The following is a 121896-nucleotide window of genomic DNA, read 5'->3' as shown; positions in this document are numbered from 1 at the left end:
AATGGAGGAAGCTGCAAATAGTTCATTTCTATTAATTGGTGGCTTCCCTTTCAATGGATACTTTATTTCAGCTTGATCTGATCTAACTTTCAAAATTTGTTATAATATATCCAATCCCATTGATTTTTTTGGCCCTACCAGATCTGGAATATATTCGATTGGAGGTCACCTATCCTCACTGGTAAATGCCTATATCTCTTAAGCTAGACCTTAATTCAGATTTATAAGTCTTACCCTTTGTGGATCCTGTGAGGGACAGATGAAAAGTAAGGACTCACCTTTTTTCAGATGCCACAATGGCACAGGTTACTCTTTGGCAACTCCTAACCCAACAGGACATTCAAATAGGTGTGAAGCCATGCTGAAAAACTACACCAGGCAGTGTGGTTAGGACACACTTTGAAGCAGTGTAATACAATGATGGATCAGGCAGGTGGCAACCAATAGCAGGGGCAAGCCAGGAAACAAGCCAGCACCACAAGGAAAAAGTCTGATGGAGGCTGAGCTTTAGGTACAGCACCAACAAAATAACTTTTTGTTACTGCATTATCTGTATTAAACCAGGAATAGGGTGATCCCAGGTAAGCATTCATGCCCCATGTGTAAAGCTTCTACTTCACATAGGCCATGAGGGTAATGCTATTAACACGTCATAGCATGGTCCAGGTGTGTGGCAGTTATGTGTGAGCATGCACACTGCACATATTTCTGTAGATTTTTTTAAAATAACTATAGTGTTAATAGGTCCCCCCCACCCTCAGGGTCCCACTCCCGCTTGGCTGAAGCGGGAGGAAGGGGTTAAATAAATTTACATATGTCAGTTTTCAGACCCATCAATAAAGGTCACTACGGCTCCCTTCTGGTATGATAGACATTACTGACCGATATCTGGCCCGATCATTCGTAGCTTATAGTGTTTAGGGGACAGAGATCCCCTTGCAAGTTTATTTTAGAAACTGTTTTAGTTAATTGTTTTAGTTAATTGTTCTAGCTGATAACCTTTAATTATACTTTAAAATAATTCATTGTCTGAAGACCCATAACTATTGTAGGATAAATTAAACAATGACAAAAATAAAAATAAAATATGTGTATTGAGTAAATATTACAGAAAGAAAATGAATAAGTAAGCAACCGTACCAACATAAATGATGTGAAGAATGGCAGCAAGATGTGTACATGGTGGAATGAATGAGTGTATGGATGAATGCCAATTTCCAGCTATCCTTATACTGATTATATACAATTTACTTTCTCCCACAATGGTTACAGTGGCTCTTGACTTGTTCCCTGCGATATGATGTAATGTACTCTATAGCAGTAGTCAGCAGATACTTTAGTTAGCACTCTCTGGTTTTAGTTTCAAAAAGGTTAAAAGGAAAAGTTCAAATGTTTACCCTTTGATTGCCAGGCAGCATATTGCTTTGTCTTAAAAGGACCACTATAGTGTCAGGAAAACATACTCGTTTTCCTGGAACTATAGTGCCCTGAGGGCAATCTCCTTCTTCTGCCGTCATCGGCTGAATGCGCGGCAAGAGCTGCGTTTGCATTCAGCCAGTCTCATAGGAAAGCATTCTCAATGCTTTCCTATGGACGGCAGCATCTTCTCACTGTGAAAATCACAGTGAGAAGCGTGGAAGTACATCTAGAGGCGATCAATGAGACAGCCACTAGAGGCTGGATTAACCCATTTGTAAACATAGCAGTTTCTCTGAAACTGCTATGTTTACAGCAGAAAGGGTTAATCCTAGAGGGAACTGGCACCCAGACCACTTCATTAAGCTGAAGTGGTCTGGGTCTCTATAGTGGACCCAGACCACTACATTACTGAGTTAACCTTATAAAATGCCATGAGTTTGCAATATATGCTACCATACATCTAAAATTTATATGTATACATTAAATAATAACAATCCATACTCCACAACGTATACAGAAAGAAAGAAATGGTGCACTGATAAAGAACAGCGAGAATGCATTCCCGTTACAGTTACTAACAGAGTCTACAATAATTGCACATTAACAAAATTAATATATATATATTTTTAAATGTTATGGCATAGATAGAATTGTATTTCTAGGTACATTAATTCTCATTTAAACATCAAATCAGACCCATGTAGCATTAGATGATATAGACAGACATTTTTTTAAGTGCAAAAGTAACTTTGTGGAAAAACAGACATTAACGGAAGCTCAAATACAATTAAATTATTACAGTAATCTTCCATATTTGTGCAAGTACAATTTTTTTTTTTTGCAAAACTTCTAATATTCTAAAAGGAGAATAATATAGACTGTCCATTATTACTATAGGAAACAAGATTACAAGTTTTAAAGATTAGTATCCTATGCTTGTTCCATTGGCAGTTCATAAACAAAAATAGCCAGAAGCTGACTAAAATATTAGCAATTGGACGGTGAGATCCAGAATAGCATTATAAAAATGGAAGCAAACCATTACTCTCTTACCTTTTACATTATAAAAATATAGTTTATAAGCTTTAATATTTCTGCATAAACATATTCAATGATTTCCTTACCACGTTGCTGAAATGGACTATTAAAATGTACAGATATATAAAACGTTTCTTTTTTCCTATAGACATCAGTTTTCAAGTGTGTAACAATTATTTAAACAGTTATTTAAATGTGATTTGGTATTGTGAGCAGGTAACCTTTTTTTGGTTTTGGGCTGCTGCATACTATAGACATTGCAGCCACCCACGAAAAATGGGTGTTTGAGAGCAGGACTTATTTCTTTGTGTCTATACTCATTAATGGATTATGAGCATTAATATGTCTTGCCTGCCGAAAGCTATACTTCTGGCAGGTCTAAGCCTGAATACTTTTCACTTCTGTGCACATATATTGCTTCCGTTAAACATTCATTTACACCTTAACACAGTGTAGTAATTTATAGTGCTCTTTTAACACTATTAATAAGGCACCCGTGGCAATAAGTTACACACTGTTTAAAATTGGAAGTTATAGGTGCCACCCATAAATCAGCCCCTACAGTCAATAGAGGAAATGGAGAAACAATCTCATTTCTGCCTCTTCAGCTTCCTAAAATGGGTCCATCTGTAAAAAGTGTATTCTCTCTAATCATTGGCTGACTGGAACATGTATGTTCTAGTGCTGCTGTGAGATTGGGGTCCCTTGTAATGCCTGGTGTCAGTAAAACTGTGCATTACAGAAAATAAAGGCACGCATGATGTTACCCATAGTGCAATATGGTTTTTTTTTGAAAACATGATCTGTCCTTAACACACACAAATATTTATTCTATTACAATAAACATCGCCCACAAAGAGCTTAAATAAACAAAATTCTATTCTGAATCTCCTGCTCTGGAATGATCTTACTCAATTTCCCAGTGTATTCCAAAACAGGAAAACAGATTTTGTCCTGAGGCATTTCAAAAACAATTGTTACAGATAAAGGTGAAAATGAAAAACAAAACTAAATGTAAAATAATTTTCAATGAACAAAATAGTATTTAAGCACTATTTCACCAACTGGAAATACAATAGCTGGCAATGGAGGGCAGGGGAGTTTACATCGTTAAAGAAATAAAACCACGTCAACTTATAATATAGTAGCCATCTTTGGTACACTAAAATGGCCTGTTTTTAGCTGCCAACACTTACAGTACACTACACTTCAAAGGGCACCAGCAATTACATCTTTTAAAATGAAACCATGTGCTTTTTCTTTTCTTTTTTTAACTAGCAGCTATGTAGTTAGTAAAACAGAGCATACATATAATAAAAGTTACATATTTTTCTGGAATATTCCCTTTGCAGCTCTGGATGCTGACAAACTACCAAACACTTTGGTGAGTGAGCTACATCACGGTACTGCTATACAACATCACTCAGCACATCAAAACCATAAGAGGTGGCGCCAGTAATGGGTCAAATAGGTGACTCCCTAAAGCCTTGTTCTTGTTGGGGCGTTGCCTTGTAATACTAATGCTGATGGACAAGTCTCAGTGGGCCTTTCCAAAGCACTGTCTGTGCATTGGCATTACCTCCCTCCTTAGATGTAGGAGACACAAGAGGCCTAGTGAGGTGGCAAGCAGGTCTAAAGAACTTCAGCAATTTGCATCAGTAGACCATCAGAAATGGGCAGAAATTAGGGGACTATTTGGCAGAAAACAAACTGATGAAACTGGGGGATAGAGGGCAATCTCTAGCGGAGATTGATATGACTGAAGGAGTTTAAATACACTACCTGGTTGGCATTGATATGATTATGAGATGAGGGTAATATCTGGCTGTGATTATATGGGATTAGGGGCATGGTTGCACTGTGTGCGCCAGTGAGTGGTGTGATTGGTGGGACTGGAAATGATTGAATAATGGGAATTTGTTTGGGGCTGAGGTTAGGAGATGTGGTAATGTGATTGGGGCATGGAGTCATTTTGGGATTATGTGGATGGGCTGTGATTGAGGCTAGTAAGACCAGGGGAATATGAGGAGAAGGTAAAAAAAATAAGTTGAGGCTGGAATGGTGAGAGGTGTATAGGTAAAAAGTAATGAGGTTGCGGCTGGTGGTGGTGACAGGACTATATAGGTAAGGCTTTAGGTGGTAAGGAGATTATGGGGATGGGGTAACGTAGATAAAGTGGCACTCTAGTCAAGAGAATCGATACAGCTTAATTTAGTGTTTCTGGTGTCTATAGCATATCCCTGCAGCCTAAGCACTTCACACACTGCCTTTTCAAAGAAAAGGCAGTGTTTACATTGCTTACTAGTTACACCTCTAGATTTGCTTCCTGTGTTAGTGCTGCACGAAGGTGCTGAACGTTCCCCAGAGAAATTCAATGCATCTCTATGAGGAGATGCGGATTGGTGTAGCAAGGTGTTTTGCTGCGCATGCACAAAAGCCTCCCAATGCTTTCCTATTGGATTACAGGATTTGAGTGAAGGGATTCTGTTTGGAGTAATGTGACTAAGATGGAAAAATGGTTATGGGGCTGAGTCACATTGAGAGGCTCAGAGGACTATAAGAGTAAGGTCATGTAATCAGGAGATGACAAAAGTAATATGAGTTTAGCGGGTATGTGATAGATTGAATTTGAGTGAATAGAGTATTTTGAGACTAGGGAGTGAGGGAATTATGGACCATATTTGAGCTTTGCTAAGGCCTTAGCTAGTCTGAAGTAACCAAGCAACACTAACTGAGTGATAGAGAGGTGTTGAAATCTAAATAACTGTAGGCCACTCTGGCATTGAAACAACCCTAGAATTGTCAGGTTTATATGTGTTTTAATGAGTGCCTGAAAATATAAAATGTTACAAAACTATACATGATCACAATAAAAATTAAACTGAGGCTTAAATGACAGAGCTTGACCCATTTTGGCAAGTAAAAACATAATACATGTGCATACATAATTCATATACATATAGAGCTGCTTGTCAAACATGCATATTCAGCTTATCAAACACCACACCACAAAAAAATAAATATAAATTGCTTGTTTTTATGGTCTTTGGTCCTTATTAAAATACTCTGCTATATACCATGCTGTAAGCCCGCACCAAACATTATAATCCGTCCCACAGGGAACAGCATGAAAGTTAACTGGCAAAGCAGCAGCTCCAGACGATGGACATTTTCTTTGGTGTAAGAAATGGTCAATGCAAGACCAGGACAGGATGTCAGTTATTCAATGATACTTCATCAAGGTAGGAAATTAAAATGTTTTTAATGTGTCGCCCAAATCCAAAAGCACTGAATCCCAATACCTTTTTAGATGCACCTGTAGGTTTTAAATCTACAAAATAAAAGCAGACACATGCAGCATGTTAATCTTTTGACAAACTGATTACAATTCAGCAAACTTTAAACATATTGTAGCTTCCTGGATGGAAATACTTTTTACACAATACTACTGTTCTAGACACTACAGAGATGTGTAAACCCCTCCAAACTCTAAAAACTTTATTTATATTTAAACATTATTTATGCCTACACAAGACCAACATTAAGAAAGTGTGACAGTAATCTAAAACTGTTATATATTTAGCTAACTATGTCAGCATTATTGTTTATTAGGCTAACATGAGCTCGATATATAAAGTTTTTAGTAACATTCATTCGACATAAAGAACATTCAAAAGAAGAAAAAAAATAAGATATTCTGGGTCTAAGAATCGTGAAATCTAGATAGCTATTATATAGTAGCGCATGGGTAATAAGAAGGGCATGGGGGTATATGTCTGATATAGTTTTCAGTCAACTCAGGATATCAGTGCATATTTGAATAATCAAATTCATTTTTTTAGTTCAGAGAGGTCTACCCATTTCTAAAAATCTCATCTATATTTATTTCTCGTATTCTAATTGGGCAGGTTGACTTATTTGCCTTTATTTTTTCCCTCTCTTCTCTTTTTCCCTTCCCTCTCTACCGCTCCTTTTCCCTCCTTTTTTATTCCCTCCTTTTCTCTTTCCTTCCCTTTTCTCCTTCAGGAGAAATCAAGTGTGTTCGATATGGAGATTTTATTCCAGTATTGCTTTATACACGGAAATCCCTCCTTCATTATAAAAAAAAACAAAAAAACTTTTTCCATTTTGCCCTGGTATTCTATCTGACCAGTTATGTCTGACCAATTAAGTGCTGTAGATATCTGCCAATTTCTAGCTATTGTAAGCTTTACAGCCATAAATATATGTATTAGAAATGCTTTTTGTTCAAAGCTACAAATAGGAAAGTCAAGATGAAACAGAACAGTTTGAGGAGAAAGGTCGTCTTGTATATGTAAACTTTTTAAAATATTAGTGATATTGTTTTTAATTGCAGCTAAGCCATTACATTCCTACCACATATGGTACAATGTTCCTACCGAGCTTTGGCATCTCCAACAGAGATCCAAATAATTATATTTAAATTTCTTGATTCTGTGAGGTGTTTGATACCACCGGTGAATCTGTTAAAAAAAGAAGGTTTGGGTAGGCTAAGACTAAGAGTCCTTTTTTAAAACTTGTACAAAAGCCTCTCCCCAGTCCTCTACTGAAAATGATTTATTGGCGCTATATAAATAATAACATAAGAATTAATTTCAGCTTGCCATTTATTTAATGATTGTGGCTTATCTGTATCCTTGCGAGATTTTAGAAGTTGAGTAGTTCTAAAAATGTTTGTTTTTGAAATGTTTATTAATAAAAATTAATTTCTAGGGAAATAATTAGATGTTTAATTCTAATATAATTATAGAACTCTTTTTCAGGAAGTCCGAATTGAGTTTGCAATTCAGCAAAAGATTTAAGTTTCTTTAGAGGGGCTATTTGTGATAAACTGTGGATATTACAATGTCTCCATTTAGTTAAGTCAATATCTCGTATATAGATCTGTAAAGCTTCAATAGGTGTAGAGAGGAGGAGCTGGTTTGAGATCCCTAATTTGTTTTTAAATATTTTCAAAGCTGTTATTATATAATTTCCAATTATAATAATTTGAATCAATCCAAGCTAAATTAAATAAGGTTATTCTAGAATTAGATCTTTCTTCCATTGTCTTCCATCCTGGGTTTGGGGATATCTCCTTGTCCCATTTAAAAAAGGAGTAAACATTGTAATATCTTGCAATTCGATTATATCTGGGAAATTTATTTCACATTTTTCAACTCTTTTAATTAGAGTAATATATGAGATTCTGGGTATTTTACCTTTCCAGATTAAAGCCATTAATAGCTTCTTAAACTGAGAGAGTAAATGCCTTGAAACGGATCAAGGGTATTGAGCGGAACAAATATATAAATTTAGGTCAAATGTATGCACAAATAGTATTCAATCGGGGGGCTTGGCCTGACACGGAGCTGAATGGACGTGCACTAACTCAGCTCCCAGAACAACGAGGTGCAATCCAATGCAATCGCAGGTCTGGAGGAACCATGGGGAACCCCAAAAACAACAACAACAACAACACTCAGGGGGCATCCGGCAAAACACCTACCGGGAAAACGAGCACTTTCACACATTATTTCAAAGACGCAGCCCTCCGCGAGGATGAGGCTGCAAATTCCAATATGGCGGCGGAATCGGACCCATCAAGCCCTGCACCGTCGGAAGGCTCCTGTGGTACACAAGCACAGGCAAATGACTCTAACATAAGAGAAATGCTAAGGAACTTGCCATCCAAAGCAGACATGGCCAATATGATCGGAAGACTAGAAGCAGCTTTTCAGTCTAAAATCGATGCAATGGGCGCTGACATACAGCAAGTAAGTATTAAAGTTACAGACTTAGAAGAAGAAAAGGATGTAATGCAAGCCCAGATTGTAAATAATTCCTCCACATTAGACACACACTGACCCTGTCCTCTATGCAGAGGCAAATAGATGACCTAGACAATAGGAGCAGGAGGAATAACCTGAGAATAAGGGGCCTTCCTGAAATACAAGGGGAAGATATGATGTCCACATTAAGGGATTTAATCTCATCTTGGGAGACCCTGTAGACAACCCTATCATAATGGACAGGGCCAACAGATCTCTACGCCCTAGAGGAGCAGCAGCGGAGCCCCACGGGATGTAATCTGCAGACTCCATTACTTCTCAGTGAAGGACAATATCCTCAAAGCTCTCAGAGAAACGTCTCAACCCCTTTTGTACCACGAAAACCACAAACAGATTTTTCCAGATTTATCGTGGTTCACACTACAAGCTAGACGGGCACTTAAGCCAATTACTGAGCTTTTGCGCAACCGCAACATGAAATATAGATGGGGGTACCCATTCGCACTGATCGTCCATCACAAGGGAGTGATGCACTCAATAGCTTCACACTTGGATGTAGAACCCTTTCTGTGAGCATTGGAACTGCCTAACACTAACATCACGGACTGGTATGCACCCCAACCAAACCAAGATTCTTCTATTCTACCCCAGAGACAAAGATGGACCACTCCGGCCAAGAAAAGAAGGGCTGACCAATGACTCTTCTCCCCTAGGGCCAGATCGATGGTGGACCAAAGGGACGATACCCGCTAGACCTACCCCTCTCTTCCCTGCCTCCCTTTCCTCCCCTCCAGATCCACCAACGACTTAAGTAAAAAAAAATTGTCAGATTGCATGCTTCGGGTTCTAGTCAATCACCACACCCGCATAGTTGCTGTTCTGCCTCTTGCATGGAGACAGAATAAGAAACAACAGAAGGTTGTGAGTTATTTAGACTTTTGGTAATCCCTCTAGCTATGAGAGGACAAGCGACTGAGGACTACCAGTGAAACACAATTTGTACATTGTTGATATTGTTGCTGTTAACCTATAACTGTTGATTAGTAAGTGACAAGCAAATCCTCCATACTAGGGGGCAAGATGACAACTAGGAATACACAGATGGTGACACCACAGACCGAAACCGCCAACTCTCCCTACTCACGCACCTAACACAGAACCAAAACCAACTTTTCCTATACACTCCCAGAACGCCAAGGGGCTGAATACCCCGGAGAAAAGATCACTCGCTCTCACAGATTTTCATAGATATAAAGCAGATATTGTGTTTGTACAAGAAACACATTTTCGCAAACACTATGCTCCCTCGTTTAGAAACCGCAAATATCCTCTAGGCTATTTTAGTCATTACACTGAAACTAAAGCAAGAGGAGTAGCAATTTTGTCTGCGAGACAGGTTCCGTTTACACTCACGGGACAACTTAACGAAGATGCAGGTAGATACATATTCATTAAAGGAAAACTAGGCAATACTACCAACACTAGCAAATATTTACCTACCTAATAAAAAACAAAGTGTGGTCCTGAGGAAAACACTTCACAAGCTACTCGAATTTCAGGAAGGTCTTGTAGCGTTACTCACCTTTCCCAGGGGCCGGCCGCGGTCCTCTCTTCAAGCTGCGCGCGGTCCTGCGGCTGCACGAGCCGTGCGCGGTCACATGTCCCGCCTGAATCTAAGAGCGCGCCGCGAGTCTCGGGCGCGCTCTTAAAGAGACAGCGGGAGCCTAAATTGCCAAAAGGCTCCCATTGGCCCCTGTCAACCCACACACCCCATACACTTACCTTTTGGGGGTGTGGAAGTGACAGGAGCCAATCACATTAGTTTTGAAACTACTTATACTTACCCTTTTCCCTTAGTTCCTTGCCCTATCGTGGTTTCTGTCTCAGTTCCCTTTAGCGCTTGTTGCTGTGTTCAGTTGTGTTCCTCCGTATTTGACCTTGGCTTTGTATTCTGACTTCGTTTTCGCTTTATCCTTGTCTGTTCTGTTTGCCGGCTTGCTGTTTCCTGTGTACCAGACCCCGGCTTGTCCTCGTTTACGCTGTCTCTTTGTGCCCTTGACCTCGGATTGTTCCTGACTCTGTACTTCTCCTATATACGTCGAGTCCGGCCATTCTAAGGTCCGGTAGACGTATCTCACCTCTGTACTGCCTTCTGTTTAGCTGGATCCTGCGTGTAGGGGTATATTCTCGTTACATTACGATAGGGCCATGGACCCCGCAGATTTAGCTCAACAGATGGCGTCCCATGAGGCTAGATTTGTAGAGCAGGATCACCGAATGGATCAGATAGCCCAGGCTCTCCATACGCTCTTAGCTAGAACCATTACAGCAACCACACCTAACCCTCCTACACCCCTTCTTCCTGAAGTATCGACTGTGCCTAATGCTTCGGCCCATTTAACACCTCCCCCTAGGTATGGAGGGGACTCTAAGACATGCAGAGGGTTCATTAACCAAATAGAATTCCACTTTGAGATGTATCCACATTCATTTCCCACAGAGAGGTCTAAATTTGGGTTCTTTATGCACCAACTTACTGATAAAGCCCTTGAGTGGGCAAATCCTATTTGGGAAGCTAATAGACCTATGGTACATGATTTTCACAGTTTTCTTACAGCTTTTCGCAGAACCTTTGATACTATGAAAAGGTCTAAGAATGCTGCAAGAGCATTAATGAGAGTCAAACAGGGTTCTAGGTCTGTGGCTGATTACGCTATTCAGTTTCGTACCCTTGCCTCACAGGTAGATTGGACCAACAATGGGTTAACTACGGCCTTCATGGAAGGTTTATCAGACTCTATATTGGATGAGGTAGCAGCTAAGGAGCTTCCTATTGCCTTAGAGGACCGTATTGACTACCTCATTGATATAGATAATAGGATTCGTGACAGGCTCTATACTAAGAACAGGAATAGACGTTTTGTTACACCAATTCACCCCAGAGTTAATATACCGGAGAATGTTAAAGTATCTGAAGAGGAACCTATGCAATTAGGGGTTGCCAAACTCTCAGATACTGAGAAATTACATAGGAGAAGGGAGGGACTCTGCCTATATTGTGGTAAGAGGGACCATATGGTAAAGGAATGTCCTTTGCTCCCGGAAAACTCTCGCACCTAAGACCTTATAGGGGACTGGCCTTGGGTGTGATTTCTAAGTCTCCTACATTGCCTCCTAATCGACTGCTTCTCCCTGTTTCCTTACATATGGGAGAGAATTGTATAGTTGAAAACATATACGCTCTGGTTGACTCCGGGGCAGCTGAAAATTTTATAGACTCTGGTTTTGTAAAGAAAAACAACATTCCCATCAGAGAGAAGGAGATACCCTTGGCCGTTGAGGCCATAGATGGTAGACCATTAATCTCTCCAGTAGTTACCCATGAGACTGCACCGTTACACATGTACACAGGGGTTTTACACTATGAAACCATTCGGTTCCAGGTCATCACCTCTCCCTCTTCACAATTAGTGTTAGGGTATCCATGGTTACGTGCCCACAATCCCATTTTTGACTGGGAGACAGGGCAGATAAAATCATGGAGTGAAGCCTGCCACGAGTCTTGTACTATTGAAGTCACGCCTGTGAATACTATTAATGTTCCTACCATTCCTCCTTTGTCTACGACTATACCCTCTCAGTATTTATCTCTAAAGACTGTCTTTGATAAAAGAGAGGCTGACAAATTACCGCCTCACAGACCCTACGATTGTGCTATTGACTTGTTGCCTGGCACTATACCTCCAAAGGGCAGGATGTACCCTCTATCGGTTCAAGAAAACCGTGTCATGGAGGAATACATTAAAGAATCATTAGACAAGGGATTTATTAGGAGATCCTCTTCTCCGGCTGGAGCGGGGATCTTCTTTGTATCAAAAAAAGAAGGTGATTTAAGACCTTGCATTGATTATAGAGGTTTTAATAAAATCACCATCAAAAATGCTTACCCTATACCATTAATAACAGAATTGTTTGACAGGCTCAAACATGCTACGGTATTCACCAAACTAGATCTCAGAGGAGCATACAATTTGATACGTATAAAAAAGGACCACGAATGGAAGACAGCATTCAACACTAGGTCAGGTCATTATGAGTATACCGTCATGCCATTTGGGCTTTGCAATGCCCCAGCAGTATTCCAAGAATGTATTAATGATGTCTTAAGAGACTTTATTCACTCATTTGTTATTGTGTACTTGGACGACATTTTAATATATTCTACAGATCTACACGCTCATCACAGACATGTTACGACAGTTCTGAAGACCCTTCTTGCTAATGGTCTTTATTGTAAACTAGAAAAATGTCTATTCGACCAATCCGAAGTCCAGTTTTTGGGGTATTTGATTTCCGCTAAGGGTTTTCGTATGGATCCCCGGAAGCTCGCTGCTGTCATAGAATGGCCTCTGCCGCAAGGTCTGAAAGCCATCCAGCGTTTTCTGGGTTTCTCTAATTATTATAGACGTTTTATCAAAGGTTTTTCGTATATTGTAGCACCTATTACTCGTATGACAAAAAAAGATGGCAATACTCGTGTCTGGTCTACCGAGGCACTTCAAGCTTTTGACTTTCTTAAGACTACGTTTGCCTCTGCACCTATTTTACAGCATCCCGTCCCCTCATTGCCCTATATACTTGAAGTTGATGCTTCAGATATCGGGGTAGGTGCTGTCTTATCTCAAAGAGAGTCTCCTGAAAAGCCATTGCATCCTTGTGGCTTCTTTTCTAAACAAATGTCCAAAGCAGCGAGGGTAATCGTGAACTCCTTGCTATCATTTTAGCACTCAAAGAATGGAGACATTTGTTAGAAGGCACTAAGGATCCTATCTATCCTCATATTTACGGATCATAAGAATCTGTCCTACCTTAGCGAAGCTAAAAGATTGTCTTCCAGGCAGGCTAGGTGGTCACTGTTCTTGTCCCATTTCAATTATATAATCACCTATAGGCCAGGGATCGGAACACTAAAGCGGACGCTCTGTCCAGACAGTTTGAAACTATTGACAAACAAGAGATTGATGTTACTCCTGTCATTCCCCCAGACAGGATAATAGCAACTACTGTATTGTCTATTTCCTCGTCCCTCTTGCAGGCCATACAAGCGAAACAAAGCATGGCACCCAGCGAGAGGCCTAATGATAAATTGTTTGCTGACGTTCCCGAGAGACGGGATATTCTGTCACTATATCATGATACTAAGACTGCTGGACACAGTATTTTTGGTGGGATTCCTTACGAAAGGATGTCACTGACTATATAAGTGCTTGTACTACTTGTGCCTGTATGAAATCCTCTCGTAGAGTTCCTTGTAGGCTGTTGCATCCGTTCCCCGTTCCCGAGAGGCCTTGGTCTAACCTATCAATGGATTTTATTGTTGAATTACCCCCTTCAAATGGTAACACAGTCATCCTGATGATAGTTGATCGGTTTTCCAAAATGGCTCACTTTGTGTCTCTTCGCAAGTTGCCCACATCCAAGGATCTGGCCCTTATCTTCGCTAGAGAAGTATTTCGGTTACATGGCATTCCCTTATCTATTGTGTCCGATAGGGGTAGCCAATTTATTTCCAGGTTCTGGAAAGCCTTTTGTTCAGAGATGGGTATTTCTCTCTCGTTTTCTTCCGCTTACCATCCCCAGTCTAATGGAGCTGCTGAACGTGCCAACCAGTCTCTGGAGCAGTACCTCCGTTGTTTTGTGTCTCACCATCAGGACAATTGGTCTGACCTGCTTCCTTGAATTTGCTCGGAATAACGCCACTCATGATTCTTCCGGCAAAAGCCCTTTTTACGTCGTCTATGGCCAGTATCCCGTTGTTCTCCCGGCTGCATTCTCCTCACAGGGCATGCCAGTTCTGGATGCATTTAGCTGGTTTGCGTAATACTTGGGAGCAGGTTCAGCGTTCTTTGGTTGACTCTGCTGCTCGCCAGAAGGCTCAGGCTGACAAGCATCGCAGAGCGGCTCCTTCCTATGTTGTGGGGGACAGAGTTTTGCTTTCCACGCGGAATATTCGCCTCCGGGTGCCTTCTATGAAATTGGCTCCCCGCTTCATTGGTCCTTATCGTGTTATACATAAGGTTAATCCTGTTTCATATGCCTTGGGTCTGCCTAAGAATCTGCGCATACCTAATGTTTTTCACACCTCGTTGTTGAAGCCTTACGTGCGCAACCGCTATACCCGGCATGCTCCTCCTCCCCCTCCTGTCTCTGTGGAGGGTCATGAGGAATTTGAAGTGTCTGCTGTTCTTGACTCTCGTTTCCTTAGGGGTCGGCTTCAGTACTTGGTACATTGGAAGGGTTATGGGCCTGAGGAGCGCAGTTGGATTTCTGCTGATGCTGTTCATGCTCCCCGCCTTGTGCGTTCTTTCCATTCACGTTTTCCTGCCAGACCTAGTCCTGCCCGCCCGGAGGGCGTGTCCTCAGGGGGGTACTGTAGCGTTACTCACCTTTCCCAGGGGCCGGCCGCGGTCCTCTCTTCAAGCCGCGCGCGGTCCTGCGGCTGCACGAGCCGAGCGCGGCTCATCCGACGCTTCTGGCAGGAAGGCGGGCAGTGACCGCGAGATGCGGTCACATGTCCCGCTTGAATCAAAGAGCGCGCCGCGAGTCTCGGGCACGCTCTTAAAGAGACAGTGGGAGCCTAAATTGCCAAAAGGCTCCCATTGGCCCCTGTCATCCCACACACCCCATACACTTACCTTTTGGGGGTGTGGAAGTGACAAGAGCCAATCACATTAGTTTTGAAACTACTTATACCTACCCTTTTCCCTTAGTTCCTTGCCCTATCGTGGTTTCTGTCTCAGTTCCCTTTAGCGCTTGTTGCTGTGTTCAGTTGTGTTCCTCCGTATTTGACCTTGGCTTTGTATTCTGACTTCGTTTTCGCTTTATCCTTGTCTGTTCTGTTTGCCGGCTTGCTGTTTCCTGTGTACCAGACCCCGGCTTGTCCTCGTTTACGCTGTCTCTTTGTGCCCTTGACCTCGGATTGTTCCTGACACTGTACTTCTCCTATATACGTCGAGTCCGGCCATTCTAAGGTCCGGTAGACGTATCTCACCTCTGTACTGCCTTCTGTTTAGCTGGATCATGCGTGTAGGGGTATATTCTCGTTACAGGTCTATTGGTTGTGGGGGGGGACCTAAACATTTCATTAGATGGCCAACTAGATACATCCGCTACCTCCAGTGAGTACCTAGAGCTCACCCGCAAACGAATACTCGATATCCTACATAAGGCCAGATTATATGACAGTTGGAGGGCACTACACCCCTCAGGCAGGGATTGAAACAGCTTGCAGGACTGTAGTACTTAGTCTAAGAGAATATAGTTAACTGCTCCCAGGCAACATGTCCAGTTTAATGAGGTGAAAAATAAAGAAAGTGAAAATTAAAGTGATCTAATGTGTATCTAGCCATTATATGTGTGGGTTTGTTTGCAGTTTTGAACTGTTGATTATTTGCAAGACTACTGTTTAATCCTGTTGGTTCTATTTAGACAATTCCACAGAGGCTAGCTGTAGAGCTTTACAACCAAGTCTGCTCCCAGCCTAAAGACCAGTGTTTCTAGTCAATACTTTACTTAGCAACTTGGAGCTAAGCTTATCTGCTGTCTGTAGCTATCAGAATTGACCTTCCATGATTAAAGTCTAATATCTGTAGCTTTCTTAAGACAAATCTATAAAGTACCCAATTGACCAAGATAGTTTGAGGTGAGCCACTGTGGCGAGATTTTTTACCCAATTCGGGTATTTGTTATTTTTGCTAAAGACTCTTTACGGTCCTATCATTAATTAATTTGGTAATCCCATCTTTCCTACTCCAGTACTTACTATTGACCTCCGGATTTGGTATCCAGACGGTCTAAGTAAATTCTTTCACAACTCTTTACTAACCCTGTACATCTGTGATATACCGTATATACTCGAGTATAAGACGAGTTTTTCAGCACATTTTTTGTGCTGAAAAACCCCCACTCGTCTTATACTCGAGTCAGTTGTCTGTATTATGGCAATTTGCATTGCCATAATACAGACATGGACCGGGGGCTGTCAGGAAGCTGTAACTTACCTTCACAGCAGCTCCTGTCAGCTCCCTTCTCTCTTCTCCGGTCCGTGCAGCTCCCAGGTCAGCTTCCTCTGCAACTCTCGCGAGAGCCGCGGGATCAGAGCGTTGCCACGGGTTACCGTGGCAACGCTCTGATCCCGCGGCTCTCGCGAGAGTTGCAGAGGAAGCTGACCTGGGAGCTGCACGGACCGGAGAAGAGAGAAGGGAGCTGACAGGAGCTGCTGTGAAGGTAAGTTACAGCTTCCTGACAGCCCCCTCCTACAGCCCATCCACTGGACCACCAGGGAGTGAGAGCCCCCCTCCCTGGCCAGCTAACAAGCAGGGAGGGGGGACGAAAAAAATAAAAATATTAATAAGAAAACAAATAATAAGAAAAAAAAATTAAAATAATAATAGAAATAATAATAAAATAAAAAAAAAATAGTTACCTAAAAAAAAATAACATTAAAAAAAAATTAAAATAATAATTAAATAATAATTAATAAAATGCCCACCCCCACCAATGCTCTGCACTCACACACACACTGCACATACACACACTGCATTCATACACACACTGCACTGCATTCATTATAAACACACTGCATTCATACACACTGCACTCACACACACTGCACTCATACATAAACACTGCACTCATACATACACACTGCACTCATATACACACTGCACTCATATACACACACTGCACTGCATTCATTATACACACACTGCATACACACTGCACTCATACACACACACTGCACTCATACACACACTGCACTCATACACACACTGCACTGCATTCATACACACACTGCATTCATACACACACACACACACACTGCACTCACACACACACACTGCACTCATACACACACTGCACTCATTATACACACACTGCATACAAACTGCACTCATACACACACACTGCACTCATACACACACACTGCACTCATACACACACACACTGCACTCATACACACACACTGCACTCATACACACACACACTGCACTCATACACACACTGCACTGCACTCATACACACACTGCACTGCACTCATACACACACTGCACTGCACTCATACACACACTGCACTGCACTCATACACACACTGCACTGCATTCATTATATACACACTGCATTCATACACACACTGCATTCATGCACTCACACACACTGCACTCATACACACACACTGCACTCATACATACACACTGCACTGCATTCATTATACACACACTGCACTCATACACACACACTGCACTCATACACACACACTGCACTCCATTCATTATATACACACTGCACTCATACACACTGCATTCATATACACACTGCATTAATTATATACACACACTGTAAATAAATATTCAGTTAATATAATTTTTTTAGGATCTAATTTTATTTAGAAATGTACCAGTAGCTGCTGCATTTCCCACCCTAGTCTTATACTCGAGTCAATAAGTTTTCCCAGTTTTTTGGGGTAAAATTAGGGGCCTCGGCTTATATTCGGGTCGGCTTATACTCGAGTATATATGGTAGCTCTTTGCTAACCCTGTAAATCTGTGATATAGCTCAGCTCTTTGCTAACCTTGTAAAACTGTGATATAACTTGGCTCTTTACTAACCCTGTATATCTGTGATATAGCTCTTTACTAACCCTGTATATCTGTGATATAGCTCTTTACTAACCCTGTATATCTGTGATATAGCTCTTTACTAACCCTGTATATCTGTGATATAGCTCTTTACTAACCCTGTATATCTGTGATATAGCTCTTTACTAACCCTGTATATCTGTGATATAGCTCTTTACTAACCCTGTATATCTGTGATATAGCTCTTTACTAACCCTGTATATCTGTGATATAGCTCTTTACTAACCCTGTATATCTGTGATATAGCTCTTTACTAACCCTGTATATCTGTGATATAGCTCTTTACTAACCCTGTATATCTGTGATATAGCTCTTTGCTAACCCTGTATATCTGTGATATAGCTCAGCTCTTAGCTAACCCTGTATATCTGTGATATAGCTTGGCTCTTTACTAACCCTGTATATCTGTGATATAGCTCTTTACTAACCCTGTATATCTTTGATATAGCTCTTTACTAACCCTGTAGATCTTTGATATAGCTCTTTACTAACCCTGTATATCTTTGATATAGCTCTTTACTAACCCTGTATATCTGTGATATAGCTCTTTACTAACCCTGTATATCTTTGATATAGCTCTTTACTAACCCTGTATATCTGCGATATAGCTCAGCTCTTTACTAACCCTGTATATCTGTGATATAGCTCAGCTCTTTGCTAACGCTGTATATCTATCTGGGTGACAAGCAATATTATTATATCAATAACAAATACTATATATGATATAAAAAAAAAAAATATTTAACATTATCTATGAGCAAACAGACAGTCTACCCTAGATTTAATTAAACATAAACAAAACATTTTCACAAATATGTAAATAGTATCTGTGTTTATTTTGACTTATTTTTATGTCGTAATACTGATTTTGGTTTGTGGTTATTGCTAAAAGTTTTCATCATGAGATTGTGTAAGAACTAATAGTGTAATGAGCTCTGAGAGTGGCTCAAGTTGCCCATAGGCTGATTTCCTTTTTATCTCCGGATCTCCTTTGAAATCTCTGTATAGGAATCTGTTCTACATTAAACTGTTCCATACCTGAGTTATTGTAGTACATCAAGAATGCCAGCCCTGCAGCCACACTAAAGCAAGCCAGGAAAAACACAGGACCTATAAAATGAACACAAATAATATTAAACCTCTCTCTTATAATTAAAGGATCACTATAGGCACCCAGACCACTTCAGCTCATTTAAGTGGTCTGGGTGCCAGGTCCCCCAGGTTTTAACCCTGCAGCTGTAAACATAGCAGTTTCAGAGAAACTGTTATGTTTACATTGAGGGTTAATCCAGCCTCTAGTGGCTGTCTTCCTGACAGCCGCTAGAGGCGCTTCCCTGATGCTCAATGCGAAAATCGCATTGAGCACACAGAACGCCCACAGGAAAGCATTGAGAAATGCTTTCCTATAGGCGTTTTTAATGCGCATTTGGCTCCACTCGGTAGCGGACGTTGGAGGGGGAGGAGAGGTCACCAGCGCCAGGCGCTGGGTAAAAATAAGTGGGAGGGGGGCCCTGAGGGTGGGGGGGGGGGGGGTTTGTTTTCCTGACACTATAGTGGCCCTTTAATCATTTTATTCTTTTAGCACAGGCCAACATTTTCAGCATTTCTGCACAAGTTCCTCTAAATGTCTCTCCTTTTTACATTCTGTAAAATGTAACCACTGTGAGAAAGTTCCCCACAGAAATGCCCATTCTGTAAACAGTGGCTGAAACATCCCTTATTGTGTTCTACTTCCACATTTGACTTGGCACTTAAAGGGATACTGTAGGCACTGTAACTGTTTCATGTCATTGAAGTGGCTACAGTGTCTGGAGTCCCCTGGCAACATCATTGCATTAATTGTTAAACTGTTTTCAGTCTTGTAATGCTATACGACAGTCCCTAGCAGCCCATCCCCTCTGTGCTAGCTCAAGCTGTAATAGGTTACTATGATTGGCTGAGTGTGTCAAAAGTGCCCATTGCAGGTATTATTACTTTATTTTAAAAATATTGCCAGCAAATTCCGTAGCGCTGAAAAATGGGTATGAATCTGTTTGATGAAAAGCAAGTGTCTCATATATGCCTTCACCATATGTACAACAGGGGCTGGACTGTGGGCGCCCAGGCACCCTTAGTTAATGTTACATTGGTCAAAAACAGTTTAACAGTGATTGCATAGACAACACCAGGGGACTCATGATTATAACCAAGTGAATGAGATGATAGGTTTGTAGTGTCCTTATAATACCTTAATGTGGAATTGTGTCACAATAACAGAAAAATTAGTTATGAAAGAGGCATCAAGTTGTGGTTTGAGGTTCTTGAGGTAAGCAAGTACAGAATACAATATACATTGTTTTGGACAAATTCTGGAGATTCTATTTACTGGTGAAATCATTCATTGCTTTCCCTGAAACTGTTGCCTGAAGCCATTTCAGATCTATGCTGCTAGCAATCAAGGCTGTGGAATTAAAAAGAAAAATGCAATTTGGCTAGAATAGTAAATACATTTTATTCTCTAAAAAATGACAATATACCATGTTTTGCAGTCAGTAAACTGTGACATTTCAGGAACTTAAAGTAGATTTCAAATTTCAGGCCAAAACAACCGATCTGAAAAAAGACAGCTTTGTTTTCAGTTCTGCTATATTAACCAAAAATCCAAATTTAATTTACTTCCCCGACAATTAACGTTTAAAGGGACACTGTAGGCACCCAGACCACTTCAGCTCATTGAAGTGGTCTGGGTGCAAACTCCCATGACCCTTAACCCTAGAGTGGTAATTATTGCAGTTTTTATAAACTGCAATAATTACTTGCTAGGGTTTACTCCTCCTCTAGTGGCTGTCTACCTTATGGGCTTGAAGGTGACTTTTGGTTGCCTAAACGACGCTCTACGTCCTCACGCTATGCTTGAGGACTTCCAGTGTCACTGGAATCCCCATAAGAAAGAACTGAAAAATGCTTTCCTATGGGGAAATCCTAATGTGAGCGTGGGCATTGCTGCACATGCACATTAGGTCTCCCCCGCCAGCGAATGTTATGCAGATCCCTAAATTTGGGTCATGTTTACTTACCCCGGTCATTTAAAATTATTTTCTCCTGGTTGCTGATTATTTCCACTGGACTTGAGATATCTATAAAAAACAAACAAAAAAAAAAAACTTTCAGCATATTCTACATAGATTTTTAAACCATATTTAGCTGCTTTTTTGGAAAAGCAAAACAATGAAGGATATAAAATATGAAGTAAAAGCTTGTGACCAAATTTCTTCAAAATGTTTCCACCTTCTTTTGGATCAACAGCAGAAACAGGAATATGTGAAAGGCAGAACTTCCTGGACGACTAGGTGTCCACCTTACATTACTATTAGACTACATAATTCTGTTGCTATATAAAGCTCATGCGTCAAAAACAATAAAAAAAAAAACGTAACACTGATCTCTCTTGTCTCTTCATCATGTTCAAGGATCTTCATTCATAATTTAACCACTACTGGTGACAGAGACTCTTTCATTTTACATAATAAATAATGAATTGCTTTTGCCAGACTGAACAGCAAACTATGAAAAGAGAAGAAGTGCATTGTTCATTAATTCGGTTTCTGTGTACAAAGAAAAATGGAAGGAGATATCAGATGCTAAGAGCTCCGTCTAGTGGCAATTTTTTTTATTTTTTTTTAAATTCTTTATTTTTGAGTGCAGAGTTAAGTACAGGCGTAAGCAGTGACATGTTCAGAATTACATAGCATTTTAAGCATTTGGTACATGTAGTCAAGAGGTACTGCACTTTTTTTTTTATAAAAGAAAACAAAATAAGAACATTAGTTAGGTAGACTATGGCAAGATATTGACGTACATAGTTTAAACAGTTAAATGTAATTCTATGCTGGTTTATCCAGGTTCTAAACGATTTAGCTGCACTAAGCTGCAAGGAACTGTCTATTACAAAAAAATCATGCTGTGGCTGAATAACTGGTTTCAACATTGACGCTTCAATGGTTACACATGTTTATACCAAAAAAATAAAATAAAATAAAATAAAAAGGGTTTAATACTAAAATGATTCACCAGCTTATTAGGTGTATTAGATCTGGAGTGCCAGGTGATTGTAAGTCACAGCATAGTGAACCACTTAATAAAGGAATACATGACATTGAGTCTCATCTGAGAGGGTCAGTTAACAGGTTTACACCGCCGCAACAGCTGGTGACGACAGAGCAGTAGAAATTAATATACAACAATATGGCTTATATTGCAGTGCACATTTTCTTTTTTTTTCCTTTTTTATAGTCCAAGAATAACCTACTGACTTTTTAAAGGTGTAAAGGGTCATAAGCTTAATAAAACAAACCCTTTGGTGAGTCATATCAGTACATCAGAAGTATGCATTTTAAAGTTAAATAAAAACAGAGCGCCCATAAGGAGCACTTCAATGATACCAGCTAGATTGATGCCACAGATTGGTGCAAGATTAAAATAAACTATGAGCACAAAATAAGGAAAAACTAAACTTGTTGCCCAGACTGGCAAGTTGTTGAAAATGGGGGTGCCTGTGGGGAGTGGGGCCCTGTTGAGGAGGATCAACATCCTATGCCCACTGATCCATACAGCCTGCCCCAAGGTATAATCAAGTACTGTCAGTGGGCAGAGGGACTATGAAGTAAAGGTCATCGGTGTTTACTAGTCAGGCTATTAAGTATTTGCACACAGCTATACAGTCTCATAGGAGGTCTGCTGCAGTATGTAGCTCAGGGTTTCCCCCTCTCAGATCAGTCCCATAGCAGGACTCAGCCTTTGCCAGCAGGGGGTACAATGCAGTCCCCGGGTGCAGAGGGACACTAAGGACGTGACCTGTTTGAGTAGATTAAGGGCACGTTTTGAGAATAGGTATGTTTAGTCAGGTGTCGTTGAATCTTCAAAAGTAGAGTACTTGAAATTACAGTTGTTCCCATGAGAGGCTCAGCGAGGTAAAGTTATTAGTCAAGGTGGTGCATTATATCCTAGTGGGTGATTACATTTGTGAACAGGTTACGTCTGCTATGGGTATATTTAGGTACCAATAATATAGGATGACCGTTCTGCTAGGTCGTTAGTCACTGTATGCAGTACAAAGTGATAAGAAAATGAATGAATGAATACATGAAACAAAAAACAGTTATTCCACGGTTATTGCATTCAGTATTGTTAAGGTAATACACGTTACACGTCTCTTAGGGCTATGTTGGCTGTAGTGTCTAGTGAGGTGCCAGAGCAGGCGACAACTCCCTGGGAGCTTAAACTGGGAAGTTAAAACTTGGAGAACAGTGTGTAGGGTCTGCATCGTTAGAAGAGGGACACCATGAAGGGTTGACCTGTACTCAATGTCCAGTAGGTGTTGTGTCATTTGCGCCTTATGCTGTATCTCTGCTGTCTGTGTTCTCAGGACGGCAGTGTTGGTACATTCTCCGTGGATGCGGGGACGCTGTGTGGTTGTCCGCTAGGCCTTTGGGTTAGGAGTGCTGCACCGAGTCTTTAGGTCGCACACCTACCGAACTGTCCAACCTGGGGATAATTTGAGGATGGCCTATGTTGGCCATGTAGTTAAAGTTAATTCCCTTCACGGATGAGAGTCGCAGCGTTGGGACAATCCGGGTAAGAGGCCCAGTGAACTGGCATCTTCTCTGAACAGGGTAAGAGGGTGGGCCTGTAGGGTAATGCTACTTAAGGGGGTAGTAGCTCAATCACTGCAGCCGGTGAGTATGTCCCGTGCCTCTGTTTAAGTGGTGACAGATGCGTAGGTGATTGGTGTGGCATTCCGCGGTATTTGGGGCCGCATTCGCTGGGTCCCAGCCGTGGTCTGGGGGGGGTTGGGGTTAGAGGTCCCGTTTGGGAGATGGAGTCGTGAGGTAGGCCCAAGGTGTGTAGAAGGGCTGTGGCATCTTGCATGCCCTGGATTTGATGAGTTTTCCCTCCATGTTGCACAAGTAGCTTGAAGGATGCCCGCCAGCTGTAATAAATGCTGTGGCGTTGTAGTATGGAGGTGAGTGGCCGGAGAGATCGGCGCCAAGCCAGGGTACCATTGGAAAAATCTGCATAGAAAGTTAACTCTGAGTTCTCGAACCGCACAGGAGTTTTACCTCTGAGGGCGGTGAGGACCGTCGCTTTGTCTGAATTATTCCCAAAGGTAAGTATGGTGTCTCTTGTGGCTGTTGCTGGGGCTCCAGGGGGTTTTGGTATTCGGAATATGTCCGTTGGCGTGATAGGCTTGGTGGGGCCTGGGGGCAGTACAGAGGTTAGTATGCGTTTAATCGCTTGTGGCAATTCTGCCTCTGGTAGCCCTTCTGGGATCCCCCTAACCTTTAGGTTTAGTCTCTGTCTCGTGTCTTCCTGGGCCGCAAATCTTCTTTCATGCAGCGTGTTTTGGCGCCGCAGGTCCTGTAGGTCTCTTTGCAGCGAGGCCATGGTCCGCTGTTGTTCTTGGGAGGATTCCTCCAGCGTTGTTATGCGGCCTGTCAAGCCCTGTAGCTCTCCCCTGAGTGCAGAGACGTCTGTGAGGATGTTCTTCTGGAGTTCCGCTAGCAGATTCTTTAAAACCCCGGTAGTTACCAAATCAGCGTCAGGGTCTGCTCTCGGTTTGCTAGGCTTCATTCTAGGCTTCAGGGTTGGCGCCGGGAGGTAATCATCATCCGCGCCCCCTGAGCCGTCGTCCGAGAAATCTAAGCAGCCTCCATGGAGCGCGGCCATATTGGTTACGCTCTGGCTGCGTGCTTGTTGCCACATTTCCCCTATCGTGAGCCCTGGGGCTGTATTGTCCGGGGTCTTTTTGTGCTTACGACCCATGGGGTGGTCTCCCAAGTGAACGGTGCTTGTTAGGGGTAATATCAGCGGTGTATAAGGCAATTTTCTCCGATTTTAGCTTGGAGCTCCGGGCTCGTGCGTCCGCTCGCATCGGCTGTCAGGCTCCGCCCCCCCGGAATGCAATTTTTATGCTAGGTTTTGTTTTTTGGAAAACTCACACTGAGAAACTGCACTACAGAAAGGGAAGTGTTTTCATGGGACTATCTAAATAAGGTAGGCGTTAAAGCAAAACGAGTATTTCATAAAGATACAATCTTTATAAAATAAGCATACTGACTGTGTTGGAATTTCACTGAAATTGCAACCAAGTTAAAAGAAGTACTGAGACAAAGTAGGGACTCATTATTATTCCTATACCTGACACATCAAGACACTGGGCAGAGCTACTGCGGCCTAGAAATGTTAATCTCCCAGCCGTCACCAGTGATGGCTCTAGCGATATAATCTGTATCTATGGAGGATTCGGAGGTCATGCGGGATCCTCCATTTATAAACACATTTATAAATAAACAATTTTATGAAAATGATTATTAATAAATAAAACCATCCATAAAATATACACACATTTAAAAGCCAACCAGCCATTTAATAGACAAATCGCTTTTCATCTAAAAAGCCAACAACCAAATGTGGGAACCATGGGTACAATCACATGATATATTGTGAATTTTATTGAGGTGATACTTTTTCACCATTGTCTTTTCAAAGTTTGGGGAACTATTTTTTTATTTTATTGTTTTAAATGTCACCGTTAACCTTAACCACTACCACTAACTAACCTACCGAAGTTCGGAAAACAGTTGGGTGGATGAGCATTTTATCATGAACAACAGTTTTTGGATTGGTGGAAAACGAACATAAAAGATACTAAATTATCTGGTCAACTTGAAATGAATAAACCAGTTACATCCAAGAACAATTGATTAATGAATGAGATTTCCATCCCACAGTTTGTAAATCTTACTTACTAGTCATATTTTTCCTGCTTGGTAACGTGGCATAGATTTTATCAGCATTATTCCGTAGCGCTCGGTAGAACTCCTGACACGCCAGATCTCCTTTACTTTTCAGATGCTTCAGCAAATCAGACAGCCTTTTTCGAACCAATGTTTTTGGATTCCTGAACTGGACAGAAGATACTTGTAAACAAACAAGACGACAATTAATGTTCTTTCTAACTAGCAATTTTGGGGCAAGTTCTACAAGGAAACAAAACCAGGGGAAAGTTACTGTTTTTGCTTCTTTATTAACAGTTAGCCGACAGCTGCCCTTCATGCAAAAACACATTTTAGATTGCAGTCCTGCCAGGCGTATCCTAATCTCCCTTACCGCTAGCGGTTTGCTTCATTCAACAGCACAAATTGGAGACATATTGGAAATTAATAAAACAGGACAAAAAGCAATGTCTCTTCTTATGCTCCTTGAATAAGATACGGTGCATGAAGGTCCCTTCTTCTTGTCCCCTTGTAAACATTACTGCAGCAATAGGCCCAAGCCCCTACACACCCAGCCTCAAGCTACACCTTTGGGGACATTCTCTGATGTTCCTAGGAGCAAAAAAACATTTGAGGAACCACAGAAATCAGGACAAAGGCCCAAAGTGTAGTTGTCCTAAGAGATCGAAGAGTTATAGAATGCAACAATACGTACTTTTAGGATAACATTACGCTATACAACAATGCACAATCTCAATGTATTGGCAAATATTTTAATGTAATGTCACACAATAGAACTGCAATGTAATGTCACACAATACAATACAAAATGTCAATATCACATAGAGTAACAATTTGATTTTCACAAAATTGCAGTGTAATGTCACACAAACTCAATACAATATCAAAATACCTGCTCTGCTTCTTTGTTAGAAAGGATTTGTGGATAAACTCTATTTAGCTGCAAAACTATTTTATCCACTAAGTGCTCATTCAACCTTCCATTACTTGTTAAATATGGTGTATCCTCCTGCAATCGATCAGAATACGAATTCCCTAAAAAGACATAGAAAATGTGGTTAACTAAATCATGTACATTTCATTTTTTTCTTTCAAAATACAGTGGTTATTATATGGTGTAGGGTAGGCTAAACATATTTAAATATAAAATTTAAAGAGAAGTATCAAATATAGTGCCTGAGGGACTGGGCTTTATTTTGCAACATTACTAGAGGTGATTTGGCCTTAATACTAGGAAACTGGGGAGAGAGAGACATTGTTATAATGGGGTATAATATAATATTAAAAATACACATACCGTACATAAACAACACACAACAGATAAGACATGCAATCAAACATGAATACAGGCGCATTCTGTATTGAGCTATGGAGACAGAGATCTCTTAAAGGATTATTATTTTGGGTCCACCAGGTGGCACTGTGGTAGCAGTATAAGAGTACAGTGTGTGAATGCTTTAATGAGGTAATACTGCTTATACTGAAAAGCACTACTAAAATCAAAGGAACACCAAACCTCTATTTCTAATGCTATAGTGTGTGTTAGGTCTCCCTCCCACTTCTGATCATAAAAGGAGAAAAAAAACTTTCTTTTACCAACCTCTTTCCAGCACTGAGACTCCCTTGGTGCAGGGCTAGGTCTCCTTCTCCAGCAATGTCACAGTGATGGGGGAACCAAATGCGCATGTACGGCAAGAGCCGAACGTGCATTAAAACTTCCCCATAGGAAATCATTGATTTAGCACTGAAGATGTTAGACATCCTCACGCAAAGCATGAGGATGTCAAATGTAATTTAGCGGAGTAAAACTGTGCTAGTGACCAAAAAGACAGTATTTAGAAATGGTTAGACAGACAGGGACATTGCACCCAGACCACTTACATGAGATGAGGTGGTCTGGATGCTTGTAGTGTCCCTTTAACACCCAGTATTTGATTGTGTGATGTCAGAATTTTAGCAACAAGTTTTCATAAAGTATAGTAGATAAAGAAAGCTTAATAACGCTACTAATGGAAGGGGTGTAAACTAAATATATCCAGCTGTGCTACTCAGATCATTTCACTATGGTAGACTATAGAAGAATGGTAACTAAAACCAATGCACTAATCCAATACATAGCACAGGCCTCTAAATTAAATATATGCTGAGGAGATCATTGGTGTGTTGTGGCACAGTAATATTACCATCTAAATATTAATATAGAATAGCCAGCAGTAAACATGAACAAGACAAACGTTTTATTTATCCTTGAAAATAATAATAAAACATAATAATAATGGAAGCTGGATTCCTATAGATCATCCCACAACATGTTTTACCTTCCAATGTGGATGAAACTTGTATCTGGATGGATTAAACATCAAGGTGAAACGTGCGTTTGGACAGATACCCTTTTGGCCTGACATTTCTTAGACTGCGTGGTGAAGTAGTTAGGAGGTAGATGAGCACTGAATGCTAAAATTAACTAGCAATTCAGTATATATATGCGGAAATAAACTGTTCTGATGGACATGTATACAGCTGGATTTATGATTGAATTAATGGAGTCAGCCCGTTATCTGGTGCTGGACGTCCCCCATAGGAAAGCATTGAATAATGGGGGGGCGGGAGGGAGGGGGGCACTTCAGGATTCTCTAGTGCCAGGGAAATGGGTTTGTTTTCCTGGCACTGGAGAATCCCCTTAAGAAACCCCTTAAGGACACATGACATGTGTGACATGTCATGATTCCCTTTTATTCCAGAAGTTTGGTCCTTAAGGGGTTAATGTAATTACAAATTATGTGATCTAATATTTGGCTTCAGTCAACCAAAAATAGATTGGATCAGATCTTTAAAGAGAGGACACGATACCAACAGTATTACCCACAATAAACTAACAATTCAGCAGGAGCTAAAGAAACAAAGAAAATACCAAATGGATTAAAAATACCAAAATGGATTAACCCCTTAAGGACCAAACTTCTGGAATAAAAGGGAATCATGACATGTCACACATTTCATGTGTCCTTAAGGTGTTAAACAACAAAGGCATCTGAGAAAAATTATAGTCACTTAATTAGGTTCCAAGGAACAAACAAAACTATGTGCAACTTAAGTGAATAAAGTGTGGAAAAAAAGTTGAATAGTTGATGGACACTAGTGTATATACAATCAATATAGATAGAAAGTCAAGTAGTTATATTAGCCCCTTAAGGACACAGCTTCAAAAGCTTGTCTTACCCTTAAGGACACAAGCCAGTTTTGCATTATTTTGCAATTTGTGTTCAAACGCAATTTGCATCAGAATTTCCCCCCCCCACAGTTTGGCAATAATAACATGTGCATAATATGAACAGCTTAGAAAAAGTAACTCAAAATACATTCATTCATATGTCTTGATTTATAGGATACATAATATGTATCAGTGGTGGATCCAGAGCCTGATCTCGGGAGGGGCACTTGTAGATTATTTAAATAAATAATCCAGACACAATAACCACTACAGCTCAGTGTAGTGGTTATAGTGCCAATAATGCCAAGACCCCCTCCCAGAGTAAGTAGTCAAACTGTTTAAGAACTGTTTGACAACTTACCTGAGGTCCTCTGGGAAATGGGGCTGTAGTAGGGCAGAGGAGCAGTGGTATGTGTGAGTGGTGCAATGTGTGAGGGGTGCAGTGTGTGTGTGTGTGAGGGGGACAGTGTATTAGCAGTGTGTGTGTGTGAAGGTTGCAGTGTGTACGTGAGGGCGGCAGTATATGTCAGGGGTGCAGTGTGTGTGTGGGTCAGTATGTGTGTGTGACAGTTACAGTGTGTGTGTGGGGCAATGTATGTGTGTGGGGGCAGTGTGTTTATGGGGGGCAGTGTGTGTATGTGGGGCAGTGTGTGTATGTGGGGGCAATGTGTTTATGGTGGGCAGGGGCAATGTGTGTGTATGGGGGGCAGGGGCAATGTGTGTGTATATGGGGGGCAGGGGCAATGTGTGTGTGTGTATGGGGGCAGGGGCAATGTGTGTGTGTGTGTATGGGGGCAGGGGCAATGTGTGTGTGTATGGGGGGCAGGGGCAATGTGTGTGTATATGGGGGGCAGGGGCAATGTGTGTGTATATGGGGACAGGGGCAATGTGTGTGTATATGGGGGGCAGGGGCAATGTGTGTGTGTGTATGGGGGGCAGGGGTAATGTGTGTGTGTGTATGGGGGGCAGGGGCAATGTGTGTGTGTGTATGGGGGGCAGGGGCAGTGTGTGTGTGTATGGGGGCAGGGGCAATGTGTGTGTGTGTATGGGGGCAGGGGCAATGTGTGTGTGTGTATGGGGGGGCTAGGGGCAATGTGTGTGTGTGTATGGGGCTAGGGGCAATGTGTGTGTGTATATGGGGGGCATGGGCAATGTGTGTGTATATGGGGGGCAGGGGCAATGTGTGTGTATATGGGGGGCAGGGGTAATGTGTGTGTGTATATGGGGGGCAGGGGCAATGTGTGTGTATATGGGGGGCAGGGGTAATGTGTGTGTGTGTATGGGGGCAGGGGCAATGTGTGTGTGTGTATGGGGGGCAGGGGCAATGTGTGTGTATGGGGGCAGGGGCAATGTGTGTGTATGGGGGGCAGGGGCAATGTGTGTGTATATGGGGGGCAGGGGAAATGTGTGTGTATGTGTGTGTGTGTGTATGGGGGGCAGGGGCAATGTGTGTGTAGAAGAAGGATAGGGGGGAGGGGGGGCTTTTTTTTTGTTTAATGTGTGTGTGGTTTTTTTTTTACATTTAATTTAAATTAATATATAATTTATGTCCCCCCTCCCTTCTTACCTTTACTGGGAGGAGGGGGGACATCTTTCTTTCCCTGGTGGTCCCAGTGGGGATTCCCTGGTGGTCCCAGTGGTAGGAGTGAACTCTAGCCCGCGCTCCAGGGCTAGAGTTCACTCTCGCGAGATTTGGAGCGTTGCCGTGGTAACCGCGGCAACGCTCCAAATCTCGCGAGAGGAGGACCCGGAGGAGCTGCTGGTAACAGCTCCCGGGTCCTCTCTCCCTCCCCTGCCGGTCGGCTGTCAGTAATGTGCCTGCGGACCGGGGAGGGAGATCACTGATCTCCCTCCCCGGTCTGCAGGCACAATGCAGGGCTGGCACTTGGGCAATGTCAGCCCTGCATTAGCCGGCAAGGGAGAATCTCGGGGGGGGCAATTGCCCCGTTGCCCCCCCCTGGATCCGCCACTGATATGTATAGGATTTCAGCTTATTTTGAAAGTTACAGGTCACAAAATAAAAGGGACTAAAATAAAAATTCAATGTGAAACAATTTTAGAAGTTGGTATGTTTGTCTTGTAGGTTTAGTAGCCATCACAAAAAAACAAAATTGCCACACAAAAGTATATATTTATATAAAGTAGACATCACAGGCTATTTATCTAAGGTTATTTTGACACTTTTTACATAGCCATTTCATCACCAATTTCTGCTAAATATTGGAGTAAAATTGTGTTTTTTCTCTATTTTGGCATATACACATATAACAAGGTTTTTGTAACGTGTATATCGTAAAGCTGGTGTGTGTCATTCCTGCACAGAACCCCATATTGTGTTCAGCTACATCTGCTGAGAATAACGATACCCCCATTGTATGCCTTTGGCACTATTCTGTAAAGCTACAATGCCATATAAGAGACACATCTATTTTAGTTTCTATAGTTAGAATTTTCATAAATTGATATGATGGGCCTATGTCTCATTTTAGGGTATTATAGCAGTTTGACTGTTCTTTAATAAAGCTGTCCATTTGATAAAGCAGACACCTCAGGGTACCTTATGTGGTGTATATTGTGCCTTAACCTGTCACCATTTCTTCACCAATGTATGTCAATGTTTGTGGTGAGGGGGAAAAAAAAATAAATGTATTTTTACATACATGTTGCATTTTTGAAAAGTATTTCTTACACTTGATTTTGTGGTTGGGGCAATATTGCCATAATGGTTCGATAATATATCATTAGTAATAAATACCATAGTTAATAACACCAGTCGGTTGCGGTGTGCCGGAACCGACAAGGCAGTAGGCCTGTAATAAAGAGGGCAAAAAGAAGTGTACCATACAAAATATATTTGTTCTACCATACCTTAAAATTACTTGGATAAGTCACAAATGCCTGACAAATCCTTAACTGGTTCTGGTATATGTAATGTATTAGTATTAGTATATGAGGTGTTGGGTAGAGACAGTACCCCAGTAACTTGGGAACTCGAGATATATGACTATACAAAGCCACCATTAGTTTAATCAATATAACATACTGGCCGGCTATCTATTGCCAAGTGGCGAAGAATTCAACCGATGAGGGTGACAGGTGAAGCCCTTCTAGTTGCCAAGTGGCATGAGAGGCTCTATGTGTTGTCCTGAGGGGAGGTAGAGGTGCGGGTGGCGGGGTGTTGGCCTCTCTGTGACTACTAAAGCATAAGATAGAATGGGAGTGACAAGTGAGGCCTTCCCTATGCAACAATGCGATGTGAATAACTATGGCTTGGGACGATAGCATCGTCCTTCGAGTATAAGGGTACCCCCGACTAGGAGGATGGGTGTTGGCCTCGCGGGACCACTAGTCTATGGCATAGAGGCCAGAAACCTACCATAGTGGGCACCTAGATCCCCAACAACCAGTACTATCTGCTAATAGCCCTCAGCGTGGGCTAGATCGTGGACCCAGCCAGATCGTGGACCTATGTAGAATGGAGTCCGAGAATGTATGCCTCTGTGCGGCCGGGTCGTGGACCAAATTAGAAAAGCAACTGAGAACGTATGCCTCTGCGAGGGCCAGATCGTGGACCCATTTAGAATGTTGACTAAGAACGTATGTTACAGTGTGGACCGGAATAAGTGAAAGTGACCTACCCCACAGGTGGACACGAGGCAAGAAAGGCAAACGCTGCCAGGAAGGACGAGCTCCCTAGCAGGACAACAGTTAGACGAAGCGTGCCACCCAGATAAGCAAAACCTGGGTCTAAACCATAGAGGAGGGAAACCGAGGAGGGTATAGGATCATGGCAAAAATAAGTACAAAACCGTGACCAACCCAGAAAAGACAAAAAGGTTCAGAACCATCCGGCGATCCAGGTCAAGGGACAGAGACTCAGTAACCAGAGTATACCAGCGAGTACGTTAGAGGCGTAATAGAGCGAACCTCAACGCTGAAAAATGGCAATTAAGTGAATGGGATAGGCATACACCAGACGAGCGAGCAAGGGCCCACCAGACAGTAAAACGCAGAATTAGAACAGTCAATTACACCATACGGAGAGTCACTAATAGCAAAAAAAACTTAGCCGAGTCACACATACCCACAATACAATGACAACTAGCTATTAGTATAGTAAGTGACATACCGTAATAATTTAACACGTGTAAGATATATGCACCCATGACATAACCGGATTGTGAAATGTGAAAACATAATGCACTCCGAACATACAACATGCAAAACCAAACCATGATTTATCTTTTCTCAATGTGACATGAAAGGTTGTGTGCCCTTTTCCCCTTTTTTTTTTTTTATACACTTCGTGTTTCAAAATAGAAAACAAACTATGGGGGGGGGGATTAACAATGGCACACCATTTGGGAATATATCACACACACAGAACTAAAGTGTGCACAATTCTCTGGCTGAATGAATTATCAAATGCCCTAGACGTTGGACCAATAAATAGACTGGTGATGGCAAACCTACCCGCTGGCTGAGCACCGAGAGTGCTAGATCCCATACCAGCCAAGCTGCATGTGAGTGGCAGACCCCATACCAGCCGGCTGAGCCCCATGTGAGCAGGGGACACCAAACCAGCTGACAGAGCATAAGAGTGGCAGACACCAAACCAGCTGACTGAGCACCATGAGAGTGGCAGACACCAGACCAGCTGGCTGAGCACCATGAGAGTGGCAGACACCATACCAGCTGGGCGAGCACCATGAGAGGTATTGACCCATTGGTTCTTGGGTGATAACTGTCCCAGTTCAAGAGGCTATTGGAGGCCGACGGCTTCCTGAAAAGAGTTGTTTGATCTGTGATTGAAATTATGATGTCAAGAAAATTGAATTTACAGCCCTCAAATTCTGAGGTGAATTTCAAATTTTGATCATTTATGTTCAACATTGTAACAAAATGATTAAAGTCCTCGAGAGTACCCTTCCACGCAACTATAATGTAATCTATATATCTCCCCACATATGAATCATTAGAATGTATTGAGACAAATGTTCTGGTTTGATGGCAGTTTCTACCCACCACCCCAGGTGTAGGTTGGCATATGACGAGGCACAAGCTGTCCCCATCACAGTGCCCCTCACCTGGTGGTAGAAATTATTATTGAAGAGAAAATAGTTGTGTGTCAGGATAAACTCGAGGAGCATTATGATAAATTATGTATATGCTTGGAAGTTGTCACAACTTTTCTCAAGAAAAAAAATGGGATGTTGGATTCCCCCATGTGGTCTGGAGGAGTACAGGGATTCAATGTCCAGACTACAAAGGCTGGCACCTTCTGGTATCCCGAGACTAGACAGGGTTGTCAGGACATGCTTGGTATCTTGAATGTATGAGGGTAAAGTTTCCACAAATGTCTTAGAATTTTATCGATGTAAGTACTTCCATTTTGGGTTAAATTGTCCACCCTGGATAATATAGGGCACCCGGGGGAGATTTTCCAAATCCTTATGGATCTTGGGTAGGCAGTAGAAGGTTGCTATTCTTGGATTCCGATTTAGAATAATTCATATTCTTCATTTGATAGCAACCCTACTGCGACCCAAGTCCAAAGTGTCCTTGTATTCCTGTAGGTAAACATTTGTGGGGTCAGTTTTCAAAATTCGATAGGTATACTCATCATTCAAGATCCTCGGAGCCAGCTCAACGTATTGTTCTTAGTCCATAATAACTATATTTCCCCCCTTGTCGGCAGGTTTCACAATTATCCTCTTGTCCTTTTTTAATGACAGAGCAGTTCGTTCCTGTTTTGATAAATTCTTATTTGGGTAAAGTGCTAAGTCACATGTTTTAATATTTTCAATTTCAAATTTAACAGCTTTTAGAAACAATTCAATATTTTGAAAACTGCCGAGGTTGGGAGTAAACCGGCTCCTATGTTTTAAGTCGGTATGGCTGAGAGTATTGTTATCTTCATTCTCATCAAGGAGAGATACAAGAGTCATAAAACAATCGTAATATCCACTAGATGCACCCAAGTTCCTGGTTCTCCTATCAGTCCGGAATTGATAGTACTTATGGAGTGCCAGTTTTCTCATGAACACATGTAGATCCTTGACCCACATACGTTTATTGAAAGCTGGGACAGGCACAAATGATAGGCCTTTTTCTAAAATTGTCTGATGTCATTGCATTCTCGGAGTTCATTCTGGTTCTGCGTGTAAGTGGACGGTAGACATTCCTTGTTTGATAAACTTTTAGGTCACGTATTAATTTTTGATGTTTGGTGGAATAATTGTTTGTTGATATTTATCAAGATTTTGTTTTGGTTTTATTTCTAGTTGATTAAAAGAGGAATCAGATTGGAACTGGTTAGTTTTCTCTCTTGGCTTCAGTCAAACCTTGCATTCCATTATTCAGATCGTGATAAAAATGTTCTCATTAATTGAAGCCGTTATAAGATATCCCAATCCTGCACTATATCTGACATGCCAGTTTAGAGTCAATTATACACCATTCAACACATTTTGGAAGAGGGAAAAACCACTGTGGATTTTGAATAAATAATTTGCATTAATTTGCCAACTTCTGCTGCTAAATGGTGATCTGCAAACCCTCCATGCTGCATGCTGCTAAATTCATTTTATACCAACACCTGGGAGAATAAAGGAAGATAAGAAATGTTACATTATTTATATTCCCTATTGGAAATCATTGAGATAGTGGAGATCATCATCACCGATGATTTCAGCCAGAGAGGAGCAGTGGCTGAAGTGAGAAAGGTGTGACGAGGGCTAAAGGGTCAGTAACTCCTCTTCATTTTACTATTTAATGGGTTTGTGTAGAGGTGAATCTAAAAAGACAGGGGATCACTCTGACATAAGAAATACATATTTGCATTTCTAATGCTAGCATGCTCATTTTAAGCTCTGTTGAGTTTGAATAAATGTGCCAGTCAGTCACCTACCCTAGCCCAACCATGCAGGGAGTACTTTAAATGATGCCACTAACAGCCTACACACCTTGTAGACAGGCTGACAGACTTATAGGGGAGAGCGATCAAAAGTAAAGTTCCTCTCTCTTCTTCTTATGTCTCATAAATATAAACATTAATAACAGCAAAGCTATAAATGTACTGTGATTAACTTTTAAATCAGAAGTCCCATTACAGGAGGGCTGTTGCATGTACTCCTGCCCTGTCTATTCTCAGAGGTCATAGAGTAATATGAGGTTTACCAAGTGACTTTTAATGAGGTTAGAAGCACAACCTTTTACCTTTTGAGCCCCGAGCATACATCACGTGGGAACATGTTGGTGTTGACATGATTGACAAACATACTGCCATATAGAAACTATCAGGTTTATTAAAATTAAAGGCCAAAGTAGTTGTACTGGAAGCATAGCTGACTTACCTGAGAATATTTACAGTTTGGCTATTTTGGCTGTTCATTTAAAATTCACTTTAAATTGACACTTTAGTGAACAGCCCTGTAGTTGTTAGTGTAAAAATAATTTACTAGCCATCCAGAATGGGAGCGTATTCTCAGATGCCAATGCTCTTAACCAATCCTGGTTGGGTGCACAGCGCCCAGACAGTCTGTATAGAGAGGAGCATCAGCAGGGAGTGCAGCACTAAATGCCACCCCCTTACGTTTGGCTGCTTTCTCTGCCTATCTCCCACCAGGGAACAGAATTCACCGCCCGGCTCAAGGTAATGTATTTTTCTTTAGCCCCTATGCAATGCTATGGCCCCTTACCCTCTTTATACAGTCCCCAACTACTACTACAAGCCCTAACTCCCAACTGCAACCCATATACTACAGCTCCAACTCCCTACTATAATGCCCAACTCCCCAATTGCATAATACAGTGCATAACTCCCTATTAAAGCCCTTAACCCCCCCTACTACAATTTTCTTAACAAAACAGCAGCCCCTATTCCACAACTGCAGCCCCTATACCTACTTTGGCCCCCAATCGCCTACAACAGTCTATTATTCCAACTGCAGCTCTTATCCCCCACTACAGTCACTACCCTGCAAATGCAGCTCCTAACCCCCACTACAGTCCCTACCCCCAAATGCAGCAGCCTCTATCCCTCACTACAGCCCATATGCCTACTACAGCCTTCAACCACCCTACTACAGTCCCTTACCCCCACTGCAGTTTCTAACCCACGCTACAGTTGCTATTGCCCAAATGCAGAGGCTATCCCCCTACTAAAGCCTCTAACTCACCTACTACAGCACCTACCCCCCAATTCAATCACAGCCCTCCAAATGTAGCTCCTATCCCCCCACTACAGCCAAATTCAGTCCATAACCCCCACTACAGTCCCTAACTTCCTACTACCGCCACTATCCCCTTACTACAGCCTTTACCCCATGTGCATCCCTAATCTCCTACTACAGTCCCTATTTCCTTATTCCATTACCTACCCCCACTACAGTTCATATCCTCCCCACTTCAGCCCTCTAACTCCCAATTGCAGCCCATATACCCTGCACCACCTTTTTCCCCAATTGCAGCCACCCCCCGCTTAAGCACCTAACCCCCCTACTTCAGCTCCTCTTTTCCCTGACTACATTTCCTAACCCCTAAATTACAGCCCATGCCATCCACTACAGACCCTAATCCCATTTTACATCCCATACCTACAGCCTCTATACCCTTACTACAGTCCCTACACCCACTACAGTGCCTATCCTTCCCACTACAGCTCATCTCCCCCCAAATTGCAACCCATATCATCCACAACAACAGTCTCCTTCCCCAATTACAACCATCCCCCCACTTCAGCTCCTATCCCTCACAACATTTCCTAACCCTCCCCCCAATTACAGCCCATACCTTCCACTTCAGCCCCTATCATCCCACTTCTAGTACCCCTTGTGAGATTAGGTTCTGGATCTGCCACTGCTATCTGCTATTTGGGCACCAAAATTACACTGATTACCTATTTTTGTTAAAGGACCACTCTAGTGCCAGGAAAACATACTCGTTTTCCTGGCACTAGAGTACCCTGAGGGTGCCCCCACCCTCAGGGACCCCCTCCCGCCGGGCTCTGGAGAGAGGAAGGGGTTAAACTTACCTCTTTTTCCAGCGCCGGGCGGGGAGCTTTCCTCCTCCTCTCCATCTTGATCGCGACGTCATCGGCTGAATGCGCATGCGCGGCAGGAGCCGCGCTCGCATTCAGCCGGTCGCATAGGAAAGCATTTACAATGCTTTCCTATGGACGCTTGCGTGCTCTCACTGTGATTTTCACAGTGAGAATCACGCAAGCGCCTCTAGCGGCTGTCAGTGAGACAGCCACTAGAGGATTTGGAGGCTGGATTAACCCTCATTATAAACATAGCAGTTTCTCTGAAACTGCTATGTTTATAAAAAAAAGGGTTAATCCTAGAGGTACCTGGCACCCAGACCACTTCATTAAGCTGAAGTCGTCTGGGTGCCTAGAGTGGTCCTTTAAGTTTGTTGTTGGTAAAGCTGGCACTTCAGGAAGAGGGTGACATGTTATCTGTTGAAGTTGGGGGGCCCAAAGATGTGGAGTGGTTTCCATAAAAATATGGGTGTGGTTAGAAGTGTTATGTTTGTAAAGGATAGGAGTTATTGATATAGCCACGCCCACCCAGAGATGCCAAAAATATTCTTGCACCCAGGCGTCAGTGACCCTAAGATCGGCCCTCTATATAATGCTACTGACTCAATCTTGGTTTAGCTATTGTGCAGTTTCTGTAGCCTGGCTGAGCTTTTGGTTTTCAGAATTATAACTGCTATAATATTTGCGTGTTCAGGTCTATAAACCAATATAAACAGACAGTGATACAGCTGAACAAGGATTTTATGAAAGACCTTTAAACATGGAATATAATCTAAACATTGCAATAAACCTCTTCACAAATATTTTTATGGAAGTTTTAATGTCGTAGAGCACATTACAAGATTGTGAGAATTCCCCAAATGCCAGCGTCAACTTGAAACAAATCATGTAGCTCCACCTACATTCTATTCTGGTTCTCTCCATTATAACTGTGTCATTAAATGGGCAAACATCCCATTAAAACGCTAACACTATACATAAATACACCCCTGCATCCAAATGCCAATACTACACACAAACACACCTGTGCATTCAAATGCCAACACTACATACAGAGTGGTGTGTCTTTCTTACTCATGCTACCTGTCTTATTATATAGACAGAGGGCTGCTTTATTACAAACAGGCATTACATTCCTGATTTTCATCTCAAGACTACCAAGCAAAGATTGGAATCCCAAAAGATATATATGTAACAGGCCTTTGTATCTAGAAATCACACCTATTAACTGGACAGTGGTACAACTAGGAAAAAACCTCCCAACATTTCAAATGGGCAAAGAGGAACACTTTAAATTTAGGGGTGAGAGTGGGTGGGTTGTCAGGGTCGGGGCTGTTCTGAGAAATTTTAGGTAACTTTAGTAATTTTTTTTTAGTAATTTTATTTACACTGAATTCTAAACATATTTAAACTCATTAAACGCAAGCTTCATTACTGTATTATTGCTGTGGAGCTCTGTTATACACCCAGACATATCAACAATATGGAGCTCCTAAAAATAAAGGAACTAAAAGATAGAAATGAGGGACAGAGGGATTTGTGTGTGTCCAAGTAGGGACTGTTCCTAGTGCCATCCAGGCACTATACACTAAACCCAGAGCCCAAACAGTAATCCCTGGAGTCTCTCGTAAACCGTTTGTCCTGAGCAATGGTACGCATGAAGGCTGCCCCCTCTCACCGCTCTTATTTGTCTTGGTTCTCAATCCTCTCTTACATGTAATTAGGAAGTCATCTGAAATAAATGGTATTAAGTTAGCCAGGTAAGGACTGTGCCTCCTAAATAGTAACTCTTGGGGAATTTGAAATTATATCCTCAAGCTAGGAGAGGTTTACTGAAAACTCAGAAGAACTGTTAAATTGTAATTTCTACTAATACAGTACACTATGCTCCATTTTTATAGCTTGAACCTGTAAAGATTAGGCCAAATCTCATTTGTGAGATTTCATGATAAATCCACATTTTTTTTAATTATTTATATTTTGTTAGATAACTTTATTACGTAAATAGAAGACCAAGAGAAAGAGGTGAACACTGATACTACAAACTCAACACAAGACATAATAAAAAGTTGTCTCTATTGCCACATGCCTGGAAACAGAAGCCAGAGTGCAGATAGCGATTTTAATAGCATTTTCAATCATCTCATCCCATCAATTCTATGAGAACAGACAATCAATATTGCTCTCCTAAAGAGATTGGTAATGGGCAGGGGAGAAATAAGAAGTTTGAAATAACACAGAGTACACCAGTGAAATTACGGTACAGGTGCATCCAAATCTAAAATATTTAAAGGAAAACTATAGCTACTAAAACAACAGCTCAAGGAGTTCCTCTTTCATTTCAACACGTCAGAGATGTGCATACTGTTCCACCACTGCAAATATTATGAAATGTATCACTTCATTTGAGACATTTCTGCTACACCCCTTTTAACTTAAAGTGACACTGTAGTCACCAAAACAACTTTAGCTTAATGAAGCAGTTTTGGTGTATAAATCATGCCACTGCAGTCTCACTCACTGCTCAATTCTCTGCTATTTAGGAGTTAAATCACTTTGTGTATAACAGCCAAAGTCACACCTCCCTGCATGCGACTTGCACCGCCTTCCTAAAGACTTCCTGTAAAGAGTCATCTAATTTTTATACTTCCTTTATTGCAAATTCTGTTTAATTTATCATTTAGCTCCTGCTTTGTTAATAGCTTGATAATCCCTGCAGGAGCCTCCTGTGTGTGAATAAAGTTAAATTTACAGAGCAGGAGAAAAAATAGGGTTTGCCTATGGTGTTGTCTTTGGCCTCTCTTGTTACTAAAATGCCAGTATTCTGGTGATTTCATTGAGGAAGCAGCCTACACTGAGCTACAAGTGCGGGAAGGGAAGGGGGAGCATTTATTTAGTGTTTATAACTTAGCGTATGAAGGTGTGCAGACTTGTGTTCTCATGAGTGTACACATGATTCTGGGAGTAGGTATCTGTGGCTCCCAACTTTGAGTTTGAAGCTTCTGCACTACCCATAAGGGAATGCATGAGCATGGCAAACTGCAGAGCTCTGTACTGTAACAGGAAACAGCTGGGAGCAGAATATCCACCCATCAGCTTGTGGCTACAGAGTAATGTATCATTGCTTTCTGACAGGAACAAGAAGAGATTTAGTAGTTTAGTGTGTTGATTTCACTGGAAACACATTACAGAAAAAAATGGCAAATATTCAATTCACTAGGCTCTCATGCAGCTGGGACAGTAGAGGTGGTTAGATGATGTGAACCCCTACATTCTTTAAGTTAGATGTACCCACAATGGTTTACAGCACAAATTCTACAGCATATTTATTTTCAAAACAACCCAAAAGAACATGGACTTAACTGAGCCGCAATGAATAACTCTCTATAATTATATTTCTGGGAGGACTGGAAGGTTTAAGGTGGAAATAAGCATTTTACAATACAGTTCTAGGAATCCCGATATAATGCTGCCATGATATGTTTGCAGCTAAAACACAAATGTGCTAGGCAAAGCAAATCAAGCAGGTACAAGCTAGAGAGTCTATTCAGAGAAGCTAGTCATTAGTAGCTAAAATGCTAAACAGAAAAAATCCACTTTGCTTTAAAGGGACTCTCAAGTGCCAGGACAACAATCCCTTTTCCTGGCACTGCAGGTCCCCTCTCCCTCCCACCACCCATCCCCGGTTGCTGAAGAGGTGAAAACCCCTTCAGTCACTTACCAGAGGCAGCGACATGTCCCACATCGCTGCTTCTTCCTCCGCTCCTCCCCTTCATTACATCAGCCGGCGGGGGAGACTGATCCCGCCCACCGGCTGGGGACACCTAATGCACATGCATTAGACCTCTCCATAAGAAAGCATTGAAAATGCTTTTCAATTCTTTCCTATGGGGAATTGAGCGACGCTGGAGGTCCTCATCTGTGCTATGTACCAGGAAGTGCCCTCTAGTGGCTGTCTAGTAGACAGCCACTAGGGGAGGACTTAACCCTGCAAGGTAATTATTACAGTTTATAAAAAAACTCCAATAATTACAGTTGCAGGGTTAAGGGTAGTGGGAGTTGGCACGCATATCACTCCAATGGGCAGAAGTGGTCTGAGTCTTTAAGGATCTACTCTGTTTTGATCTTAGTTAGTTAGCAATGCGCTAAATCTCATGACGTGATTTCACTACGGGTATTTAGACATTACACTTTTTATGTAACTGAGGTTAATCCGCCTTACAAATTTGCTGACTTACTAATCGGTAAACAGGAATAACATATAATTATTGCTAGGTTTTGTCTTAACAAATGCCACAATAAAGTGACACACTATGCAATGTATTTACAGTGTCATCATTGTTATGTTACTAATTCCCTCGCTTTTAATAAAAGTATGCATTTGTTTACATTGCATAGCTAGCATTAAAGAGACACTGTAGGCACTCAGACCACTTCAGCTCATTGAAGTGGTCTGGGTGCAGTGTCCCTATTGCCCTTAGTGCTGCAATGTTAAACAAAATGTTTAAATTGCAGCACTAAGTCAGCCACTAGATGGCTTCCTCGATAGAAACGGACAAACCATACGAAACAGTTTTATTACTTACTGTGGGACAGCGACAAAGCATGCCTTTCACCATAACCACTATAGTGAGCTGTTAGTGGTTACAGTGCTTGAAATGTTACTTTCAAAATGTTGACTGCAAAATTTAAACATCCAAACCCATCCCCTAAACCAAAAGCCCCATGTCATCTGAAATGTAGAGTGACATGTAGCTGCATTACCTTAACTTATAATAAACAATATTAATATATTTGTACCTACAAACAGGGCCGGATTAACATAGGGGCTGATTAAGCTGCAGCTCCAGGCCCATGCCCATGGTATAGGCCCAATGTTAAAAAATAAATGTAAAAAACTTTTTTTTTTTTTTTTTTTTTTTTTTTTTTACTACTTTTCACATAATCTTGCTTAACCCCTTAAGGACGGAGCCAAATGTACAAGTTGTGATCAAAACAAAACGTAAACAAACCACAGAATTTGGCTCTATGTCTGTTCAACTATAATTTACCTCTTTCATACTAAGTGCACCCACACTTATTATATATCGTTTTGTTCAGGGGAAACAGGGCTTTCATTCCATATCAAACATTCATATATAGAACTCCACTTTATATGAATAAAATCTAAAAAAGTTTGAAAAATTAAGAAATTTTGATATTTTTCAATTTCTGCATGTCAATTTAACTGTTAATGTCACAATACTGTTTGGTTTTACTGCAATAAAACATACATATTTGTATTCAGAAATGTCTCATGAGTAAAACAGTAACCCCCATGTATAGGTTTTATGGTGTTTTGGAAAGTTACAGGGTCAAATATATGTCTTGTCTATTTATTTATTTTTTACATAGAAGTTTCACAGATTGGTTTGCTGGGCCTAGGTTGCCTTTGAGACCGTATGGCAGCCAAGAAATGTAAGTTACCCCATCATGGCATACCATTTGAAAAAGTAGACATCCCAGGGTATTCAAAATGGGGTATGCCCAGTCTTTTGTAGTAGCCACTTGGGCATAAACGCTAGCCAAAGTTAGTGTTATTTTTTTTTTTTTTCATTTTTCAAATAAAAACTGTACTTTTACTGAGAATATTATTGTCAGTATATAGTTTACTGCCCTGAAACACTCCTAGTTCTTTTCAGGGATGTCTCACGAGCGCCATGGTACCCCCCATGTATAGGTTTTATGTTTTTTTTTTAAGTTACAGGGTCATATATACGGCTTATCCATTTATGCTTTTTCACAATGGAATTTGTCAGATTAGTTTGCTGTGTCTAGGCTGCCTTTGAGGCCGTATGGCAGCCAAGAAATGAAAATTACCCCTTAATGGCATACCATTTGAAAAAGTAGACATCCCAGGGTATTCAAAATTGGGTATGGCCAGTCTTTTGTAGTAGCCATTTGGGCACAAATGCTAGCCAAAGTTAGTGTTCTGTTTTTTTTTTTGCGTTTTTCACAAATAAACTGTACTTTTACTGATAATATTAACGTCAGTATATAGTTTACTGCCCTGAAACACTCCCAGTTCAGTTCAGTGATGTCTCACGAGCGCCAAGGTACCCCCCATGTATAGGTTTTATGTATTTTTTTAAAGTTACAGGGTCATATATACGGCTTATCCATTTATGCTTTTTCACAATGGAATTTGTCAGATTAGTTTGCTGTGTCTAGGCTGCCTTTGAGGCCGTATGGCAGCCAAGAAATGAAAATTACCCCTTAATGGCATACCATTTGAAAAAGTAGACATCCCAGGGTATTCAAAATTGGGTATGGCCAGTCTTTTGTAGTAGCCATTTGGGCACAAATGCTAGCCAAAGTTAGTGTTCTGTTTTTTTTTTGCGTTTTTCACAAATAAACTGTACTTTTACTGATAATATTAACGTCAGTATATAGTTTACTGCCCTGAAACACTCCCAGTTCAGTTCAGTGATGTCTCACGAGCGCCAAGGTACCCCCCATGTATAGGTTTTATGTATTTTTTTAAAGTTACAGGGTCATATATACGGCTTATCCATTTATGCTTTTTCACAATGGAATTTGTCAGATTAGTTTGCTGTGTCTAGGCTACCTTTGAGGCTGTATGGCAGCCAAGAAATTAAAATTACCCATTAATGGCATACCATTTGAAAAAGTAGACATCCCAGGGTATTCAAAATTGGGTATGGACAGTCTTTTGTAGTAGCCATTTGGGCACAAATGCTAGCCAAAGTTAGTGTTCCGTTTTTTTTTTTGCGTTTTTCACATAAAAACTGTACTTTTACTGATAATATCAACGTCAGTATGTAGTTTACTGCCCCGAAACACTCTCAGTTCTGTTCAGTGATGTCTCACGAGCGCCAAGGTACCCCCCATGTATAGGTTGTATGTTTTTTTTTAAAGTTACAGGGTCATATATACGGCTTATCCATTTATGCTTTTTCACAATGGAATTTGTCAGATTAGTTTGCTGTGTCTAGGCTGCCTTTGAGGCTGTATGGCAGCCAAGAAATGAAAATTACCCCTTAATGGCATACCATTTGAAAAAGTAGACATCCCAGGGTATTCAAAATTGGGTATGGACAGTCTTTTGTAGTAGCCATTTGGGCACAAATGCTAGCCAAAGTTAGTGTTCCGTTTTTTTTTTTTGCGTTTTTCACATAAAAACTGTACTTTTACTGATAATATTAACGCCAGTATGTAGTTTACTGCCCCGAAACACTCTCAGTTCTGTTCAGTGATGTCTCACGAGCGCCAAGGTACCCCCCATGTATAGGTTGTATGTTTTTTTTTTAAGTTACAGGGTCATATATACGGCTTATCCATTTATGCTTTTTCACAATGGAATTTGTCAGATTAGTTTGCTGTGTCTAGGCTGCCTTTGAGGCTGTATGGCAGCCAAGAAATGAAAATTACCCCTTAATGGCATACCATTTGAAAAAGTAGACATCCCAGGGTATTCAAAATTGGGTATGGACAGTCTTTTGTAGTAGCCATTTGGGCACAAATGCTAGCCAAAGTTAGTGTTCCGTTTTTTTTTTTGCGTTTTTCACATAAAAACTGTACTTTTACTGATAATATTAACGTCAGTATGTAGTTTACTGCCCTGAAACACTCTCAGTTCTGTTCAGTGATGTCTCACGAGCGCCAAGGTACCCCCCATGTATAGGTTGTATGTTTTTTTTTAAAGTTACAGGGTCATATATACGGCTTATCCATTTATGCTTTTTCACAATGGAATTTGTCAGATTAGTTTGCTGTGTCTAGGCTGCCTTTGAGGCCGTATGGCAGCCAAGAAATGAAAATTACCCCTTAATGGCATACCATTTGAAAAAGTAGACATCCCAGGGTATTCAAAATTGGGTATGGACAGTCTTTTGTAGTAGCCATTTGGGCACAAATGCTAGCCAAAGTTAGTGTTCTGTTTTTTTTTTGCGTTTTTCACATAAAAACTGTACTTTTACTGATAATATTAACGTCAGTATGTAGTTTACTGCCCTGAAACACTCCTATTTCTGTTCAGGGATGTCTCACGAGCGCCATGGTACCCCCCATGTATAGGTTTTATGGGGTTTTGGAAAGTTACAGGGTCAAATATACACTTGTCCATTTTTGGTTTTACACATTGAAAATTGGCAAAGCGATTTTCTGGGCCTATCTTGCCTTTGAGAGAGCATGGCAGCCTGGGTAATAACATTTCCACTATTATGGCATACCATTTTCAAAAGTAGGCAACCCAGAGTATTTCAAATGGTGCATTTTATGATGTTTGGTCGAACCACTTTATCAGAAATGAAGGCCCCACATAGCGGTAATAGTTTTATTTGTGCTTTTTTGCACACTTGAACTCACTTTTCACAGGACATTTCTTATTCCTGGTATGAGTTATTGCAACAAAGCCTCACTATTTTCTTTTAACATTGTCTCCTGAATATAACAGTACCCCCATGTACCGGATTTTCTGTTTTTTGGGGGGAAGTCACAGGGACAAATATATTAGATGTCCATTTCAAAGTTGGAAATTTGACAAGGTGATTTCCTGGGCCTATTTCGCCTTTGAGAGAGCATGGCAGCCTGGGTAATAACATTTCCACTATTATGGCATACCATTTTCAAAAGTAGGCAACCCAGAGTATTTCAAATGGTGCATTTTATGATGTTTGGTCGAACCACTTTATCAGAAATGAAGGCCCCACATAGCGGTAATAGTTTTATTTGTGCTTTTTTCCACACATGAACTCACTTTTCACAGGACATTTCTTATTCCTGGTATGAGTTATTGCAACAAAGCCTCACTATTTTCTTTTAACATTGTCTCCTGAATATAACAGTACCCCCATGTACCGGATTTTCTGTTTTTTGGGGGGAAGTCACAGGGACAAATATATTAGATGTCCATTTCAAAGTTGGAAATTTGACAAGGTGATTTCCTGGGCCTATTTCGCCTTTGAGAGAGCATGGCAGCCTGGGTAATAACATTTCCACTATTATGGCATACCATTTTCAAAAGTAGGCAACCCAGAGTATTTCAAATGGTGCATTTTATGATGTTTGGTCGAACCACTTTATCAGAAATGAAGGCCCCACATAGCGGTAATAGTTTTATTTGTGCTTTTTTCCACACTTGAACTCACTTTTCACAGGACATTTCTTATTCCTGGTATGAGTTATTGCAACAAAGCCCCACTATTTTCTTTTAACATTGTCTCCTGAATATAACAGTACCCCCATGTACCGGATTTTCTGTTTTTTGGGGGGAAGTCACAGGGACAAATATATTAGATGTCCATTTCAAAGTTGGAAATTTGACAAGGTGATTTCCTGGGCCTATTTCGCCTTTGAGAGAGCATGGCAGCCTGGGTAATAACATTTCCACTATTATGGCATACCATTTTCAAAAGTAGGCAACCCAGAGTATTTCAAATGGTGCATTTTATGATGTTTGGTCGAACCACTTTATCAGAAATGAAGGCCCCACATAGCGGTAATAGTTTTATTTGTGCTTTTTTCCACACATGAACTCACTTTTCACAGGACATTTCTTATTCCTGGTATGAGTTATTGCAACAAAGCCTCACTATTTTCTTTTAACATTGTCTCCTGAATGTAACAGTACCCCCATATACCGGATTTTCTGTTTTTTTGGGGGGAAGTCACAGGGACAAATAAATTAGATGTCCATTTCAAAGTTGGATATTTGACAAAGTGATTTGATGTGGCTATTTAGAGAGCATGGCAGCCTGGGTAATAACATTTCCACCGTTATGGCATACCATTTTCAAAAGTAGGCAACCCAGAGTACAACAAATGGCAGACCTTGAGATGTTTGGTCTAGCCATTTTAACAGAAATGATAGGCCCATGTAGCAATATCTACTTTTATTTTTGTCTTTTTAATCACATAAATTGCATTTTCACTAGAAATGTCATCATCCTGGCATTAGTTAGTGCACTAAAACCTCAGTATTTTGATTTAACACTATCTTCTGAATATAACGGTACCCCCACGTATCATTATTTCAGATTCTTTCCGATAAGTACAGGGCAAAATATATTAGATGCCCTTTTAGCTTGTAAGTTTGACAACGTGATTTGCTGGGCCTATGTGGCTATTTAGAGAGCATGGCAGCCTGGGTAAATACATTTCCACCGTTATGGCATACCATTTTCAAAAGTAGGCAACCCAGAGTACAACAAATGGCAGACCTTGAGATGTTTGGTCTAGCCATTTTAACAGAAATGATAGGCCGATGCAGCAATTTCTACTTTTATTTTTGTCTTTTTAATCACATAAATTGCATTTTCACTAGGAATGTCATCATCCTGGTATTAGTTAGTGCACTAAAACCTCAGTATTTTGATTTAACACTGTCTTCTGAATATAACGATACCTACATGTACAATGTTTCCAGGTTTTTAGTATATCACAGGAATAGTACAGTACCCCCATGTACACTTTGATCTGAAGGCAGAGAGAGGCAGATAGATCTTTGACTCAGATACTGTAGCATTAACCCTGTGATTAGTTTTTTTGCTTTTTTGTGAACGCACATTTCAAGTACTACAAATATAGTATTTTGAGTTGTTTGGTGTAGCCACTTTAGAATGGCTAGCATAAACAGGGACAGGCCAAGGTCAGGGGAATCCAGAAATCAGAGTAGTCGGTAAAACAAGCCAATGGGTCGGTACAGGCAGCTAACGAAGCATAGTCAGGACAAGCCGAGGTCAGGGAATCCAGGGAAATCAAGCAAACAAACTGCCAAAGTACCATACAGAGTGATTTAGTAGTTCAGCTCTGTATGGTAGACTTTGAAACAGTCTGTTATGCAGAGGGCGGGTAGGGATGGACAGGAGGGACAATAATAACTGGAGTCCTTTCGGACTCCTCTTTTCCAGCAAACACGGCATTTTCGTTGGGGTGACCTTTTACAGGGTGTGGGGGGGATTCGGGAAGGGAAATGTTTGCTGGTAAGTCGTTGGACATCTTCTGATTCCAAAGGAAGGGTTAGGATTTGGGGTCTGGGCAAATATAATTTGGGACAAAATTTGGACCATAAACTCTAGAAATGGGCATGGTCTACCTATGGCTTCCTTTTTATAAAGCACATAGGCATTGAAAATTGCAATCTGGGTTATGTAGACTGCAATTTTCTTGTACCAGGTCCTACTCTTCCGGTTCACCAGATAGGGCTGTATGCACTGATCAGCCAAGTCTACTCCCCCCATAAACTTGCTGTAGTCCACAATGCACTTCGGCTTCTCCAGCTGCTCAGTTCCACCTCTCACAGACACTGGCACTGAAGTTTCGTCGTGCATTGTAGACAACATGTACACATCTTTCCTATCGGTGAAGCGAAGGGCAAGCAACTCATCCTGGCGGAGCACTGAAAGGGAGCCTCTACTGCCTCTACCTCTTGCCTGGGTTTGGGGGAAACCTCTACGATTCTTACGCACTGTGCCACAGGCTACGGTCTCAAAGCAAAATAGAGTTTTAAATAACTCTATGCTTGTGTAATAGTTGTCGACCCATAGCCTGTATCCCTTATTTAACAAGGGAAGGATTAGGTCCCATACTATCTTGCCACATGTACCCACAGAATCAGGGCATCCTGGTGGGTCAAGATGGCTATCCTTCCCCTGATAAATACGAAACGCCCATGTATATCCAGATTTTGATTCACACAATTTATAAAATTTTACACCGTATCGGGACCGTTTAGAAGGGATATACTGTTTAAAAAGTAATCTGCCCTTAAATTTCATTAAGGACTCATCTATACAAATATTTTCTTCGGGGACATAATTTTGGGAGAATTTGTCTGACAGGAGTTCAATTAGGGGCCGAATTTTGTACAGCCTGTCAAACGATGGGTCGTTTCTTGGGGGGCACAGTGTGTTGTCGTTAAAGTGGAGGAAACGCAGCAGCTGCTCATAGCGATCCCTCTTCATAACCCCAGGGAAAAGAGGGGTCGCCAGGATGGGGTGCTTGTACCAGTAGGACCTGATACTCGGCTTTTTGACAATGCCCATAACTAGAGTTAGGGCCCAAAATTTGCGCATTTCTGCGAGATCCGTGGGGTGCCACATATTACGCCGATTGTAATGTGACCCCGGATTCGCAGTCAGATATTGGTTGGCAAATAAATTGGTTTGCTCAACCAATAACTGAAATACGTCCTCTGACATAAACAAATCAAAATATTTTAGGGGCTCCCAAGCATCCACCATAACCGTGATGCCAGGGGTCGCCGTAAATGGGGGAATATCTGGGGCCGTCAGGTTTGGGGGCACCCAGTCTCCATCTGGCATTGGGCTTGCTGAGCGTCCTCTTGGTGGTGGTGGTGGGGCACCATCACTAGAGGAGTCAGTCATAGCCTCAATGTCAGAGGCAGTGATAGTGTCACTATCTTGCAGAGTGTCACTATCACTGCCTGCCAGAATGGCGTACGCCTCCTCAGCCGAGTAGCGACGTGCCATTCTAGGGGGGGCTACTCAATAATTAATAAAAAAAATCTAAGGGGGAAATTACTAAATTCCTACCTGCCTAACACCCTACTACCCACCCTCAGAAACCCACAAAAAATAAAATAAATGTACTGATCGCAGTTTAGGCTGCTGCGACCAGTACAGAAAGGGTTAATTTTTATTTTATTTTTTGTTTTTTTAATAAAAATAACCCCCCCAAAAAAAGTCAGCCTGATCAGAGAGCCCTCTGATCACAGTGATCACTGGTAAAATACTGTACAGTAGCGATACTGTACAGTACAGTGATCACGGCAGCGGGGAAAGGGTTAAGGGAGATTTGGGGTGCTGCGGCTGACAAAGGGTCAAAAAAAAATGTCAAAAAATTTTTTGACCCTAAAAAAAATTAATTAATAATAGTACAAATGTACTAAAATCCCTAAACAGGCTGATCACAGTGTTAAATGCTGTGATCAGCACTGGAAGGGTTAAAAAAATGGGTTTTTTTTAACTTTTTCTCTCTTTTTTTGACAATTTTCTCTCCACAGGGCTCTACAGGAACGATCTCTCTGCCTCTCTCTCTCAGATCGAAGTGAGGTGAGGAGAGGGGCAGAGACAATGTGTCAGCCAGTGATTTAAAATCATTGGCTGACACATTGTAACAGTGATCACAGTGACTGGCTGTCACTGCGATCACAAACTGCAGATCACCACGGATTGGCCACAGGGGACCTGCCTGGGTTGCCAGGCAGGTCCCCCAACAGTGATCTGCAGTTTGGGAGGGATCAGGGACCTGTGGGAGGGCTAAAACGCCGCGGCGTGCTATGCCGCCGTGAAGGCGTTTAAGCCCATTAACGCCGGGACGGCATAGCACGCCGTAACGGCGCGAACGGGTTAAGTATGGAAACTTAAGAGGGATGTAGGGGAACAAAACTTGTGTGTACTGACTGACAATTAAATTAGTTAAGGTAAAGCTGAATTTGCACACTATGCAAATGCATTTGGGCGGTTCTGGTTACGTGGCCCACCCTTTTACCCCACCCACTGACATTCTTTTTCACCGGACACTGCTTTTAGGGGGTATGGATTTATTTAAAAGATGAAAGTGAGAGATTAGCATAGGGTATGTGTTTTCTAATAGCTATATCCTGTTAGTTTCCCTCCAGCACCATCTCCATCAGATACATGACGCTTGGGAGGTATAACTGGTTTAGTGTTATCTGTCAATAAGATTTGTAATTAGGCCCATCATAATTGTCGACACCAGGCCCAATGGGCTCTTAATCCGGCCCTGTCGACAAAGATCTGGGTAATAAGACATAGAGAGACAAGCTATGGAACTTACGCAACAGTTAATTGTGCTGCCACAAGTCTGATCTCATGCATTAATTGTTCAGAATATATGATTTTCAATAAACTCTAGTGAATAAGTGAACCGACGGAGGAGACTACAGAAAAACAAAAACACTGAAGAAACTATACTATAAGAAAGTTTCAGGACATAGACTTTAAAATGGCACTCCTAAAAAGTTTTTCACCTATAACTTTTTTTTACGGTACTGTTTGTAACCAGGAAGAAAAGCTTACTCCATAAAGCACAGCAGAAGTCTATGAAACAAGTAGTTTATTCCAAAGTGCAGGTCCACACATCATTCAGGATGCTGCTCAGTAAATGGATGCCAGTGCTATACCCCTGAACAGTAAATCGGACTATGTTCTGCTTTAGTCTGCGCATGGTGCACGGCTTGGATTCTACTTGCTCTCTCTGGGTACGAGAAAGAGTTCAGACACTGTTTTGCACGGCGCATGCAAAACTTGGACCAAATTGACAATTGGGCAAATGGAACTAAGCATTCTCTGTCCTGGCTGACAGTGCTGAAAGTTGACCCTCATCATTTATTTAATCTGTATCTGCACATATATTAACATAGGTGTTTCATAAGTGGCTCGCAACTCTATCATGATGTGGCCTGTTCAGAAAACATCAAACTCCAGTTAGTGATCCTCCAAAATTCTCAGATTTTCTTTATCTGTTCAGTTATTTTAACAAACCTGCAAATTCATTCTCAATACATTGTTTACAATTAGTATATATCTTTTTAATAAAATATAATGATAAAAAAGTTAGTGGTCACTAACTGCATCCATGAATCACATTTTAGACCCTACTTTCACCGATTACTCCTTGCCCTTCAAATTGCAATGTTATAAGACATTTATATGAATGCACTAAGTAAAACATCCCATGATGCATCTGTTCACAAAGGAAAACAATCTTTGTAGACTTGTAAATTGCACAACCCATAAAACTATTATAGTAAAAGATTAGATTTAGTGAGGTTACCAGATAAGGCCATGTACAAAACTTGTACGGCAAAACTTTCAGGCGCGTGTTATACAAATCATTTTTTTTTATATTTTATTAATAAATACAATCAAGTTCCTTGTAACAATTTTGTATATGTATAATGCATAAGCCTGGAGAAAAAGTAACTTACTAATAATGCTAAATTATTATGCAATATTGTGCATTTGTAATTATGTAGCACAACTTGAAAGAGGTTCAAAGATGTTCAACAACGCAAAAGGATTTAATCAAATGTTTAACTCTTTCTTAATGATATATATTGTATTGTCCTCAGAATAATACGCATGGTATTGACCTTAGAATGAAATACATTGTATTGTCCTGAGAATGATATACCTTGTATTGCCCTCAGAATAATATACATGGTAATGGCCTCAGGCGAATAAAAGGTTGAGTTGATTGCCAGGAAGGGAACCAACACACATATTGGTATAGAATCAAGGACAGGTATTTCAGTGATATCATGATTGATTTGTGAGCTATAGTTATCAAGATTCACCTGGCATCTGTGGGGCAACAAGTTAAATCGGGAGCAATCTGGGGACAAAAAAGCAGGGTTACATTTTTCGACTAACAATTTTAGTCAAATTTTAGTTGACTAGGTTTTTGAGATTTAGTCGACTAAAATACAACTAAAACTAAAATAGCTTTTTAGTCAAAAGACTACGATTAAAACTAAACTGAAATTTGACGCCAGAATTTACACTGCAAAAAAGGCCTATTTAGTTTGCAATACTGTGAACATGTACAATCACATTTACATCTTATTGCAATATCTTACTGCATTAAATCTGTGGAAACATTTTACACTCAATTTCCAAGGATTTTTTTTTTTTTTTTTTGAAGTAAAAGTCATGAACCTTTGAATAATAAGAAGGAGAAAAAAAACGGATTTATTTATAGAAGTTTAAGAGCTTGCAAAAGGCATCTTTTGGGGCCACTGCAAAGACAAACACAACATAAATGTGCAGGCTGTGAGTGACAGAGAGCTGATTTTCACACACAAATCCAGTTCCCAGGCTCCTGTCATGACTCCATGATTCTACAGAACAGGACATTGCCATGGGTCATGGAGTCCCTCCGCGTTAAACCATATCCATGGCTTCTTGGTGAGATTCCACCCATATGCATTACTGGTTTATTTGTTTATTTCTTTTTCCTCTTATTTTGTACCCTTTAAATTGGAATTCATTTTTTTAACATGATATATCATTACTTTTTCATTTTTTTATTAGAATATTGTTGATGTTGGGTATTTCGCCACAACCTGCTCTGACATTTGCTTATTATTTTGATGACTTATTAACAACAATATAGCATTATGAATACAAATATGTATAACATATGCAATAGTGTTTCCCTACGTAACAAGGTGTCCACCCCTCTGCAGTGGTTTGAAAGGTAAATATGAATTATCTTACATCCTGCGGTGCGCTGTTCTCCTCTTTGCAGCTCTGTTGTTGATGATCTAAGCCAGTGATGGCTAACCTTGACAACATACATTGGTTCTGGACTACATTTCCCATGATGCTCAGCTAGCTTTTAAAAGTCCAGAAACAATTTATGGCATCAAGGTTAGCCATCACTGATCTAAGCAACCTCTGGCACTCCCATAATGTTCTTGCAGCCATAATACTGTCAAAGCATCATCGGAGATGTAGTCCAAAACATCTGGAGTGACAAAGGTTGCCGACCCCTAATCTGAGCCAGACTTATTGGGAAACATTAGGAGGCTAGTGTACATTCATGGTAAAACACAGCAGTGTACCAATGCTCTCAATGAGTGAATATAAGCTATAAGGGAGTTTAACTCATTACCCTTTTAGCTGAGGGAGACCCTAGACCAGGGGTAGGAAGCCTTCGAAGTGCCGAAGGAAAAAAAACATAAGCTTTCCTTTATCAGTTAATTATTTGGCAAAGTTTATAACGAAGAATTGATTGAAAGGTGGGCCAAAACTTTTTTTTTTTTTTAAAGGTTTTTCTCCCAATTTATACACGTGGTAGCAAAAGTGCTAGCACAATGGCATTTAATGCTCTATTTAAAGAGCTGAAGATGTTTTGGTGCCCTTTAAAATGCAAGATCTCCTTGTAACTTCATGTGCAAAAGGATGACTGCAATTGAGGCTAATTAGGTTAGAAATGTCACAAAAGAGACATATTTAAAATTAATATCTTTATGGACCCTGGACTAAGGAGAGAGGGGTGGTGTCAAAAGCCTTGGCGCTATCCATAATACATAAATTATGTAAGAAACAAACAAAACAGTATGTAGCCATGAACAATCAGCAAACAGTTGCTAGACTAGTAAAGCAGGCTTTAACTCTAAATCACATAAATCAAGTTGCATATTTATACACAACAAGTTAACTTTTCACTTGATGAGTGATATCAGCTCCTGTAATAACTAGGGAATATTTAATAAATCACAGTCAGCTTTATCATCACTGGTAATATTGCCAAGAACATAGGGAGGCTACTTACATAATCTAGAAGCCTCAGACCTGTGACACCAGTTGGCATGGGCGTAGGAACCCAAAAAAATCTGGGAGGGATAGCATTTTTACTCGCCGGGTATATTCTTATTCCGTAAACTAGGAGTTGTTTATCCCATTGTACAGCGCTACGGAATTTGCAGTCGCTATATAAATGATTAAATAATAACATTAAAGGGTCACTACAAGGAAGGGGTTTTACTTACCCAGATACAGCGCCGGGATCCTCCTGATTAGAACCACCCCTACCCTTCCCATGAATATTAGAACCACCCCTACCCCTTCCATGCACAAAAGAACCCCACCTACCCCTTCCACGCATATTAACCCCCTACCCCTTCCATGCATATTAGTACCCCCCTAACCACTTCCATGCATTTTAGAACCCCCTAACCCCTGCCATGCATATTAGAACCCACCCTACCTCTTCCATTCATATTAGTACTCCCCTAACCCCTTCCAATCATTTTTCTACCTCCCCCCTCCTCCCATCCATATTAGTAGCCCCCCTAAACCCTTCCAATTATTTTTCTACCTACCCCTCTCCCCCTATCCTTATTAGTAGCCCCCCTAACCCTTTCCAATTATTTTTCTGCCATGTTAACTAACACCAGTGCTGGAGTGCCGCCGTGTTTACATTAAAAGGCCTGCAGGGACAGGCTAAAGACACCAGAACCACTACATTAAGCTGCAGTGCTTCTGGGGACTATAGTGTTTCTTTAATGTGAGGTAAATTAGAGATTAGTGCCACGAATAATATGCTAGATTGCCTACTTACAACCAGATGAGGATGATGATGGGCTCTAGCTGCAGTCTGGCTCCACTGGTCTGGTGTAGAACAGGCTCTCTGGAGGCTGTTTGTAACTGGTCCCAAAAATCAATGTTCTGTGAGAACGGGAAGCAGCTCCATTTTTGGGGGCCCTTTACACAGCTCAAGGTCTGGGTCCAAGGGTCCACCTTCACGTTCCACCAATGAGTTTGTTCACAGGGGGTGGAGTGTGTAGGGGATGTCCTGATATGTGTGTAAGGAATGCATTGTGTGAATATGTGTTTGTATGTGTAAGGGCTGCAAGGTGTGATTCTGTGTATGTACGGGATGCAGTGTGTGCGTCTGTAAGGGGTGCATTGAGTGTGTGTACGGGGTGCATTGAGTGTGTCTAAGGAATGCATTGTGTGTTTCTGTGTGTGTAAGGATTGAATGATTGTGTGATTGTGTGTGTGTGTGTGTGTGTGTGCACAGGTGCATTGAGTGTGTGTAAGGATGAATTGTGTGTTTCTGTGTGTGTAAGGGTGGCATGATTGTGTGAGTGTGTGATGGATGTCAATCTCTCTCCCTCGTCACTCTCTTTCTCCCCCTCCCTCCCTCCCTCCCTCGTCACTCTTTCTCCCCCTCCCTCCCTGTTTCTTTCTCCCCCCCTCCCTCCCTCCCTCCCTGTTTCTTTCTCCCCCCCTCCCTCCCTCCCTCCCTGTTTCTTTCTCCCCCCCTCCCTCCCTGTTTCTTTCTCCCCCCCTCCCTCCCTCCCTCCCTGTTTCTTTCTCCCCCCCTCCCTCCCTCCCTGTTTCTTTCTCCCCCCCTCCCTCCCTCCCTCCCTGTTTCTTTCTCCCCCCCTCCCTCCCTCCCTCCCTCCCTGTTTCTTTCTCCCTCCCTCCCTCCCTCCCTCCCTGTTTCTTTCTCCCTCCCTCCCTCCCTCCCTCCCTGTTTCTTTCTCCCTCCCTCCCTCCCTCCCTCCCTGTTTCTTTCTCCCTCCCTCCCTCCCTCCCTCCCTCCCTCCCTGTTTCTTTCTCCCTCCCTCCCTCCCTCCCTCCCTGTTTCTTTCTCCCTCCCTCCCTCCCTCCCTCCCTGTTTCTTTCTCCCTCCCTCCCTCCCTCCCTCCCTGTTTCTTTCTCCCTCCCTCCCTCCCTCCCTCCCTGTTTCTTTCTCCCTCCCTCCCTCCCTCCCTCCCTGTTTCTTTCTCCCTCCCTCCCTCCCTCCCTCCCTGTTTCTTTCTCCCTCCCTCCCTCCCTCCCTCCCTGTTTCTTTCTCCCTCCCTCCCTCCCTCCCTCCCTGTTTCTTTCTCCCCCCCTCCCTCCCTCCCTGTTTCTTTCTCCCCCCCTCCCTCCCTCCCTGTTTCTTTCTCCCCCCCTCCCTCCCTCCCTGTTTCTTTCTCCCCCCCTCCCTCCCTCCCTGTTTCTTTCTCCCCCCCTCCCTCCCTCCCTGTTTCTTTCTCCCCCCCTCCCTCCCTCCTTCTTTCTCCCCCCCTCCCTCCCTCCCTGTTTCTTTCTCCCCCCCCCCTCCCTCCCTGTTTCTTTCTCCCCCCCTCCCTCCCTCCCTGTTTCTTTCTCCCCCCCTCCCTCCCTCCCTGTTTCTTTCTCCCCCCCTCCCTCCCTCCCTGTTTCTTTCTCCCCCCCTCCCTCCCTGTTTCTTTCTCCCCCCCTCCCTCCCTCCCTGTTTCTTTCTCCCCCCCTCCCTCCCTCCCTGTTTCTTTCTCCCCCCCTCCCTCCCTCCCTGTTTCTTTCTCCCCCCCCTCCCTCCCTGTTTCTTTCTCCCCCCCTCCCTCCCTGTTTCTTTCTCCCCCCCCTCCCTGTTTCTTTCTCCCCCCCTCCCTCCCTGTTTCTTTCTCCCCCCCCTCCCTGTTTCTTTCTCCCCCCCCTCCCGGTTTCTTTCTCCCCCCCCTCCCGGTTTCTTTCTCCCCCCCTCCCTCCCTGTTTCTTTCTCCCCCCCTCCCTCCCTGTTTCTTTATCCCCCCTCCCTCCCTGTTTCTTTATCCCCCCTGCCTCCCTGTTTCTTTATCCCCCCTGCCTCCCTGTTTCTTTATCCCCCCTCCCTCCCTGTTTCTTTATCCCCCCTCCCTCCCTGTTTCTTTATCCCCCCTCCCTGTTTCTTTATCCCCCCCTCCCTCCCTGTTTCTTTATCCCCCATCCCTCCCTGTTTCTTTATCCCCCCTCCCTCCCTGTTTATCCCCCCCTCCCTCCCTGTTTATCCCCCCTCCCTCCCTGTTTCTTTATCCCCCCTCCCTCCCTGTTTCTTTATCCCCCCCCTCCCTGTTTCTTTATCCCCCCTCCCTCCCTGTTTCTTTATCCCCCCCCCGTTTCTTTATCCCCCCCTCCCTCCCTGTTTCTTTATCCCCCCCTCCCTTCCTGTTTCTTTATCCCCCCTCCCTCCCTGTTTCTTTATCCCCCCCTCCCTGTTTCTTTATCCCCCCCTCCCTCCCTGTTTCTTTATCCCCCCTCCCTCCCTGTTTCTTTATCCCCCCTCCCTCCCTGTTTCTTTATCCCCCCTCCCTCCCTGTTTCTTTCTCCCCCCCTCCCTCCCTGTTTATCCCCCCCTCCCTCCCTGTTTCTTTATCCCCCCTCCCTCCCTGTTTCTTTATCCCCCCTCCCCCTCCCTGTTTCTTTATCCCCCCCCTCCCTCCCTGTTTCTTTATCCCCCCTCCCTCCCTATTTCTTTATCACCCCCTCCCTGTTTCTTTATCCCCCCCCTCCCTCCCTGTTTCTTTCTTCCCCCCTCCCTCCCTGTTTCTTTATCCCCCCCTCCCTCCCTGTTACTTTATCCTCTCCCCTCCCTCCCTGTTTCTTTATCCTCTCCCCTCCCTCCCTGTTTCTTTATCCTCTCCCCTCCCTCCCTGTTTCTTTATCCCCCCCTCCCTCCCTGTTTCTTTATCCCCCCCCTCCCTTCCTGTTTCTTTATCCCCCCTCCCTCCCTGTTTCTTTCTTCCCCCCTCCCTCCCTGTTTCTTTCTTCCCCCCTCCCTCCCTGTTACTTTATCCTCTCCCCTCCCTCCCTGTTTCTTTATCCCCCCCCTCCCTCCCTGTTACTTTATCCTCTCCCCTCCCTCCCTGTTTCTTTATCCCCCCCCTCCCTCCCTGTTACTTTATCCTCTCCCCTCCCTCCCTGTTTCTTTATCCCCCCCCTCCCTCCCTGTTACTTTATCCTCTCCCCTCCCTCCCTGTTTCTTTATCCCCCCCCTCCCTCCCTGTTTCTTTCTTCCCCCCTCCCTCCCTGTTACTTTATCCTCTCCCCTCCCTCCCTGTTTCTTTCTTCCCCCCTCCCTCCCTGTTTCTTTCTTCCCCCCTCCCTCCCTGTTACTTTATCCTCTCCCCTCCCTCCCTGTTACTTTATCCTCTCCCCTCCCTCCCTGTTTCTTTATCCCCCCCCTCCCTCCCTGTTTCTTTCTTCCCCCCTCCCTCCCTCCCTGTTACTTTATCCTCTCCCCTCCCTCCCTGTTTCTTTATCCCCCCCCCCCGTTTCTTTCTTCCCCCTCCCCTACCTGTGTTGTAGCGTGGCCGAGCTCTGTACCGTCCGCGGGTACAGGGAGCTCTTGTTTCCTGTACCCGGCGGACTAACAGGAAGTGCACACTCAGTGTTCACTTCCTTTTAGTCCGCCGGGTACAGGAGACAGATGCTCCCTGTACCGGCGGATCATACAGGGCTCGGCCACGCTACATTGAGGGAGTGACAGGAGGGAGCGCTGAGCGCTTCCCTCCTGTCAGCCCCTCTCCTCTGGCTGCGCCCGGGCGGTGTGCCCTCATGGACGCACCAGCCCGGGCAAAGCTGCAGCCGCCTGAGGCTCTCTACAGAGCGCTCGGGCGGCTGCAGCAAAAGGGGGGCCGGCGGAGCTGGGGGGGATTTCCCCATTACCTGTCCCCCCCCGCATTATTTGCTGGGGGGGATGTGTCCCCCCCATCCCCCCCGGTTCCTACGCCCATGCCAGTTGGACCCTAGAAAGTCTCAGAACGTAGACCATATGAACATCTGTGACCATCTGAGGCCCTTGGAAGTCACACACCCCGAGAATGGTATGGATGTGGGTAATCATGGACCTGAGACCAAGGGTCTTGCTGGCCCCTGGCAAACAGTGGAAAACGATACTTCTTTGAGTCTTATGAAAACTGTAGACCCTTAAGACTTATTGAGAATTGCCATTCTCAATCATGTGGGGTACGCAGCAAGAACCCCTAGTAATTTTAAAGGACCACTAAATGCACACACTACTTCATCTCAGTGAAGTAGTCTGAGTGCCGTGGCCCTGTAGTTTTAAACCTGCAATGTAAAACATTGCCATTTTGTAGAAACGGCAATGTACATTGCAGTGTTAAACACACCTGTAGTGCATTGTATCCAGCATTGTATACAGCCACTATTGGCACTTCCTCTGCAATGAGAGTTCCACTCTGTCATGTGATGTTCAAAATCCATGAGGACATTGAATCTCATAAAATCACATGGATTCAATGCTTCCTATGAGAAGCATTTGAATTGCCACACAAGCACATCTAGTCTTGATGAGGAGCATTAGATTTTAGACAGTTCCAGGATGACGTCACAGGTATATCCTATTTATTATACACAATTATGGTGGCCCTGAATCTAAATAGTTAGTATAACACTGCAACATGGTTGTATTCCTAAAGTTATACTGTTCCTTTAAATAAATATCAGTTATATGCATGCATCAAATTTCACTTAAAAATAAAAACATGACAGATGGGTAAACAAAAATATCAGCACTATTACATTAACAGTGAACTGCTATCACATGCCCACATTTCTCACAGATATGTCACAGATGAATTAGTGGGTGATATTTTATTTAGCATTTAACATGTAGTAACAACGAGAAGAATAAAATAAACAGGAAAAAACAGTGTTTAACTAGATATACTTAGAACTGGATAGCTTGAAAGTTTTACTATTATAATCTATGAGTAAAAGTTCACCAGGGTCATGCAACTTGGAGCTGGCTGAGCATAATGAGAGCTGGAATACCTCAGTGTATACAATTGTAACTTAGTAAATGCACATGGAATTGTCTGCTGTATGTTTAGCAGGGGGTGAAAGGGGTTTGTGGAGATTCGGAGAATGTAATGAAAGTTACCCAGTGTGACCTTGTAATTAGAGCCCCAATAATACAGTGTGTGACCCCCACGCTGCAAGTCTCTCACATCCCTTCCATTCACCGACATTTAATGGGGTCCATCACTGACCTGACATGGTGGGATCAAAACTACAGGACTTCTTGTAAGACTCCTGCACGGGAATCAGACCTACAGACTTCCTTGTTTAGGTGGCTGCCTGTCTGTCTGCCCCTCCCATTACTGTAATGACTGACACTGACAGCAGCAGATAGCCAAACCCATGGGCTGCCTAGCTTCATGTTACACCCAGACTCTACACCCTCCCCTTCCCTGGGCGATTTAAGGTGGAACTGTGTCTGAGGCATGCATATTACCCATTTTTTTTCACTGAAACTTTCAATATACTGTCAATATTCCATTACACTCTGCAGTGTGAAGCAGCTATCATAAATTTCTTATATCAGCTATTTTATTCCCAACAGCAGGATCAAGTGTTTTAAAGGGACACTATAGGCACCCAGTCCCAGACCACTTCATCTCACTCTAAGTGGTCTGGGTGCAGTGCCCTTGTTCCTTTAACCCTGCAATGTAAAACAGCAATGTTCATATTGCAGAGTTAAAGGGAATCTATAGGGTTAAGACTACAAAGTTGTATTCCTTACACTATAGAGCCATCTTGTACCCCCAGCCCATGCCTCCCCCTTAGCTGGCATGTAAAGGGTTAAACAAAAAAACCAATTTTGCTCACTTACCTGATTCCGGATCGGTACCCCAACTTCATTCGACGGGGGAGTAAGGGGCTAATGTGAATGTGCAGCGAGCTTTGCGAACGCATTATGCCCTTCCCATAAAAAACATTGCTACAATAGTCTACCAGACAGCCACTAGAGGCGCTTCCTGGAACAATTTGACTCTGAAAAGATGCTAGTCGTCCTCACACTTTGCATGAGGATGTCCAGTGTCCTCAAAATCAACATCAGCACAGGAATCAGGTAAGTGTAAAAAAGTTTTTTTTAACCCTTTATTTGCCGGTTGCTATTTTTGATCATTTCTATATAAAATTGTAAATAAACGTTTGTGCAAAGGCTTCAGACAAGAGATCAGCTGTGTTTGGATGTGCCCTTATGGGAAATACGTAATTAAATTAATTCATGTTTTCATTGTGGGCAGGGCCGTCTTTAATTTTGATTGGACCCTGGGCAAGCATTTACTTGGGCCCCCCATACTACATATAGATACACACAAATACACTACCTGACACACATGCAGATCCACACTGACCGCATATAGATACACACAAGAACATACAGATACACACAGACACTGACACACACATAGACACACACACACAGATACAAACACTGACATACATGCAGATATAAAGGTACACACACTGACTACATATAGATACACCGACACACACACTGACAAACATACAGACACACCGATACCCAACCTGACACACATACAGATATACAGATACAAGCACTGACACATACAGATACACACACAAACACAAATGGACAACATACAGATACACATTCTGACAGACGTACTGACACAGACAGCCATACTGAAACACACATACACAAAGACATACTGAACCACACAGACACTGACAGACTCACACACACAGACATACAGATACACTGACAGACATACTGGCACATATACACACAGACAGATGGACATACTGAAACACACATACACTGACAGACATATTGACAAACACAGACATACAGACCCACACGGACACTGACAGACTCACACATAGACATTCTGTCACACATACACACAGACAGACATACTGAAACACACATACACATAAACACTGACAGACATACACACATACAGACATTTTGACACTCACAGACAGCCATACTGAAACACACATACATACTGAACCACACAGACACTGACAGACTCACACCATAGGCGTGCGCAGCCTATTGCATTAGGGTGTGCACCCTAAAGCACAAGCACACGCCGCATATATATATGTATGTATGTATATATATATATATATATATATATATATATATACACATATATACACATACACATATACACACACACACACACACACACACTGCTGTGTGTGAGCTGTGTGAGTGTGCTGTTAGTGTGATGTGTATGTGAGGGTGCTGGTAGTGTACTATGTGGGTGAGGGTGTTTGTGTGTGCGTGCTTGTGAGGGTGCTGTGAATGTACTGTGTGTCAGGGTGCTGTTTGTGTGTGTGCACTTGTGAGGGTGCTGTAAATGTACTGTGTGTGAGGGTGCTGTTTGTGTGTGAGGGTACTGGTAGTGTGCTGTGTGTGTGTTTGTTAGGGTCCTGTTTGTGTTTGTGAGGGTACTGTTAGTGTGCTGTGTGAGTGTGAGGGTGCGGTTTGTGTAATGTGTGTGAGGGTGCTGTGTGTTTGTGAGGGTGCTGTGTGTGTGTGTGCTGTATGTGTGTGGGTGCTGTGAATGTCTGTGGGTGCTGTGAATGTCTATGGGTGCTGTGAATGTCTATGGGTGCTGTATGTCTGTGGGTGCTGTATGTCTGTGGGTGCTGTGTGTCTGTGGGTGCTGTGTATGTCTGTGGGTGCTGTGTATGTCTGTGGGTGCTCTGTATGTGTTTAGGTGCTGTGTATATGTGTAGGTGCTGTGTATGTCTATGGGTGCTGTGTATTTGTGTGGGTGCTGTATGTGTGTTGGTGCTGTGTATGTGTGTGTGTGGGTGATTGTGGGGGGTGGAGGTGGGGGTACATTACTTAATATCCCCCCTCCCTTCTTACTTTATGTAGGGAGGGGGGATCCTTCCTTGCTACATTCCCTGGTGGTCCAGTCGAGGTGGGGGCAGATCAGTTATCCCCTCTCCCTTCTTACCTTATGCCTGGGAGGGGGGATCCTGCTGCTGCCATCCTTCCCTGGTGGTCCAGTGGAGAGTGAACTCTAGCCCCGCAGGGCTAGAGTTCACTCACGCGAGATCTGAGCGTTGCCGCGGCAACAAATTAACAAATTTAAACCTATTTAGTTTAGAAAAACGTCGCCTGAGAGGGGATATGATAACATTATACAAATATATTCGGGGCCAATACAAACCATTGTGTGGAAATCTATTCACAAACCGGACTTTACATAGGACACGAGGCCATGCGTTTAGACTGGAAGAAAGAAGATTTCGTCTAAGGCAAAGGAAAGGTTTTTTTACTGTAAGAACAATCAGGATGTGGAATTCTCTGCCTGAAGAAGTGGTTTTATCAGAGTCCATACAGATGTTCAAACAGCTACTAGATGCATACTTGCAAAGACAGAATATTCAAGGATATAATCTTTCAATGTAGGGTAATAACTGCTTGATTCAAGGATAAATCTGACTGCCATTCTGGGGTCAATAAGGAATTTTTTGTCCTAGCTTGTTGCAAAATTGTGCTTCAAACTGGGGTTTTTTTTTTTTTTTCTCTTTTGGATCAACAGCAAAAAACAGGTGTGAGGAAGGCTGAACTTGATGGACGCAAGTCTCTTTTCAGCTATCTAACTATGTAACTATGTAACTATGTAACGCTCAGATCTCGCGAGAGGAACCCGGCGGAGCTGCTGGCAATAGCTCCGCCGGTCCTCTCCTGCCTCCCTCCCTGCATGTGGGTCGGTGGGGAGGGAGGCTGAGAGCAGAGCCGGCGCTCAGATAGCGCCGGCTCTGCACGGACCGACAGGGGGGATCCTGAGATCTCCCCTGCCGGTATCACTCCATAGGCGTGCCGCGGGGATTAGGGTGTGCCCAGGCACACCCGGCACACCCCGTGCGCACGCCTATGACTCACACACACACACAGACATACTGACACACTGACAGACATACTGGCACACTAACAGACATACACACATACATATATACTGACACACACACACACACACTCAGACACTCATGCAAAATCTGATAACCACCCTCCAGTTTCTTACCTTTTCCTGGAGGGTGGCTTCCCTGGTGTCCAGTGGGCTGGCTGGGGTGGCTTGGAGTTAAGCTCTCCCGGCCTGGCTCCCTCCTGAAGAGATCCTTCCTCCTGCGCGGCTCCTGTTTCTGTGGGAGGAAGTGACGCGCGGCTGTCACTTCCTCCCAGTGCTGCAGAAAAGCAAGGGCCTGGTCGCGCTGTTAAAGCGCCACAGCGCCCGACCAGGCCCCTGCTGACACAGGCCCACCGGGTGGCCCTAAGTGCATGGGCCACCCGATGGGCCCCCATAGTTTGCGGGCAGAGGGTGAACGGAGCAGCTGTCTTGGGCCCCCAAGCAGGGACAGGGCCCGGGGCAGCTGCCCCGTTTGCCCCGTGTTAAAGACGGCCCTGATTGTGGGTATATCTACTAAACAGGGCATTTTTGCTTTCATTTGGGCAGTGGAGTGTCCCTTTAATGGTCACTACATTACATACATTAACACTTATTTCCCTATTTATTGTAGGACTGTGGGAAAGAAAGAGAGGGTATAGGTGCACCTGGGAATATAGGGAAAATATTTACACATGGGAGGGTCTCAGATGCTCTACTGAAGGATGTAGTAATGGAATTGGGGGCACACCCGGAACATGCATTTTACAGGAATGGTGCTGCCGTAGAGACCAAAATGTATACATAATACAGATTAACCCCCTCAGGACGGAGTCAATAGTGCACGTTCTGATCAAAACAAAACGTAAACAAAAACTGGAATTTGCGATATATGTCTGTTCAACCGTAATTCACCGCTGTCACATTAAGTGCACCCACACTTATTATATATCATTTTGTTCAGGAGAAACAGGGCTTTAATTTATCAATATCTATTCATATATGGAACATAATTTATTATGAATAAAATTAAAAAAAATGTGAGAAAATAATATATTTTTTTAAATTTGTATTTCCGTCTGCCATTTTAGCTGTGAATGTCATAATACTGTTGCACATATTTGTAATCAGCGATGTCTCACGAGTACAACAGTACCCCCCATTCACAGGTTTTATGGTGTTTTGGAAAGTTACAGGGTCAAATATAGAACGTTCCATTTTCAAATTGAAATTTGCCAGATTAGTAATGTTACCTTTGAGACGGTATGGTAGCCCAGGAAAGAGAATTACCCCCATAATGGCATACCATTTAAAAAAGTAGACAAGCCAAGGTATTGAAAGTGGGGTATGTTTAGTCTTTTTTAGTAGCCACTTAGTCACAAACACTGGCCGAAGTTAGCGTTCATATTTGTTTTTGTGTGAAAAAAGCAGTGGCCAGTGTTTGTGACTAAGTGGCTACTAAGAAAGACTGGACATACCCCACTTGCAATACCTCGGGTTGTCTACTGTTGCAAATGGTATGCCATCATGGGGATAATTCTCATTCCTGGGCTACCATACGCTCTCAAAGGCAACATAACTAATCTGGCAAATTTCAATGTGAAAAAAATGAAATGCAAGCCTTATATGTGACTCTCTAACTTTCCAAAACACCATAAAACCTGTACATTGGGGGTACTGTTATTCTCGGGAGACTTCACTAAACACAAATATTAGTGTTTTAAAACAGTAAAACATATTACAACAATAATATAGTCCATAAAAGTGCCGTTCGTTTGTAAAAAATGCAAAAAACTTCACTTTTACTTAAAATATCATTGTTGTAATACAATTTACCAATTTGAAACACTAATATTTGAGTTCAGCGAAGTCTCCCGAGTAAAACAGTACCCCCTATGTACAGGTTTTATGGAGTCTTGGAGAGTTACAGGGTCAAATATAGTGCTTGCGAATTAAATTCTCTGGACTTTCTCCCTGTGTTGTCAGGGATGTCAATCAAATTTTAATTAATCAAATCACATAATTATGTTAAAAGATTACTTAAATATACATGTAGAATTTTAATATATATACATATATATGTATTTAAATTCTACGTGTATACTAATGTAATCTTTTATGTAATCCTTGCAAGATCCGGTTAAAGTGGATTAAAAGTGTTTTTTTGCGAAGAGAATATTGTTAAAAGGGAACATCAACAAAGATCTACAAGTAGGTGTTTTGACGGCCACAATAAAGCCTGACCTCCTACCAACGTTAAGCCAGAGGAAAAACCTCTGTGAAGAAAAGTGAGGATCAGGAAGGACTCCATTCCCTGCAGCCCTCCCACCTGGAAGCTGAGGTGCCATCGCACGGTCGAAGAGTCAGGACAAAGATGTCAGGAGTGATGTGTTTGATAATGTGTATATTTGTGTTTTTAATTATTCAGGAAGGTGGAGGTACCGACACACCAGGCTGTGAGGTTTGCATTAAGACTACAAAAACAGGTAATCATATTTCCCAGACCCTTATTTGGCATTCACAATATGAGTGTAAAGGATATGTATCTAAGTGTAGATACTTGGGTATAGATTATAGTGTATGCCATTTAGGAGTAGGAGAACCTAAGTGTTTTAGTCCAGAGTATCAACCCCATACAATTTGGTTGACCCTTCGGAATGGAGACTCACAGGGGACCCTAATAAATAAGACCATACTAGAAACCGTACATTCTTCAGGTGTTCTGCTATTTGATGCATGTAAGGCGATATCAGGTGGTAGGAAACCATGGAATGTATGTGGTGATCTTAAATGAGAAACAACGTATGGGTCTAATGATAAATATATTTGCCCCAGTAGTAAGTACAAATATATGGATCCAAAGTGCCCAAATAAAGATATAATTATTGTCCGTATTGGTCCTGTGTAGGGTGGGCAACCTGGGGACAGACAGTAGATAATGATATGATCATCACTAAGTTGCCTACCAAGCCATATTGTAAGTCTAGGGAGTGTAACCCAGTCCATATACTTATCAATGACCCAGAACGATTCATAGATAGGTTTGGGAACTTATTTGGGTGCCAGATATATGGAACAGGTTTGGATCCTGGGACAATATTATTTATATGAATAGAGACCGATACTGTGGCAACCCAGACTCATCAGGTCTTTCATTCCTTCTATGAGGAGATGAGTGTGGAAAATAAGATCCCCCATAATGCGAAAAACTTATTTATAGATCTAGCCGAAAGCATTGCTGGTAGTCTTAATGTAACCAACTGCTATGTGTGTGGAGGTACTAACATGGGAGACCAATGGCCATGGGAAGCAAAGGAGGTAATGTATTCCGGTTCTGAGACAGTTGAACAGTTAATATCTTCTCAAACTGATTATCAAGTGAGTGTTAGAGGTAAATCTGAGTGGCGATTAAAGACCTACATTATAGGTTATGTTTGCATAGCAAGGAAAGGAATAATGTTTAATACATCTGTAGGAGAATTGACTTGTCTAGGGCAAAAAGCTTATAATGATAGTACAAAAGATACAACTTGGTGATCAGCTTCAAATGTCTCAGAACCACCTAATCCGTTTGCAATTTATACCAATTTAAAGGATGTGTGGTTTGACCTATCTGCTACATCTAGTTTGAAAGCCCCAGCAAATTTGTACTGGATCTGTGGTAAGAAAGCCTATTCGGAGTTACCACAGGACTGGGAAGGGGCATGTGTATTAGGTATGCTCAGACCATCCTTCTTCTTGTTGCCAATTGAAACAGGAGAGACCTTGGGAGTTAAGGTTTATGATGTGAATCATAAAAAGAAGCTAGCATCCTTGAATGTAGGTAGCTGGGAAGATAATGAGTGGCACTGGCTACCTTAGCGCGCTTCATTGCCAAAAGGAGGGATGTAATATGTGAGGGAACTGGTTAACAGCCAAACTGTATGCCCATGAAGTGTTATTGTATTCTAATACAGGGATTCAAGACTCATTCTACCATTAGGCAATTATGGATTCCTCTGTAAAGCACATAGCCTTCTTACCAGGTAAACCAGTTGGGCTGTTGATAAAGTCCTCCATTCACTTCCAGTGCAAATAGAAGGAGGTGTATGTGGAAAGTTCAATCTCAGCAACTGTTGTCTGCACATAGATGATGAAGGGCAGGCAGTGGCTGATCTCACAAGCCACATGGCTAAACTGACGCATGTACCGACTTAAGCCTGGAACAGGTACAATTCTAGTAGTTGGTTTGGAAGTAGGTACGAGCAGCTTGGAGGGATCAAGACATTGGTAGGAGGAGCCATGTTGATTATAGTGTTGTGTCTCTTTCTACCATGTTTGGTTCCATTGGTAATTAGGTCCATACAGAGTGTCATAGAGAGCACGACAGAAAGGAAAACAGCTGCGCATGTAATGGCTGTTTGCAAGTATGAACCCTTAGCCCAGAGAGAATATATTCAGAATGAGGAGTGCTGAAGGAATTTGTAATGATGCTAAGATGCTTACGAGGTCTGTTCTGATTCATGGCAACCTGAGGTGTAAGCAATATATAAATAAATAAACTCCGGTTCCAGTTGGGACCTTGGAGTCTACAGAAAGAAAAGTCACCAGGTTGTACTAATATACAGGGGGTAACCCTTAATTAACAGTAAACACAGGAAAAGAAGAAAGAGCAGTACAACCCTTTTAAATCTACTAAAAAAATTGAAGGTCAATACTTTATTAATGTCAAAGCTTTAAAAAATACTTAGACTCCAACTTATCCATTTGGAGCAGGTAGGTCAAGCTATCAAAGGCAAAATTGCCGGCAGGTGCACAGGTAGCAAAAGTGCGGAGAGTTAAAGAGTCAATATGGACCCACTGGATGTATGTAGCAAACTACACCCTATATATGTCCACTATATTGACCAAATAACCTGTTAAATAACTCCGTTAACCAGCAAATGCTAGAAGAGGGAAATCCCTGCTGCCTGCAGTCTCTATATAGGTAGTCCAAAGTACGGACCGAAAAGAGTGAATATAAACCTAGTTCAAATGGTATAGATAAGCGGTAAACTCTATCCCTATGTAGAAATCCTTCTTAATAAGTCTAATTGCAACTCTCTTCAAGGCTCCATACTGACACAACAACACGTTGTCTGGACTAAATACCCTATTACCTCGGCAATAGCCACAATGCTAATGCCTACCAACACTCTCAAATTAATAAACGACTAAAGTCCAAGCTCTACCACCCTTAACCCCAGTGTAAAACAAAGAAATCAAATTAAATTAGAAAAAACAGCCCGACGCGCGTTTCAGCGTCTCTAGACGCCGTCGTCAGGGGCAAATAAAACATGCTATCGCTACTTGCAGCCTTTAAATAGCCGGTATGCAATTAGACATACCGGACAGCTGACTCCCATCTAGCATTCTCACCAATCGGTGAACTGGACTGAGAGGCTCGCCTACACCAATCACCGACGTCCCACGTGGTGGCTACATCAATTGCCAGGTCACGTGGGCGGGAGGAAAGAGAAGGGGGTGGTAACCTCTGCTCAGAACTCCTCCTTGCTCCGATAAAGAATACTAAAAACAATACATGTGACGGAATGGATAAGTCCTCACGTTACAGTGCTGATCGTAATTAATGATATCCCTACGAGTTATACACAAGCAAACTCTGACAGGGAAGTAAATAAATCAAAACACTGTAACGTGGATCTAATGTAAAAACAGTCCTCAACTAGTTAGAAAAGGGGACTGGATCACATGTAAACACTGTGTGTACACAAGTAGATACATTTAGCCCAGCATGCATCAATAGTTCACTAAAAGAGTGGTACACTCAATTTAAATCCCTATATTATAATGGGGATGAATAGTGAAACAGATGAATACATGCATATATAAATGGTCCAGTGTACAACAGTGAATCATATTGCTTATGAGGAATAGTCAATGAAAGTGCATAGAGCATAATGATCCCTAGATAGTGAATACTGACAAAAACGAGTGATGAATTAAAGCTTCAGAAAATAATTAAATCATAATTGATCACAAATAGCGTTAAAAACCATAAAGTTACTACATACAGGTCATAATTAGATGAAGGGGGTATACGAGAACCCCTCATTGAGACCGTTAGGAGATAATGTTTGTAGTTTAAAGATCCAATATGCCTCCCTTTGACGAAGTTTGATGTCCCAACCACCCTTACGTGGGGGCTGAGGAATATGTTCAATCCCTGTAAAGCGTATTCCATCTGAGGAGTGGTTGTGAAGGAGGTCCTGGCCAATAGACCAGACGCTAATAGTTGGTGTGCTGATGTTGAGTCGGTTTTTAGCAATGACCTTACTATACAAAATTTATCCCCTCCCAATATCCATTCTCATTTCAACAAACTGAACAAATTATTCAGACAACAAATTAGGATAAGTTGGGAGATTTCCACACTCCAAAAATACCTTTCTAAAAACATCATACCTAGGGGGTTACGAGTACAGGTACCCCCTGCAAGACAGGTGACCTTAGAAGGGTTTAATAAGGAGTGGGAAGAAGCAGCTACCAATTGTTCAAATACGTTTATGAATATAATCTGCAAGTACGAATCTATAAGGTTAGAAAGCGTACAACAAGATCTTGATAAACAAATTGAGGAGGTCCAACAAGTAAAAGCGGATCCCCAATTTGAACCTTTGGAAGTAAAGTTGAAATTAAACCTGGATACATTTTCACATCAGGTTAAGGTCAGAAAGCATCATAAATATCTTCGGGATGTATCAGATTTTGAAAGTGGGAAGATCTATCATCCCTTTAAAAGGAGGAATAGGGTGGATTCCGACTATATAAGTACATCGGAATATGAATCCACTGACACAGAATCTGATAGACCATCCACCTCACATACGCCCATACCGACCAATCCACCTAAAAGCATTCTAAAGAAAGGGGTGGATTTTTTTAGGCCTACGTCAGGCAGAGCTGTCTCAGGGCCCCCGGACAAGGAACAGAGGCAGAGGCCAGAGACACCGGAAATAGTACCTAAACCATCCCTGCAGATTATTAACTTGTCCAAATCCTCCCTCTCCGACGCTCAAATGAGCCTACTATCTAAAGGGTTGTCCTATGTTCCTACACCAACTTTCAACAAATTCATATGGACAAAGGACGTCCATTTATTTGTACGGAAGCTAGCCCTTTACAAATATCATGAGCTACGCAAAGAGACTAAAGCTCAGAACTTGGGATTAGCACCCAAAGACCTGGATTGTCTCCAAATGCTTGTTGAGTTATTGGAATCCAATGACGATTCCATTAGGAACCAAGTTCCCCACACTAACTTAAGATCTAAAAGCAGATTCACCCCACCATTTAAAGACTACAGGAACCTGGAAGTTTTCCTGGATATGGTCTGCAGGGAAATTATTTCCCTACCGAATGATGATTATCAAGTACGGTATGGGGATAACCTGTCTAAACGAGAGAGGATGGCGATTAGTCAGCTCCAAGTCAAGAGGGACCTGATTATTAAGCCATCTGATAAGGGAGGTAATGTGGTTGTGATGGACAAGGATAATTATGTTAGGATGGCAGAACGCCTATTATTAGATGATAAGACATACCGTATGATTAAGAATGATCCAACCTCACTTTTCTTAAGTGAATTACGTACCCTTTTGACAAGTGCTATTGATATGGACTTTATTTCAAAAGACGAATTTGATTTTATGAATCCTAAAGAACCGATTTTGTCTACCTTTTATTGTTTACCCAAAATTCATAAGTCTATGACGGACTTAACAGGTAGACCGATTGTATCTGGATGTGGTAATCTTACTCAGAATGTGAGTGTGTTTCTTGATAAGGTTTTATCCCCAATGGTACAAGAATTACCCTCACACCTAAGAGATACCAAACAGTTACTTGGGTTTTTGACCCAGACTGAGATCCCTGATCAGGCGAAACTTTGTAGCTTGGACGTGGAGGCACTGTACAGCTCAATTCCTCATGACTTGGGAATTGAACATTGCAGACGGTTCCTCTCACTTGACCCTAAGTTACCCGAGACATATATTGGATTTATATCGGACTTATTAAAATTTGTATTAACCCACAATATATTTCTCTTTAACTGCAAACTTTACCAACAGATCAGGGGAACCGCGATGGGTTCGCCCTGTGCACCATCATATGCCAACTTGCATTTGGGCTGGTGGGAGAAAGTCATCAGGGAGGAGCCCAATCTCAAACAGTATATGGACTATGTCCTATACTGGAAGAGATATATTGACGACATTTTTGTCGTATGGCTAGGCACCACTGAACTTTTTGATGCGTTTGTTATAGCCCTCAATAACAACACCTACAATTTGCGCTTTACAAGTGAGATGGGGGGCTCTAAGCTATGCTTCCTGGATGTGTCCCTGACAATAGGAGCAACAAATAGAATAAACACTACGCTCTATAGGAAGAAGACGGCTACAAACAGTCTTTTGGACTGGTCTAGTCATCATCCCACCCCATTAAAAGCTGGAATCCCTATTGGCCAGTATCTGAGGCTACGGCGCAACTGTTCGTCCCTCGACGACTTTAAATCAAAAGCAAACACATTGAGACTGTCCTTCAGGGAGAAAGGGTATCCCAATAGGGTGCTAAAGAGGGCCTATGCCAGGGCACTCTCAACGGAACGCCAAGCCCTCATTGATGACAATATCGCCAGACAGGAGACGCGCATGATAAGATGCATTGGGACATTTGATGCAGGGTGGAATAAGGTGTTGGGAATTTTCAAAAAATACTGGCCCATCATATCCTCGGATAAACACCTTAAAGAGGTAGTGACCACATATCCCTCCATAACTGCACGTAGAGGACGGAATCTAAGGGATTTACTTGTCCCTAGTCATTTCTCCTCGACAACTACATCAGGTCCCTTCAAGAACTATCTACCTATTGGCACATACCAATGTGGCCACTGTAGTGCCTGTCCTTATATTAGCAAGAAATCTAAGGTCTGTGCTAACTCTACCAACTCAGAGACATTTAATCTTCGTTCTTTTATTAACTGTCGTACTACTGGGGTTATCTATCTACTCACTTGTTCATGTGGCCTTATGTATATAGGAAAGACCTTTCTGCCTTTTAAGTACAGGATTAGGGAACATGTTAACTCAGTGAAGAGACGTTTAGAAACCCCTATATCAAGACACTTACGCCTCCTTCACAACCACTCCTCAGATGGAATACGCTTTACAGGGATTGAACATATTCCTCAGCCCCCACGTAAGGGTGGTTGGGACATCAAACTTCGTCAAAGGGAGGCATATTGGATCTTTAAACTACAAACATTATCTCCTAACGGTCTCAATGAGGGGTTCTCGTATACCCCCTTCATCTAATTATGACCTGTATGTAGTAACTTTATGGTTTTTAACGCTATTTGTGATCAATTATGATTTAATTATTTTCTGAAGCTTTAATTCATCACTCGTTTTTGTCAGTATTCACTATCTAGGGATCATTATGCTCTATGCACTTTCATTGACTATTCCTCATAAGCAATATGATTCACTGTTGTACACTGGACCATTTATATATGCATGTATTCATCTGTTTCACTATTCATCCCCATTATAATATAGGGATTTAAATTGAGTGTACCACTCTTTTAGTGAACTATTGATGCATGCTGGGCTAAATGTATCTACTTGTGTACACACAGTGTTTACATGTGATCCAGTCCCCTTTTCTAACTAGTTGAGGACTGTTTTTACATTAGATCCACGTTACAGTGTTTTGATTTATTTACTTCCCTGTCAGAGTTTGCTTGTGTATAACTCGTAGGGATATCATTAATTACGATCAGCACTGTAACGTGAGGACTTATCCATTCCGTCACATGTATTGTTTTTAGTATTCTTTATCGGAGCAAGGAGGAGTTCTGAGCAGAGGTTACCACCCCCTTCTCTTTCCTCCCGCCCACGTGACCTGGCAATTGATGTAGCCACCACGTGGGACGTCGGTGATTGGTGTAGGCGAGCCTCTCAGTCCAGTTCACCGATTGGTGAGAATGCTAGATGGGAGTCAGCTGTCCGGTATGTCTAATTGCATACCGGCTATTTAAAGGCTGCAAGTAGCGATAGCATGTTTTATTTGCCCCTGACGACGGCGTCTAGAGACGCTGAAACGCGCGTCGGGCTGTTTTTTCTAATTTAATTTGATTTCTTTGTTTTACACTGGGGTTAAGGGTGGTAGAGCTTGGACTTTAGTCGTTTATTAATTTGAGAGTGTTGGTAGGCATTAGCATTGTGGCTATTGCCGAGGTAATAGGGTATTTAGTCCAGACAACGTGTTGTTGTGTCAGTATGGAGCCTTGAAGAGAGTTGCAATTAGACTTATTAAGAAGGATTTCTACATAGGGATAGAGTTTACTGCTTATCTATACCATTTGAACTAGGTTTATATTCACTCTTTTCGGTCCGTACTTTGGACTACCTATATAGAGACTGCAGGCAGCAGGGATTTCCCTCTTCTAGCATTTGCTGGTTAACGGAGTTATTTAACAGGTTATTTGGTCAATATAGTGGACATATATAGGGTGTAGTTTGCTACATACATCCAGTGGGTCCATATTGACTCTTTAACTCTCCGCACTTTTGCTACCTGTGCACCTACCGGCAATTTTGCCTTTGATAGCTTGACCTACCTGCTCCAAATGGATAAGTTGGAGTCTAAGTATTTTTTAAAGCTTTGACATTAATAAAGTATTGACCTTCAATTTTTTTAGTAGATTTAAAAGGGTTGTACTGCTCTTTCTTCTTTTCCTGTGTTTACTGAGGTGTAAGCAAACTATGGTTAAGTGATGCATCTGGAATTGTGAAATATCAGAAGCATCAAAGGGGGGAATGTGGTGGAAGCTTGGTAGAAATTAGATTTCCACGTGGCATATGTGTAAATGTTCGTGTATCAGTTAGTCAGTTACACGTAGCTAAGATACAATCAACAGTGTACTGAGCAAGTGCAGGAATGCAGAAACTGAAAACACTTCCCCTCCTCCATTGTTCTGGGTGAGCCATGTGGTCTAACAGGTAAGGGAAGTTAGGCTTTGTTCAGCTGATTGGGTAAAGAGTATATGTGGGTAGAGTTAACTATAGGAGGAGCTATATGTCTATATCATGCATTTACACAGTCAGTTCTGGGCTCAGATCTTGTTGTATTTTGGTGACATTAGTCCCTCTGAGCCCCGGTCGGTGAATCAGATAAAGAATCTCTTCCTTCCTGAATAAACCTGTGTCCACTTCTCTGTGCTTGGCTTCCGTCAGTTTCTCCGGTATCAGTTCCTCCAACAAACATGACCACTTCTGAAGTGGGCATGATGATAGGAGTCAGTATGTGCAGTGTTTCAGCTTAAAATGCTGATTTATTAGCATTTTTGTGCTGGGGGCTAGTTGCAGCCCAGAACTCATGTCAATTGTCATGTCTCATGCCTCATGTGAATTCTGTGCACAAAATACATCCGTCGTCAGCGCACACTGGATGTCCCTTCCTCCCTCACATCCTTCTTCTGTGCAGTCCTCCTCGCCTTCCCAATGAGTGCAAATTTTCTCCCCTCCCCATATTAAACTAAAATCATTAATTCCTATTTTATGCATACTTACTTTTAGACTTTTATACAACTTTGATGAAGTGGCTCTCTAGCTTCACAACATCTTGCATGAACTTTGCATGTGAAATGGATTAATTATTCCTTGTGGCAGGTTCTGCTATCAGTATCTCACTATATGCTAGTACACTAATTCTTGAGAAAGTTCCTGAGGGGAACGACACACGTTGACCTTCATCATACTAGCCACGGTCAGTAAAGACTCTGTCCTCGAAATCTCCTTGAAGGATTCCGCTATATTCCTGGAGGATTGCTACATGAACTAAATATCTCCACCCAGCAGGGCTGCACATCTTCGGCTACACAGCACTTGGTTCTCCCTCCTTTTTAGACGTACAGAGCAGCTACGATATTATATATATATATATATATATATATATATATATAAACACAGGCTTAAAATGTACCAACAAGTGCTGGGTGCCAGCCTGAGCCTTAAATATCCTAACGAAGAATGGAGGAAGCTGCACACTGTTTGATCCTAACATAGGACTGAAAGGTTGATCTATTTTAATGAATATCAAATAAACTTTGGATTTTAATTGAAGACCGAGCGTGCAGCTTTCTTATTTTTTTTGCCTTTTACCAGGGTTTTCCAGGGGATGCCACACCAAGAGCACACATTTTTGATGTTGTTGCCTCTGCTGCCATACTTATTAGCCATTGGACTTTAATTTGTTGTCTCTTTATTTGCTATATATTATTTAAGCTTTTATTAGGCCAGGGGCAAATTTACTAAGTTTTGCTTTTATGTATGTCTCTTTAATCTGTATATTACTTGTATTTATATAAAATTTCTGCTGGCTGCCCTGTGGGACATACAAATACTCTAAATAATTACTGCTATTCATACATTTGGAGTTATCTTTTTTATGGTACTTGTTATTGTGGCGGGACCGCTGCCTGTCCGTGAATAGCTTTTCTGATATTATGTGTGTTTCCACATCTCTTCGTATATTGTGCCTGCTCCCCGTTCGGGAGTGCTTCCACAAAGGGAATTCATTAGCCTCCTAAATGGGGACCACCCCGATACCTCATTTAGAATGTTAGTTTAGAACCTTCACACCTCGCAACATAAGTTTCAAACCACAAAGGGAAACAATTAATGAGCACTCCCCTGGGTGGCCGCCATTTATACACATAAACGCCAGTCAGTGTGAGCAATCGTGGATTGTTTCCCAACTCATTCATTTCCCGAACGAGGACCTCTCCAGTTCTCCTATTAGAACATTCACACCAATTCATCAGAACGTTCTCACTTGCAACCTAAGTGTAAAACTGCAAGGGAAGTAATTAATGAATGCTCCCCTGGGTGGCTGCCCTTTTGTATAGACGAATGCCGTCCAGGGGGAACATTCGTGTTCCGAAAGGAGACGCTTCCCTTGCAGGGTTTCACACAGGGACCTCGTGAGCGGAGACCAGTCGAGGGAAATACCGCTGTGAGGGTCTCCTAGATCGGTGTGGGCACTGCTGGGGCAAATAAATCAGCCTGGCAGACAAAAGGGACGCCTCCTTGTTCCTGCACCTAGACTCCCATGCACACTGGGAAGAAGACCCCCTACCTTTAGTGGCGGGAGTTTGGGACGAAAGGAAAAGAGTCAATTCCCGTGCTGGGGACCAAGGGAGAGGGAGGATCCTGGGCGAGGACACTGGATGTTGAGATGATACACCTCCTTGTATGGGGTATGTATAAAAGCAGTGTGTGACCAATAAAGTGGTTGTTGTACCACCTGTGTCGTCCATTTACTCAGGGAAAATATATCTCTTTGTAGTTTAAATGGTTCCTGATCGGCTGAAGGAAGGGAATCAGCAGAGGTAACCGGTCAGGTTACCCGTGGTCCACTACAGTTATATTGATGTATATATCGGAGGTCCATATATAAGGAGGCTTTAATAACAATCTGTTTACATACATCACTGATTTGTGGTTTACTGTATTATATTTATGGTGACAGAGCATTGTTGTTCTGTTGATAGCAGAGTGTGAGGTGTTTTATGTTATTTTTCCATTATCCAGGCTTTATTGGCCTTTATACTTTATTATCAATTTTCCCAATGAGAGTTTATCTCTGACATATTTGACTTATCATGCAAAGGGTGTTTTTTTTTTCTATATTTTGATTGCAGTATTATTTTTGTATTGGATTTTCAGAGATATTCGTTGGTGGGTGACCTCAATACCTGCACCATACAAGCAGTTGAGTGCCAACACATAATAATGGTATTTTGTATCACTTTTGTATTAGGTCCCTACAACAATGGTAAAAAACACTGCTGTGCTTTACCAGGCAAAGCACTGCAGCCCTCTTCCACTACCACCAAATAACCCCTAGAGGGCGATATATTAACACCGAACAGCAGCAGTAAAAACTGTGTGGATGTGAGCCCAGGGACCTAGTGGCTGTCAAACCCCTTTGCTAAAGACACAACAAAAGCTGCGGGCTAACAAGTACAGATGGGTAGCCACACTTGGGGATGTTGAATTTTATAAATTTAATTTTCTCAACTAAATTAGGTGAGCGCTGTGACCTCTGGGTAACTGAGAAGAGTGTGTGTGTGTGTGTGTGTTCGTTCAATGATTTGTGTAAATAGTTGTGCAACCAACCTGAGCACTAGCCACATCTGACTTTTTTTGTTCTCAGTAAGCCAGAGACGCTGTATTAGTAGCCAAAGCAGGTTCTAAAAGGTTTGCCATTTCAGGGCCATTCCTCTGGGATGATGATGCGGCTCCACTGGTATCCACCATGGCACTGGTTATGGCCTTTGTCCAAATGCCTGCTATTTCTGCTTTGTCTGCCTCTGCCTTTAGCACCACCATCACAGACACCAGCTAAGTTTCTCCATTATCATACTTATCCTCTGCACCCCCAATATTTATTTAAATCCCCTAACTAGTAGCCCACCTAGTCCACCTTGTTAGCCTTTTTAGCAACTGTGCAATAATGGCTGCCCAGTCGCACGTTTCAAGCATTTAATAGATATGTTCCTACTTGCTGCATGGCAAGGGTGGCATACAGAGGTTTAAGTATATATATTACAGTAGTATAAAGGCACATAAGTTTGAATTTTTTTTATTTAATTTTTTATTCCGAGCTCGGATTTGAAGCATTCGGGTCCGGATTTCAGCTGTCTGTTAGCATTTCATCCAGCTGAAATCTTGACCAAATTCAGTTCAATTTGGTGCCTGAATTGAAAAATCTGGACATTGTTGATTAGTGTGAACAATGTCCGTTTTTTGCAGTCTGAATTTGCATTCAGTCTGTGCCAAGGCATTCACTGACGAGGGAAAGCAGAAAAGACCTCCCCGGTCCTTCTGCTCTCCTAAGCATAGCAACCACAGCATATGCGCCTAGATAAATCAGTTGCTGCATTTCTCTGCTTGTGCCTTAGAGGGCAATATAAACTGCATCTAGGCTACACTTATTCAGATTTCCCTTAGCGGCACAATGTAACAATATCAACAGAGGAATAAATATACCTAGTAGGGGCTGATCTAAATTATAGTTTGCAAATAGGTTATATTATGTATCTAAGTCATCTATATCGGGCCAGCTAGAGCATTTTGCCAATCAGGCGCTCTTCAAGGTGGGCAGAAACCCTTCCTTGGCTGTAAATCACATAGCCAGGGAGATTTTCTTCCACTTCCATTAGCGCCAAAGAACTAACAGATGCATTACGCACCTGCCTTCCCCTCTTCACAGTGAGCTGTGTTACTGCTAACTGAGAAATATAGAAGAGCCGCAAATGCGTGCACATGTTCGTACAGAGGCTAAAAAAAAAAAAAAGCAAAAAACATTTTCAGTGGAGTGTCCATTTAGATATTTATGTTTTAGAAGAAGTTAAGCTTGGAGTAAAGGGTGTTTATGTTACAGGCATGTGGAATTGTAAGGGTTATTTGCAAAGTACTCACCTTCCTGCCTTCTTTAATCCAGTCACCCTCTAATGATTAATAGTATCAGGGCCAGTGCAACCATTAGGTGAACTAGACATTCCCATGTGTCCCCCATTAATGGTTAATAAGTATATAGGGGTGTATATAAAAAAATACCCCTCTCTGTCTCATTAGAGATATGTTTGTCAGAAGCTCAAGGAAGCAAGGTGAAAGGTTAGTTTAGGACCCACCTGAGGGGGTTTGCCTTGACTGGGCAGGCAGGCATTCCCTCCAATGGCCATTGGAGTAACTAAATAACCTCCATTTGTTTAAATATACAGACATACCCTGCTTTACATACATTCACTTTACATACACTCGTGAGTACAGACATTCCCGCGCCTCTTCTGTTTGCGAGTGAACAGTAAATGGAAGGTTCTATTCTCGCCCGGAGCAGCTCAGCTCAGTTCATTGTCATTGGGGCAAGAACTTTTCACACCTTCTGTCATGGGCACAGATTAATCATCTCAAATGTATGATGCCTACTCCTAGCTGAACATATATATATTTTTTTCTGCCCTACATTGTCCATATTCTGCAATCGGCGCCATCCAGTGAAAGGGTTTACCCTGCCATTTTCTATAACTATGATGTAACGGAGCTCCGTGTACCCCGACCGAGTACCCTCCGTTGATGGATGCTCCTAGCGCTCTCAGAGGACTCCAAGCACTGCAGACGACACCACAACCACCGCAGGCTCCACAACCGCCGTAGCTTAACTGGAGCCGCGCCGTCTTCCGTCCACCCTGGAATGAACCTTCAGCATTCAGGAACGTGTGGGGAAGACCTCTCCTCCAGGAGAGCGTATCCGGAACAAGCTCAAGAGCTAAGTGATTAAGAGCTCAGGGGAATATGCAGCGCATAGCAATCCCCAGTGTGATATAGCAGTTCCCTCCAATAACGAGACATGGCTACGTATTGAGGGTCAGAAGAGGTCTTGATTAGGGGAATAACCTGTCCAAAAATCAGCCCGTTTGGATGAATGGTTCGGGAGATATAGAGTTCCAAAGTTTTGACCGACCGCACAGACCAACTAGCCGAAAATAGTTCCATGAGTTTTGGCCTTGCGGTCGGTCTCTGTTCGCACGGTAAAAAGGTACGAAAATCCTGCCATCCATTCGAATCGCGGGGTTCGCTGAAATCCCCATAGATGATTGAGTATAACTACCGAATGGTGGGACGTTCGGTAGTTTCCGTACGAACTTATGGAGGTCTGGAGGACTCAGCGGTGTTTGCCTGTTTGCGTATCCGTTTTTAGTTCCATGCGGTTATGGGCAAACACCGCTGTTCGTACACAAGATGGCCGCGAACACGTGTAAAGTCCCGAAATGGCGGCCACCTATATTTCACATACGGGATTCGTACGGAATCAGACGAGCAGATGAATGAACCGAATAGATGATTAAGTTGTGATTCCCTTGTTTGCTTCACAGCCACCAGAGATTTGTAAGGATCTGTTACACTGCTCCCCTTTTGTGGAACACTCCGGCAGACCCGGATTGATCCTTTTCGGGTCAACTTGGGGCTGTCCGGTCCCTTGTTAGGGCAATAGTTCTGTTTGCCTGGACAGACCATCGGCATTCCCATTAAACCTGCCAGGGCGGTATTGAATGGAGAAGTTGTAGGGTTGCAGTGCTAGGCTCCATCTCAATAAACGTCCATTATCTCCAGCTACTCTATTCAGCCATACCAGGGGGTTATGGTCGGTGATTAGTGTAAATTCTTGTCCGTACAAATATGGGGTGAGTTTCTTTAATGCCCAGACCAGGGCTAAGCATTCCTTTTCCACTGCCGCGTAACTCACTTCTCTAGGTAACAGTTTTCTACTGAGATACGCGACAGGGTGCTCGCCTCCATCTTCTCCGACCTGGCTTAGAACTGCCCCCAGTCCATACATGGATGCATCTGTATGAACGACAAATCTTTTGTTAGGGACGGGGGCAGACAGGACAGGTGCATGAATTAGAGCATTCTTTAGGGCCTGAAAGGCGGTTTCACAGGCGGGAGACCACAGGACTATCCTAGGCAAGTTCTTTTTGGTTAGGTCTGTCAAGGGTTTTGCGATGGTGCTATAGTCAGGGACAAACCTCCTATAATATCCTGCCGTCCCCAAAAATGCTAAGACTTGAGTTTTGGTGTGGGGTGTGGGCCAATTAGCTACAGCTTCAACTTTAGCGGGTTCTGGGCGCTGCTTCCCACATCCCACCCGGTGTCCCAGGTACTGGACTTCGGCCATGCCGAAGTTACACTTTTCTGGTTTCAGAGTCAAGCCTGCGGCCCGAACCTGATCCAGTACGGCCTCTACATGCCTTAAGTGCTCTCCCCAGGTTTCGCTATAAATCGCAATGTCATCCAGGTACGCGCAAGCGAAATCCTGGAAGCCATCAAGGAGGCGGTCCACTAAGCGCTGAAATGTCGCCGGGGCATTTTTCATCCCAAATGGCACGACCTTGAACTGGTACAAGCCAAATGGGGTGACAAAGGCCGACTTAGGGATAGCCTCCTTGGCCAGGGGAATCTGCCAATACCCTTTACATAAATCGATGGTGGTCAGATAACGTCCCCTGGCAATACGATCTAATAGCTCGTCTACTCGGGGCATGGGATATGCGTCTGTCATGGTTCTGTCATTGAGACGTCGATAATCGACACAGAACCGGGTAGTTCCATCCTTTTTGGGAACTAGGACCACAGGTGAGGCCCACGGACTGTCAGATGGCTCTATCACTCCTAGTCTTAACATCTCTTGGATTTCCTTCCTCATCTCCTCTTTTACTGCCTCCGGGATCCTATAGGGAGTTTGTCGGAGAGGGGTTTGTCCTGGGGTCTCTACATAGTGAGTGGCTAAGGGAGTGTATCCGGGCTCTTGGGAAAACGTCAACTCCTTTTCAGTCAGCAGTTGTCGGATCTGTCCCTTTTCAGCGGGAGTTAACCGCTCCCCTAGTTGTACGGTATTGAGCAGGGTCTTAGGTTCCGAGTTAGTAGGTCGGGTATGGGTAAGCTGTCAGGGTCTTCAGTGGCTGGTATACATATGGCGGCTATATCCTCGGGTCTTTCCTGATATTCTTTTAATAAGTTTACGTGAAAGGACTTCTGGATCCTTTCATCTTTGCTGCTGGCAATTACATAGGTGGTGTCACAGACCTGTGCTACCACTTTGTAAGGGCCCTGCCAGGAGGTCTGGAGCTTATTCCCTTTGACAGGTCTAAGCACCAGCACCTTCTGGCCTACTTGGAACGTTCTCTGGCGGGCGCCCTGATCGTACCAACGTTTCTGACGCCCCTGGGCCGCATGGAGATGGTCCCGTGCCATCCGGGCTAACTGTTCCATACGGTCCCGCATTTCTAGCACATATGGCACGATGGGGACACCCTCATGTTCCGTCTCTCCCTCCCAGTGCTCTCGGATGAGGTCGAGAGGGCCTCGTACCCTCCGGCCATAGAGCAGTTCAAAGGGAGAGAACCCTGTGGATTCCTGCGGCACCTCCCGATAAGCGAACAGGAGGTGCGGCAAGAATCGTTCCCAGTCTTTGTATTCCGCTGTAAAGGTCCGTAGCAATTGCTTTAGGGTACCGTTAAAGCGTTCACATAGACCGTTAGTCTGAGGGTGGTACGGGGAACTAAGTAGGGGCTTAATACCACAGACCTTCCATAGCTGCTGGGTTAGGTCTGCGGTAAACTGGGTCCCTCTATCGGACAAGATTTCCTGAGGGAATCCCACTCGGGTGAATATCCCGACTAGAGCACTGGCGACAGTGTCAGCCTGGATATTCGTCAGAGCGACGGCTTCCGGGTAGCGAGTAGCATAGTCCACTACGGTAAGGATGTATTTCTTACCAGAGGGACTGGGGTTAGGTAGGGGTCCCACTAGGTCGACTGCCACCCGGCTAAATGGTTCCTCGATCACAGGCATAGGTAACAGTCGAGCTTTAGGGTGATCCCCTCTCTTCCCTACCCGTTGGCATACGTCACAAGTACTGCAGTAACGTCGTACATCCTTTGAGATCCCCGGCCAAAAGAAGGTCTGAGTGATCCTGAAGGTGGTACGGTTACCCCCTAGGTGTCCTGCCAACGGAATGTCGTGGCCAATTCGAAGAAGTTCCAACCGGTATTTTCTGGGTACCACTAGTTGGCGCTTCTGCGAAGGGGGACAGCCTCTCTTTCTGCCTTCTGTCAGTCTGTATAACCTGTCCCCATCCCATAGAAAACGTTCCTGTTTGCCCCCCCTACTGTCTGCTAATTCTCGATACTTTTGGAGGGTGGGGTCCTCTCTAGTTTCCCTCCCAAACTCCTCTGGGGTGTCCCACGTTATGGGCCTGTTTGTCGTAGCGGGGTTACATGTGGGTGCTTGGCTTACCTGGGTCTCCCGGCCTGTATTAGGATCATCTGCGACACGGGTCTGTGAGCGGGTGGTTACGGGACAAGCGGCAGCAGGTGTGGGCAAATATGCTGAAGTCAAGGGGCCAATGTCATTTCCCAATACGACCTCGGCAGGCAAGTTGTCCATAATGCCAACTGTGGTTTTTCCTGATCCGACTCCCCAGTCTAAGTGTACTCGGGCAGTGGGCAAGCGAAAAACAGCGCCCCCTGCGACCCGAACAGCAACAGTGCGGGTAGACACATTCTCTGGCTTTACTAGGTGTTTTTGGATCAAAGTGATGGTAGCCCCGGTGTCTCTTAGGCCTTGTGCTATTTGTCCATTCACCCGAACTTCCTGTCGATGATGTTGTCGGTTATCTGGAGAAGCAGCTTGTATGGGATCTGCTTCATACAAAATCCCCAGGCATTCCTCAGGGCCCATTTCGGCTTCCAGACAGTGAGCCGCAGAGGGTCGTGATGCGGGGGCCTCTGTGTTGGGAGTTGTGCGTCTCCAGTTGTTGTTATTCGATCTTAGGGGACAATATCGGGCAATATGTCCGAGGTTGCCGCAGTGATGGCACGTCACCTTTGACAAATCTCGGGGGTAGTTGGTAGGTCCCTGCGGACGTGGTGGTCCTGGTGGGACCGGAGCTCGAAACTCTGGGCGTGAGACAGCGGCTGGGGTACGTGGCTCTATCTTATGAGCTGGTCGTGTAGTACCCTGGCTTACTCTCCTTGTCTCGGCGTATTCATCGGCCAGCCGAGCCGCCTCATTTAAATTAGCGGGGCGCCGGTCTCGTACCCAGTCTTGTATGTCCGTAGCCAAATTTTGGAAGAAATGTTCCATTAAGAACAATTGCAATACCTCCTCTCCGGTGTTGGCCTTACACCCTTGGACCCAATGTGATGCCACTCTTTGTAGTCGATTGGCCCACTCCATGTGGGAGTCCACAGCTTTCTTTTTGGACTCCCGGAAGCGGCGACGGTATGCTTCTGGGGTTACCGCATACCTGGTGAGCAGTGCCTCTTTTACTTTTTGGTACTGCGTGATCTCCTCTGTAGTGAGTGCTCGAAAAGCCTCATTAGCTTTTCCTGACAATTTTCCCGCCAGGATAGTGACCCATTGCTCTGGCGGTATTTGATGTAGAGAGCACTGCCTTTCAAAGTCAGCCAAATACCCATCAATTTCCTCTTCATTTTCCACAAAGGTTTTAAATGCAGTGAAGGGAATTTTCTTTACCGTAGTAGTGGGTAGCGGGGTAGGAACTGTCTGTGTAGTGAGCTGTCTGGCTCTTACCAGTTCCATTTCTTGTTCCCTCTTGGTTTGGATCTCTTCCCTTGCTTCCCGGAACAGTTGGGTTATTAGTTCTGTAGACGTGACTGAATACAACGCTAATCTCCGCTGTACAATTGCCGTAATCACATCGTCCTCACTGATGGGTGCCATGGGTTCAGTTACCTCCATGGACCTATCCATCTCGTCCAGCTCCAGCAGGTCAGCTATCAGCTCCCTCCGTGGTCTGTTGCTGGCACTCCTACCACGATTCTCCAATAAATCCTTTAGTGTGGGTCTTTTCAGCTTGGCATACTGTGACTCCATTCAGTGCTTGTTCTTTGGATAAAAGGACCATCCCGCCGCTTGCCACCAATGTAACGGAGCTCCGTGTACCCCGACCGAGTACCCTCCGTTGATGGATGCTCCTAGCGCTCTCAGAGGACTCCAAGCACTGCAGACGACACCACAACCACCGCAGGCTCCACAACCGCCGTAGCTTAACTGGAGCCGCGCCGTCTTCCGTCCACCCTGGAATGAACCTTCAGCATTCAGGAACGTGTGGGGAAGACCTCTCCTCCAGGAGAGCGTATCCGGAACAAGCTCTTACAAGAGCTAAGTGATTAAGAGCTCAGGGGAATATGCAGCGCATAGCAATCCCCAGTGTGATATAGCAGTTCCCTCCAATAACGAGACACGGCTACGTATTGAGGGTCAGAAGAGGTCTTGATTAGGGGAATAACCTGTCCAAAAATCAGCCCGTTTGGATGAATGGTTCGGGAGATATAGAGTTCCAAAGTTTTGACCGACCGCACAGACCAACTAGCCGAAAATAGTTCCATGAGTTTTGGCCTTGCGTTCGGTCTCTGTTCGCACGGTAAAAAGGTACGAAAATCCTGCCATCCATTCGAATCGCGGGGTTCGCTGAAATCCCCATAGATGATTGAGTATAACTACCGAATGGTGGGACGTTCGGTAGTTTCCGTACGAACTTATGGAGGTCTGGAGGACTCAGCGGTGTTTGCCTGTTTGCGTATCCGTTTTTAGTTCCATGCGGTTATGGGCAAACACCGCTGTTCGTACACAAGATGGCCGCGAACACGTGTAAAGTCCCGAAATGGCGTCCACCTATATTTCACATACGGGATTCATACGGAATCAGACGAGCAGATGAATGAACCGAATAGATGATTAAGTTGTGATTCCCTTGTTTGCTTCACAGCCACCAGAGATTTGTAAGGATCTGTTACATATGACTTAGCAGCTTAGCTGCATTAGCTAAAATTCTGAGGATTCACAGTTAAACCATTAATGCTTAAAGTGATGAGGTGTTTCTAAACAAAGTGGGCAACTAAGCTGCTAACAAATAAAAATTGGCACTGTATTGACAGAAAATGGCCCAGTGGGCAGGTTTATTTTACTTTTCCTCCTAGTTTAAGATTGTCAGAAGAGTAAAACATTAAAGATAAAAAGTCGAAAAAAGAATGACTAGGAGGTCAAAGCTATTGACCCGATAGTCAAAAAATGGACTATATGGGTAAAAAGAGGCATAACCCCATATATTGTTATAACAGAGAAGAAGAAAGAATTCCTGTGTGTCTGTGCAATGGAAAGAAGGGCCCAAAGTATCCTTTAGGTGCCTAATTGCAACGCACATCCACAGGTTTTACCCATGTAGAAAAGTAGACAACTCAAAGAGTAGGAAAATAGCATCTAAAAAAGAAAAAACAAACTTTAGGTCAGATGACGAAATAAACTAATGTGAGAAAAAACACACAATTGGGTGAAACAAACCAGTGCAGAGTGTATAGGTGATTTAAAAAGGGGGATATAGTGGAGCTTGCTATATAGATCCAAAAACTGACTATGTAGAGTATACGTATAGAAAATACGCAAATGTGCACATGCAGTAAAGTAGCTTTATGTATACATGCAGGCCCGGACTGGCCATCGGGCATACCGGGCAAATGCCCGGTGGGCCGCGATGGCCGTGGGGCCGAGGCCGGCAGGGGAGATCACAGGATCTCCCCGGCCAGCCCCTGCAGGGCCAGCGCTATCCGAGCGCCGGCCCTGCTGTGTGCCTCCATGGGCCGGTGGGGAGATCAAAGACCTCCCTCACCGGCCCAGAGACCCTGTTACATGCGGCCGGTTCTGGGGAGTGAGGGAGGAGAGGACCGGCGAAGCTCTATCCAGCAGCTCCGCCGGGTCCTCTCGCGAGGTCTGAGCGTTGCCGCGGTTACCACGGCAACGCTCAGATCTCGCGAGAGTGAACTCTAGCCGGCAGGGGCTAGAGTTCACTCTCACCACTGGACCACCAGGGAAGGATGGCAGCATGGCACCCCTCCTCCACCCAGGCAGAACGGATCTCCCCCCCTCCCAGGATAAAGGTAAGAAGGGAGGGGGGGGAAATAACTTTTTTTTTTTTTTTAATTATCAATGAAAAAATACTTACATTTAAAAAAATCACACTAACAGCCCCCTCACACACACATCACCCCCAGCCACACACACATCAACCCCAGACAAACACAGCACCCCGACAAAAACACAGCACCCCCAGACACACACAGCACCCCCAGACACACACAGCACCCTGACACAAACACAGCACCACATGTGTGTCTGGGGGTGCTGTGTGTGTCTGGGGGTGCTGTGTTTTTGTCGGGGTGCTGTTTGTGTGTCTGGGGGTGCTGTGTGTGTGTCTGGGGGTGCTGTGTGTGTCTGGGGGTGCTGTGTGTGTCTGGGTGCTGTGTGTGTGTGAGGGGGCTGTTAGTGTGATTTTTTTTATCTAATGAAAAAAATACTTATATTTAAATAAAAAAAATCACACTAACAGCCCCCTCACACACACATCACCCCCAGACACACACAGCACCCAGACACACACACAGCACCCCCAGACACACACAGCACCCCCAGACACACACACAGCACCCCCAGACACACACACAGCACCCCGACACAAACACAGCACCCCCAGACACACACAGCACCCCCAGACACACACAGCACCCAGACACACACACAGCACCCCCAGACACACACACCACCCCCAGACACACACACACAGCACACCCAGACACACACAGCACCCCCAGACACACACACACAGCACCCCCAGACACACACACACAGCACCCCCAGACACACACACAGCACCCAAACACACACAGCGCACCCAGACACACACAGCGCACCCAGACACACACAGCACCCTCAGACACACAGCACACATCACCTTCAGACACACACAGCACCCTCACTCACACACAGCACCCTCAGACAGACAGCACCCTCGCTCACACACACATATATATATATATATATATATTATATAAAATAACCCTCAGTGAGTTAATAGACAAAGAAAATTAGAAACCTAGAATGTGATGGCAGATAAAAACACCCTCACACACAGCACCCCTCTTACATACACACACATACAATACGTCCAAATATATATATATATATATACACACACACACACACACACACTACAGCACCCCTCACACTGCACCACTACACACATTACGCTCCAGATACACGCTAGATCCCTTACCCTATATGCACTCTTAATCCTCTATACACACACACACACACAAACAGAATCTCCTATACACACTCTTGGTCCTTTACACACTAGATCTCCTACACACACACACACACACACACACACACACTACATTCCTTGTCAGCAAACACATACAACATTCTCTAAACACACCCTCTCTACAACCCCTACACACACTACGTCACCTATACACACACACTACAGCCCGTATGCACACACTCGCTACATCCCCTATAACACTATGCCCACTATACACACACTCTCTACAGCCCCTAGCCACACATATTACACCACAAACACAAATTAAATTGACCTATTTACACAATACCACACCACACTCTACACACAAGCAATCCCACATGCACCATACACTTTCCTAGCCCTTTTGTCCTCTGGTATCTCCCCTGTGGAGACACCAGAGACAATTTAAAAGCAAACACAGCGCAAGCATGTTATTAAATTTGCTTGCGCTGCGCAGAACAAATTCAGGGCCTTTTTCTAATGCCAGAGCTCTTCAGCGGGGCTCTGTGTATTGAACCTACATGCTCACTTTGAGAGGGGGCGTGATTGTCATTAGTGATGACAAAACACACCCTCTCTGGCCCCGCCCCCTTCTTAGGGGGCCGCTCTGATTGAAAAATGCCCGGGCCTAATTTTTTTCCCAGTCCGGCCCTGTATACATGTATATCTATTGAGGCTGAAAGTGCATCATATAAGATATGTTAATAGTCAGGTAGATCTAAAGAAATTCCTGAGAGTCTGAAAAGCTATGTAAGGTAGTATCTGGGAATAACAGGCAAGCAATCCAAATGAATGTAATGGAAAAGCAGATAATTGCCCTATTAGGTAGAAAAAAACATGTAGTTCCCTAGTGAGATCCTAAGTACACCCTTTAGATAGGAGGTGAGGGGGCTATAAATAAACCTCCTTCACCCCTCAAATATGTCGGTAAAACATTTTGCCCTTTCAAAAAACGCATTCAGGAGCATATAAGATCCCCCAAAAATCCAACAACCCAATTTCGAGGCACTTTCTCAAACATCACAGAGGTGACTCTAAGGGTCTACGGTTTTGTGGCCTGGAACTGGTCAAGAAGGATGCAAGGAGAGGTAACTATGACAAAGTTTTAAGGCAGAGAGAATGTTTTTGGATATATCAACTTAAAACAAGTCCGAAAGGACTGAATGAAGGGTCCTCTTTTTCCCCCTTCTCGGGTTAAAACCCCCACCCCCTGTATATATATGCATATATGTATATTTCTAAATATCTTTATTGCCTATTGTGATGAAGTGCCCTTCACCATTTGTGCCTGGAGAGGACTAATGGCTAGCCTCTTGTCCGCTGACTATGGCCCCGGCGTTAAACTCTGCTTCAGGACTGGGGAAAAACTGTATTCGTATGTTTTCCCTGCACTGCTTCAGTGAATGGAGTCTGTCGAATGGATTATACTAATGTGGTTCGTTTTACTGAACAAACGGTCGAATGACCAACCACCCTGCCTGTGGAGTGTGCTGCCTGTTAACCACCCAGAAGCTGCGGTTAACCGCAGCTTAATTGATGAATGCCTGGATGGCCGGCGTTCGAATGAACGAACACGTGGCGGCGGCCATTTTGTTTAGCTGACCGCGCTTAGCCCCCGTGGTGCTCATAGTGCTCATTAAACAGACCTGCTTGACCCTTTCTTGAAGCCTTGGCTCATGCTTGGGGGATGGGATAACTACACTCTGGGGATTGCTATAATCACACTATACTCCCCAGGGTACGCTCTCTGGAGGAAGAGAGGTCTGCCCACTGGAAGCTGGATACTGGCCTTGGGTCCTGGGTGGGTGAAGGACGGTGAGACCCCGGCGCAGTTGCATTGCTGGAAGTGGGGTCTGCAGTGCTTATGGTGTCTGGTGGAGTGCTTGGAGTCCTCGGCAAGCACTAGGAGCATCGATTGGCGGAGGTACTCGGTCGGAGTGCCAGCGGTACGTCAAACTTATACATAGAATGGTTTAGGTTAGCGTATTTTTAAATGGGAAAGTAAAACTCAAATAGGTATCTCTCTATACCAGCAATGACCAGGCAATGGATTTGACAACTTTGTGGATATTTCTTTGAAATAAGTCCTATTACTGCTTCATTAATAGTTGATAATTTTTTGGACTTTTCTCATATATGCTAAATAATAAACCGTTATACACCTTTAAAATACTCAAATTGAGTCAAGCAATTGTGTTTTTGAAGCATTTTTAAATCTTCAAAGGCTGTACATGACTGTATCGTCCTTCAAAACTGAGAAATTAACATATTTATATGCCTTATATTTAATTCCCATACTTGACTATACTTACTTTAAGTTAGGAAGTATACTGTCTGTTAACATGTTTTTAGTCCTTAGCCTATTCCGTTTCGGAATGAAATCGGAACGAGAGGAGGAGGGCCTACCATTTAGTCTCCACCCACTTTTCAACTAACGGCTGTCAGTCACGTGCAGGGCCAGATTAAGAGCCCAGTGGGCCTGGTGCTGACAATTATGATGGGGCTTAATTACAGAATCTTATTGACCCAAAAACACTAAAACAGTCATACCTCCTAAGCGTCATGTATCTGATGGAGCTGGGGTTGGAGGGAAACTCAAAGGATGCGGCTATAAGAAAACACATACCCTATGCCAATCTCTCTAATTTATGCTTTCATCTTTCAAGTAAATCCATACCCCCTAACAGCAGTGTCCAGTGAAGCAGGAAGTCAATGGGCGGGGTAAAAGGGTGGGCCACTGACGCAAATCACGTGACCAGAACTACCAAAAGGGGTGAACATGCCCAAAAAGGGGGCATGTCTGTCCAAAGAATTGGAAGGCCAGTCTGGCATCTGTATCCCTATATATCACAATGTCCGTGTCCCCATGTCGCCCAGTCCCCTAGTCTCCCAGTGTCTGTGTCCCTATTTTTCCCAGTGTCCCCATGTCTTAGTGTGCCCCGTGTCACTAGGATACTAGAGGACACTGAGACACATGGGAGCACTGAGACACACAGGGGCACTGGGAGACATGGGGGCATTGGGAGACCTGGAGACAATGGAAGACATGGGGACACTAAAAGAGAAATGGGGTCACAGACACTAGGGACACAGATACATAGGGGACACAGACACTGGGAGACATGGGGACACAGACATTTGGTGAAACTAGGGACACTGAGAGACATGGGAACACTGGGAGATTAGGGGACACTGGCTGGAAGGCATGGGGACACTGGGAGACATGGGAGCACGTGTGGACATAGACATGGGGATACTGGGAGACATAGGGAGACTGAGACATTTGGAGACACTAGGGACACAGATACATGGGGACACAGACACTGGGAGACATAGGGACTCTGAGACACTGGCTGGGAGACATAGGGACACTGGGAGACATGGGAACATAGAGAGACATGGGGACACAGACACTGGGAGACTAGGGGACACTGAGACACTAGGGACATTGGCTGGGAGACATGGGGACACTGGGAGACATGGAGACACTGTGTCCCTAGTGTCTCTGTGTCCCAATGTGTCTACCTATGTCTCACAGCATCCCCATGTGTCTCAGCATCTCCATGTCTCCCAGTGTCCCCTAGTGTCTCATTGTCCCCATTTTTTTCAGTGTTCCCACATCTCCCAGTGTCCTCTAGTGTCTCAGTGTCCCCATGTCTCCCTGCTACCATTCCCCTCATCCTTCACATACCTGAGCTGTAGTTTGTCTCTGCAGGTTGGGAGCTGCTGTCTGGACTCTCTGTGCTGTGTAGCTGCTCCCCTGCGGATCAGTGAGTAGAGAGAGGCATGGAGATGCTGTAACTTCCTATCCCTGCCTCTCTCCATACACAGTGACCCCTACTGGTCGGTGCTGGTATTGCAGAGTAATCTCCATTTATACTGAGAAAAATATTTGCATTTATATTGCCGGCATTACTGCAATAACGTCATGGCCAGGCAGCCTCAAATACTGTCTGTGCCTTAAAATACCAGTCAGGGGGGCGGAGCCTGACTGGCAAGCTGGCTGGACGTGCTCTATAGGAGCTCCTGCCACAAGAGCCAAAAATCGGCCAATTACTCAAGCTGTAATGCCACAATCCTCCTACAAAGGAGCCCATGACATGGGGGTCACCTACTGGAACCCGGTGAGACCAAACCCGACGACCGGGAAGACCGGATACCAAAACGGCATCATGGGGCCTACCTTGGGAGGTGGCGAGGGAAGACGGCCGCTTCCCCGCCTAGTGCAAACAGCCAAAAGCGACAATTAAACACTCCCCCCCCCCCATGGACCGGTGGGGGAGATCCCGGTCCCCGCCCGGAGGAGAAGCGCTGACTCCATGCCCCACGACCAAGCCTGCGACCCTACCAAACAAGGCGGGAGTTGGGGCCTCAAAAATGGCGGACAACGCTGCCTCACTTACACGAGGCTCTACACAGTTAACAGAGACTCTAAAGTGAATCAACGCACTTTTTGAGGCTTTCTGGAGGAAAATTGGTGAGCGACAAGCCGCTACAAGTGACCCGGCTCAGAAACTAACGCTGGCAGTGCCTCCTCAAGCTTACCTCAAACAGGCTCCATGCCTAAACAAGCATGCCAGAAAATGGCTTAGCGGCAGGTGCCGCCTCCCGCCAACGAGGAAACCACCGCAAACGAGCCAGACTGCAACAGCTGTGTTACGGGAGAAACAGACAGCCACCCTCAAGCCTCAACACAAACCGGGACACGTACAGGACCGGCAGGCCTGCCCAGGCGGTGTCCGACCAGCGTGGGCAATTGCACAACGGGCAGCCAATAGCAGATCATATCCAGATTACCCACCAGCATCCCAGCACCAACGCGAACAAACAAGCCCGACAACTGGGCCCTTACACTCGAGAAGAGGGATGGCGGACACACTATTCAGACAACCGAGTCATTGTCTCAGGTATACAGACAAGGCTTCCAGGAAGGGCATAGGCTAAGGCAGACTGGACTGTTGCAGAGCGCTGCCCACAGCCGGCGACCCTGCTTGTCAGGCAGAGACTCTCTCTCCCATCGACCGGACACTACAAAAGCTCACCCACTCACAGGCACTGGAGAATCCTATTAAACCCGGCAAGCAACAACCAACATATTACTCATTACTATATTATAGTCTTGCATTTATTGTATGTATTTTATTTGACTGAAGTGAATCATCCCCAGCCTAAATTGTTAGCATAGAGCCTTTATTTAATTTAAATACCCCTGTTATGCTGAGGATACTTAGCAATCAGAGATCCTGCATAAGTCTTGTGCCTCTATCTTAAATAACACTGTCTTTACCTGGCATAGATTCCCTCCGACACTGTAAACCACTTACTAGATTAAAGCCACAGGGGACCTCAGGTGTTTTCATTAGTGACAGTACTAAGTTCGGGCTTGTCCCCCAGACCCCAGCAATATTAACTCCCCAGATGCCATTGCAAAATGCATTAACTGTTACTGTACTTTAGCTTCAATATGCTGTTTATTAAGCCTGCATAAATAATTCATAATGTGCAACATATATCCTACCATTGTAGCTGTGGTTACTAGTGATGAAATATCTTGGACATACACACTTCAGCGCTACTAGTCAAGACAAATGCACGTTCACTCTAGCATGCTAATCTTTATGTTTAACTACCTGTATTCCTCATGTCATATATATAAAAAAAATGTGCTGTCTACACTGCAAACTGTTATGAAAATGTGTGCAGAAGCTGTCGTGGCTCTGCACGCCTGTTGTTAATCTGAGCACATGAAAAATAGAGAATAAAAAAAAAAAAAAATACCAGTCAGATGGCAAGCCTAAGAGTAGTGTGTTAGAAAAAAAGTACAATATATATATATATAAATTTTAATGGGCCTATTCCATGGGACTGGTGCTGCAGCTCCATCAGCCCCTTTGTTAATCCGGCTGCAAATCTACAACAAACAAAACACATACATAGTGTGATACAGTATAAAAAAAACAAATCGCATAAATGTAATGCACTCACAGGATTTTGTAGAAAATTAAGCCTTAGGGTGCCTCCCCGGATAGCAATGGGAGACACAGGATCTTTTAGGGGGTGTAATATATGTAAGGTCTGTCGGACGACCTCTGTAAAGAGATCTACTACATTCTCTAGCCACACAACTGGTGATATGCATAACATCAAGTCGGATATAAGTTGCCACACGGACTTTGTAGTATACTTGCTGCAATGTCCGTGTGGCAAACAGTATGTGGGCCGTACCAAACGAGCCCTAAAAATCCGACTTTTGGAACATTTGAACAATATTAAAAAGGGACTCACTACCCACTCGGTCCCTGTACACTGCAATACATGTCCTTCGTTTTCTTTTAAGGACTTTAGGTGTACAGGCATCGAGAGGGTTTTCCCACACTGGCGTGGTGGGGATAGAGTCCAACAACTCTCTAGGCGTGAAACCTTTTGGATCCATAAATTAAAGACTCTGGAGCCCAATGGGCTAAATGTTGATATTGATTTGGTCTGTATTTTATAATTATATGTTTTTTATAATTATGTTATCTTTTATATAATTATATGTTATTTCATTTTTTTGGGTTGGTATTCCTTTAATTTCTATTGAGGCGTGATAGAATTAATTGAAATATGGAAATACCTATTCAGTGGTTCCTTATTTCTCTATATAATAATATTTACACTATTTGGGGATAAATTCTTCTTCTTTTTTCTTTTTCTTTGGTATTGCATTATTTCCATAGTTCAAATAAGCACAAAAATACAGGTCATATGATCTATTAGTTTATTAATATCCCTTTGTGGATAAAACATATAACATCACCAAATATAGACGTGTATACTCTTGAAATTTCACTTATTAAAAAAATCTTTTTCTTCAACAAACACATATTGATAAATAAAGAAATAAAATAATAAACATATAAAAAAATATATATATTAAATTTTAAAATATTAATATTTGTTCACTTATTTTCTTTTATCATGACTCAATTGATATAATGTCTTACTAGTTCCTTATAAGTATGGGAGCTTAACTTATGGGTTATACTTTGCTGCTGCCGATACTTTTATTTTTTCCAGATGGATGCACTTTGTATTATGGGACTATTCCTTTGGCGACCACCAGAGGGCACTGCCCTGATGCTGTATCACCTCTAGTGGTGACACGCAAGGTGGAATGCGGAAGTCTGTGATGGACGTCACTTCCGGTTCCGGTTTCATGGATCCGAACGCCGTTTTTTTCGTGATTGAATATGGGGAAATTACCTTTGAACAGCTGAGGAGAAGTTCCCACCGGACCAATGAAGTGGAAGAAACAAGAAGACGCCCATGTATTCCAATTTGGACACAGGGAGTAGCCCTATATATTTGGGACTGTGGGGGTGGGGAATTAGGCTGCTTTTTATGCTTGTCATTATTCTGTGCTGACTATTTTACTTCACGTTTTTTTCGTGATTGAATATGGGGAAATTACCTTTGAACAGCTGAGGAGAAGTTCCCACCGGACCAATGAAGTGGAAGAAACAAGAAGACGCCCATGTATTCCAATTTGGACACAGGGAGTAGCCCTATATATTTGGGACTGTGGGGGTGGGGAATTAGGCTGCTTTTTATGCTTGTCATTATTCTGTGCTGACTATTTTACTTTATGGTCCCTGAGGAAGTTCACATATAGTGAACGAAACGCGTAGGACCTCTTGATATTTTATATCTTATTTTATACTTTATTTTATTAATTGTTTGGTGGTATTTTTCCCACCTTATCAATAAAGCTGCTACTTTTTCACCATTTCTGGAGTCCTGCATTGTGTATCCATCGGTGAACTACAGAAGGGATAATTTGGCACCCCATTGCTATCTGGGGAGGCACCCTAAGGCTTAATTTTCTACAAAATCTTGTGAGTGCATTACATTTATGCGATTTGTTTTTTTATACTGTATCACACTATGTATGTGTTTTGTTTGTTGTAGATTTGCAGCCGTATCCCAAACCTCTTTGTTATCCCATATTTCTGCTGTGTAAGGTCATCTTTTCTGGGTAGTGACCTGGGAGGCTGCCACATTGTATCTCTTTGAGATAAGTATTAATTCGTATTGTTTTTCTACCTATGTTAATCCGGCCCTGGTCACGTGACCACACCCCCTCCAACGTGGCGGTCACAGATTGGTTCCCCGACGGCATTACGAGGATGATCCTCCATTCACTACCCATCTGAATGGATGGACCTATTCCTTAGCCGCAAACAACGCATACACACCCACGATTTACATGGCATAAAGGGATTGGCCGTGTGACGTCCTAATAAGGGCGGCCGCCTACCCTTTAACACACGCTGGCTCTCTCATTCATTAGTGCTCTTGAAAAAGCCGCAACAGAGCGCCGAAATGCGGTGAGCCGATAATGCTACTTTTTTGCTACATGCTAATTTTTAGTTAGGGATTCTTACGGAGCTTGCTTCACTTCTGGATGAGTCTTATAATATGGGATCTTTCATAACTCTAAGACTTCCTCTGTATTCCTATATGGCTATTGCTTATTAATACACAGCATTTAAATCTGTGGGACACCGTTTAGCTTTCTAATCTAAATAGCTGATTTGGCAGATAACAGTGGTTGTTCACAGCAGATAAAGTTTGTATTTGCATTTGCTGCACAGTACTGAGTGTCTAATTGGGAAACTATACTATTTCCCAGAAACTGCTATTTCCCAGATACCTTGTTGACTGGACTACATTATCAGGATCTTACTCTGTAGCTTAGCACTAAGTATCTTAATTGGCAAACTGCATCTTTCTTGTCTGCCAGATACTGTGTCACCGGAGTGCGCTACAATTCTACATAGCTGTCATTAACAGTATTATTATTGGTACTTTCCAATGACATCTTGTAACTGACACAATAGTTTCTATCAGTCAGTCAACAATCCTGTGACGCACAGGACCTGTGTGCACAGCAATAAGTATCTCAATTGGGAAACTTTATTTATTTCTCGTTTCCCAGATACTTTGTTACCTGATTGTGCTACATCTAAATAATACCATAGGTTTCACCACAATACTTAGTCTATGTCTTTTGATGAGATTTTTTATAGCCCATACCACTTTGGGGGTGAAGGAATCCCATCTGCCTAATCCTCCGCGTGTCCGAGCCCCTAGCCCTCCAATGTGTGTGTATATAGATATATATATCTTGTGTATTATTTATTATATATATATATATATATATATATATATATATATATATATATATATATAGCGAGTACCTCTATATGTATATGCCCCTGCAGGCCCTGCTGACTTCCAAGCGGGGCCCAGGATATACTTACCTCCCTTTCCAGCCTCTCACTCCTCCTCCTTTAGTTTTTTGTATTCTCAATTATTTATAAAATATAAATAGAAAAACCGGACTATATATAATTGTTTCTAAAAAGCGTATAAGGTCAGTCCTTATATAATATAACATCGAATGCAGCAAAGATTAACCCAGAATTGAAAACCCAGGCAAACCACGTAAGCTGCCTTAACCCCTTAAGGACACGTGACATGTGTGACATGTCATGATTCCCTTTTATTCCAGATGTTTGGTCCTTAAGGGGTTAAATAGTCATTACTTACAAAATTTGCCCCCCATATATCTAGGCAGATAAACTGCACATCAATTTATTTTTTTTCCCCAAATGCCATATTTGGGTGTCATCACGGCGGTGGCCACCCCCAACAAAACCATTGCCTTAGCAACCATTGATTGAAGATTTTTATTAAAAATATCAAGACCGACGTCAGAGAGATGACTACTGCAGCGGAGCTGCAATACTAAGATCCAAAATCTCAGCTGGAATTCTCTGAAGCTGGAAAGGAAGCGCTGGTTAGTAGGTAACACCCAGTAACGGGATGACACACAGTACTGGGAGTCAACTAAGGTTTATTTGGTCACACATGGCTTTTATGAACAGACCCCTACATGGGGTCTCCAACACAATACAACAGGGATTTCAATCCCAAGATCCTCTGTTCTTGAGAGATAATTGCGTGAGAAAAAAACTATAATCCAATTATTTCTCAGGTACAGAAAATCCATACAAAATTACAGTACCCCAAAAGTGTCTCCACCATACTCGGGAATCCCACAAAAAGTACATCCCCAGATATCCCTGGTCTGAGATCTATGAGTTTGCACAGCCAGAATCCCATCTGCCTAATCTCATAATTATTGTGGCATCTAAGCCCAACCTGGCTGCTTCAGTGGCTGCTCCGATACAAAATGAGTTAGAAGAAAATTACTCCTCGACCAAACCTAATTTAAAGGACCACTATAGTGCCAGGAAAACAAACTCGTTTTCCTGGCTCTATAGGGTCCCCCCCACCCTCTGGGTCCCCCTCCTGCCGGGCTCTAGCAGGAGGAACGGGTTAAATTCTTACCTTTCTCCAGTGCCGGGCTCCCTCGGCGCTGGGGACTCTCCTCCCTCTTCCAACGTCATCCGCCGAATGCGCATGAGCAGCAAGAGCCACGTGTGCATTCAAGCAGTCCATAGGAAAGCATTTGTCAATGCTTTCCTATGGACGCTGGCGTCTTCTCACTGTGAAAATCACAGTGAGAAATGCGGAAGCGCCACTAGCAGCTGTCAATGAGACAGTCACTAGAGGCTGAATTAACCCTAATGTAAACATAGCAGTTTCTCTGAAACTGCTATGTTTACAGCTGCAGGGTTAACCCTAGATGGACCTGGCACCCAGACCACTTTATTGAGCTGAAGTGGTCTGGGTGCCTATAGTGGTCTTTTATTTAAAACAGTTATTAAAAAAACTCTGCTAAACTAGAATCGTGTTAACAGGGAACCATCCTTGTTATGGAGGAGAGGCACTGACCTCTCGGTCGATTTAGGGGCGGGGCTAAGCCAGCAAGTAGAGCAGACGCCTGAAAGCCGAGCTCCCAAGTAAATCACCGATTATTGCCGATAAATCGCTAAAACCGTGTCACATACTAAACCGGGATTCGCTACCTGCATCAAGAAAGACCTGGTGACTCAACTGACACCTTTCCCGAGCGTGTCAGTGATCAGGAACCCAAGATGGCTAGCTGGGGCCTGCAAGCGACGAAAACGGGGAGAGGCGGCCGCTTTCCCAGTCAACGTACCGAAGAAACGACCCTGTCGTCGTCCCCGGACCGGAGGGGGTTATCCCAGTCCAACTCCAAGAGAAAACACTCGGGCACTGAATCTAAAGAAAGTAGCATGTGAGCAGAGAGATGACGCACGGTCCTGCAAAATGGCTGTCGCCATGTGCGCTCTAAACGAGGAAAGACCCGACCTTCTGTCCAGGCTGGAAGCTATAATGGCCGCATTCTGAGAGAAAATGGCGGCTAGGGAGCATCTAGTGGAGGCACGCAGAAGGGCCTTGAGCCCACCCAAGTTACTACCGACAAACCCCCACCGCAGACGCATACTCTCCCCCAGGGCCGGCAACCGGCGTCAACCTGGACGGAGCTCCCGGCGGGCCCGCAAACCTAAACGACGGTCCTTGTTACACATGGAGCACCGCCGGAACGGCCACCCTGAACACCCTAAAGCACAACTGTGGCGAGCAAAGGGGACCCTCTGGGCTCAACACCCAACCCAGTGAAGGGAATCGGCACCAGCAAAGAGGCTCAGGCAGCACACTCCAGGCATCCTCCGACTCCACTCCATAGCCTCCACCCCCCCTCAGCCATGCTTCTGGACTTACCTGCAACACGGGAGACTGTGCGGCTGCACACTCCATGGGGCACTGTGAGAGCCGACCTCCGCAGCAGAGACAGCGGACTCAAGGGACATAATATAAAGGAGGATGACAGCATCCGAGATGTACCAACGCGGGGTATCGGATGAAACACCCAATACACTGCTTCACATGGGTATTTGCAGCATGGACTGCCCCGAGCTCTCTTCATAGTCAAATACCCAGCCTCAGTCATATCAGAGTTTACCTTGTTTAGCCACATATCTGACTATTTTTTTCTTCTGCCACTTAAAGCATATAGTCTATGTTACTAAGCATTATGTTACTTGTAAAGCAAAGCGCATACTTAATATCAAATACTCACTAACAATGTAGACCACTGAGGCTGAGATATATAGTCTATTTGCAATGAACATAAGTATTCACTATAATCTCGTTTAAAATATGTTTTAAGCTTGTTTTTTTAATCCATAAAAAAAAAAAAGTGCAATTGTCTCTCATGTCAGGGCACTGTATACAAATGTTTGACCTCATTAAGCCTGTTGAAGTTGTCGTGGCTTCGCAAGCCTGTATGTTATTCCTTTTATTGCACATCAAAATAAAGAATTATAAAAAAAAATCTCACTGAAGAAACTGGACAAAGAGTAGAACCTTGTAAACTATTTAACTAAATTATACATATTTTACCTAACCTGTCTGTTTTGGAAGAGGGTAGCAAAATGTGAACAGAATATGGTAGACATGTGCAATTCGTTTCATTCTGAATGTCAATTTTGACGAATTTCGGGCAATTCGGATACTTCTGGATGTCCGAATAGCTGAATGTGTCAAACCTAGCCACTTACAGAGTATTATGTATATATATGCCTGATGTTTGTTACCATTGTGTCTCTATTCGTGAAAAACGTAACCCCTGTTAAATTTATCTGTATGTTAAGATTTCACCTAATGTTCCTATGCATTCGTGTGTTACAACACACGAATACCGATAACACGCTGTTTCAAGTTTCACGAACAGTGGATTCCAACCCTGTTCGTGAAACAAACAAAAGACCGAATGGGAGACCACCCCAGAAGGTCGTGTGCCGCTCGTTAGGAAAAACAAAACATTGTATTCATCCGTTAATGAGCGTTCTGTGTGTGGCCGCCGTTCGTGTACTGAACACGTGGCGGAGGCCATCTTTGCTTTGTTAAAGTTCATCGGTGTTTGGTCATCGAGTGCCTGGAACCAAAATCGGCTACTTGATTTCCAAACACCACTGAACTTCCATAGCGGTCGGGAAACTCTCTCCTTCGGGAAAATAAACCAATTTGTGGGTTTTCTCTGCTAAAACCCAGTTCGTGTAAATGTCTATTGCGAACCGTGTTCTGTTGTTTCTGCAGGGATCAGAGCAGTACTTCGGTATATTGTACCGATCGATCCCTGCAATCTAATGAGGGGTCATAAGTTAGTGAATTTAATGTAAAATTTTACTTTTTCCTGTGCCTGTTAGTAATGTAATTATCTGTGCCTGCTGACGTCATCTAGGTCCCTGTACAGTAGGGAATGCTGGGAAATGACCTTGCATGGTCAGTTTCCCACACAGTCCCCTGCTGTAACAGTTCAGAAACCCCTTGCATGGGGAACCGTATAAATTGGGTCACTTCTCAATAAAGCTCTCAGTTGACTTTCAAGCTATGTGTCGTCTAGTTCTTGGGAGAAAGGGATTGTAACTACGCTACTTGAATTTTGCCTACTTTGTACCTGCTCACTCTGTCTACCAGCGGAGATACCGTGGATAATACTACTACTCTGAATTGCCAAACGCTACACTTACGCTACACTGAATTGCCAAAGTTCAGAAGTATTCGGCAGTATTGCCGAAGTACTAATATACCTACCCAGTGGAAGAATGAAGAATGTTACACTGTATACAAGTTTAAATAAAAAGTATACAAACATAGCCAGGATTCAGCTGTAAGCATTTCCACCACTTACAACAATCAAGTAACACACATTCATTTAAAATGTAAGTTACTTAGCCAGTCAATGGAATGACAGGAATGAATAAGTAGATAACTCCCTAATTCCCACGGTATTAGGGAGCTATCTACCAAAACGCTGAAAGACCTAAATTGGTCTTTCAGCCAAATTTACTAATACTAAGTAAAGATTACTTAGTATTAGTAAATTCTGCCCCTACTCGCTATACCGCGAGTAGGGGCATGTCTATTAAACAGTGAGCAGCCTGTGTCCCAAAAAACATGTGTCCCCTCTACTGAGCCCCCACCCGTGCCATGCGAGTGGGGGCTTCTAACCTGAAGGGGGACCTATTGCCGCGCCCCCAACCCCCACCCCTTGAATGGCGGGTGGGGGCCCTAAATTAGAATGGGTGGACCTATTTTCCTCCCCCCGGCCTCCACCCCTGAGCGGCGGGTGGGGGCCCTAAATTAGAATATTGTCCTACCCCCTGGCCCCCACCCCTTTGCGGTGGGTTGGGGGGCCTAAAGTAAAATAAAGGGGGCAACCTATTGTCCTCCCCCCTGTCCCCCACCCCTGAGCGGTGGGTGGGGGCCCTAAATTAGAATAAGGGGAAGGGGACCTATTGTAAGGACTAGAGCTCCCAGGACTAAGTGGCATCCAGTGCCTGGGGGTGTCTAGAGTGAATTCCCCATTTGGCTCCAGGAAAGAGTGGTTCCAGGGCCCCAGTCAAGCTACGGTGAAGTGCTGCGGTTTGTCCTCTGTTCCAGCTAGGAAGCGGTCCTTGGCGGAGGTACCTAGCCGGGGTACAGGGAGCTCTGTCACAAAAGTCTTTGTAGAATAACTTTAATTTCACTTTTCTCCTTATTGGACAATAAATCCAAGGGGGAATTTCTAAAATTTTCAAAAGGTGGGTATTTGAATGGATTAGCAATTATTTCTAAGGAAACTTCTTTATTACCTTTAAGTCTTGCAACTTGAAGATTTTATTTAAGTAATCAAACCAATGGAGAGGGATGAAAAAGGGATTCTAAAATCAATCTTGAAACCCTTCTCAATTATTCAAACTTTCTTCATGTTGGGGTATTTTTTTTTTTTTTTAAAGGGGAAGCTGAACAAACCCCTTTAATGATGGGGCAGATTGCAATGTTTGCCTGTGTGCTGGGTCAGGCACACACATGATTGTTCAATTACATGTGAAGTGTCAGCAATTCAGGTTGAATTTAAATTGTAGGTGAAATAGCTAAACTGAAAACAAAGCATACTTAGATAACTTTTTAGAATATCTGCTTAAACAGAAACAAAAGTGTTGTATCTCCTAAATGACGGATAATTGGGAAGTGAGACTGCAATGGCATAATATATACACCATATCATTGACTTGGTTTCCATTTACTAATTTATTCTTTATTCCGCACTGTCTACTATTTCAAGCATTTGTACGCAAACTCCTCTGGATTTCCAGTATTGCTCTATATCTCTCTTTTTTACATTCTGTAAATTGTAACAATTGTGAGAAAGTTCCCCACAGAAATGCCTGTTCTGAAAACCGTTTCTTAAACATTTCTTATTAGTTTCCTACTTCTGCTTTTACATCTGACTTGGCACTTAAGACCTAAACATGGAATTGTACCTCAATAACAAGAAAATTACTTATGAAAGAGGAATCAAGTTGTTTCTGAGGTTTTGAAGTAAGCAAGCACAGAATGCGACATACATTGCTTTGGTCAAATTCTGTAGATTCTGTTTGATGGTGAAATTATTGCTATGTCTAAAACTCATTTTAGCTGTTTTAAATTATATGCCATTGGCTGTTAAAGTAAAAAAAAGGCAATTTGGCTAGCAAAATTAATAAATAATTGTATTCTCTATAAAGTGACACCATACCATGTTTGAAATGATGGGCGCTCCAATAAATGTTTTATATATTTACAGTGCCCTGTTTAACCACACACAAAAACCACACCCTGTAAAGATTAGAGGCTAACTAGAATCAACCAGGCCCCGGTGCAAATATTGTCCTGGGCCCCCCTATGTGCCTCATCCCACCCAAGCCCCTCTATGTTTTTCATTCAACCCCACATCTCTTCCATGTGTCTCATTCCTCCCCAGCTCCTCAATGGGTCTCATCCCCCAAGTTCCTCCATTTGTCCCATTTCCCCTGTCCCCTCAATATGTCTCAGTCCCCCCTCAACCTCTCCATGTCTCTTCCCCCTAGCTACTCCATGTATCTCATTCTCCCCCAAAGCACCTCCATGCGCCTCATTCTAACGCAGCTACTTCATGTGTCTCATCCTCCCTAGCCCCACCATGTGTCTCTTTCCTCTCTCAGCTCCTCTGTGCTTCATCCCTCCATCTCCTCCACTCTAATTTCTCCCCCAGTCCTTTAATGTGTCTCATTCTCCCACAGCCCCTCTGTGTGTTTAATTTTCTCCCAGTTCCTCCATGTGTCTCATGCTCCCCTTTCCTGCTCCTCCTCTTTTCCTCCCCCAGCCCATCCATGTGTATCTCTTTCCCCCAGCCCTTCCATGTATCTCCTTTACTCCCTTTCCTCCCCATGTGTCTCCTTCAACCCAGCCCCTTCATGTATATCCTTTTTTCCAAGTGTCTTCTTACCTCCCAGTCCCTCTATGTGTCTCATTATTGCCTTCATCCCCTCAATGTGTCTAATTTCCCCCCAGCTCCTCAATGTGTCTCAACCCTTAAGCCCCTCCATTTGTCCTATTTCCTCTGTCCCCTCCATGTGCCTCATTACACCCAGCCTCTCCATGTCTTATCCCCTAGTTCCTACATGTATCTGTCAGGATCCTATCCTGATGACCAAAGTTATGTTTAATTTTTTCTTTTATTTCTACAAATTCCAGCTTTCCACCACTAGTGGCCTCCCTAGCCACTCGTCTAAATCCACAGTTTCTCTTACCTGCCTAGCGTGATTATTAAATCTGCCACTCCCTGCTGAACAAACGGTTTTTACAATGAATGAATGAGGTTGATCTACAACCTGAATAAACGTCTGATCCTGGCTCCTACAGAGAAAACCTGCTTTATTCTGAATAACATTGAACCCAACCTGATTTATGGGAACAACCTGCTTCATTTCCAATCTGCTTACTACCAATAAACTTGGGAACAAACCTGATCTACAATACCTACCTGCTTAAATCCACACTGGACTTCGATATCTTCTTGCATTGTTTCAAACATACTTTATATCTACCTTATCTACGCTACCAATGTGCATAATACAAACATTCCTGTTATTTTGCAACTATCCTGAAAGACTCTGTTACAATTATCTTAAATCTGCAGTACTTCATCCAAAAAAAAATAGGCTGATCACCTAAAAGTCGGAATATCCTGTATTTCTAAAACCTTTATATTCTGTTTAGTTCTGTCTTATTATATTTGTTTACCTGTAATCTATATTTTTATTTATTTACCTATAATTTCATTTATAGGTTTTCCTGCTACCTAATAACCTGTCTGGGGCATATTGCCTAACTTTCTATTCTTGTTATTCCTCTATATACCTACCAATAACCTCATTTATAGGTTCTGCTTTCTCCTTTTGTCCTATATTTTCTAGAGATGTGCATGGGCAAAATATTTGTTTTGGTTCCGCATTCCGAAATTCGGGATTTCGGAACTTCAGCACTTCGGGTAAGTGTAGGGTAAGAGTAGGGGTAGGGTTAGGGGTAGGAGTAGGGTTAGGGATAGGTTAGGGTAGGTGTAACGGATCGCCTGGCACCCCGACTGGGTACCTTCCGTTGACGGATGCTCCTAGTGCTTCCTGAGGGCTCCAAGCACTCCACTAGACACCATAACCACCACAGACCCCACGAACCGCCGCAGCTTGGTTGGGGTCTCGCCGTCTTCCACCCACTCTGGACCCAAGACCAGGATCCAGCTTCCAGTAGGTAGTATTCTCTTAAATCCAGAGAGCAGGAACAGGACCAATCTCTTACAAGAGCTTAGTAATTATACTCTGGGGAGTATAGTGATTACAGCAATTCCCAGAGTGTAGGTAGTTCTCCAATCCCCTAAACATGAGCGAAGACTTCATGAAGGGTAGAACAAGTCTTAGGTTTTATTGATACAAGTTTACTTATATGCAATTCCTAAGGCCAGAGGCACACCCCCTGGACCTGATGGAACACCGCATTTCAAACTGTACAGACCAATAAGAACAAACATACAGTCTGTGACACTCCCATGTACAGAAAACAATCCCTCCCCTCTGCCTGTGATATAATTACAGTAGCTAATACAATAACCTAATTATCTACAGGCAGAAAAACACACATTTCCCCCAAAGTACAGAAAATACCCCAAAACATAACATATGTCCATAAAACATACATTTCCAGATAGCCCTAATCTGGGGAAGCAACATACTTGAAAATCACCCATATCGGTTCAGGGGTGCAAAAGTTAGCTGGAAGTCTCTTTTGACCAAACGCACGCATATTTTCATGCCCAAAACCGTTCCAAGCGGTCGAGGACAAAACACGCTGGCCGTTCGACAGTTTAAGATGGCCGCCGCAACTTGTTCGTGCATACGAACGGTGACCACCCAGCCTTTGCCAAGTCCTGAATGCAGGTCTCATACATGGGCCATAGTCACAGGGCAAGAGGCTGGCAAGCAGGCCTCTATAAATACCAGTGAAGGTGCTTTCGTCACAGTAGGGTTAGAAGTAGGGTTGGGTTAGGAGTAGGGTTAGGGTTGGGTTAAGAGTAGGGTTAGGAGTAGGGTTAGGGTTATGTTAGGAGTAGGGTTAGAGTAGAGTAGAGTAGGATTAGGAGTAGGGTTAGGGTTGGGTTACCCCTAACCCTACTCCTACCTCTACCCTAACCCAACCCCAACAGCTAACCCTACCCCTACCCGTTTTACCCCTTTTCAGAAGTCCGAAGCACTTCCGATATTCGGCACTTTGGCAATTCGGCCATTCAAAAGCATGTGAATGTCCGAATGTCTGAATTCGTACGAATTCCAGTTCGGACCAAACCGGATTGCACATGTCTAATATTTTCCTTTATAGGCATTGTAGCAAACTCGCCCCTTTAAAGGAGTTTGCCATGAGTTTTTGGAGGGGGCTGCTTGCCCACCTCCTGCCCTGTGACTACGGCCCCTGGGATGTATTGCCTGCGAACATATTTGGGCATGATGGATTTTTATTATGTGGCTGCTGGCCCTTTAAGAACCCTCTGGGGACATACTGTGACTTTTGGGAACAATGCCCCTTTAAGACTTTGTCCCCAGTGTCCCCAGACTGTTAATATACTGTGTTCCTGGCTTTCTCCCACTCGATTCAGTAAATGGGGCTTACTGAACCTAGTACCACACAGTTGGACCACCCAGAAGTGGAAGTGTGCAGGCAATTTACCTTCCAGGCTGGGAGCCTGCTGTAGGTAAATTGCCAAACGCTGGGGGGCCGCCGTTCGCGCAAACGAACACGTGGCGGTGACCATCTTTAATTCAGCTGAAGTTTACCTTCTCCAGACTTCAATGCATTCGACAGTTCGAACGCCGTTCAACAGTTCAAATGGTTGTCGTGCATGTGTTTGAACTGACTTTAACATGGGAAATAGACCGACCGCACAGCCTGATTCTCTGGAACTGTTTTGGGCATGAAAATGTGCTTGCGGTCGGTCAAAAAGGGACCTCCAGCTAACTTTTTAACCCCTGAATGGAATTAAAGTGTGCTGAGTTCGAATATGTTTTTTTTTTCTTTGTGGCATGTATATTTTGGAAGTTATTAATATTTGGTCAAAACTGTATTTCTCTGCCTATGATAACTATATTAACCATTGTGTTCAGTAATCATGTCACAGGCAGAGGGGAGGATTTTGTGTGGGAGTGTCTGTGTTTATTGTACAGATTGATTGGTTGTATTTCAAAACCCTGTGGACAGTACTATGTTTGTGGATTGTGAATAAAAGAGGCTGTATGTGCCAGTACAGTCATTTCTGCTTGACCTCAAAACGAAGTGTCGTCTCGTTATTGGGGGAATTGGATTGTATGCTGATTGCCAGGAGTGTAAGCTGATTGTATGTTTTTCCTGTTCAGCTGTTTACAGCATTCATATGCTTGAGAGCATTCGGTATGCTTCTCCGGTTCGGTGGTTGTGGTGTCTGCTGCAGTGCTTGGAGTCCTCAGGAAGTGCTAGGAGCATCCATCAACGGAGGTACCCAGTCGGTGTGCCCGTCAATCCGTTACAGGCATTATTTCCTTAGTAACCTATTTAGGGCATATTTCCTAACCATCTATTAAATATTCTCCAAAATGGAGAAATAAAGTAAACAGAGTGCAGGTCAGGAGTCCGGATACAAGTCAAGGGCTCATGAGCTGCACCACTGTAACCACCTAATAGGGAGCTCCAATGAGGGGGTAACCCCCCAAAATATGTAGGTAATAGGAGTAGGTGATGTGTAGAGTCTCACAAGGGGAAACCAACATCAGGAGAGCTCCACTGTATAAGAAAGGAGGCCCTACCTTTAATCAATCTAAGGATAAAAAGGGATATGCAAACAAAAAGTATAACTTGAAAAAAAGGGAGATCTACTAAACGGTGCCCAGGGGATCAATTGTCTGGAGTACTAGCTAGCATCTAAGTTCCAGTAACCCTAGTGTCCGACTGACAAATCCCAGCAGCAGCAGTTCAAATCCCAGCAGCAGCTAAATGTTCTGCAACTTTCATGACTATCATTTGTAAATACAAAACTCGACGACTAACTATTATTTAAAAAGACATAGACACTACAATAGAAGAGATACAGAAATTTAAAAGTGACCCACAGTTTGAGAATTTGGAAGTGAAACTCAAAAATAACCTGGATAGATTTTCACATCAAATTAAGACAAAAAAACATAAAAAAATTCTGAGGGACACTTCAGATTTTGAGTCTGGACGAGTATAACTCTCATTCAAAAAGAGAGTGCGGGTAGACTCGGACCATTTTAGCACCTCAGTACCTCAGAGTATGATTCCACTGACACAGAAGGAGAAACCACACTGAATACATCCACTAACACAACCAACGTGAACACTAACCAAACACCTAAAAGCATTTTGAAAAAGGGGGTTGATTTTTTTAGGCCTCAAACAGGCAGACGAATTCCAGGGTCCAAAGAGACAATCACAAAGGAACAGGGGCCAACGGAAACACCGCTACTAACCGCTAAAACCCTTCAAGTTGTTAATCTATCCTCAATTACCCTGACAAACATACAGATACAGACTCTTACAAAAGGTTTATCATTTGTCCCCATACCACAATTTAACAAATTTATTTGGACAAAGGATTTACATCTCTTTGCCCGCAAATTGTCTCTCCATAACTACCACTCTATAAGAAAGGAACATAAAGCTCAAAGCCTGGGTCTTCATGTTAATGGAACATTAACATTAGTGGAACTTCTCAATCTTGGTGAGGGATTAGAACCCAATACCATACCAAATACTAATCTTGGACCTAAAAGTAAATTTACCCCACAAATTAAGGAATATAAGAACATTGCGTTTTTTTTAGAGATGGTCTGCAGGGACATTACATCTATGGATGAAAGGGTTCTTGAATATAGATCTAATGGTAACCTCACCAAAAGAGAAAGCTTAGCACTTAATGAGCTAAAATAAAACGCCAACATTGTCATTAAACCATCTGACAAAGGTGGTAATATTGTGGTCATGAATCGTTCAGATTAAATTCAAATGGTAAACCTTATTCTTAATGATAAAGACACCTATCTGTCACGACACTCCTTAGTCAATATGCCCTCGTGCAGTACTCGCACTCACCACTCTTTCTGTTTGGCACTGTTTCTCATTTCCTTTCGTTAGGCACTACACCTGGCCCTTGTTTAGCACCTATATATTCTGGTTTCTCCCCTCACTCCTTGTCAGATCATTATCCTCTATCCTTGACCCTGTACCTGCTGTTTCCTGGCTCCCGTGATTCTGGCTCCTGTCTCCTGTCTCTTGTTTCCTGTGTATCCTGTGTATCCTGAGTATCCTGAGTATCTTGTGTTTCCTGATCCGGTGTTCCGATGTCCTTATGGTCCTGTGTCCTGTGCCTCCTGTTCCAGTGTTCGCCTGCAGTGTTCCTGTCTAGACTCCTTCTCCAGTGATTCTGACCTTGCTGCATTATTTCTGTGTGACCTGCTTAGGACTTTGCCCCTTGATGTTCATTTTGTACTTGGTGGCTGCACTAACCTGACTAAGCCTTTACCTTTGCCTAGGACTATCGTGGACTCTGCCTGCTCTATTGTATATATTGGGTTATTGTATATATTTATATATTTGTGACATTGTCATATTTTGTTTTGTATATATTATATATATATATCTATATCCTTTTGGTTTGCCTTAATACATTTTCTTTATTACTCCATTTATCGTGTCCTAGAATTGTTTCTCTGCTAAGTTGGTTCCCACACTTAAAGGGATAGTGCTGTTGCAGGGCAGCACCCCTTCATGTCATGACAGAATGATCTGAACACTTGGAACCGGCAGAGTATAATGTCTAGGATCACAATGAAGAACCTTGTTGGTATTCATGCTGATTCACAGCAAGAGTGTGCTCTCATTGAGACTTGTTGTAATCAGTTAGGAAAAATTCAGCGGCAGATTGGAAAGGCCTCTAATTTATGCTTATCTATTATAGATGTCTCCTGTCAAATCCAGAAATCTGTATTATGTGGATTTATCTATGAACTTCAAAATTTTCACAAAAACATATGTGATTCATTGCTTTTTCAGTTACCTAATTGCGATATATGGTTGAGAGAGCCTCCTGTGATAAGTAGGGTGTATACACTTATCCGTATGTCTCTTAAAGAGATATCACATAAAAAATCTTTATCATATTTGCAGAGACAAGTGAGTGTAATACACAATAATCTTGTTGCCTTGTTACCTGAAGTGCAATTTATTATTGATCTTGTACAAGAAAGAATGACTGTCTTTATGCCTGATAATAATGATGGTATTCCCTTTTCTGATGTACATAGCATAACAAATCCTCCTGACTCTGACTTGGGAAAATGGCTTGTTGGTCCTCTCGACTGCAAAACCGAAGTCCCTCTGGAAATTAAAGCTGAATGCCTTCCTGCCCAAACAAAAGACGAAGATGTTGAGGGGTTATACAGCACTGGCGATCCCCTCATGGACCAAGTCTTTGATGAACTGGGTGCTCGTTGCATAGCAGCTTTAGAGGACGAGCAGTCTGAATGGGAAGGTAGTACCAGTACGCAGTTTCCTAATGTTGTCTCAGTACCAGAGACACATAGTACCCATATATTACCATCTCTTTTCTGCAAGATCCACTCGCCTATTCCCAAGGTGAAGCTACCGGCTACCAAGATGAACGATCTCAACACCGTTCAAGAGGGTACATGTCTGGTCAGAGAAAGTCTCAAGCAAACTCTGCCCAACCACGAAGCAGAAACAGACTCCCCTGAGTCTGCAACCAGAGATACGAATTCCTACCTCACCGTGCCAATTGAGGAGACCACCAGTGACCTTAACCAGGTAACGGGATCTGATCTGAAGGCCTGTCCCACAAAGGACAATGCATCCGAACTAGAAGAGTCACCTATAACATGTGCTCCGGGTGATGCAAGTGACGACAAGGCTGGACCATCGAAATTGGGGACCAATCTCGTTGAAGGTGAATCTCCTGTCAAAAAGTCACCACGTAAGAGACGTGGTAAACGACCTACTTCTTTCAAGACACTGGCTGAGAAGGCTGAAGAACCAAAGGTGAAAACTTCAGAACAACCAGTGGAAGAAGAGGCTATTGTGCCAAAGGCAGCTCATGACGTTGATGTGGGGAGGCTTGATGATTCCAATTTTAACCCGTCTACCTCTGGGGGTTTGAAGATTGGCACCCCTCTCCCAACCGCAACTGTGGAAAATGAGTTGTCTCCAAGTAAAGACAGTTATCTCCAAATAGAAGACAAAGACTCAAACTGGGTGCAACGTGACAAACCCGTGATGGATCAGCCGCTTAACCAAACGCCAAAGGAAAGGAGTGTAACCGAACAAGGAGGTACCTGTTCCCATGATGAAGGAAGCTCCTTCTATGACATTTCAGTTACCATGATGTCTATCACTCCACCTGAACTCCAGCAAGTGTTAAATGAAGACTTGCCTTCAGTTGAAAGTCTATCTACGGCAAATAAAGCACTACCTCGAGCTGAGTTCACAAGGGAAGAAGAGAAATTTGGGGAACCCTTCCTTGATGCATATCTGCGGTCTGTGGAGGAAGGCTCGCAGAATGTTCTTGATCCTGTACCTATTTATTTAGGGGATTCTCCTTGTTTGGTTCCAGTGGTGCCTACCCAAGATTACGCAGAGACTGTTCTCCCTTCGACTGAAGTTGCATCGCAGTCTTTGTTCCGAGGATCCCACAAGCCAGAGACCAAGTCAGACCCAGGACTTCTGAGTGATGAACCGGTTACTAGCAATAGTCCCAGATCTAGTGGGTTAACACATTTGTCGGTCACTGGTATGGAGTGTTTCTTATCTTATGTGCCTTTACCTTCTGTTTCTGTGTCTGCCCTTCTATTGCTAAATGTTACTCTACAGTCCTTGCTTTTGTATGTTTCTATTCTGCCTCGTTGGTTTCTCCCATGGGATTGTCCACCTCTCATTCCTCCTAAGCCTCCTCCTTGTTTTCCTCTACTGGTTGGGTGGTCCTGATTTTCTTCTGTCACCTGTGGGGGATCTTTGGGTTTTGGAGCGCCGGGAGTCGCTCCTTGAGGGGGGGGTACTGTCACGACACTCCTTAGTCAATATGCCCTCGTGCAGTACTCGCACTCACCACTCTTTCTGTTTGGCACTGTTTCTCATTTCCTTTCGTTAGGCACTACACCTGGCCCTTGTTTAGCACCTATATATTCTGGTTTCTCCCCTCACTCCTTGTCAGATCATTATCCTCTATCCTTGACCCTGTACCTGCTGTTTCCTGGCTCCTGTCTCCTGTTTCCTGTGTATCCTGAGTATCCTGAGTATCTTGTGTTTCCTGATCCGGTGTTCCGATGTCCTTATGGTCCTGTGTCCTGTGCCTCCTGTTCCAGTGTTCGCCTGCAGTGTTCCTGTCTAGACTCCTTCTCCAGTGATTCTGACCTTGCTGCATTATTTCTGTGTGACCTGCTTAGGACTTTGCCCCTTGATGTTCATTTTGTACTTGGTGGCCAGGGGCGGGCTGGGCCGGGGGGCAGGGTGGCAATTGCCCCCCAGGCCGCCCTAAATCCAGGGCTGCCCACATCCAAAAAAAAAAAAAAAAAGTTCCCCCCAGTGGCTGAACTACCGGGCCGGAGCTGCGTCCAGGCCCATCACACCAGGGGGCCTGGCTGCTCTGTAGACCCCAGCTGGCAGGACTGGCTCCCCTTGCAAAACTGCTATTTAGTATATTGCTAATTCGGCAATATACTAAATAGAAATTATCCTACCTCACTGATTGGCCGATCGACCAGTAACCTCAGTAAGGGGCAGAGTGAGGTGCAGATGGAGGTCCCGCTGCATTCATTGTTTGGGTGTGCCGCGGAGGCACACTGGAACTCAATGCCTACCCTCACCTCTTCCTGGGCGGAGTTCTGGCAGAGCTGCCTCCATATCCTGCCTGCAGGGCCCCTCCCTCAGTTCCCAGGATGCCAGCACTTAGACAGCACAGGGGAGCACAGGGGAGCACAGAGCAAGCCCAGCAGACCTCAGGCCCCCAGGATTTCCTGTCCCAGCTTGCAGCAGTGGCACACAGGATCAAGGTGAGTGAAATACTCTACCTCGCCTCTCCCTGCACACATAGGAGGCTGTCTCTTCCTGGCTCTACTTCTTTCTGTGTGTCTCACTTCCTTTCTGTCTCTCAAGTTTTTTAACTGTCTTAGGCTCTCCTTTCCTTGTATCACTCTCTGTCTCTCTATAGCTTTCTAGCTGTCTCTAGATCTCCTTTCCTTGTGTCACTCTCTGTCTCTCTAGTTTTCAAGCTGTCTCAGTCTCTCCTTTCCTTGTGTTACTCTGTCTCTCTCTCGCTGTCTCTGGCTCTCCTTTCCTTGTGTCACTCTCTGTCTCTCTATGGTTTTCTAGCTGTCTCTGGCTCTCCTTTCGTTGTGTCACTCTCTGTCTCTCTATAGTTTTCTAGCTGTCTCCGTCTCTCCTTTCCTTGTGTCACTCTCTGTCTCTCTATGGTTTTCTAGCTGTCTCAGTCTCTCCTTTCCTTGTGTCACTCTTTGTCTCTCTCTAGCTGTCTCTGGCTCTCCTTTCCTTGTGTCACTCTCTGTCTCTCCATCTCTTTACATGTGTAGTAGCTCTGTCTCCCTTTGGCTCTCTGTCTCGGTCTCTCCCTTCCTATCTGTCTTCTCTGCACTCTATCTCCCTCTCTGTTTCTTTGTCTCTCTCTCAAACAGCCACAAATACAATCACACTCAGCCAGCTCTCACACCCACACAATCACACTCATCCAACTACACACATACATGTAACACTCACCCAGCAACAGTACAATCACACAAATAAACCATACACATGTCAACCATGTGTATTGCTTAGTGGGGAGTGACGAGGAGTGAAAATATGCACCAGGTAGAGTGACAAGGGGGCCCTACTTTAATTCTTGCACAGGGGCCCAGTGGTCCCCAGTTATGCCCCTCGTTGCCCCCCATGGGCCCGCGGTACTGGTACTGTGGTTGAACTGGGGCCCACACACTAAGGGGGACCACCGGTTGACCCATACACAGCAAGAAGAGCTAGACCCCAACTCCCAAGCACCCTAGCCAGCACACTGGACCTCAGGAAAGGTACCAGCAAAGGTAGGAAACTGTCTTTAAAAGTGTAAAGTGTGTGTGTGTCAGTATGTCTGTGTCTGTGTGTGTGTCAGTATGTCTGTGTGTGTGTGTGTGTCAGTAGGTCTGTGTGTGTGTGTGTGTCAGTAGGTCTGTGTGTGTGTGTGTGTCAGTAGGTCTGTGTGTGTGTGTGTGTCAGTAGGTCTGTGTGTGTGTGTGTCAGTAGGTCTGTGTGTGTGTGTCAGTAGGTCTGTGTGTGTGTGTCAGTAGGTCTGTGTGTGTGTGTCAGTAGGTCTGTGTGTGTGTGTCAGTAGGTCTGTGTGTGTGTGTGTGTCAGTAGGTCTGTGTGTGTGTGCCAGTTTGTCTGTGTCTGTGTGAGTTAGTATGCCTGTAACTGTGTTTCTGTCAGTGAGTGTGCGTGTGCCTGTCAGTGAGTTTGTTAGTGTGTGTCAAATCAGCAAGTGTGTGTGCCTGTCAGTGAGTGTGTCTGTTTAGGTGACTTCCCCCCCTTTCAATCACATGGGAAACGTGTTTTTACTCTCCTCTTGTTGCGATGGGCCACTTGACTGGATTTGCCCCCCAGGCCTAACGCTGCCAGCCCTCCCCTGTTGGTGGCTGCACTAACCTGACTAAGCCTTTACCTTTGCCTAGGACTATCATGGACTCTGCCTGCTCTATTGTATATGTTGGGTTATTGTATATATTTATATATTTGTGACATTGTCATATTTTGTTTTGTATATATTATATATATCTATATCCTTTTGGTTTGCCTTAATACATTTTCTTTATTACTCCATTTATCGTGTCCTAGAATTATTTCTCTGCTAAGTTGGTTCCCACACTTAAAGGGATAGTGCTGTTGCAGGGCAGCACCCCTTCATGTCATGACACTATCGGATCCTACCATTGGACCCCACAGCTGAATATTTCACTGAAATTAAGACTCTCTTATCTCTGGCCTTGGATAGTAAATTCATAACAAGAGGAATTTGACTTCATGCTCATCCGATCACCTTCTATAGCCTGCCTAAGGTGCATAAGTCCTTGACGAATCCACCTGGCAGGCCTATTGTATCAGGAAGGGATAATCTAACCCAGAATACAAGCATTTTTCTTGATAAAATATTGTCACCCATTGTATCCAATTTACCATCATACATCAGAGATACAAAACAAATGTTACACTGGTTAAAGAACCTAAGGGTACCAGAAGAAGCCATCTTATGTAGCCTGGACATAGAGGCATTATATAGCTCCATCCCCCATAAATTGGGGATTAAAGGCGTTAGATCCACTCTTCAGAAAACACTTATTGCCCCACCAGACTTTATTTCTGATATCCTTAAATTTATCTTGACCTAGAATGTCTTTGTATTTAATGGTAAAGTATACCAACAAGTTAGGGGTACTGCCATGGGGACTTCATGCGCACCCTCCTATGCCAACATATACTTGGGCACCTGGGAGACACACATTGAAACGGTCCAGACTTTATCGATCTATAGTGACAAAATGTACTTTTGGAAAAGATACATCGATGATGTCTTTGTTATTTGGCTGGGATCTTCTGATGAGTTCATGACATTTGTAACTCTCTTAAACACTAATGAATTCAGCTTAAAATTCACAAGTGAAGTGGGGGGCAGGAATCTTAACTTCCTAGACCTTACTGTTTCCATACAAACAAGTGGATACATTTCAACCACCCTGTACCGAAAACAAACAGCCTCTAATGACCTTCTGAATTGGACTAGCCACCACCCACCAAAACTGAAGGCCGGAATCCCTGTCGGACAATATCTGCGCTTACGTAGAAATTGTTCTTCCCTGGATGACTTTAAAATCAAGGCCTGGGATCTCCGGAAATCTTTTAGGGAAAAAGGTTACCCTAAAAGGGCTTATGCCAGAGCAATTAATGCCGACAGAGATACCCTACTCAGCGATCACATAAGGGACGCAGGACCTTCCACGATTCGATGCACAGCATCGTATGATGCAGGCTGGTCTAACATGATGAATACTCTTAAAAGATTTTGGCCAATACTCACTTCGGATCCCCATATTCAGAAGGTTATAACACCATTCCCCTCAGTGACAGCACGCAGGGGCAGAAATTTGAAAGACATGCTAGTCCCTAGCTATTTGGCCCCCTTAAATAAACCCCTCAAACAATATTTACCCAGGGGTAAATACAAGTGTGGCCACTGTAGTGCATGTCCCCATATTGCTAAACAGACCAAGTCTTTCACAGACAGCAGTGAAAGTGAGGAATTTTTAGCAAAATCTTTCTTTAGCTGCCGTACCGAAGGGCTAGTGTGCCTCCTGTTATGTTCATGTGGTTTGAAGTACGTAGGCAAAACGTTTCGCCCCTTCAAGCTTTGTATAAGAGAACATGTTAATTCCGTAAGGAGACCATTAGAAACACCAATTTCACGACATCTAAAAACTCACCATTCTAATTCTGCTACTAAAATTAGATTCATGGGTATTGAATCAGTCCCCCAACCTCCACGTAAAGGAAATTTGGACCGAAAACTACAGCAGAGAGAATCGTATTGGATTTACAAACTAAATATGTTATCCCCAGCAAGGTTAAATGAGGGATTCTCTTTTTCATCTTTTTTGTAATACTCTCTCTATTAAGGTGACTTAAACACTGAGGAACTCTTCCTTTTTAAGCTCCCTACCATACTATTTGTAAATATGTAGATATGTAAATATGACACTTTTAATATGAACATGAACGGCCACTTTATTTTCACCACTTTTCATTTTGCCATTCGAGCCAAGATACTGTCTGCCTTATTGTATACATCCTGACTGGGGTTTACTTCCCCTGATTGGATGTTTATTTCTATATGTTTATAGGCATTATTCAATCCATAAGACAGGTCCCTTTACTGTACATGTAATGTACCCTGACCTGACTGGCATATGTGAGATCTTGTGCGGCAATTTTTTGACTGTACAATCAATGGGACAGCCTATGCAATAGATGCCCAAACCGGATGGGACTCAGTGCAGCTCTCACAATGTTGTGAGCACTGCCAAGATGCTATTCCCCGCACACTTCCAGTCAGTTCCACTCCATAATACAGTGGATGTTCCAGTCACACTATGAGGTGCGCTTTGAGAATACTTTAAGCCCACCTCACATATTCATCCATTACGTCCAAATTACGCCCCGCCTGACTCCACTCTATAGGTCAGGACAGGGGTTAAAAGAATAATAATATGTACTTATGTGGCACCTTTCCCCTAGTGGGACTCAGGACGTTCTTCAGCTCTCGGAGTTGACCAGGTCGGCAGCTGACTAGTAGTATATGTTAATGTTGCCCCATTGATGGAGCTTATTTTGCTAACCTCGGACGGATGGGGTGTTGGGTTGGCCCTGCCGGGATTTGAACCTGCAGCGTTGCCTTTTTTTTTTAGCAGGTTTTGTGGTCAAGGATTTTGCCAGCTAAGCTATGTCATTGGCAGGGTGTGTCTTCACTATGTTTTTGAGATGTAGAATATGTGACGACATGCCACACCCCTGGTAGACTGCAGAATAGAGTTTAGATACTCCGCCCCTCAGGAACTCCCACATTGAACAGCTGATGGCCATGTTTCATCAGCAATAGGTATTTAAATGGAACAACAAGCTGCTCATGTTCACAGGCTCCTGACGATGGCGTTTTGAACACGCCGAAACGCGCGTCGAGCGTTTTCTTTTTCTTTAATCTCTGCACCTGGTAGCACTTTTTAATTGTTGTTACCACTATGGTTATTGATTTTTAGGTGTTTATTTATTTATAACTTTAGTAGGGAGAGTTGGTTCAGGAAGACACAAGGGGTTAGACCACAGTGTCGAGGTAACTTTAAGGGTGAATTGAGAGATTTATTTATTTATTTATTTGTGTGAGGCTTTTCATCTGCGTTTAGACCTGATTACCCGGTCCCTTGTTCTCTGGGGACCCTGTGCCTCTTCTCTCCCCCTAACATCGTTTACACTACCTTCCTGTCAGTCGGACACTAGGGGAACTGGAACTTAGACGCTAGCTAGTACTCCAGACAATTGATCCCCTGGGCACCGTTTAATAGATCTCCTTTTTTTTCCAAGTTATACTTTTTGTTTGCATATTCCTTTTTATCCTTAGATTGATTAAAGGTAGGGCCTCCTTTCCTCATTTCTTATACAGTGGAGCTCTCCTGATGTTGGTTTCCCCTTGTGGGACTCTACAAATCACCTACTACTATTACCTATTTAATATTCTCCTTTTTACGCTCATTCCTCTTTATTATTTCCACTTCCCTTTTAAATCCTGCTACATTTATTATTACAAGAAAACCATGTCAAATACATAAATAAAGTTAACCTCGGTTAACCTCGGTATCTCTTATGTGACCTAATCAAAAACCTGAAAATCTCATTCTCCCCCAAAGCTCCTCCATGTGTATCATTCTCCCCAGCCCCTCCATTTGTCTCATTCCCCTCTCAGCTTCACAGTGTCTCATCCCTCCAACTCCTCCATGTGTCTCATTCTCCCCCAGCCCCTCTGTGTGTTTTATTGTCCCCCAGTTCCTCCTTGCGTCTCATCTCCCCCAGCTCCTCCATGTGTCTCATTCTCCCATTGCCAGCTCCTCCATGTGTCTCCTTTCCTCCCCCAGCCTATCCATGTGTCCCCTTTCCTCCCCCAGTCCCTCCATGTGTCTCCTTCCCCCCCGTCCCTCGATGTGTCTCCTTCCCTCAGACCCTTCATGTATCTCCTTTCTTCCGCCAGCATATCAATGTGTCTCCTTTTCCTCCAGTCCTTCCATATGTTTCATTCCCCCACAGCTCCTCCCCTTGTAGTATTACCAATGTCCCCTCCGTGTCTTATTCCCCCTCAGCCCCTCCATGTCTCATCCCCCTAGTTCCTACATGTATCTCATTTCCCCCAAAGCCCCTCCATGTGTATCATTCTCCCCCAGCTCCTCCATGTGTCTTATCCTCCCCAGCTCCTCCATGTGTCTCATCCCTCCAGCTCCTCCATGTGTGTAATTCCCCCCTGTTCCTTCCATTTGGACTCATTCTCCTCCAGCCCCTCTGTGTGTCTCAGTCTCCCCTTTCAAGCTCCTCCATGTGTCTCCTTTCCTCCCACAGCCCCTCTATTTGTCTCTTTTCCTCCCCCTGCCCATCCACGTGTCTCTTTTTCCCCACAGCCCTCTCCTATTCTCCTTTACTCCCCCACTTCCTCCATGTGTCTCCTTTCCTTCCACAACCTCTCCATGTATCTTTCTTCTACCAGCCCATCCATGTTTCGCCTTTCCCCCAGTCCCTCTGTGTCTCATTCTTCCCCATCTCCTCCATGTGTCTAATTTCCCCCTTCAGCTTCTCAATGTGTCTCATCCCACAAGCTCCTCCATTTGTCCCATTTTCCACTTACAGCGACTACATGTGTCTCCTTTGCTTCCCCAGCCCCTCCATGTAGCGTGGCTGAGCGGACAACAGTTCCCAGTCTGACAGGAAGTGCTCTTTCATTGAGCACAACCTGTCAGACCACGGGTCTGCTTGGCCTCGCTACATACAGTGATTGGCAGGAGACGAGCACTGTGCTGTGTACTTCTCTTCTGCCGGTCACCTTGCAAATGCATGTCCTGAGGTGGTGCGGCTGTGCTCCGGTCCTGAAGATGTGTCAGGCACAGTGATCGACAGGGTGGCTGGGCCCAGTTGCAGCTGCAACCCCTGTGACCGCTATAGTTACGCCACTGT

The 121896-nt window shown here is 43.4% G+C and overlaps 1 protein-coding gene across 1 annotated transcript; it reads right to left on the bottom strand.

Annotated features, from left to right (window-relative positions):
- Positions 1–2180: 2180 nt before the first annotated feature.
- CARD19 (caspase recruitment domain family member 19) lies at positions 2181–61368 on the bottom strand. The gene is made up of 6 exons (XM_063426904.1): positions 61276–61368; positions 26615–26757; positions 25735–25891; positions 21004–21063; positions 18986–19057; positions 2181–5788 (listed from the first exon to the last, which is right to left on the bottom strand). The coding sequence occupies exons 1-6, from the start codon at positions 61280–61282 to the stop codon at positions 5673–5675; spliced, it is 555 nt and encodes a 184-aa protein (XP_063282974.1). The 5' UTR covers positions 61283–61368; the 3' UTR covers positions 2181–5672.
- Positions 61369–121896: the final 60528 nt, after the last annotated feature.

Source organism: Pelobates fuscus, chromosome 7 (genome assembly GCF_036172605.1).
Source record: "Pelobates fuscus isolate aPelFus1 chromosome 7, aPelFus1.pri, whole genome shotgun sequence".
NCBI classification, from domain to species: domain Eukaryota; kingdom Metazoa; phylum Chordata; class Amphibia; order Anura; family Pelobatidae; genus Pelobates; species Pelobates fuscus.
Note: the sequence above shows the minus strand (reverse complement) of the source record. Positions and strands in the feature narration are given on the sequence as shown.

Excerpts from the sequence above, each read along its gene's own strand:
- CARD19 (XM_063426904.1), bottom strand. Across the intron at positions 25,892-26,614 it reads CTAACAAAGAAGCAGAGCAG|TTCAGGAATCCAAAAACATT; the intron begins GTATTTTGATAT and ends TCTTCTGTCCAG. Across the intron at positions 21,064-25,734 it reads AAGCAGGAAAAATATGACTA|ATATCTCAAGTCCAGTGGAA; the intron begins GTAAGTAAGATT and ends TGTTTTTTATAG.